This window comes from Oreochromis niloticus, linkage group LG6 (genome assembly GCF_001858045.2).
Source record: "Oreochromis niloticus isolate F11D_XX linkage group LG6, O_niloticus_UMD_NMBU, whole genome shotgun sequence".
Classification (NCBI taxonomy): Eukaryota; Metazoa; Chordata; class Actinopteri; order Cichliformes; family Cichlidae; genus Oreochromis; species Oreochromis niloticus.
Genome location: NC_031971.2, coordinates 34,426,299 through 34,570,477, shown reverse-complemented (window position 1 = coordinate 34,570,477; position 144,179 = coordinate 34,426,299). Strand labels below are relative to the sequence as shown.

At 40.3% G+C, this 144,179-nt stretch overlaps 4 protein-coding genes and 1 non-coding gene across 23 annotated transcripts; 1 reads left to right on the top strand and 4 right to left on the bottom strand.

Annotated features, from left to right (window-relative positions):
- The first annotated feature begins 24,497 nt into the window (after window positions 1-24,497).
- On the top strand, window positions 24,498-35,501 carry lrpap1 (low density lipoprotein receptor-related protein associated protein 1). Its single transcript, XM_003453760.5, has 8 exons — window positions 24,498-24,916; window positions 25,397-25,541; window positions 29,249-29,379; window positions 30,268-30,388; window positions 31,672-31,827; window positions 32,627-32,709; window positions 33,258-33,434; window positions 33,958-35,501. Exons 1-8 carry the CDS (start codon window positions 24,755-24,757, stop codon window positions 34,024-34,026), a joined length of 1,044 nt encoding a protein of 347 aa, XP_003453808.1. The 5' UTR covers window positions 24,498-24,754; the 3' UTR covers window positions 34,027-35,501.
- A 717-nt stretch (window positions 35,502-36,218) lies between these two features.
- On the bottom strand, window positions 36,219-59,040 carry LOC100696920 (protein Dok-7). 4 transcript variants are annotated; one of them, XM_005458587.4, is made up of 13 exons: window positions 58,709-59,040; window positions 58,552-58,597; window positions 57,665-57,753; window positions 56,830-56,980; window positions 54,952-55,152; window positions 48,930-49,049; window positions 46,178-46,288; window positions 44,726-45,606; window positions 41,855-41,926; window positions 38,800-38,848; window positions 37,971-38,123; window positions 37,584-37,805; window positions 36,219-36,402 (listed from the first exon to the last, which is right to left on the bottom strand). In XM_005458587.4, exons 1-13 carry the CDS (start codon window positions 58,760-58,762, stop codon window positions 36,266-36,268), a joined length of 2,286 nt encoding a protein of 761 aa, XP_005458644.1. In that variant the 5' UTR covers window positions 58,763-59,040; the 3' UTR covers window positions 36,219-36,265. The 4 variants fall into 4 exon arrangements, with proteins under 4 accessions (XP_005458644.1, XP_005458646.1, XP_005458645.1 ...); XM_005458589.4 differs by having other exon boundaries at window positions 37,611-37,805; XM_005458588.4 differs by having other exon boundaries at window positions 46,178-46,285.
- Window positions 59,041-65,766: 6,726 nt separating this feature from the next.
- On the bottom strand, window positions 65,767-110,311 carry rgs12b (regulator of G protein signaling 12b). Of its 10 annotated transcripts, none has more exons than XM_005458583.4 (19): window positions 110,093-110,308; window positions 107,734-109,034; window positions 107,372-107,611; window positions 106,131-107,105; window positions 100,598-100,717; window positions 81,008-81,029; window positions 75,430-75,599; window positions 74,751-74,843; window positions 74,492-74,635; window positions 73,477-73,659; window positions 72,915-73,065; window positions 72,482-72,576; window positions 72,131-72,343; window positions 71,024-71,097; window positions 70,799-70,925; window positions 70,621-70,717; window positions 70,435-70,505; window positions 68,159-68,207; window positions 65,767-67,806 (listed from the first exon to the last, which is right to left on the bottom strand). In XM_005458583.4, the coding sequence occupies exons 2-19, from the start codon at window positions 108,793-108,795 to the stop codon at window positions 67,196-67,198; spliced, it is 4,497 nt and encodes a 1,498-aa protein (XP_005458640.1). In that variant the 5' UTR covers window positions 108,796-109,034; window positions 110,093-110,308; the 3' UTR covers window positions 65,767-67,195. The 10 variants fall into 10 exon arrangements, with proteins under 10 accessions (XP_005458640.1, XP_005458641.1, XP_013132122.1 ...); XM_005458584.4 differs by having other exon boundaries at window positions 70,435-70,502; XM_013276668.3 differs by having other exon boundaries at window positions 68,159-68,330; window positions 110,093-110,307.
- Window positions 110,312-111,500: 1,189 nt separating this feature from the next.
- Window positions 111,501-142,762, bottom strand: htt (huntingtin). 7 transcript variants are annotated; one of them, XM_013276665.3, is made up of 67 exons: window positions 142,357-142,761; window positions 141,532-141,615; window positions 141,026-141,146; window positions 140,851-140,910; window positions 140,604-140,683; window positions 140,280-140,418; window positions 140,038-140,179; window positions 139,724-139,902; window positions 139,410-139,614; window positions 139,012-139,059; window positions 138,670-138,747; window positions 138,147-138,550; window positions 134,449-134,575; window positions 134,239-134,354; window positions 134,041-134,152; window positions 133,704-133,841; window positions 133,212-133,370; window positions 133,024-133,121; window positions 132,746-132,885; window positions 132,535-132,598; window positions 132,321-132,421; window positions 132,071-132,217; window positions 131,671-131,791; window positions 131,431-131,576; window positions 131,151-131,332; window positions 130,822-131,039; window positions 130,555-130,681; window positions 130,346-130,470; window positions 130,145-130,255; window positions 129,923-130,000; window positions 129,075-129,298; window positions 128,709-128,787; window positions 128,443-128,604; window positions 128,302-128,357; window positions 128,033-128,181; window positions 127,793-127,929; window positions 127,576-127,692; window positions 127,312-127,434; window positions 126,920-127,179; window positions 126,637-126,779; window positions 126,306-126,528; window positions 126,030-126,171; window positions 125,624-125,803; window positions 125,285-125,461; window positions 125,025-125,101; window positions 124,504-124,639; window positions 124,293-124,415; window positions 123,851-124,058; window positions 123,543-123,688; window positions 123,140-123,317; window positions 122,960-123,058; window positions 122,624-122,808; window positions 122,385-122,511; window positions 122,138-122,241; window positions 121,720-121,874; window positions 121,480-121,619; window positions 121,287-121,372; window positions 120,963-121,093; window positions 120,706-120,838; window positions 120,316-120,471; window positions 120,011-120,201; window positions 119,137-119,251; window positions 118,441-118,654; window positions 116,511-116,724; window positions 116,128-116,290; window positions 115,512-115,672; window positions 111,501-114,595 (listed from the first exon to the last, which is right to left on the bottom strand). In XM_013276665.3, exons 1-67 carry the CDS (start codon window positions 142,452-142,454, stop codon window positions 114,382-114,384), a joined length of 9,576 nt encoding a protein of 3,191 aa, XP_013132119.1. In that variant the 5' UTR covers window positions 142,455-142,761; the 3' UTR covers window positions 111,501-114,381. The 7 variants fall into 7 exon arrangements, with proteins under 7 accessions (XP_013132119.1, XP_005458637.1, XP_019215563.1 ...); XM_005458580.4 differs by having other exon boundaries at window positions 116,511-116,619; XM_019360018.2 differs by having other exon boundaries at window positions 121,287-121,369.
- LOC112847243 (small Cajal body-specific RNA 14) lies at window positions 129,735-129,864 on the bottom strand. Its single transcript, XR_003220677.1, has one exon.
- Window positions 142,763-144,179: the final 1,417 nt, after the last annotated feature.

Below are 144,179 nucleotides of genomic sequence, written 5' to 3'. Positions count from 1 at the left end.
ACCTTAAAATAATCTGCAAAGCTCTCTCAAAGAGATTAGAGAAAATGACCCCCCTTTTAATTCATCCTGACCAAACTGGTTTCATAAAAGGTAGGCACTCATCAACAAATACACGTAGATTACTTAATTTAACAGACTACTCATGCAGTAAAAACATTGAAACCATAATATTGTCTCTTGATGCAGAAAAAGCATTTGACAGAGTTAACTGGAAATTTCTATTTGCAACTTTACACAAATTTGGTTTTGGAACCTCTTTCATAAACTGGTTAAAAATATTATATAATTCCCCAACAGCTTGTGTCAGAACAAATGACCAAACATCCTCCAGCTTCTGTCTCCTGAGGGGCACCAGGCAGGGATGCCCACTCTCCCCTTCACTGTTTGCAATTTTTATTGAGCCACTAGCAGCAGCAATTAGACAGAATTCAGTAATTAAGGGCATAAAATGCAAGAATGTAGAACATAAAATCAGCCTTTATGCGGATGATGTGTTACTTTTTCTCCAAAACTCACAAACCAATATCTCTGGGGTGATTGAATTGATAAATTCTTTTTCAAGAGTCTCAGATTATTCAATCAACTGGTCAAAATCTACAGTTCTTCCGATTAATTGCTCCTTCCATAATTCTTCTCCTACACCACTGCATTCTGGAAATATAAAATATTTAGGTATTAATGTCTCTCCTAAGCTTTCAGAATTAACTAAATTAAACCACATCCCGCTTCTAAAGACAGTAGAAAGAGGAGAAATATTTTACTGCTATTATTTGCTGCTATTTTTATAATCATCATTACCATTTCATTATTAATAGTGATGTTGCATGCAGATGCATTCAGATGTTCAAATATATTGGTATCATATCAGTCTTTATTACAGGAGCAGTTAGAACCACCTTAAACTGTTGAGTTGAATCTATAATTTTAAAGGCTTTTGAATGTTTTTATATTCTTACACATAGTCTTCAGTGGGTGAGAAACTGAGTTGCAGGCTGACAGGAAACGTCATGCTTCTGCAGAAGTGAAACCGAAAGCAGAGTCTGAGTGCAAGCCAAGAGTAGGTTATTTTATTATGCATTTATATTTCTGATTAAGCTTTGATTAAGCTTTAAGTAGTTGTATTAGATTGAAACATTTGTTTTATATATTTTACATATAAGTCAAGATCATTACACACAGGATGGCCTTAGCCTGGTTGCCTAAGTTGAGGTCAACTAAGGTTCAGAGAGCACATGCAGCGTGCACGCACAGACAGACGAGACATACACACACAGAGTTTCAGTTGTGCTGGCCTTCTGTCTAGTGAAAAGGTTACCAGGTGTAGCTGATGAAGTGAAGGGTGAAACAGAGGGCAGCAGAAGCTGACATATACATACACATATTAGATAGACTCCTTTGAGTAGGTAAGAAGTCGGGGTGCGTACGTGTTAGTCTGTTCCAGGAAGTACACCAGATGTCCCAGAGATAAGCGACAGCGGAGGCGAGCGTCCGAGGATGGGGACAGGAAGCACCTGGCTTCGACGCGAAGATGATGTTCTGTTTAAAACTGTGTTCAAAGTTGTCAACAGAACATTTGTGGTTTAGGCTGACGTATGCTGTATTGTGTCTGAGGGGGGGGGAGCAGTATCACCCCCAACCCTATAAAACCTTTGTTTGACTATTGTAAGGTAGTTCGACGCTGAAATCTGCACAGCGTTCGGACTCTGCGCGTGTATTCATTAAAATGTCGTCTAATTGCACCCGGCTGGATCTGTGGTTATTTTTGGATTCCCCCTCAACATTTCTGAACCATAACATTTGGGGGCATCGTCCGGTGAGAGGGGGAATGTTGGTATAGACGGAGAGATCCGGGGTCCGTGGTGATTAGACGGGCAGATACGAGTCAGTGGTCTGAAGTGAGAGACAAGCCGGCTTATCCAAAGGTAAGGCACATACCTGTTGAATTTTCCAAAGTGTGCCAAATTGGACATGAGAAATTAAAGTCTACTCACTGAAAATTACTGGTGAATGTCTGTTTTGATTTTGGTGAAGTTTTCATGAGGTTTACCGGTTGAAGTAATGATAATGAAGTATAAGTGACAGTACTGAGTAATGAGAATAAACGAATGAAAAGAGAAAGCAGTTGGACTGCTAAGTGAATATAGTATGATAGGTAATTGGCATGTCTGTGAATATGCAGTTTTGATTGACTATAAAGCTGGGCTTGGACATTAATAAGATTACTTGTGATCTTAGGTAGTGTTTTCAGAACTTTGATTAAATTATCTTAGGACGGGAGCTGGGCTCCTAGGACTGCACCAAGTTCAGGGGTGGGAACCCCCTCCCTTTTCCAGACGTGGGAAAGGGTCCTCCGGCGTGAGGGTATCCCAGGTGGCCACTGCCAATGACTTGGGACCATTGGTTTAAAATAGCCCCTGGTAGTTTACCAGGTTGTCGTCCGGGACGGCATTGTGCAGTTTTTGGTTAGTAGAAACCCGGTTTCGGGCGTGTAACCTTAAGACTTAAAACTTCGGGAAAGCCTTGGCTGAGGAAGGCCAAAATAGGGCTTTTTGGCAGGGGTTGAGTTGGTTAACGCTTTTAAATTCTGTTAGGGCACTAGCAATCGGGCCACCGTCGGGGACGGGATACTGGCTAAATTGGTCGCAAAAAAGTCTGGGACTTTATCGGTTGGACCGTTATTATTAAATTTGTCGAAATTCGGTAGGTGTTTTAAAAGGCCTAAAAATCTGTGCAGTTGTAGTTATAAGACGTCTGTGTAATATAAAATAATAGATCTTTGTATAAGAGGAGTCTGTGTCATCAGTGCACTACCGGATGTGCACTGATGGTGTGTGAAAATGTAAATGAGCAGCGGTGACGCGCAGAGAGGGTGGTTTCAGTTTCGAGAGTATTGAGCTTTATAACTATTGTTTGCCAATATTGCTAAATGCCTGTATTTAAGAGGCTGTTTTTGCGTATTACGAGAGTATAAATAGAGTGTGAATTCATTAGTGTGGATGTATAGTAATTGACTGAATTTTGATAGATGTATATATCTTGAGCCATAAAGGCTGGTGTGTTTATTTTTCAGTTATGTGTGTGTGGTGAGAAGCTGTGAGGATGATGAGAGGTTTCAGTTTTTTTTCTTTTTTCTTTTTGACTTGCTCTTTCTGATTATGGAAGGCATGTCCAAGATACTCGTATGAAAGCGTATTTTGAGTGATTTTAACCGTGTGAATGCTGTCAGTATTTGATTTGAGTGACTCTGCGTGATTTGTCTGAGTGAGTGAAAAAGGGGGAAGTTTGAGAGAAAAGGCAGTGTGGGTGAGATGGTTCATGTCTGAAAGAGGTTAGAACATTTAAAAGTGTGTATGAAATAATGGGGTGAAATATATTTCTTTTGTGATGTAAAGTAGGATGTTTTAGAGTTTGAAAGTGCTTTTAATTCAAGAAATCCATGAGTGATGTTATGAGAGGTTGAGTTTCTTTTTCTCTCAGTTCAAAAACACATAAGTATATACACTTGGTACACCCACTCAAGAAATTATTGTGTGACTGATGCTACAAAACTGACCTAAAGAATGGTGATGTGTGTGAAGGAGTGTTAATTGTCCTGATGTTTGAAAGAGCTCTATTTAAAAGTGTGCATGAAATGAAGGTGTATTGTTTTTAGATCAAGATTTAGTAGAATTAAAGAGGGTTTTTAGACTATAAATACAAAGAGAGACAGAGTCTGCAGAAAACAGGAAATATGGCTCTGTGTGCCTGTGGTGTGCGACAGGAAATAGTGAACAGGAAACGCATGCCCATAAAAGGTAACTGAGTGTGTAAAGAAAGAACACAGAGAGACAGACGAGTTAACTCTAGGCACATGAAGCAAATGAAGCCTTTAAGAAAAGAAATGAATATAATATTAATTGTATGCTTTAGTGTGCCAATACAGGTGGACTTCGCTCAACATTGAACTTTGAGTAACCGGCAAGAAAGTATAGAGGAACAATTGGGAAAAACAGGCCACTTTTTGGCTGAAATTCTACAGCTTCACCTGTCACTTTGTCCTTGACCCTGAGAAGAAGTTCAAAGGACAAGTCAATCTCCTGATGAAGACCGACAGAACATCGTGGACTCGAATACAGCAGGCAAACGACAGTGCCCCTGATCCATTAACACTGATGACGACTGACGACACCAGCAGCAGCATGTAAGAAAAGCGAGTAATGCAACATGTACTGTGAATTACAGGCTGGGCAGTTGAACAGTAGGATAAAGAACTGTGGAAGAGCACTGGACATTGAGTATCATATTTGCCATGCTTGAAGTAATCTTGGAAGAGAAGACTGAAAAGCCAGACAGGAACTTAACTTCGAAGAAGAATACTGAAAGATCAAAACAGAGAAGAAACAGACTGTGTTTGCTGGAGCTTTGAAGCCCGAACAGGACACTGTGAGAAAGGGATAAGGTCCAGTCTCAGGTGAAGCTGGACGAGTTTGACTGCGAGAATATAGGATATGATTGGATTGAAATTGAAGCCTGAACTCATGATTGTTTAGGGATGTCCACCACATCACAACAAAGAGGTAAACACGAATAGAAAACACACATATACAAATTGTTACATGTGAAATTATTTTTGAAATGAATCAGAAGTGAGATAGTTTGAATCTAAAGCTCAGTGAAAAGATGCATAAATTAAAAATATGAATATATAGGATGCAATGAAGATGGAGCTTACACTTAATTAAGATGATTACATTGCATGCAATGAAGAAAGCAGCTTACACTCAATTAACATGAAATGTAACGAGGAAGAAAACGCTTACATTCATATTCATGACATAAACATGACATAATTGGTATTTGTGATAGGAGAGACAGAAGTGCACTCGTGATAATAATGAAAATCTCTTAGTTTTGTTATTTTCAGGGGCAAGCAGACTTGGACCAATTCTCCACGGCAGCAGTCGGAAGAAAGTTAGAGGTTAAAATCAATGGATATGTTAAGGCAAGTTTCTGGTTGAATTGTTCACAGAATGATGTGTCCATGAACCTGAAAAGCAAGCCCTAACTCCTGGCTGAAGACCAGGAGGATGGTTATTTAAGGTGGGAAATTAAAATTTGGGTTAGTAATTTGGGGAAAGATAAAACTGACTGGTTAACTGGAGAATTGGGAAGGTGTCTGGGAGACTGCGAAGCCATAGATGCAAAAAATAACACACACAAACAGAGAATGCATTAACCTTACAAACACAAGCATATGCAATGAAGATCCGCTTGCTACTTGTATGAGTGATAGAATGGTGTGAATGTTTAATAAAATAGACTTAAAGCTTGAAGTTGAAGTTGACTCAAAGAAGTTAGATGACAGGGGAGTGAGTTATGGAAATTGATTATGGTGGTCAGGTCTGTTCAGAGGTGCAGATTTGCACAGGAAATTTATAATTTAGGGATGATACGTTGTCAAAATCGGTTTATATCTTATGCTGAATGAAAACATGGCGGAGTGAGGAAGGGAGACATTGTGCAAACGGTCTTTGATCTTTTGACGAGGTTTTCGGTGTGTTGAAAGGGTGAACTTTGAGATTGTTTCAGATTTTTGAGGCTGTTGTTTTTATTTCAAGAGAGGGTGTTTGATTAGACATGGATATGTCTGAGAGGGGCCCAAAAATTTTTGTAGTAGTGCACTCAGAAAAAACCTGTCAGGTGATTTTGTTTTGTACTTTGATGAGCTAATAATCAGCTCTCTTTTTTCATTTTTGTTTTAAGCAGGCCTGGAAGAGAGTGAACTGACGGCGCTGACAAAATTACCGAGTACAAAATCAGGTGGGCTTTACAGATCATAATTGGCGGCGGAGGAGTCTACCGGTGGAGACTTGATTGGTTGTGAGTCTCTGTAGCGATTCAATCCAGTCAAAAGTATAGAGAACTATTTTCCTAAAAAGGAAAACGAAATAAAACAAATGATTGAGCTCATTTTGCTGATGTGGAGCATCTGATGACGTGCGCAGAAGGCTGCAGTATCAGCAAAAAATATCATGTGTGAATGCATGTGAGTGAATGCGAGTGATTGGACCAAGGGGGGAAATAAATAAAAGGAGGAGTGGAAGACTTAATTCTGGGGATGTTGATGTTTACTTTGAGAAAATTATTTACTGGGGTTGGATTATGTTATTACATTATAAAATGCTAAATGCTATAGGGGAAACATTGTTTGATGTAATTCAAGTTACCATTAACTGAGGTAACACATGACTGATGACTGTTCTGTTTTAAGTTTATTTTTGTCATGACACAGGTTGGATCATAATGGGGGAGTTGAGTATGATCTGTAAAGTACAGGTTTTGTTTCCAGGAAATTCCAAGGATCCAGACTTTGAAGGGAGCAGGAGTTTGAGAAGATTTGACATAATGATTAAATTGATTTTGTTCCTTAAACACAGGTTTTCAGGGCTGGAGCAAAATACCGGAGAGGAGGATTGCTGAGCTGTTCTGAGAAATGATATGACTAACCTTTTTTCTCTTTTAATTTCCTAAGCTTGGGTGAAGCATGTTGAGTTTTTTGCCACATGAGATGTGTCAAAAAGAGAGGGATTTAAGGTTTAATTTGTTTAATTTGAAATGGGTTTTAGTATGATTTTATAACTATTGGGGTTGGTTGAGAATTTAGGTATGGAAAAACTGGGGCGGAGATTGTTAATTCTAAAGAGAGGATTAAAATGAACTGAATTAGGTTTAGAAGATAAATTGCTGGTGTTAATAAGAAGTTGTACACCAAACTTAAAGGGAAACTGTGGGAATAAAGGATATGCTTTGGGGAAAAATAGTGAAGATTTTATGAGTAGAAAATGTGTGATTTCTTTTTGATTTTTAGGATAAGTTGTTATAATGTAGGCTTTAGAAACAGATATTAAATAGATTTACACATTGCATTCTGTGCCTTTAACGGAGTTGTGGCTCAGAGAGTCGTCTCTTGAGGGTCAAAAACTTTTGGTTAGCGTTAATGATTAGCCAATCTACTGTGAGAATGACCTGAGTTATTGAAGGATTGCGCACGCTTACAGACATATAGAGTTCATCAACACATATGACAGTATTGATTTGAGGCCAAAGGCCTGAAATTCCTTTAGCTTTTAACTGAATTTGAGTTGGCCCAATAACAAGTGACAGACAAGAGGAACTGAATAGGAGTTTGCTTGTAACTAAATTGTGTGACATGTAAAATATTGAGATAACACATGCAGCTCTAAATTAGTCTTATTATATAAAATGCAGTTACAGAATAACAAATGCTGGTTGGAGTGACCAAGTTTTTGTTTAAAACAGAAGCAAAAGGGGAGAAAGCTTATATTTTTGGTTAAGTCTGATAAAGTATAAATTAGAATGTATCGTTACATTAAGAGCAGCAAAATGAAATAAAATGTTGTACCAAGAACAGGTTATAACACAGGAAATGTGAGTTCTAAAATACAGTTAGAGTTCAGCTTTTAGCTATGATGAAATTTATGGAGGAGTAATTGATAATGTGCTTACACTTAGTGATTAAAGTGGTTGTTTTTCTTTGATCCTTTAGTAGAATAAGCAAATTATTATCTAAAATATACAGAACACTTTCTAAAATAGATGAATCAATATCCCTTCCTATTGCAAAGTGGGAAGTAGATTTATCAGTAAGCTTAGACCAAAACTTCTGGTCTCAGGTATGCTTAAAAACCTTTAAATTGATTAAAAATCCCAGTCTGCAATTAATACAATACAAAATACTACATAGAGTGCACTATACTGGTCATCGGATGTTCAAGATGGGCTTTACATCTTCCAACAACTGCTCACACTGTCAAGGCAATACACCAGACAATTACATCCACGCCCTTTGGTTCTGTCCACCAGTGCAGAAGTTTTGGCGTGAGATATGTGAAGACTTATCAAAGTGTCTGAAATGTAACATTCCAGCCTCCCTTTTAGTGTGCTTGCTGAGCAACTTGGATGAGGTCACTGCAGAAATAAACACAGCCCACATTGTTTTTACAGCCCTATGCATTGCCAAGAAAACGGTCCTCCTTAACTGGAAAAATAAAAATAATCTTAATTCTAATCAATATAAAAACCATCTAATAGATCACATTAGTCTTGATAAAGCCTCTGCCACCACATTTGATCAATCCCTTTGGGCTCCTTTGATCGGCTTCATCACCTAGTGGGGGTGGGGGGTCATGGTTTGGTCCTGCCTTCGCTATTGTGGTTGATGTGGAGGTTGGGATGGGCTTAGGGCGCCAGGAGAACCCCTAGAGACGTTATCCCTGGAGGGCTCAACCCGGGGGGTTGTGGTCATAACCTGGTTAGTGGCTCTGGTCGCTCTTAGAGGGTGTTCTCCTCGTGGCTGCGTGCAGCGGGGCTGGGGGATGGTCTGTACTGGCGGACGTAGGTTACTGGCCTGGTGGCCTGGCTGCCCCTGAGTGGATCCGGGGCAGGCGGGGGGCTTGGGGTTCGGGGGTGCTTCGTCTCCGTGATGGGGCTCTGGCTGGGCCTTGGGGGCTTCGGTCCTCGTCGGTGTGTCGCCGAGGTTGTGGGCGGGTGGGTGCACGGGGGCTCAGCCCTGGCGCAGGGGGCCTCTGGTGCATCGGCCTAACTTGGGGGCTCCTCAGCTGGCAGGGAGGTTGTTCCATCCTTGCAGAAGTCCACTCTGCAGGTGGGGGAGAGACACAGGAGAGGTGGAGAATAAACCTAACCTGGGTGTCTGTTGTCTTGTGTAGTCTGGAGATGATTGAATGTTGGGGTGGGTATAGTTTCCTCTGCGGTGGGGTGGGGTGGGCTTCCCCAGGTCCTGTGGGGCTTAGCGGTGCTGCTGCCATAGGCCCCGGTCTGGATGGGCCTGGGCTCCCTTGCCTTGGTGGGTGCTAGAGGACGGGGGTGCCTACTGGGGTCAGCGGGGGAGCTGGCCCTAAGGAGGGGCATCTTGCCCCTCCCTTCTTTTCCTCCCCATCCCCGGCTGTCTCCCTCTTCCCGCTCCACCACACCCACCCACACAGGTAGGGCCTTGGGGTGCGGGTGTGTCACCAGGGTGCAGGGGAGGCATTCCCCCCCTCTGTCCCCTTCTGGCCACCTGTGCCTCAATTTTATTTCACAACTTAGACATCCACATTATTCACACTCTCATAACACACACACACACACACATATGTATATATATAGGGCCTTGAGGGTGACCACGTTAACGGCGTCCAGAGGACGGTCTGTGTATTCAACCCTACCTCTGGCGCCGGTGCCCACCTCTCAATTTTAAATCCATGTAGACATTGAGGGTTCTCGGGAGGGGCCATGCTAACACCTGCTGCTCTCTGGCAGCAGCACCATGCCCTCCCTTGTTTTAAATGCACTTTAGAACAACACGCAGCAACACTACACATGAGCGGGAGGAGGGAGGTATGGGGTCTTCACACACCCCCGTTCTCTACTAGCCATCGGGGCGGGGGGCTAGGAGGAGGTGTTGGCTGTCTGATTGGATAAAGGGAACACTTTGTCATCACAGTATAATACAGTCAGTTTAACTTCAGGAATATGAATCTGTCAGGTTAAGAAGCATAAACCAGTTTATTTCACTTTGTAAGTGACAACATGTTTAGTGGAAAGGCAGCAACAAGACGATCTGCGGTGGCCACAGTTCATTGCTCTCTCCTTAAACCCTCCGTCTGATTTTCTCTTTGATTTTTCTGGTGTCCTTGTCACCAGTGGCATGAGGTGAAACCTGCAGACCAATCTGATTGCACAGGTAGTCCAGCTCCACCAGGACGTCACATCCATCTGTGCCATTACAAGACAGTTTGCTGTGGCTCAACGCAGTTTCAACAGTGTGGCAGAGATGGACCATTACACGAGAAGAGCTGGACAGGGGGAGAGAAGGAAATCAATCCAGCAGAAGGCCCAGTATCTGCTTCTTTGGAAAAATAGGTAAGACACTGACAGAGTCCTACAGTATGACTTGCAGCACGCTTCTCATGTGTAATTAAACATTTGTTTAACTGTAGCAAATGTCTCACTGATACACATCAACAACTATTTGCATTTCTGTTTTTGCTTTCCTCTTGAAATAAAGGTTAGGGTTATGTTTTGAAGCTGGGGTTGGGGCTGTAAACAGTGATGAATTAGGGGTTAAGAGGCATATCCTGAACAATTAAGCAGGAGTGTGTAAAATTTATTTACGCTATATATTTACATAAACAGATTGTTCGTGATTTAAGTCCTTCTGTTTCATACACTCAGTTACAGTGATTGTGTGGTTTAGAGATATGGCAGGATTTAAAATTATGGTAATTTTTTAAAATTTGAGTTCCTCCAGGGCCATAAAAACTGAGATACAACCAAGGCTTAATGAGGACATGATAGTGATATAAAGCAAGTTGCGCTGCAGCCAGGTGTTCCTTCCAGCTCTAAACAGTAATGTCACCCTACAGTCACAGTTACACATTCAACACATTGTCTTTTCCTTGTAATTCCAGATGTCAGTACAGATACTCAACAAGTATCAGCAAGCACAAAAACTCTTTCTCTCCCGGTTGTTTTATTTTCCAGGGAGACAACAAATCTGAATGTGTGATAACTTATGTCAATAACAGTGTTGAGGTCATTACTCAAAAAAAAAATGATAAAGTACTCATGGGAAAAAGTAATTTGTTACACTGCTTGTTACATTACTTTGTCATTACTTGAAACACACAGTCTCATAATTACCAGTTAACAATATAAACCTTATGCTACAGTCCCACAGTTAATGAAGTGCACCTTTAAACCAGTGGACTATATGTTATTGGAAAAATGCACAAACTGAAGATTTCAGGCTTTCTAAAGAGCCGTTTGATCTTTTGCAAACAGCAGGGTGTATACCATCGCAGCAGATGGATCTGTAAATACTTTGAGCCCAACTTCAAAATTGAGCAGGATGAATGTGGTAATTCAGAATGCTGTTTCTCCGTGGACCTGGATTGGCTTCCTTGTGTTATTTAGGAACATTTATCCTAATCTGATTAGGATTAGCTCAAAAGCAATGAATGATTAATGTAGAGAAAGGAAAAAGAATCCTCCCACTATCCAAGAAAATAGCTTTGAAGGACAATATCACACATTTAATGTCTACAGCGTCTGTAGTGTAGTGTCTATATCAAATGTATTTGGTTTTGTGTGGTGGTATGTGGTATATGTTGTTCTGTTCCCAATTCCATGGCCACCTGGAATCCGATGGTCTTTTGTTTTCAGTGCCAGACTCCCTAGAGAATCGCTTCACAATTTTATTCCTATGTTTATCTGGCACCTGGCGACACACCAGGATCCCTTTTTTCTACCTTTATTCGTAGTCTCCTCTTTTTAAATTCCAAGGGCAGGTTCATGGCTTGTATGCTTTTACATGCATTACTTGGGTGAATATGCTTCGCCTCTGTACATGAGAGCTGGGGATTTATTGAGAACAGAGGCTTGTTAAAAGGATCTGTTTGTGTAGGTGGCCAAATCCAAAACTGCTAATTCAAATATTTATGACTGATGCATTACTGATTGAAATTATGTTTTCAGAAAATCATCCCAGAGGTGCCTTAAGCATAAGGAACAAGCTTAAAAACAGGGTCTTTAATTATTCATTCATTGTTGTAATTACTCATTTTTGGCTTGGCCTTTTTGCCTAATTTACATTGTTTTCCACTGGCACTCATTAAGTAATTTATGCAAATAAACACTTAGTCAGTTGTTCTGAAGCAAAAGAAAATGCAGGTTAATTGTATTAACTGTAGGCTACAAGTATTATTAATTATTGAAACATACAAAAAAAGTTCCAAATGAATCTCAGAAGGCCAGTATTTAATTGAAAATCGTGTTGTGAAAATGAGGCTTTTCATTACCTCGTTCTAGCACACGATCCCAGAGAGTTATGTTTAGAAGAAAAGGCGAGCGTCCTTGAATTTACTGCTCAACATTTGAAACCACGTTAATAGAACAGAATGTTTTTCCCTAGAGCAATATAATCACAGAAATCTTAACAAAGTGAGAGACAGACTAAATAACAACATTTACTGTTTTTACTACTTAAGCATTTTCTCATGTGTTGTGGATAGTGTAGAGAGTGTGGGAAGCATAGTGCCATTTGCAACTTAAAGGCACAGAATTTATTAAGAAAGTCACTATCTCACTTCATCAACAGGGTGAATGAGGCTTTTACATAACCTGAAAAAAGTCAGCTAAGCACCTAAGGAGACTTGAAGTTGAATTTAGGGATGTCTGCTAGATAAGAAGGACTGAGACATAGAAAATAGCTCGTTTTACATGGCATGTAGAGTCAGAAGCCCAAATAAATGTCACAATCAAAGTTAGGACAAAGTGAAAGGTAAACTAAAATTAACCAACAAAAGAGTACATAAAGTTAATATGTAATGCATAGTTACAGATTAAAATTTCAAAATATAGTGAAGTGTAGTTCAGGCCAGTGTCCTGTTCCTGTTCTGGATTCAAATATTTTTAATTATGTTTGTGTGTATTTCACTATTACTGCTTGTAATTGTGTCTCACTAATATTAACCTTTCACATCAGCACTGTATGAAACTATTTTCTATGAAGACCAAATATTTCACACTGCTTGTTGCTTTCAGCAGGTTAGACAACAGAGGAAAGCGTTTACTCCAGAATTTTAAAGTAAAATCAGAAATAAAAGTCTTTTTTGAAAAGACATAAATTTTCACTCTTTAGCCTTAAAAGGCTAATGGGGTATTGTTATCACCCCGCAGGTGGGCAGGCAGCAAGGCGACATGGACACCCAAGTTTGCAAATGCAATAACTCAAGAATGAGGTAACGTAGGATTTTGAAATTGATACCATAGGTGCATCTGCTAAAAATCTCTGACAGTTCAAATCTCAGGGAGATTCAAGGTCAAAGGTCAAGCGCTGTAAAATTTTGTAAATGCATGTTAGAATTAGGCGATGTAGGATTTTCAGAATGATACCGTTCTACTAGAAGGCTGAGGGGTAACACTGGCGGAGAGTATTTATTTAGGAAATGATAACAGGTTGCACAATGTATAAAGTTAGCTGGAAGATTAATATAATAAAGTGCTTAAGTAAAAGTGCCTTTTAATACCAATTTTACTCTTTAAAGGGAAATACTGTACTTTTCACTTTCATTTTTTCTGATAGCTTTGTTATTAGTTACTTTACAAATTAAGATTTATGTGCAAAAAAAATGAGAAAAAACAATATGATGTTGTGTTGCAGATTAAAAAACCTATAGTTGATCAAACAAAGTTTACAGTTTATTAAAGCAAAGCTGAAATGTTTGCTTAAGTAATCTGACAGACGAAAAAATCTCTCCGCATTTTTTACTATTTGTAAATCTGCTATTATTTGTCACTGGAGAAAATAATGAGCAGATTAATCCATGATTTTTTTTAAAAAGAAATAACAATCATTAACGACATTCAAATTCACATTCAGCTCTACCTAGAACAAAAGTAAAATTATACTTCTATAGTAAAATCAATTATATAATGACATCCACTGATCAGGAATTGCATTATAACCACCTAACATTGCCTTCCTAATATTGTGCTTGACCACCAAAACAGCCCTGACCTGTCAAGGTATGGACTCCACTAGACTCCTGAAGGTGCGCTGTGATATCTGGCACCAAGATCTGTAGGTGGTGTGGCCTCAATGAACTTGTTTGTCCAGCGCATTCCACAGATGCTCCATTGGAATAAGATGTGGGGAACACCTCAAACTCACTGATGTTCTCCTCAGATCCTTTGTGAACCATTTTGCACTGTTGAAGGGCTCATTGTGTTGCTGAAAGAGGCCACAGCCATCAGGTAATATCATATCTATGAAAGGGTGCACATGGTTTGCAGCAATATTTAGGTAGGTGATACTTGTCAAAGCAACATCCACATGGATGGCCAAAGTTTCCTAGCACAGCATCGCCCAAACCATCACACTACCCTGACTGGATTGTGATCTCCCCATACTGGGTCCTGGTGCCAGGTGTTCCCCAGGTAAATAACACACATGCACCCGGTCATCCACATGATTTAAAAGAAAATGTGATTCATCAAACTCATATGCCCATTGTTCTTTCCTTGGACCACTGTTAATAGATACTGACAACTGCAGACCGGGAACACCCCACAAGAGCTGCAGTTTTGGAGATGCTCTGCCTCAGTCTCCGAGCCATCACAATTGGCTCTTGCCAGACTCACTCAAATGCTTACGCTTGCCCATTTTTCCTTTTTCTAACACATTAAGTCTGCCAACAAAATTTTTACTTGCTTTCAAATATATCCCACCCACTGACAGGTGCCGTGATGAGATAATCTTTGTTATTCAACTCACCTGTCAGTGATCATAATGTTTTGCCTGATTTGTGTATACAGAGCCAGTCACAGAGCCATTTTTATGCATTAAGTAGTTTTAATAGCTTAAACCCAGGAAATTGATCTATTTTCTCCTCTTATGAACTGACTTAATGTCATTAATGTCAGGACATCTGTCACATTGTCCTACTTCCCAGCTGGCAGCCATGTGACTGCACTGGGATCCTTCAAAGAGTTTTTGAAGGATTTCTTTTAATTACTGCATACAAAGCATAACATATGCATGGTGTCAAAAACATCCTATGGCACACCTGGTGTTACCTCATAGCACATCATTTGGTAACCACTGTTCTAATCCCCACTAATTTAATAGAATTTATCACTTATCATTTGCTGTTATGCAACACTTGGATGTGAATCTTTAACACTATGTCCAGTGTATCAGTACGAAAAACTAAATCATAAAAACAAAACACTGTAGGTGTTAAAAAAACAGCAGTTGTGGGATCAACACCCTGATCAACAGAAATATTCTCGGCTGGCTGTCTGGGTCTGTGCTGGTTTCAGTTCAACACAAGCAGCAGGATCTCTCAAATAACAAGAGAAATCACATTTTCTCTCTTAGGTCTGTAGCCCCGGGCCTTAGCTGGTCTTTGAGAAATAGATTTCTGTGGACAAAGACGCTCTTTGCGAGCAACAGTCTACTGCGTTTGGCTGTCTCTGCTTGTTGTGTAGGCTTTGAATACATCCCCGTGTCCACAGCAGTCAAGACATTTGGCACTGGTCAGTGGGCATCACACACACAGAAAGAGAGCAAAAAACAACTTCTTATATAGTCGTGGAAAAATGTTGAAACACTCAGTGAAAAAAATACTAAATACTGACAAAACTTGCAAGGTAATACTCATATAAATTGGCCATAAAACCAACATAATCATTAGAAATGATATGTGTACAAAGCATTTCACAAAAGCAAGACAAGAGCTATATTATTTACATTAGCAAAATCACTCAATTAAAAAAAATTATAAAACCAAAATAAAAATATATCCAACAATAAGATTATATATAAACAGTGTACATTTATTATACATACCATTAAATGCCTGCACGTCTGCATTACTAGAGTTGTAAAACTGGTGTAGAATTAAGACAATTATCAGAACATAAATTATTGTGATTTTCTCTCTCCAACCCTCAAAATGACAAAATAAGGATACTCTTACAACATAAACTGGATCATTTAGGTGCCTCTTTTGTCTTTCTTTTTCCTTTCCCCGATCAACTGTCATCCATCTCCTTTCCAGCTGATCTATACTGTCCTTCTTCCTTTCTCTCCTGTCTGTACACAAAGCAATACCCCCAGGAAATAAATCTGTAAGTGAAGGTTTGCTTTGAAAATTAACGTCTCTTATTGAATCAAATGAAGCATGGACTCAGGGAGGGAGGAAGGAAAAGGTCAGCAGACTGAGAACATTTAATGAATATTGAATCCACCATTTTCTCTCTTTTCTTAACAAACACACACACACACAAATAGGGGCAGGAAAACACATGCATATAAGTAAAGATATATATTCAGGATCAGAATGTTCACATTGTTTTTGACTGTTATGATATCTTCTCATCTCAAAAAGCACTCTTACATCTAATCTGACAAACATGACAAACATTGTTCTCCTGTGAGTCATGCTTGCTGGCTTTCACATCATCCGTGAATTCATCACAAAGAAAATGCTAACTATTGAAGTTCAGGGAAAGAATGTAAACTTTTAAAAGACAATAACAACTGAAATACTTTGTATGCTGTATGTCATAGTTCTGCCTCCTAACATCATCCCACTTCTGTCATGTTTACGACTGAACACATCTGACCAGTAAAGAAATATCTAAGCATCTGGAGTCCCTCTGTGCTTATACTGATCAGCTTCACAGGCAGAACTGACACAGAACATGCTATTCTTTCTGTTTCATCATTATAGATGCAGCATTAGTTTTAAATATTTAATTTGGTTAGTTTTGTTGTTATGGTTTTTAGACATGTTTTTGACTGTACAGTACAATTAACTTTTTTTCTCTGTTGTCTCTTGAATGTCAGGGGAAAAAAACAACACATCAAAACTCAAAGTCTAGATTGCTAATTGTTTTGTGCTTACAGACAACAGACAAAGGATTCAATTAAGGTTAGAATCAAAAGATTCAAGGTTCAACATTCCAGATTTTTTATTATCATTATGCAATCAAAATTTAATTAAGGTAATTACAGCTTTTCTGAAATGCAAAGAAAATTATATTCTTGTGTTTACTCAATATATTCTTATTACAAAGAAAGAACGAAAGAAAGGAAGAGAAATCATAACTACAGAGAAAGGAAAGATAATAACATTTAAAAGCAAAACACCAGATTGACCCTGGAATTGAACACATCCATGTCCATTTTATTGAGGAGGTTTTGATTCTTTATATTGATGAAAACTTTAAACCTAACCTTTACTAATTATTTTATCTGCAGTTTCCTTTTTTCTACACTATCTTTGATAACATCAGCATTAACCATCAGCAAACGTTCATATAACTAGTATGCTAATTCTTAATCTTGTAATTTGTTTTTGAGAAAATGTATTCTTCATAATGTGTTTGTCTGCAGCACTTAAACTGGATGTAAACCTGAATAACAAACCACCCTTATCAGCGCTTACATTTATGGTTAGTTTAACTTTTTGCTCATTTCAGTGTCACAGTGATTCTTTCCTATACTGTATGTCTGAAACACCAAAGTTTTGTCAACTCATTCGTCAAACAAGGCCTTGCTAAACAGATTTTATGTCGGTATATAACATGGGGGCATAAAGAATTAGATTCTCAGTTGTTATTGCAATCACAGAGAAAATGTATTTGGCATGAGGCTAAGTCGAAGCACCTTTTTGAGTTTTCCTCAAAACTCTCCTAAAACTCTGAGAAAATTCCCACTCTCCCTCCAAGAACAGTTTATCCATAATAGTGTATCAAGCTGGAGCTGAAATTTAAAAAGTGAAATATGGCTTAAATAACAGCATTTGCTGGTGTAAATGAATTGTGTTTTTCAGATCAGTGAAGCTGATTGTATGGTGGAAGAACACATTACTGGCAGCACTTTACATGTTAGTACATGTGCTATTAGTGGCACCTCAACCACATCCATTTTTAAATTTCACGCTGACATTTCAGGCTGGAAACTACATCAATGATGTCAGAGGTCGCAAGCCAACACTGACAAGCTGAACATTCCAACAAAACAGATTTTATTTTACTCAAAATGAGAAAAAACAAACCTCTGCACTGCAGACATGAGGAAAAATCCATATTGCAGATTTTATGTATCAGCCAGTGTCTAAAGTTAGCACAGACATTTCTGATTTACTTTAATGCAATTTGCTATAAATAGGCAGTAGGCACCAGTACAAATGGAGAGGAAGTCTGCTATAACAACAAGTAACAGGAAAGAGGGCATGATGACGGCTCAAATAGTAACAAATATATGAAAAACAAAATAAAAGCCCAAAATATAATGTGGTACAGTTCCATACATGATTCATGTCATTAAATTAGCTGCAGTCGCTTTACGACAGAGCTCTCATTTATATGGAGCTATGCAGATGAAGAAGAGACAGTCCAACAACATTTTGAACATGAGTCCTGCTCAGACAGAATGCACCAGGTGCAGTACTTGGACACAGACATCTGGCAAATTTGCACAAGATCTGCTTCATAGTACAAAGACTGCGGCAAATGCCAACCAAGATGGGGATTTTGCACTCCCCTTTTGGGATGTCTTACTCATCTTTTTCAAAAGCTCAGGTTTGGCTGGTAAAGAGAAAATCAGATAAAAGACAAATGCTGACTTTGAACATGCTTCACTAAATCTGCATCTGATGTGCATGTATGGACTGCATGGCAATAATTCAATCAATTTTTTCAATTGTACCTAAATAAAATTCATTAAACTTTGTGTAGAGTACTGTGCAAAGTCTTGAGTTGCCTCTCATTTCATTATATCTTGCTTTCAAAGAGCCAGAATGTTTTGTAATTATTTTTTAATTAGCTCTCCATGCTTTCTGAAGGTCTTTCAAAGTTTTTCTTTAGATGTTGCCTGCTTTCTCGCTTATGTTTTATTTGTTTGTTTGTTTCTTAAGCCACTTAAAACAGCTCTATTAATCATTCAAGCATATAAAGGCACTTAATTCAAGAGATGAACCTGTGATTTGTCAACCTAGCAAATAACCAATTTTAAGTTGTGTCTTTAGCCACTTTTTTACTGGCAGCCTGTCACAAAAACATATCATTTATTCCCATTCCTTTAGTTATTTTTATGAAAAAAAGAGAAAAAACACGTTTGACAGAGATAGAGTAGTATTTTTTCTTCTACCAACAAGGTGATTCCTAAAAAGCTATTAACTGAAAACTTGGCATATCTCAGGATGGTGTGTAGTGTGTCCTTTTGAGGAAATTGGACAAGTGGGGGACAAAAGAAGAAGTGGCAGATGAACAGTATCTGAATATTATTAAGAAACAGGAAAAGCTGGCACAAGACGTGAGCGATACATCTGGACCTTTAGTTGATTCGTCTGCTTTGCTGAAGTCTCACCAGAAATGGTCTCAGTGGAAGGGTGGCTGACAAGAAGCCAGTGTTGAGCAAATGAAACAGCGAGAAAAGCCTCACATATGCCAAATGATCGAAAATCAGTGGCAACAGGTCTTATGAAAAATAAATGCAAATTTGGGAAATACCCTCCTGAGACCCAGCCTATCCATTATGTCCCCTGTAGTGGACCAAAAAAGTTAAACTGAAAGATTTTTTTTTTCTTGGTTCTCGGGAGGATATGAACACAAAGTTGTTTTGTTTGTTTGTTTTTTTGTTTTTAATTGTCAGAGGTTTCAATAAACACAATTTTCAATTATTTCATGGTTTCGGCTTTTCAGGGTTAAAGTTCAGGCTGTGCTGAAGAATAAAGACAGTCATACAAAATATTGACTTTTAAGCTTATTAGAATTGGCCAAATTGTTTGTTTGCTTTATATACTATTTTCCATGAATGCTTGAACATATTTTAAAACATTTCTGCACCTGTTTCCCATTTTCCTAATGAAGCATGGCTCAACTGTTTTGCACAGCAGTCTAAGTTATCTTTATGTAGCACAAACTGTCTCAACAATATAGGCTTTTAATTTAGACATCATTGAGGTTAAGATTCTTTTTTTATTTAATTTTCACCACCTACAACAGGATTCAAAATAAAGGTGAAAATCCGAGTAAATTTCTTTTCCAGAGAATGTGAAAAGAGCTGCTAAGTCAAAGGGCTCATCTGGTTTGCATAGAGTGATAATTAAGAGAAAAAAATATAATTAAAAACAAATAGCAGGGGGAAATTAACTCTATTCGTTTTCTCTGTCAGCAAATGTAGTTGAAATATCAGCAGCCATTAAATATGCATTAACACTTAACAACAGTTTTTACTTCACCAAGAGTTATTTAGAAAAACATACTATATAGGACACTGGGTATTGTTCATGTATAATAAAATTATTGCCAGCTCTGTTGAAACAACCTTGAAATAGTTGTCGAGAGATTTTGATATGTTGAAAGTTTTGTTGATGAGGAGCTTTTCCAAGCGGAGCTAGACTCTACGCTAATGCGATGCCTGCTGCTGTTGTTCTCTGTGGTTGTATTAGCACAAGTAATAAGATAATCGAAGCCTGTTTATTGCAGTGACTTGGTCTTAACGACTGTGTTTGTTTCAGGTCAATGATTGAATATACTCTTTATTTCATTATGACTTTCCTTAACACCCACAAGACATCGAGCCCTGCTGATCAAATGTCTGCTAACTGAGAGTTTGTGTTGTTTGTGCTTGTGTTGAGAGTTTCCTTTCTCCTTTTTGCTTACTCCATTTTTCAGTTTTTGCTTCACTTGTTTCACTCTTCCTTTTCTCCTGTGTCTCACTGCTTTCATACAACATCTCAAACAATTTCTGTCTTTCCATCTAATGGAAGCCGAAGGGAGACAAAATGATGCCATCATCAAATATGCTTTATATAACAGTCGTGCTGCTCTGGGCTCCTTGTTGTGACACAGCTTCCCACTGGCCTAGAGTTACCTCTCCAGGGACTTATGCCAGCCAATATTTACGTAAAGATCACACATCTATGGAAATTCTGACCCAATATATCATATTTTTTTAATCTATAGACACAATGTTGTGCTTATAGAATATTGTCTTTGTGCACTGTGAAAAAATTTTTTTTTTTAAAAGGTAAAATGTCAAGGCAACAGTACATTTTGAATAATTTTTCATTTGATTTTTTTCCTGTGACTGCTGTTGACTTTACTAAGAGTTTTGGCAACTTGAATTTTCTTGCTTACTTAATTACAATATTCCTGTGTGCATATGATTTGACACAGGTTTTTACAGGAGCACACTAGCTTTTGCCCCCACACTATCACAAAGCTGCACACAGAGAGAAACAGACCATTCATACACGCCTGTGCCCATATGGCCAATTTCATATTATTCAATTTTCAGTTCAATTAAAGAGAGCGATAGAAAGAGTGAGAGAGAGGGAGACAAATCACAACAACAGTTACCTCCAGATGCTTTATATTTTAAGGTACAGATCCTAGAATAATAGAGACAAAATCCAACAATCAAACGAGCCCCTTTGAGCAAGCACTTGACGACAGTGGGAAGGAAAAACTCCACTTCAATAGGAAGAATCCTCCTGCAGAACTGGGCTAAAGGAGGGGCAGTCATCTGGCACGACAGGTTGGGGGTGATGGGAGGAAGCCAGAATAACAGACACACTGAAAACAGAGCCAGAGATTCATGATTACATGCAGTGTGGTGTGAAAGCACATAGTGACTATAAAAGGTCCACTCAGTGTATCATGGGAAGCCCTCCGTAGCCTAGACCTATTGCAGCATTACTAATTCAGGGTCACTTGATCCAACCCTGACTATATGCTTTATCAAAAAGGAACATTTTAACCCTATTCTTAAAAGTAGAGATGGCGTCTGTCTCAGTGAATCCAAACTGGGAGCTGGTTTCACAGAAGAGGAGTCTGAAAGCTGAAGGCTCTGCCTCCCATTCTACTTTTAAATATCCTGGAACCACAAGTAAACCAGCAGCCTGTGCGGGAAGTGCTCCACTGGGGCGATACAGTACTATGGGGTCTTTAAGATAAGATGGGACCTGATTATACACATGGGCGTAACTTTGTGCTGAACACACTCAAGATCTCTGTCTAAATAAATAAATAAATCTGGGTAAATTCCCAGATGACTAAACATGCAATTATTTTGCTGGTAATAACTGAAATGAGTAAAGAAAATTAGCAGCCTATTTATGCAAGATAATTCATAATTTTATTGGGGAGGTTATATTGGCTGGGTCTGATTGGCTGGGAATTACGCCCCTGATTATAGAAGACCTTGTAATGTGAGCACAAGGATTTTAAATTTGATTCTGGATTTAACAGGGAGCCAATGAAGAGAAGCCAATATGGAAGAAATTGGCTCTCTTTTTCCAGTCCCTGTCAGTACTAGTAATGAATTACAGTAACCCAGCCTAAAAGTTATAATCATTTAACATTTTCTCTTTGGATTATGGAAAGAAACTAGAGACACCCAGGGAAAACCTGCACCAGGCATAGACTCTTACTTCAGTGCAACAGCATAAACCGCATAAACATAGTTTTTACCAACAAAATAGAAAGGAAGAGAAAGTTTAGTTATTTATTCATCAGTTAACTCACTCAAACATTGCTCACTGAGTGTGCACAGATGCATACAGGGATGCTGCAGGTGTGGTAGACCACTGTGATGGGACAGAGAATGAAAAGTATACTTTCTTTGCAATTTTCTGATATTTTTACTGGGTGGTGTTGACCTTTCATGCTAGCCAGCTGTCCATTGGCAGGTAGACAGATTAATTAAGTGTGGCTCAATCAGTAGCAGATTTCTGGTGGACATTTTTGCTCATTAAATACCAAAACCTGTTAGCCATAGAAGCTGTAAATAGAGATTAAAAACAAAAAAACAAAAAGGCTGAGAGAGAAGTAAGGGCTGAAAATTTCAAGAACGTTTTGATTCTTTTTTTAGTTTCTTACATATGTAAATGAACACCAGCTGTAAGAACTGATGAAAGTAAAGAGTTATAACGGCCAAATTATTCTAACTATGAATTAATTTGGTTCATCAAAAGGGGTAGATAGTTTATAGAAAAGTCGTTTGATTAACAGTGCTCTAAATGGGTGCTAAAAATGTTTTAACCTGAAAGGATATTTATTGAACATTTGTCTGACTTTGTTTTTCACATTTTATACAATCGGGTAGGAAATTACAATTAAATCCAGGCATGAATACATCAGCATTCATCAAACATTAGATACTTCAGCTTTCTGCCTCTGTTCCTCTTTTTTTATGCACCCTCTAGTTTTGCTTTTGATCCATTATTGCATGAATATTCTGTTGTTGTGTTGTGGCAGTGATTCTTACTTTATGCACCGAACTAAACATCTGCAAAATCACAGAAACATCTGGTTTATTTGCTTTTGGCAGGCTGTGTCTTCAAATTTCAATATATGCACATTTAAATCTTTTCATTTTTAGATGATCAAATTGACACGGACCACTAACTTTTAAACACTAATGTCTACATTCTGTTGGGAATATGACTGGATTCATCCTGTTGAGTAACGACTGTGTTGAACAGTAGATTTCTGATCAAATGACTGTGTGATTTGTTTTGGACTTTTGATGCTGGCTGTGAGATGCTGCATGGCACGCACCCACAAACCCATTATTTTTTTTCTCTCTCCCAGCCTCACTTCACTTCAATTCAGTTTCAGCTGAATCAGATTTATTGACAATAAAGTTCTGAAACAATTTTATCAAGAAGTGCAGTATAATGTGTTTCTGTCTCACTTACCTAGATTTTTTGTCCTCACAGTTTAATATAGTATAACTGAATTCACTTCAGTTATTGTGGTATATAAGCATGAACGCTATAGAAACAATATACTCAAGGTCGGATCAATAATAAAAAATGTATTTCGTCTCTCAATAATTTTGATTATCTCAGCTTTTTTGATATGTAATGAGCAAAACTAACTATTAATAATATTTGTGTGTGTGTGTGTGTGTGTGTGTGTGTGTGTGTGTGTGTGTGTGTGTTTTAACTCCATTAAACTTATAAACAGTTAGGTCCTTATGTAATTGACCACTGACCCAAACTGTAAAAGCAGTTTTCTTCTGTTTCTCAGTGATTTCAAACAAGAAAAGCTTTTCTTCTAATACATTTTTTTGGCATTTAGTTTTTAGTTTTTTATCTGTTTGCCTGTTTTTGTTTGTTTGTTTGTTTTGGTTTGATTTGCAGGGGTTTCTGTTTGTTTGCTGGCTTATTTTTATGGGTTTTATATTATATTATCTTTCTTTTCTACCACACCGTGTTAATTGGTGGTGTCACATGATGTCACTCGTGTGCAAGCTTGATTTTTGTAAATGTTTTATCTTTTATTGTAATAAAACAAAAAGTCAAACCTTTGGGTAGCCTTTCAATGCTAAACTGGCCTGTGTGAACTTCAGTTCTTTCACCAACTGAAAACATTTGCTGTATCATTAAACACAAAAAATACCCAGGACTGATACTTAGAGACTGTTATTAAAAGAAGAGGCGATGCTACACAAGTAGTAAAACAGGTTGCTGCCATCAAGTTTAACATTGGTTAACATTTTTTATTGAAAAAATCATTTTTCAGCTTACGCATTTTATTTTTTCTGTGTAGTTTTGTGAATAAAATATGGGCTTATGAGATTTGCAAATCATTGCTTTTTGTTTTTACACAGTATCCCATAATAATAATGGATAACAGATATCAAATTCTTTTCGTTTTCTTTTAGAAAAACTTCGCATCCAGTTGTTTGGATGACTGTTATAGTCAGTGCTCTAGTATATTGAGATACCTATATCTCAATATATAGATATTGAGATATAGGTATCTCCTTTGGTATCTCCTTTAAGAAAGCGGTATTTCCGTCATCCCAGTGTTTTGGTCTTTTCAACGGGTACTTGAAAACAGAGACAGCATCTAGTACAGTAAACGCGTGGAGGCTTTCTATTTGCTGTCGGAGTCTGCAGCCTTGTTGCTAGGTAACAAGCGCAGAGCGGCATTTCCAGTGTAGTTCAAGAAACGCTCTTTCCGCTTTAGTAGCTACAGAAAGGCTGCGCCAAGAAAATACATATCCCACAGTGCACTTCTCGCGGAAATGCCCGCCTCTTTTGAGCACATGACTTTCGGGTACTCCAGTGAATCACAACAACACACCGTTTGTGGTGCTGTCTGGTTCATTTAAGTATTTTGGTGGTGGTTTTTCTGTCGTTAGTTGCGCAGAGTTGTTTTGAAAATGAGGCTGCAGTGTTTGTTCGCAGCTTTGTGTCTCGGCGTTGGTGTAATGGCCGGGAAATACTCTCGGGAGCTGAATGAGCCCAAACCGAACGACAGAGATGGGCAGGCAGTGGAGTTCAGGATAGCTAAGCTAAACCAGGTCTGGGAGAAAGCTCAAAGGGTATGTATTTAAGACGATCAACAGCACGACTTATGTAGCACAAATAATTTGAGGAAAATGCTGAAACAATAAAGACCGGGCAATAAGAGATACATACGTGATCGACGCACTGAGCTATGCACAGACCCAGGGGATCAGGTGGACGTTTTCTTAGTTGGAAAAAAAAATCAGGCGTCTTTTGTTCATTGTGGAGTTGGTACTTACAGCTAAGACGGTGGGCCAAGCTTGGTATTGGAAAATTGTTGAAAAATGTGTTTTACTGCGGCTAATCCCAGGGAGCATCATTTAGCATTTAACTGCCTCTTCAGCTGCCTCATCAGACCTTTGGTCAATATTTAATAGACTGTTATTGTGAGCAAAATTCCCCAGTAGGAATATGGAGAAAAAAAAAATCTCTCTGTGTACTTTTCTGTTTCTGCAAACTTTCTCCCTCTGCCTGTCTAACAAAGCCAACATTGTCTGCTCTTTTGGATTCAACAGATGCAGTTGTCTCCAGTCCGGCAGGCTGAGCTGCACAGTGACCTGAAGCTCCAGGAGAAAGATGAGCTGCAGTGGAAAAAAATGAAGGTGGAAGGACTCGATGAAAATGGAGAGAAGGAGGCCCAGCTCAGGCGCAGCTTCCATGGTAAGACAAACTGCAGACTGCTTCAGTCAGCAGTAGTTAGAGCTTTGTTCTGAGTCAGTTTCCTCTAGATCCTTAATCACCATCTTTAACAATCCCTGTACTGACACTTTTTATGGGTTTGATTAGTAATAATGACTGCAACGTATCCTAACACACTGGTAGTCACTAAAGGCAACAAAAACAGGAACAGAGAGTGTCACAGGATTTCTTCTTCTACCTCTCCTTTCACTGCTTCCTTTAGGGGCCACCACAGCAGATCATAGCCTATCCCTAGCATTATCTTCCATCCTCTCTGCCACTGCAACCCTCTGTATGTCCTCTTCAATTACATTTATGAACCTCCTCTGTGATCTGCCTCCTTCTCTCCTGCATAGTAGTTCCATCTTCAGCATCTTATCTTGCCTCGCTAATCAGTGGGTCATGATGTGTTGATAAGAGCCATCTTCTCTCATCAAAAAGACAGATATTTTTAGAGTAAATGAATTTAAAGTTATTCCTTTTAATTTTCTTTTTGTCTAATATGGGAAAGCAGAAGGTTAATGACACCTGGCTTGAGACCAGCGTCTTTAGTTTTTGTTTCAAACCTTGGAAAATAATCAAACTAAATCCTCTCATGCAAAAACACAAACAAAAGACTTTACAGAAGTTTTATCTTGTAAAACTGTCTGAGACGCTTGAGATTCCTCCATTTTTCTTGCCAGTGTAGGCATGAAACAGGTCCTAAATTGCTTTGCTAGTGGTGTAAAAAGAAAAAAAATCTAAAAAGAGACATGTTAAGACAGATGGTTTAGGTAGGTCTAATTTAGTCAAGGCATATACTATAGATGTCCATCGAACAAAGACAAAGAAAATGTTTAATGATAGATTAAGTACATGTACTTTTTTATAGTATATGTGCTAAAAATGGCAAAGTTTAAGGATCACATACTTGACCATAAAAGTAAAAGTTTAACCGGAGTAAACTTTCTGATGTACTGGTTTGTCATTTGAAATAAACTCTGAAGGTCATACTTCTAAGCTGTGGTTGTCATTCCTCCACTGCTTCTTCCTGCTGTTATCAGTAGCACTCTTCATATCTCACTTAATCTGTTCACTTGTCACCTGGCAGATGACTTACTAAAAGCATGCTAATTTTCTCATGTGCTATTCTGGCTGTGGGTAAAAAGATATTTCTGCATTTTGAATTACGTTTTAGGTATTCTTTATGTAGTATTTAGCAGTGTTTAGACTGAGGTGCTATTGTAGGATTTTAAAGGATAGGCATACTGTATCTCCCTTTTTTCCTTGTGAGAGCTCGGCCAGCAGTCCACCTGCTCTGGTTCCTCTCCTTCCTCGCTCCCCTGTGGTGCAGTGACCTTCCTGCTACAGGCAGAGCAACACAGTCCCTCCTTTAGCTGGCTAAATATAAATTTTTAAGGAGCATCTTTTCCGTACTGAATCCTGTCCTTCTCCTTAACTCATTCTAATTGAGCTTCACAGTCATTTTGTCTCCCTCATTACTTTCATTTCCTCTGCGCTTGTTCTTGATGTATTTTATATGCCAAAAGACAAAGCCTCACACCTTTGCTGTCAGTCGGAGAACATAAACACACAACGATGAAAGTGTGCAATGTAAACTGTTTAACTCCTCCAGCACCACAGATATTTTCTACAGTCTTAATGAAGATTTTAAACTAGCATGCTGTATATGTACACACACTTAGTGAAGTTAATAAGTGACACTGGTGATTTGCAAAAATGCTGTGATGGTGCTGAATCAGCACCTGCAATAACCGTTTACTGGAGAATAAGGAGGGCAGAGATTTCTCAGTCCCAAGTCCATCTTTATATGTTTTTGTTTTTTTTTCAATTTGCCAAATTCATTAATTTTTTAACCACTTATTCAGTTCAGGGTCACAGAATAACTGGAGCATGGCAGGTACACCCTGGACAGGTCAACAGTCACTGACAAATGTTTACATTTTGTATGTCAAATATTTGCCAATAATAATAGCTATCTTTCCTGAAGGTTTTTGAATGTGCTTATTATTATTATCATTATCATTATTATCATTATAATTATTATTATTATTATCTCTTGTCTTATTCACTTTATGATGTAGACATTCTGCCAAATTGTGGGGTTGTTCACAATATCACTGCTATTAAATTAATTAATTGACAAATACTACTTAATGTCTTGAAAAAATATTCATTTTAGGTTGTTTTTAAAAGCCATTGGCAGCCTTATAGTGTGCTATATACACAGAAATATAATATAGTACAGCGGACATGGACACTCAAACAATCCTGAAAGGAAACCTATAAATCCAATGAAGTTGGCCTTTGTCCAGGGTGGCTGTAGCTCAGGTGGTAGAGCAGGTTACTTACTAATCAGAAGTTGGTTTGATCACCATCTGCTCCAGTCTGCATGCCAAATATCACTGGGCAACATACTAACCCCAAGTTGCTCTCCAGTGCATCCACCCGAGTATGAATGTGTGTGAATGTTAGATAGAAAGCACTTACATAGAAGAAAGTGCTTGTGTGAATGGGTGAATGAGACAAGTTGCCTTGAGAGCTCAGAGTAGAAAGGTGCTATATAAGAACCAGTCCATTTACCATGTCCCACCCCTGCCCCCAAAGAGCTATAGCTTTATAATAGATCAGAACTTACTGCTCGCTTTTTCCACATTAACTTAGACACAGACTTATTCTTACTGGCCCAAAATGATTTCCCAGAGGTCTTTGACTCAGTAGGGTGACCAAGTTATTGTTTGGCTTGTATTTAGTTGCTATAAAGAAAGCAGAGAAGGCTGTCATCATATGTCAGTCAGGGTAACATCTGACTGTGTTTTGCTGCTAAGTCACAGTTTATGCAGATTTGGCTGATATATGATAGAAACTATGACAAAGAAAGAAAATTTAGCTACAGTAACGACCATGAAACTACTCATCACTGGATGAAGCTGGTGGAAAGTGATTAATTTCGCATTTGGGAGAAAATTACGTGCAGTGATGCATTAAGTCAGCAGAGATGGGAGTCGCGCTGCTGGCCAAACTATGTGATGACACAGTTTTTAAATTACACCAAGCATCTTTTTCTGCTTTTCTTCAGAGGAAGAAAAAAGTATATGCTTATATTAGACAGCAAATGCATATTTCATTCTCTTCCACTTATCCTTGTCAGGGTCGCTGGGGGGCTGGAGCCTATCCCTGCTACCATAGGGCGAGAGGCAGGGTACACACCTGGACAGGTTGCCAGTCTTGTTGCAGGGCTAACACAGAGAGACACAACCATTCGCACTCACATTCAAACCTATGGACAATTTAGAATTACCAGTTAACTTAACCTCACTAACTGCATGTCTTTGGATTGTGGGAGGAAGCCGGACTCCACACAGAAAGGCCCCAGGAAAATAAAATAACCAATAAAAATATATCTATAGGCCGACATCGACTGACTAAAATACTGATCTGGCTCTACTTCTTCTTTACCTTCATTAGGGATCCTACTCCCCTTGATGTTTCCTTTGAAATTTATGAGTTACTGTCAAGAGGTTTAGAGTCTTGTTAAATGATTAATATGCATGTCTTAGTCACTTTAGATTCTCTTGCCTATCTCCCGCTTCCTCCCAAGATACAGCCTCTGTTGTTGTTCCTTAGAGGCTCATGTCAGGATAATTCAACACAGCGTTTGTTTAAAGTCTTGTGGTTGTGTTATGCAGTGATCCTCGCCAAGTATGGGATGGATGGGAAAAGGGACACACGGCCACTGGAGAGCAACTCACTGAAAGATCACGACATCAAGGAGGAAGATGCATTTGATGATCCCAGACTGGACAAACTCTGGAACAAGGTTTGTGTTTGTGTGCATATTTCTGAAAATACTGAAGTATTGCATTATGTAAGGTGCTTTGATTTAATGCATGCATTATTTGTAGTGTAACTGTAGGACTTCAATGCCAACCCTGTTGCTGTTCCTCTTTAAAAACCTTCCCACAGCCAGTAAAAAAAATAAACTTGTGGACATTAACTTCAGATCAGCTTAGTGCCACTCTGCTTCCAATAAACAAAGAACAGGAGAACTAAACACTTTACAAGGTAACAAGCTTGTAAAATGTTTAGTGAGTCTCTGATTTCATCATTTTCACTGAACACAGCAAATCCACTACTGTGTGACAAATACATTTTTTCAAGGGGTTTCTTCCATACAGTCTATAGATACATTCAGTCTAATCAGAACTTCATAACTCATTTATCAAATTACATCAGATCTGTAAGATCTAAGCTTGTTAATGGCCAATCAGTCACAAAGGGAGCAGCGTGAGCTAGTTCAAGCAGGAAACTTGAGCTGCATCATACAGACTGACAACACTAATGTAAGTGCTGATTGCTTGGATCACTGTTTCAGCTTCTCTTCCACCCCAGCATTCACACCGTAGACCCTAACCCACTCCCCAATTTTCTAAAGTCTTTGTGTGAAAATGAGCAATCTCTGACTATTTTTATATGTCCAATATAGTTGTTTGGCTTTAAAATATTCATATAAATGCAATCATTAAAATCACTACACTTAATAAGCTTAGACCTGCTTAGATTCTTACCAAACAATCCTGCTGTACTAAGCGTTGATTCTTTTACTGCTACTTGTATTAGTAAATTCTTTCCCATGCAAAAAATCCTCGTTCTTCTGATGCCTTTGAAACTAAATCCTCTATATCTCTAATGCCTCTCCCCCCACCAGGCTAAGATCTCAGGGAAGTTCTCTGATGAGGAGCTGCTGAACTTGAAGAGGGAGTTCCAGCACCACAAGGACAAGATCCACGAGTACAACATCCTCATGGACACTGTCAGCAGGACTGAGGGTGAGCCATGTGAATCACTCCTTTGGTCCGCTGCCAAGCGCGTGTGTCGCACTACTTCTGTTTAGCTTTATTAGTGTTTTCTGAGTCCAGGTTTACAAGCAGTCCTCCTTTCTGTTGCTTCGTCCTTCGCCTATTCAAGATCCCTTACAGAGATCTCCTGCAGAATATCCCTTTCTATCTTAGCAGCTCTTATTGACCCTTTTATGCCATTTACTGCTATTTTTTTCCCTGCAGACCTTGCTGGTGTTTGTGATCATATCAGAATTATTTAAAAAAACATAAAAGCTGAGTTTTTTCTGGGAAATAAGGCTTACGAGGTTATAAAGTAATATTTTCTAGATGCCATGGCTGTTCTGCACACCCATGTTTTATAGGGTTGAAGTCTCAAGTGCTCTCTGTCTGTCTGTTCAGTCTTGTGGTCATATACGTAGGTGGCAGGTATCAGACTGCACATGTTACCACCCACTACTTTGTGCTCTATCAGTGCTTGTCAAATCACATCAAGCTGTGAGTTTTAAGAGAAGCTGACAGGCCCCACTGTGTTTCAAATAGGCACGGGGAGGACAGGCACGTCTTCTTCGGATGTGACTTGACACTTTGCAGCTGTTACGTGCCAGAACTTTCCCGATAGCGCTGCACAGCACTGCGTTTCTGCCAAACAAGCCGGGGCATTTCTTCTGCTTGTCTGATGCTTTTAAATATTAAGCCAATCACATGTTGCCTTGAGGGAGTGTCTGTGAACTTCCACAGTACCTCCACCTCCATCCACTGCCTGTCTAGGTTTCTCAGTTTTCATCCAGTTGGCTTCTCTTCTTTTTTTCTCCCCCTTTTCTCATCCAAATGTCAACCGTCATCATTTAGTCAGTGTGGTGCTGTACACTTGGGCTTTGTTTGGCTTTTACCTTTTTCTAGCACCACACAGGCTGGACTCACATAACCAGTAAAATGAGGCTCATAGGCTATTCAAGGTTCTCATGAAAAAGTTGCTAAATAAATGACAAATAAGCCAGTTTTCTAAAATGACCTTAAGCTTTAACGGGTTATTTAATGTAATAATGTAAAAAGCTGCTAATAAAAATTGCCTTTCTTTTTGTCTTTTATTAGTTTAATTTACTTTTTGTCTCTTTTCTATTCCCTTTTGTCATCTATCCCTCATTTTCTCCATCATCTCCTCTGCCCTCCTATCTAACCCACCCACACAACCCTGCGGGCTTTTGACTTCTAATTTGCCCCCTCTCTCCCTCTTCTCCCCTTTATTTCCTTTCGTCTGTTCCTCTCAACAGAAATACACAAGAACGTGATCACTCCCCTGGAGGGTGATACCAAAGAGCATGTGCTGCATCAGAAGCACACAGAGCTGAAGCACAAAATGAGAGACCTCAACCAGGGCTTTGAGCGCCTCCGTAAGCTCAGCCACGAGGGCTTCACTGAAGATAGCGGTGAGACATGAAAAGCACACACACACACACGCTCCGCTTGTCTCTTTTTGCATCTCCGTTAGACGCTACATTTATCTCATCAGCTTAATTACTGGGATTTGTAATCATAATAACACATTACTGTATCACGGCTGATGGCTTTAAGTGTTTTGCATTTTTAAAGACATTTATTGAAAGCAGCTCACTACGCTGCATTCGCCCAGTGACGTCAAACAGCTCGGCCTTGTGCTGTTTAACAGACAAAGCGTTCATTTCACTCACCAGTGCATTTTATCTCCACTCCTCAGATATGTACGGCTGCTGTTAGTCGAGTGTGCTGCAGAGTTTGTGTTAGGCTTCACTTGCAGGTGCAGGTTTCAGTGGGAGGTTGTTGAGAAGTTTAGATGAAGGCATTGTACCTTCTGCTGATTCATAATGATTTTGTTGCTGCGCCTTTACCTCCAGGTTGTTTCTTACTAAACCACTCGTTCCCCTCACGTCTTTGCTTCCTCTTGCAGAAATCTGTTTTGATCCCCTCCCCTCTTTTTTTTTCTTTTACACTTGCAGTTTTGTAGTACTTTAGGAGCGAAGAGAGAGTGTGTGACAGCACCTCAAGATTAAATTCTTAATGAGAGCATTTTGCCTCTTTCATATTTTGTGTGTATTTATATAAAGTGATGCGTTGTTGTGATTGTATGATATGAAATATCTGCTGTGACTGCTCCTCCTCAGAGCTCCCTTCCTCTTGAGTGTTTGTGGCTCCAAAATGTCTCTTTGGATTGTTTATCTTTTCATCTGCCTTTCCCTTCCTGGTCTGTAGTGTTTCGGGAGCCGCGTGTGATTGAACTGTGGGAGGCTGCCAAGAGAGCCAACCTCAGCACCGATGAGCTAGAGTCTCTGAAGGTAGTGCTTACATCTCTTGTGACTGTTTTTATGTTTTTGGACACACTCTTGCCCTGTCTGTTCCTAACTGACACTTTTTGTTTTAATGTGATGCTACAATCTAACTTTGACTCCAACTCCACAAAACTTTTTAATCAAGCGCTCTTCTGGCACAGAAGCATTAACTGTATTATTTTCCACTACTTAGTAGCTAAGTACTACTTGTGTACGGTAAGCCACGGAAAGTGCAACTTATTATGATCACATTTTTATGTATTGCACTTTTGAAATTCACAAGTATTCCACTCTCCTGGATCTCGTTGTGCTCCTTTCACCGTTTGTCCCCTTGGGCAGCAGATTGCAGTGAACAACTCAATTTAAATGTTTTGGGGTTTCTATCAGGTTTCAGGATCATATCTATCACAGGGAACATTCAGCTTGAATTTCCTCTGTGGCACTTTGCTTCTATTTGCCTCTTGAGATACATATAAGCTCCTTGTTCAGCTGTGCATGTAACTGAAGGTTAACTGAACTTCACCCCTCTATGTTGGCTGCTCTTATTCATTTAGGAGGAGCTACATCACTTTGAGACTAAAGTAGAGAAGCACAGTCATTACAAGGAGCAGCTGGAGTTGTCCCATCAGAAGTTGCAGCATGTGGAGGCTCTAGGAGACGAAGAGCACATCAAGAGGAACAAGGAAAAGTATGACACACTGGCTGAGAAGACTAGGGAGATGGGCTACAAGGTAAGTAGAAATAAAGAGGTTCTCTTAGTATTTAATATGCTGTTTGACTTCTCACCTGCATTAGAAATGAATAATAAATTATTTGTAGTATTTGGTAATTGCTTGTAAGGCTGGAAAGGTCTGGTTGTTGGAGGACTGCAGTAATCCCAGTGTCAAGTGGCTTTTTATTTTCACAGCTTTTTGTTTGCGCTTCAAAGTTTATAACCATCACAAAGCCATTCACACTTATCTAAGTGAAGTGCATGTATTAACGTGTGCTGAAAGTCCAGTATAAGACAGATGCATATAAAAAACATTGCCAATACAGTAACATAAATGCATAAATAAAATCAAGACAACTGGTTTTCCAGTTTTCACTCCCTGCAACTTGAGCTTGAAATTCGAACAGAATTACAATTTACTATGAAAACAAGCAAACTATTGTTTTCATAGGAAGTAAACTAATAATCATTTGTGTTGACAAGTCCCCGTTTAGCGGCATACTGATCTTGCATTTACATGGCATGTGTGTGTTTGATTTCAGATGAAGAAACATATGCAGGATTTGTCCAACAAGATTTCTCGCCAGGGACTCCAACACAACGAACTCTGAGAGGTCATCACACCAGTGAAAGAACTGTAATGTTTTTGTTTAGTCACACACAACCTTGATCAACCATGCCACCATTTCTTTTTTACCTACTGTTAAGAAAAAAAATCAGTGTTTTCTGTGAGTCTTTTTCTACTTTTCTAGAGAATGAAATGCTGAATGAGTGAATTCCTGGTTATTTGTATGGAATATGCATGAAGTATTATAAAGCAGCTCAGACTGTCAGTCAAGGTACAGATAAATTAAATATAGAAGTGTGAGTACCAGTGTGGTACTCCATAGAACAGTTATTTGTTTAACAAGTGGAAATAATGTTTGATTGTTGGTGTTAGATAAGGGATGGACAGCACTATTGGCTGTCTTGACCAGTCCAGAAGCAGTTGGTCTGTTTGTCCACATTACATCATATGTGCTGTTGCCACTGTAGGACCTCATAGTTTCCCTATTGACATATTTTGGTGTTACTTGAACTGTCTGATCAATACAAAATGAAGATCAAGAGTAGAAGCACTGAAAACTAGTGATCTGAAAATAAAATAGCAATCTTTAATATTCAGTAAGTATACAGGTGCCAACAACAGACATACAGTAATATTTTAAAAATACAGATTTACAACATTTGTACGCTTTGGCATAAATAAAAGCACTTAATACACTGTAGAGAAAAGCGGTCTCTGTAGTGACATTAAAGGATATTTTTTGCAAAACGTTACATTTTCGTGAGTCATCCTCACGCTGTTTCTTTCTCCTCAGAGACACTAGTGGGGAACCAAAATGATAAAAATAAATTTGCATCCATTATTGTACAATTTGTCCTGATGATATCAAGAGGGAGGTGAGAAATTGAAACAAACGCTATGCTTTTCCATTCATCAGTTCCTGGCCTCTCACGGACCAGAAGCAGAGGCATTGATTACTGTGATGAATAATGTTTCTGGATGGCTGATTACTTAGTCATGTCCTGCTTGGACCACATGGGCCTGGATTAATGTAATTTGCACCCTGGGTATAACTGTAAGCTGCTTATTTTTATCGAATGCTTTTCCGCTTTGAGGTGGAATGATCACCAGGGAAGTTGGGGCTCTTGGCATTCAATTGTAAGGCATGAGATGAGGTGGGCTTTATCTCACTGTGAAATCTTATTTTCATCCAAACCCAAACAATGGCAGTCACTTACCTCTTGATAAAAGAGGTAGCATATGGTGATCACAAAGCCTGAGGAAAATCAACCCAGCAAGAACTGTAAATACATTACAGCTGAAAAAGCTGTCATTTATTCTTGTTTTCCATACGCAATAATGATGATAAACAATAGTTTACGCCCATCGCCTTATAATTAAAGCCATTCAACCAGTAATCTTGGTAGACTTGAGATTACTGGTTGGCATCGGTAAGGTAGGTTTCCGTCAATCCTCAGCATATACAGGGTGTGGTCATAAAGTTCCAGGACTCAAATAATAAAAGGACTGTTACATTCAGCTGCGTGCTCATTCCCAAAGGCTTGCCACAGCAGATGGACTCGCTGTTTTTGATGTGGCACAGATTTTATACCGGATGGTCTTCCTTATTCAACCCTCCCTTTAATCCACACCTGGGACTGACACGATGAGTACACTAGCTTGTGATCACATGAGGGATGGGTTTGTGTGTCCTCCTCAAACCAGAAATTTTTGCCTGTAAGGCAAATCTGGATCCAACAAATACTAAAAGGACTTAAAATATGACTAAATTTGGGGAATAGCTCCTTTAAGGCTGCCTGTTCTTACATCGCAAAACACAGCAGATCATTTGCAACTACTGCTTAACCACAGACCTTGTTAATGATTTTGTTTTAAACTGGATTGACTTTCATGTCTGTGTTGAAGAAGACATTGAGTGTGTGTGTGTGTGGAGGGGTTGAGGTTTTTTTTGCATCTTGCATAAAAGCCATGCAGACAACTATGTAACATTTCTGTGATAAAAGGTATCAAGACAAACGCAGGAAAAAGCTAGTTTAAAAACAAGTATGAGAAAAACACTTAACACAAAATAGAAGCTGCATAAGAAAGCTCCCAAAGCTTTACCGTTAGTGGAATGGACTGTGGGAATTTCATTATAATGTCACAACTGTGGGTGTGTTTTTAAGTACAAAATAACCGGTATGATAATCCACCACATTTGAGTCCGTCAGCTTTTCCAGAGAGTTGGAGAGAATCTGCAGTCAAAACTATTCTGAAGTGTCATTCAGTTGGGCGTTCCAGAGTCAGTTTGGTGGCCCTTGCCGCCTGCTCTCCAGCTGAGTCAGTCTGTCCTCCCTGGCCTGAACATGCTCCGCCCCCACTCTCTGAGCTGTTTCCATGGCAGTGATGTCCAGGTGGGCGTACCTGATGGAGCCCTCTTCTGGATGGGAAAATGATGGAGGGGGTTAATAAAAAAAACAGTCTTTCTACAGTGTGTCATATAATCTTAGACCAGTCTCCCAGAGATGCATTATATCCTCACTCTGCCCCTTCTGTCTCCTCAGACTGATTTTTAATTGGTACTTCTGAAATACACATTTCACACATTAACTTCATCTGTGCATTAAAAGGCATAAAATTACCTGTAATCGAAATGCTCTCATTTTATTAGGTTTTAACTGATGTAAATTGCTTTCCATCCCTCTAATAAATTGCTTCATTTTCACAGTCTAAATATGTCAGATTATGTTAATTCAGTTAGGTTACACAGAAGCACCAGGAAATAAATTGACTGTTTTCCATAAAAAAATTGCACCTCCTCATTTATTGAAGGTATTTATCAGGCTTTTCCTAATAGTGTGAGCTGATCTAAGAACACATTTTCATGCACTTTTCTTTTTTTTGAGCGGGAGTCGCAAGTTCGATTCCAGTAAGGGGTGTCTGGGTCCAGTAAGATGGGCAAGAGAAAAATTAGTGGCTCAGCTTTCCAACATTTGAAAGAAGGCTAGAGATTGACAAGGTACAACACACATGCTACGGCAAGGGGGAGCCAGGACAACAGGTTGGGTGGAGAATATCATCACCCCCACCCGCTTGGGTGAAAGCTGCAACCTAGTACCTTATACCAGGTACAACAACAAGGGGGCTATGAACACCTGCCTGTGATAATAAGCTGGCCAAAGATAGATATCAGTGTCATGAGATCCCCAAATAACCATCATGGAAGGACAGTATACTGCCCAGTATGAACCGGCAGATAGAGGCAGTAGCTGGCATCCATAGTGGTGGCTTACCATCTAAATGACGCTCAAGAAGAGCCCAGTGGTAATCAGAGCACTAGGTGCAGTGACCCCCATCATACCTATCATATTGTTATGATAGGCAGAGAATAATCAACAAATCAACCATCTGTTTCATAGCTGTTTGCTCCAGCTTTGCTTGCTATTCTACAGTATATTCTAACAACATCTCAAACATGCCATGTATTATAACAGCGTGGAGATATTGCATGCAAAATGGGATTTGAAGCTATTCATTTGGCATATATAAAACCAAAAAAGAAAGCAGCAGCAGGAAAAGACAAATAGTTAACTAAAACTGTTTGAGGTGCAATGTTCTTACTGAGTCTGCAGAGCTGCACTGTGTTACCTCTCTCAGCACTGCGCGGACTGGAGGCCGGAGCCGAGCTGGGTTTCTGCAGCTCCAGCTCTGTGTAGAGTAGCTCTCTAGTTTTATACAGCAGAGGGCTAACGGGGATGTTGACATAATTAGCACTGCTGTTACTACAAGGCCCGCAGTCCAGGGATGCAGGGGGAGGAGCCTCGTGGGAAAACCTGAACATGCCTGAAGGAGAAAACCAAAAGCAGGGGAATTAAATCTGTTGTTTGCAGGACAAAAGGTGTTAAAGGTAATTCATTTTAGAGTTAGAAGTCAGTATAGCAACAACAAAACTGTTACACCAGGAAAACATGAGATGTGACAATTTTGATTTATTGCAAATTTTCTTACCAGAAGCTGATGTTGGTCTGTGCATGCTCGGTGTGACAGGAGGAGGTGGAGGGGCATGCAAGAGCAGAGATGGCAACAGTTTCTTCAGACTAGCAAGCTTAGAACTGATGTCACTGCTGTCATGACGTTCCTCCCTGATACAGAGAGGAGAGTCTGGAAACACATTTTTAGGACATAAGGATTAGACTCAAACATTCAGTATGCAGATCATTTACTTACGTAATGATGTAAAAAACAGTCCCTTAAGTTCTTATTTCACATTAATCAGCTAAACATCTATTAATATTTCCAGCAGATGTAGTTAAATTATGTAATTATTATTACTGATTCATACACAGCATTTATTTATTTCACCATTTTAGGTGAAGGTCATTTTTAACAGCCTTTTCAGTTAGGTAGTTCAGTCTCAGGTGAATCATATTTGATAAACTCTCACTTTTTAAGTGAAAGTAACTGATAATTTTCCCTTTGAATAAATGTACTGAAACATAATTTCTCATTAAAATGACTGGAGTGGAAGCCAAAAAGTACTCGTCTAAAGTACATTAATAAAACTGTACATCAATGCAGTACTTGGGTTAATATAGTCAGGGGCTTCTTTCTGAAAATGAGCTGTGGGTGGTAACGATGCAAATAGGCACAACTGATCCACATATGGTTAAAGAAACAAATGTTACCTGTGTTTCCTTAACTGCATTTGCAAACATGCAAACTGCAAAAATATATTTACAATATAAATAAATTTCTGGGGAAAGAACGTTTTTGTATGGAGGAAGAATCTTGCAGTGCTTCTAATGAAATAAGGACACAGTTTCATTAACAAACACACCTTGTGAATCTGCAGAAGGTGTCAGGTGCATCAGTGGAGAGCTGTCAGTCTAAAACATACGGGACACAAACAATTATTTTAAAGATTTCCCTTAAAGTGCTTTTGAATTTTGTCAAAAACTCAAAACAAAAATTTACAGCTCAGTTTTAAAGACAGACATTCGAAGCTGGGTTTTGTAATTCCATTCAGAGTATTAAAGTTTCATGCAATTATGCTTATTAGTGGCCTTAAAGGGGCCTAGTATGCTCATAATCAGCTCCATACACTGATTCTTGGACTCTACAAGAGTAGCTTTGCATGGACCGCATGCACAACTCTTGAGTTACTCACATATTCCTTATTTATCTCCTACTGTCTTTTTATGCATCCTCTCAGTTCATTCACTCTGAAACGCGACGTTTCAGTGTTTAAGACCCTTTTAAGACCACTCTTTAAAGCCTGTCTTTAAGCTTGGCTGGCGCTTGCAAATAGAAGGTGTGAACAGCAGGTGGGGCTACTGTGCTCAAAGCCGCTGTTGTTCGTCTGAGACGTCAATATTAAAAGGCGTTCTATAGCCTGAGCGTAGACTAGAATCCGTTTGCCTGCCAACTTTTTGTGACCCCCACAGACTTATCTGCAGGGACACTACACTACAATCCACATACTATGCACACATCGTTTAGAGACCCTGCAAGCAGAATTCAGAACCTGCAGCTCTCAGAATCCCTGTCCATAACCTTGCCTAAGGGTATCTGCTTTGGTTCATAGGGATAAGTTGTACTGAATTCATTATTTGAAACTTTGGCCATATGCACCACTGTACAAATAAAGACTTTAAACTACAAAAAACATTAAAACTTCGCTTTGTTTCCTATGTGTGGGTGCAATCAGAAGCCAAAAATATGTATTCTGAATATTGATTAGTAAATAATGGAATTTGAAAAAAGGGGGTTTAAAGTGTAAACTTCATTCTTTCTTCATTTTTTGAGCATAAAACATAAAGTTTTCATTAATATTTCTATATATACACAATGTTTAAGTTTTTCTTTTCTCTTGTTATTTTAGTTATATTTACATGTTTGAAATAAATTATTGTATTGTTGCAAGTTAAAGTTTGCAAAATTACAGACAAAAGCAGTCTGACTAATAACCCACAGACAGTTGTATTTTTGTCTTCATTTCAGACAAGTAGTAATTATTTACAGCTCAGGCTGGAAGAAGTCAATTCTTAACTTGGTGACTTGTTAAGCCTCCTTTAGCTGCAGCAGCCTGTATCAGCCGTTTCCTGTATGATGATGAGCAGGTTAAACAGGACAAAGATTTCTGGAATGTCTTGATTTAAAAACACTCTTCGGGTCATGCCCGAACATCTCAGTAAAATGAAGGTCAGTACTCTGACTCGACCATTTGATAACAGTTCCTTCCTTCTGGTTTATTTCTTTGGTTTGGGTTGTTTTCTTGTTGATCACCTAAGCTGCCCCACACTTCAGGTCATAAACTATAGCTTTGACACCTTTCTGTTAAATTTCCTCCATAATCCCAGTGTGACCAGCCCCTGAGGTAGCAAAGCAGCCAAAGCCATGATGCCCCTGCCACCATGCTTTACAGTTAGGATTTTGGTGTGTTTTGTATTTTTCTTTCAAATTAAGTTATTTCAAAAGACATTCAGCAGTCAGTGTTTTGCAGTGTTGAATCAGACTGAAATGTTTATTTAGAGAGCAGTAATTTTGTTTGTAGTGACCTTCCTTTAACACTTTTCCTTTTTCTTATAGTGGACACATACACAGAGACTTTAACGTGAAGAGATTGCCGCGGGCGCTTTGAGCTTTTACCTTTGAGTTCTTTAGTACTGAGCATCGTGCTCTTTGTGCAATCATGGACAGCCAATCCTATTAAGAGTAGAAACAGTACAAGCATCTAACAGCAGCCTCAAACTCGCAGAGGAGCTCAACACCTTCTTTGCTTGATTTGAGACCACCCCTCCACGACTCCCCCTGCTCCCCACCTCCCCTTCACCCAGCACATCCCCCTTGTACCTCCAGGAACATGAGGTCAGGAGGAGACTGGGGTGAATCCCGGAAGACCTGACGGGATCCCAGGGGCTGTGGTTAAAGCCTGTGTGGACCAACTGGCAGGGATCCTCATCAGGCTATTCAAACTCTCCCTGACTCATGCCACTGTTCCCACCTGTCTGAAGGCCTCCACTATCATTCCTATCCCCAAAACGACTGATATAGACAGACTCATGGACTACAGACCCATAGCCCTCACATCTGTAGATTACAACGTATATATTGTTTGGGACTGCTTTGGTACCTCAGTCCAGTAATTCACATAACAATTAATCAAACCAATTACTGTAACTATGAAAGGTTGAAAAAGAAGAAAATTAATGTTTGTGAATCGCCAAGTGAAGGAATCGTGACCTTAACCCAATCGATGCTGTGGCATGATGTAGATAGAGCCGTTAGACATCCAAGAAATATTTATAAGACCAGATAAATGGTCCAAATACCCGTCTGATCACTGTGCAATTCTCTAAAGACCTTAAAATACAACTGTCTGAGTGTTATTAGTTTATTTGAATTTTAATGACCACTTTGCTTTTTGGAAAGGTCAAAACAGTCACTGCAGGATGCTTGTTTAAATACATGAACAGAAGACCGAATGTCTGCCATTTCCACCAACATTATTTTTTACTTACAGTGTTTGTTTCCGAGCAGAATTAGAATTTTCTACAGTAAATCTAATTCTGTAGCACAAAAACAAAACAAAAAAACAATACGTTTGTGTTGGCAGCAACATGTGTGTGAGGTGAATCCCTTTATTTTATCACAGCTGACTAAATGGCACTAGCTCTACTCCCCCTGGCTTTTATACATATTTGGGCTTTGTTTGTTTGTTTTTTCTAACATTGTGACTGAAGATGCAATCATTAGAGATAATCAGTCCAGAAACCCTTCTAATTCCAAAGGGCAGAGTATTCTTCTTGCAGCTGAAGACCTGCTTTAATCTTACAAAACTAATTTTATGGCTCCTGCCCTGCACAAGCCAAAATGGGCAGATGCAATCTTACCTGCGTGTAGCTTGTGTTCCTCACTGACCGCCACTGCTCTTGTGTAATGTAGTTGTCCAAACCATGACTGCACTGGGTGGGAGATAAGAGGACGTACTGTCAAGGCTCAGTTAATTGCTTTTACTGCCAAATTCAGGAAAAAGGCATGATTTTAAGGTACGGAGAAAGGGGATCCAGAGGAGGGAGTCAAAACAGCTATAGCCAAAGAGGCTTGAAAATAAACTGATTTGGAGAAAGACTTAGGAAAAGGGGGAATGGAGAGCAAGAGGTGAAGAGGAAAAAAAGCTGCAGAGCTGAGAGGTTAGATCTGACATCTTTAGAGGCAGACTAAAGGATAGCTGGCTCAGAGATGAGAAAGCTCTGACAGCATGTCCCACTTTACCATTTACTCCTCTCCTCAGCAGCTAATAACACAGCAGGCTGGAGTTTCGCGGATATTATCCATCATACAGTCTGTCTCAACAGACATGATGGTACATGTGAATTCAGGTATTCTAACCATTACCAAACATGAGTTATTGAGTTTCAGTGTAGCAGAGTTTCTGCTACACTGAACCACCAACTGTTGAGGAATGAAAATAAGGAAAACTCATTTGTGTTTCACACAGTGGGATTCTCCTCTCTGAGGATTTCAGCCAGTTTCATCACTACTTATTAACTTTTTCAGTCCCCTTTGCTCCCTCTCACTCTCTGCAGCATGCACACTGTATAATGAACACACACACACTCCTACACAACCTGTCAGAAATCACAAGACATGCTGTTTCCTCTCCTGTTCTGATGATAATTTGCCCGTTACAAGGGGGAAGCGCTTTTCACAACCCATCAAAAAAATTAATTACACACAATGTGGGAAAGTCTCTTCTGAGAGCATTTGAGGTTTCAGACAAAAGTATGAAAATCAAAAACAATGCCAGCTCGAGACAGGTGTGTGACAGACACCCACACCGATTTCTGTTTTTCTATATGGGCGATTCAGGGGCTCAGCAGGTGGGACTGTCACCTCACAGTGAGAAGAACCTGGCTTTGGTTCACACATACTTCTGCCCGTGTCTAAGTCTTCCCACCATGGTTCCTCACCCTGTGGTTTTCAGACCGAAGGCATCTAAAATCATTTGGACCCTAAACTGTCCATATGGAAGAGACACAGGAAGCATGCTGCGAGTGCAGAAAGGCACTGCACTGTAGAACAGAATGAAGTGAAAAAGAAATCACATTTTAAAACAAATGAAAGGAAAAAAGTTTTGTCCCTAAAGCCCTGTGATGCATCGATAAGGGTTTGCAATGCTAGTGCGCCTCAGCTTGAATCACAGAACAGAATATTTTATAGAGAAATTCATTCTTCCTACTTTTCTGCTCCTCTGGCAGATTTTTTCTCCCCTCCACAGTTTTTTCAGCTTCCTAATGATCCTTTAAAGCATTGACTGTACTGTAAATCACAATTACAAAAGCAGCCACCCAAGTGAGTCATTAGTTCCAAAGTAAGTAGTGGTGTCTATGTGAAAAGGCCAGATAATTGCTGCTTGAAGTGCTGCTGCATCAGTTGCAAACACTGCAGGATTATGTAATACTGTGAAGCAGAGGGCAAACAGAGGAAAAGTGCTTTAGGAAAATAGACCATGGACTTATTAAAATAGACGTAAGTTGAGATCTCTGGTGCTATTAATTAAAAAAACACAAAAATCTTCACCAAATTACTGTTTAAGGGCATATTTTGGCAGGTGTTGGTGTTCCACTTTCAACTAATTTCCACTGCAAGTTTCTGTTTTAACCCAAGTTCTTAAATATTTTTCCTCTTGATTTTACTAGCAACAGAATTTCTGACATTACAGAGAAAAAATATTAAATAGATAATTGGAGTATTCAGTCTACATAGAATTAATGATAGGTGGATGTAAATAGAGTTTAACTTTTTTCTGCAGATGTTGCATATATATCACAGCATTAACAGCTGTGGTTTATTTTAATTTTAATCAAGAAACATAAAATAGAACATTATAGATTTTATTAATAAAACCAGTGTTTGTGAACCTTTGAGGGATGTGATTCGGGCTCATTCGCTCCACTAAGGTGGTTGATTTGTCTGTTTTTTAAGTTACAGACAGATTGGATTCACCTTTACTTGATGTGGATCCAGGAAATTTTTGGAGGATTCTTTTACCGTTGAAAGATAAGCAAAAATACAAATGAAGCTGAAATTTTTTTTTAAAAAGTGCAAATTTTAAACTACATGATGAAATTGTTTGTATGTTTTCCAGACATGGTGACATTAAAATGTCTCTTTGAAAGCAGGAAGCAACCTGGTGAGTGATGTTTTGTGTTGTATTTAGTAACTCAGGGTCTTATTCTGCAAAATGATTGACTATACTTCTTTAAATGCAAATTTATGATAATGTTTCAGTACTTTCAAACAAATAAGGGTTTGAACACAGAAGGTTTTCTTTTAATCAGGTATTTTCACGTTATTAGACTGGGAATTATTTATTTTCCACTAATTTCACTGAGGTACCTCAACTCTAATAGAGCTAAATATTTTTGACAACAGGTCCCAGATTCTCAGGAATATCACTTGTACTCATCCTATTCCCATAACTTCCAAACCACAGCTCTACTCGGGAGCGCGTTCTTGCCTATTAACACAGGGGAGAGTTACATAAGATCTCTTTTAATAGCATAAGAATAAAAATACGCCATCGTGAGTTTATTTAGTGCATTATGGAGATTTGCATTAGTGGGGGCAAAGTATAGCATGATTAGCAAGAGCGATTAACTTAATGATTAGTAATTATTAGTATTTCATTTGTTTTGTTTCTTTATGGAAACAGCAGAGAGAAGAGATGAGGGAGTGAAACACTGGGATCCTCCCTGTACCTGCTTTTCTGCATTAAACAAGCCTCCAGGGACCAACAAGGGTCTGGGTGTGGATCTCCCCTCACTGTCCTCAGAGGGCGCCCTCTCGCTACCCCAGGAGTGTGAGCGCTGCATCATGGCCTGACGCTGAGCCATCACTCCTCCTTGTCCCTGACCATCACCTCCATCTCCACTGCTCTTATTGTCTTTGCTGAGCTCAGACTGGGCTCCGTAGGACGATGGCTTCTTTTGAGGTTGAGCTCGGAGTAGACTCCTGGGGGTATCATACCACAGTCTAAGCAGACTGGGAATCTGGTATTCTTCACTATGCCTTCGAGATGTACGAGATGCAGATCTGGAGGAGCAGGAGCAGGAACAGGAGGCGGTGTTGCCCTCTGGGATAAGCATGGGTTGAAAAGGAGAAGAAGGAGGAGTTGGGGGTGGTGCAGAAGGAGGTGAAGAAGGAAAAGAAGGAGCAGGAGGAAGGCTGGCCACAGAGCCAAATTCCTCCCCTACTCCCCCACTGGCCATGTCCAGACTCCCCGTACATGAGGAATAGCTCCCTGAGTAAGAAGAGTGGCTGCCTGTCGCTATCCCAATCCCACTGTCTAATGAACTCTGCCGCCCGCTGTCATGGAGACCGCGAGGATGGATGTGGGTGGAGGAGGGATGGCTCCTGGAGCCTCCCAAAACAGCAGAATAAAGCCGGTCATCTGAACTGGTCAGTGCTTTCAGCGTGGAAGAGCTTGAAGCTGTCTCACTGGAGAGGTGCAGTCTGCCTAATGGCTCCGCCCACACTGGAAGTCTGCTTCCATAGCTCGCATCTGATTGACTGGAGGAAGAGCTGGAAATACTGCTGTGGTCGTCTCCAGCGACAGATGTACTGCAGCTGTAAGAGGAGGCTGAAGATGGAGAGAAAGGTAATGGACTGTAATGAGTAATAAGCGGGACACACACTGAAATAAATCAGTTTGTAAGCACCAAACGCCAAGTTAAACTGCGGATAGTGATGTTTAATCAATAATATATAAATCACACCTTTAACTTGGTGCTGTGGGCAAATTATTACAACTCTGTGAAGTCAGTGTTCAATCATCTGCTCATTAATTACAGTACAGGTCATTAACAGGTGCTGCTAATCAGTGCGGGCAGGAAAACAAAATATTTATTTCACAAACTCTCAGCAAGAATGAATCCTCTGCTCTGACTATACTGACATTCACATGTGACTAATATACACACATTATTACGATGAAAATCCTGAAATAGCAGCATGAATATAGAGCAGTGATTAAACGACTGTGTGGTCAGGTCAGCGGTCCAAATATACACGGAGCAACGACGTGAAAGAGATTCATAATTCACAGAAACATCTGAAGGTCCCCAGACGATGCATTTTATCCTTATGAAACATTACGAAAAGAGTTATGTGTTGGTTGTGTAAGCTGAGGTGAACTTTACAAAATAATGTACCTGTGCTGCTTGCTAAGCTGCACTGAGACAGCATGCTCAGTCTTTTCTCCAGCACTGATGCCTCGAGGTTGATTCGTTCCTCTGCTGAAGCTGGATCGGCACTGGGATCTGCTATGTAAATAAATAATAGAATGAACAGTTATTTGCAAATCTCATTAAGCCATATTTTACAACACAGAAATCTGAGGCATTTTACTATTTAAGGAAAAATATTAGCTCATTGTTTTTGTTTTTGCCTTTAATTTGATGACAGCAATGATGACGGGATGGGAGCAGAAACAGGGCAGAAAGGTAGGACACCGCTACAAACCTCAATGTACCGACACTGTAAAGAAGACATGGCCAAAATTCGTCCACAACAATGAGATGATTTAATAAGGTCATGAAAATTATACTTCAAGTTACTACTACAAAAGGTGGTTCTACTGATTGGTGGGGTGTGCTTTTAGTTTCACATGAAGTTACATTGCAGGATTAAACACCAGGTCATTGACAATTGACTCTTTTTAAGCACAATAATAAACTGTTTCATTGTGTTAGAGTATATTTCAGATGCTGCTGTGATCTTAATACAAAATGTATAAAATCAAAACTAAAGTTGTAAGACATCTGCTGCATTTATCAGACTGCTCTTTGAACTATGAGTGTGTGTGTGTGTGTGTGTGTGTGTCCATCTAATTCTTTCAACAGCTTGTAAATTTAACATCTCCCGAGGACGCTATAGGCGCCTCGACAATCTGTTAGAACACTAATTTTGTGTAAAACCTTGCTAATTACACTCCTAATTCCTCCTATATATACATACTGTAAAGGCGAGTGAGTGTTAGAGGGGCGGCACGGCTCCTGTTTGTGTGTGTGTTTGAGTGTGTGTGTGCGTGCCAGTGTCCGCACATTGCAGTGGGTCAGTGGGTGCTTGTATAGGTGTCAACAACCTAACACCTGGAACTCTGCTCCCTGGACTCCAGCAGCTAATGCTAATGTGTAGATGCCAAGTTTCTTCACTACACTATGTGAGGTGTCAGCTAACATTTGCTAACGTAGCTGCTTGACTAATTATAGCCAGTTCTCAGCACTGAATGTCACAGTGGGGTTACAGTGGGCCTCATAGCTGATGACGCAGGCTGGTTAATGCTAGAATAAAAGTTACAGGGAACTTTGGTTTATTTTCAACCTGGAATTCATTTTTCCCCCATTTTTGTCAAACTTTTTGACCCAGATATTCAACACACAAACATTCACACAGCTATTTGCCCTGATTTTGTTTGATCTAGTCCTAGTTTGTCTGTACACGTTTTACTCCAATACCAGTATTTGCACTTGCAATGTTTATCTTTAAATATAGATTTATTGTAAGCTAAAAATAAAATATGTAGCGCATAAAGTTATATAATGAATGTGGGCTTAAAGTGCAGAATTTGCAGCTTTAGCTGAAAAGTACTGCATTTATCATTTTCATGAGTCTAAGGAGCTTGGAAAGGAAAAAGAAACTTAGAGAAGTCCAGTCTCTTTCTTTCCAAGCTCTTTGTACTGCCGTGACCTTGATGACTGAGAACCTACACGAACATTTTCATGAGTCATTCTTATACATAGTTTCCAACTTTTGTCACTGTTCAGAAATGTATAGACCTACCTAAACACTATATTTAAAGGTGTCCTCTGGAGCTACTGAACACTATTGGGGCTATGGGGCAATGCTTTTATCACTGGCTCCTCTGTTTTGTTTGTTTGTCTTATGCATGTGTTCAAGAATATTTATTATTCCTGGCTACGATTTCACATCATTCAGCTAATCTAAAGAGGGAATACACGAAGAAATGAAACAACAACAGGCAGAGAATATGAGGAAAAGCATAGATTCAGTATGCAAATGTTAATGCAGATAAAAACCTGTCCTAGTAAGATGGCAAAGCCCTTGCTGTTAAAGAAGACCAAGTCTTAGGACTGATATTTGTCCTCAGTGGTATAAAACTTCAGTACAGCGCTGTGCTTACTGACATGTGAGATATAAATAATTCTTCAGAGACTTCCAGTATGATGGATGACTGGGGGAAAAATGGGTCCGGGTGAAAAAAGACAGATGCTATTTTAAGTTTGAATGCAGAAAAAGTGTAGTAAGACACTGATGGTAGCTAATGTGCAATGCTGTGTCAATGTTCATTTCACTACAAACTCTAAAACTTACACCTTGATGCTCGGGCAATGTTTATTCAAACTCTCTATTCAGTTCCTGAAGCAAAAATTACTGTGGAATTAGAAATATATTACAATAAAGCACAAGTCACACACAAAGGAATGACACCCTTAATCTACAGCATGACTCTTGGGGGCATAAAGCATGTGGTGTTTCCGTTAGTGCGGCGCCGGACACAAATGTTAAACATGTGCAGGAAACAGGCGCTAAATCTTTTCATGGAAGTCACAAACCAAGTCAAGTGTCCTTGAATTGTTTGGAAGTTGTGAAGTTGTTCTTCTAAACATGGAAATAATAGCTTCCTAGCTATCCCAGCTTATACTGGCATCGCTTTCAGGCTCATATATAAAATTACACAAACAGACTGATTATTTTTGATCCTCTAAAAATGTGGGACTATTAAGGACTAAAGTAAAACTCACCACCACCACAACAGGTGTCCACAGTCTTATCACCACAGCCTGTCCATCTTTTACCTACATTTTTTGCTTGCACACTTATTTAAACATATTTCTGACAAATTTCAGTGGTGTTCTGTTTGCAGTTTCTAAGTGTTTTTACCTGGCAGGTCAGGCTGCAGGCCATGTGGTGCCCTGCTGGGGTTGATGCCCCTGACGATGCAGTCGAATAGGAAACTGATCTGCTCTCCTTCGGAACAGGACAAGAAGAAAACACCAGCCCCTGGACAAGGGAAGAGGAGACAATGTGTATACCATAAAAAGCAGTTTAATAAATAATATAACAGACAGCAGGAGTGAGAAGACTGCTGTAGTAAATTGCTGAAATATTGAGTGAAACATTTTTAAACAAGGCCAAATAATATTCACTGTGGTTCAGAAGCCTGCTGTGAAGGCAAAGCTGCTCTTTGAGCAAACTCTATTTTTTAAAGGTTACATAGAATGTCTATCAATTCAAGCTCCCACTCTCCTATAAAACCCACACAGAGGTGGATGTCAGTGAAAACAAAAGGAAGGGAAAAAAATAAGTAAAAAAATAATAATAATGAAACATCAAAACCTCACACTACAAACATTTAAGGGGGGGAAAAAAAAAGCCATAAATCAAGGCATTACTCAGGGTTTTGGCTAAGAAAGAAAACAAACGTATGAAGCTGAGTTTGCTGTTAATATAAAAGCAGCTCAGAATCACAAACAGAAAATTGTTCACAAAATCTATTGGCATGATAACATCATTTGGTCCTAAATAATGCCACTCAGTCTGTTAAATGTATTTTCAATAGTAGTAATTTTCTTAAAAGAAAAACCCAAATGTCACAAAGAAATTCTGCCCATGAAACCCTCCTTTAATAAATAAGCAAGGGAGCGCAGTACAATATGCTTTCAGATGACCGTGTGGCTCCTCAGAGGCTCCTCAGACTGAATAATTGAAAAGAGTTTCTCATTTATATCACCACTGAACATTAAATGTAATGGAAATACATTAGCTGAATTATGTGTTGCATTTTCCCTGAGTCAGTGGAACAGCGTGATAGCGACACACTGCTTCAGTCAGTTTTCCACCACAAGAACTATGAAAGCAAACACTTTGCTAAAAAGTGTGTGTGTGTGTGTGTGTGTGTGTGTGTGTGTGTGTGTGTGTGTAAGAGAGAGAGAGAGACAGCGAGAGCTATTAGACCTATGAATCGTACAAAAAAAAATACGGAGGTGGAAATTAGCATAATATTAGCCCCACTTTAAACAAAGAAGACACATCCTAGCAGTAAGAGTAACTGGTATATGTTAGGTTGAAATAAATTCTTTTTTTCTGCAATTATCTCTGGGGCTATTGTAGCAATGAGACCTTTTTGTACCCGCTTCTCATTTATTTCTCACAAATTTACAAAACTCTGCTGTATGAGAATTCATCTTCAAAGAAACAGGTTTTTCTTTGCTTATTGCGACGGCGTTTTCCACTGAAAACAAACAAAACCATTCCTGTGTGCAGGGGATTTGTGTTCATCTAAACTAACTAAAAACAATTTTAAAAAGACTTGTCCAGTCAGTCAGTCTGTTTTTAATATCTGCTAGATTTTTATTGTTTGGTTTTGATCCAACACCCATTCTACTGAAGGATGCCGATGGCTTTGACTCTTTCACTTCAAGAGAATTAATAATTTCTAATGACAGGTGGAGACAGCAAGAGACATTTTAACCTCTGTGGATCACTTGACACTTTATCAACAGACAAGAGAGTTGCTAAAGTTAGATTTAAAATGCCCTTTGATCAATTGAATAGGGAATAAACTAAAGGATGATACTGTGGAAAAAAGTGTGCAATGTACGACACTAAAGGAAAATGCTGTAACACGTGCGTTAACATACTACAAGATGGGGGTGGGTGTGTTATTACCCACTGAGAGGCACTGAAAGATTGCTGACATAGCATGTGAGCTTAAAATTGCTTTTATCTGGATCACAGGACTTGACGGCGATCCAAACTCTGCGGAGCGTCATTTACGTCTCTGCATGTGTGCCCTAAAGACGCGTGTGTGGATGTGTGTGAGTTTCTGTGTAACCAGGTCGCCGTGAACACGTGCGGCCCTGATAAGCCAGGAAATATCCATCCAGCTAAGACGCGGGCTCTCTTCCAAACATCATCGGTTATAGAACACAGTGGCCTCATTATCACATCTAATAGAAGGGGCTCTGATATCACTTTACACTGCTACAAAGTGCATGCATGTGACTCCACAACCCAAGGCACACACCCAACAGGCAACCGTGGAGACCTGATTACTGATTACTTTGCTGCTATCCCAAAGGACCGCCTGGTCTGTTGGCTATCGGGGGAGTGTGCATGATTAGTGCCCATGACACTAAAAAGGCTTGTCATCATTACTACAGTGCATGACTTTAATTCTGAAGCCCACTTTGGAAATGCAGATGCAGCAGAAAGTACTCCAGGACTTGACGAGAGCAAGACCAGTTCTACCAGCTTTCTGTAGCAAAAAAGGGCCACAGAACTTTTAGTCTCATTTAGCATAATTATTCCAATGCATTTGCACATCTTTACACTGATGATGTTATAATAATCTTCTGGGAACTTTTGAAATTTACAAAGAGGACCACACAAAATTGGTGGTCTGTGAAAGAGCGCTGTGATTTCTCCAATGATGAATAGAGATCATAAGATTGTCCATGATTAAAAGCGGAGTGATAAACAGTATAATTTCCTCTGCTTACTGAGCAGATTTAATAAGACTGATAACTCGAGCAGAGCTAAATACGCTCATATTTTATTACCAAGTATCCCCAAGCAGAGAGTGGTAAAAGAATCACATAATATTTGCAGCAGAAAACACACAACTTGAGCAAAATTCAGGGAACAGTTTGAAAACACTTTAGATCTCAACTGGGAAAAAAAATCATGCTGGATATTTATACTGATATGGACTGGGTAATGTGTTAGGAACGAAAGAATGCCACGTCGTTTGATAGATATTAAATTTGTCGGCCTGCAGAGTACTGAATTCAAAGTGAAAAAAGATTCAGCAGGCTAGTCCATTTTGCCTAGTTTGTATGTCCCCCACATGCTTGTATGCATGCTTGGCAACAATGAAAACATAATGTCCCAGAGGTCTTCAAATGGATTTAGTTCAGGCAGGTGTGGTCCAGGGACTAATGGTATTCATTTCTTCAACATCCAGGAAAAGCTGCACTCTTGACACAAGAGGCGGGACACTGTTGTGGACTAGGAGGAACTCAGAACCCATTGCACCACTGTATGCTCTGTCAGTAAGTCCAAGGACCTCATCCTGATACCTGGCAGTCAGTGTGCCATTCTCTAGTCTGTAGAGGTCTGTGACCAACAAACCTGTCATGCAGAAAATGTTATAAGCAGCATAACATTCTCCATGGCTTCTCCAGACCTTTTCAGGCCTGTCACGTGTTCACAGGGAGAACCAACTCTAACATGTGAAAAGCACAGGGTCCCAGTGGTAGACCTGCCAGTTCCAGTGGTGCTAGCCAGTAGGTGCAGGGCCCATAGAGGATGTCGGGCCCTCAGGCGACCCGGATGAGGTCTGGTCCTGGTTGGTTTTGTCAGAGACATTCACACCAGAATGTCTGGAGGTCATTTTGTAGTATTCTGACAGATCTCCAGCCTCTCCTGAAATCTCCTCCATGCTTTTGAGACTGTGTTGGGAGACAAACCTTCTGGCAGTAGCACATATTGATGTGCCATCCTGGAGGAGCTGGACTGCCTGTGCAACATCTGTAGGTATCGCCTCCTGCTACCGGCAGCGACACTGACACTAGCCAAAAATGTCAGTGGCCTTCACCTGTAAATCCATTCCTGTTTCGGGGGTTGTTGCCCCTCTAGTCCCCTTGCTGTTAATTTCATTAAAACCACAGCACCTGAAACTTATTAAAACTCCTCCTGTTACTAAACCTAACCAGACTGATAGCCCAGAAGTTTAATTGAATTGATGCTATAGTGTGATTAAAAAGCTTTTTCTATGGGAGTAAGCTAGAGTACCCAGAGAGAACCCACATAGACACGGGGAGAAGATGAGAACCCAGCTGGATTCTGGATTCAGACCCACGACCTTCTTGGTATGAAATGAGAGTGCTAACCACTGTACCACTCTTCCACGGCTGATGTTAAAGTGTGGCTCTTCCGGCTTATTTAGAAAGCATTGCTCCCTGTTTCATGAGAGCATTTACAAGAGGATCTACAGAGAACAAAGCATGGCCCAAAAATATGATGTTCATTGTGCCAAAAAATGTCAGTTTTCATTACAGCGCATATAGATTAGCTCTGGTACGGTGTTTGGTAGAGTTAGATGTGAAATGTTGAAAGCCTGCACTCCACAAAACTACTGCTCGGTGTGGACGTGTCACAAGTACTCACCAACTACAAATAAACATGTGAAAATGTAAACTAACACTCCGCTTTACCTTGCACTCATGCAAGGAATGTCAGTTGCCTACTCGACTCTCACATCTTTCTGCTTCTTTCGTGCTATGCCAAGAGAGTCTCTTCCTACTGCCCCTGTGACTGCTGGGTAATATGCAGATCAGATGAAGGGGAAGACTATGATTGGACAAGCAGCCACCAGGGAATTTGTGACTGGCTGAGTGTCCACTACAGGGGAGTGACTGGTATTTATAGATGTTGCTCATCAGAACACTGAAACCAGACCTCGTGGTTATTCTTGTACACACACACTCAAAAAAACAGACAATCGCAAAGCGGCATACAAGGACAAAGAGTTCTAACTAAATGAAAAATAAAATCTTGTATTTCCAGATACCTGGGTGACAGCAACTCCTTTCCCTACAGGGAAAACTTCAAACAGGTTCCATTATCACCTTTGTCCATGTATCTGCCCCCCTCCCTCTCTAATTCACACACACACACATCCCACCTAAAAACATAAAGCTGCCAGTCATTCTTTACATTCATGCCCACATGAGCTGGACATTCAGAGGATATCTAAACCCTGGCAACAACACAAACACACACATACATGCCATTATTTGGTGGGCAGGTGGGCAGTGTGGAGGGTTCATACATAGAAACTGGATACAGTTACGTTATAAAAGCTTATAATAAATCACGTTTTTGCAAAGGTGTGTTAGTGTTAGTGTGACAGCTCTATTAACCCGTGAGCACTGAAGCAAACTTTAGAGGAGGTTATATTAACCTAAGTAAAGACCTTTTTAAAAGTGGAACTGCTGCTGTGATTGTGTACTCTATCAACTGTTTCTGGACCAAAGAATTAACTGAAGAACGGTTGGTTAGATTTTAAAGTTGAGCTTCAAGTATTGTTAAGACGAACATCTGTCTTTGGTGGCTGAATGCATTCACGCAGGCGGTGACTTTTTTCTGTTGTGTCCTTCAACGTGCAATTTCCACTTGAGTAAGTGAGACCTTGAATTTCCGTGAATATACTCGGGTTGTCTCTAGAGGACGAGCACAATCTGTGATTAACCAGGCACAGTTTTCTCTGTGGTCATTCGACCTCACAACTTGCATGACTTTAATAAGTTTTTAAAAAAAATTTAATTTAAATGGACTGTCAGTTCATTTAGTAGCTCTTTTGGAGCTTTAAATTAATGTAATATAATATGATTGAAAGCAACGAGTGCAACAGCAACTGAACGAACAGTGAAACTGTTTTCTCAACTACAGTTTCCAAAATGAACTTTTCAGCTTAAGCTAATACGTCAAGAATGGAGAAAAAGAAGAAAAACATCTATAATTTCATGACAAAAGGGGAAGTTTCATCTGCTGAGGAAGGTCATGTAACAAGATCAAAAGCTCCAGAACACTTTATAAATGTGGGCCTGTTTTGTCAACTTACAAGCCCTTTCATGTCTTGGTGTCGACAATGTCAGATTTCTTCCTGACTGAACATATAAAGGTCTTTGATTCTGAGGGACTGACATCGCATTGAAGTTTTGCAATCTCTGATCTGACATCATCCACTAAAACATAACAAATAATAACATCAAAGGACGTGATGTAGTAGGGCACTGCGAGTGATGATTTTTCACTTGGTAATGTCAGAGTGCTTCATTTCTGGGTGCAGCCTGTAGGGCTAAATACATTAAAGCTTCTCAGTCCACCAGATACTTACAGTATCCACACCGAGTCCCTCCCTCGAACACGAAGCCATTTGGCACAGCACCGTAGCGACGTAACGCTGACAACTTCCAGTGGCCAACGACGGCGGGAGGGAGGCCCCTGGTGAGGACCAGCAAGTTGTTGCACAGGTGGAGTGATGCAGGACCGCTTTCCAGTTTGGTACCTGGTTCAACGTTGACGTTAAACCTGTGGACTGGCAGGGAGAAGAAAGACAGACATTTGAAAAGAGCGTTTCATGGCCATGCAATCATAATGGCTTCGAATCACTTAGGCTGCAGACAACTAAAGTGCCATTGATCGTACAGCACATTCATCACGTAACAAATGAGGTGGAGCATAAAAACACACACGTGCATAAACACATATGCGCCACGTAACTGATGACTGTGGCAATAATGATTGAGCAGTTTTTCAAGCCTGGCAGGCTGCAATTTGTCATTGCCCAGTTTGTGCAGATGGCCCCAGTGCGGTGCCAAGGACTGTCTCTCCCTCTCAAAGCCATGTACTGCACAGTGCCATATACAGAGTACAAGCATGGGAGTGAAAGAGCCAAGTAAATGATAGGAATTATCCTTCACAGTGTAGGTGACTAAGCACGAAATAAATCATCTAAAAATCTATAAAAACACTTTTAAAGAAACATTATGTAAAGACGTGATAGATCAAGCTCACTTTGTCGCCCTGAGTGAAGGGCTACAGCAACAAGCAGGCTTTGAGGCTTTGAGTGGAGCTAAATACTCCAATGATGAAATGATGTGAAACAGAAGGGAGCTTTACAGGTAAAAGCGAAATAATAAAGATAATAATTTTTAAAAAACTGTCGGCTTTAACAGCAGTGTAAATTGAGGTGAGATAGTTTCCAGAAAACAAAAGTGCTCAGTTTTATTGAGTGATTTTAACCCAAAATATTTCTAATATTTAATTTTAATACTTAGATTGTCAAAAAAAAAATGCTCTGTGACATTACGACCTAAAAGGCACATCAAGAACTCAGCCATTTGTGGATTTCAAAGGTAGATAACAGTGACTTCTACGTAGTGGTGGAGGATCAGAACACGTGTGGATAATAACATTAAGGAACAAGATGGACATTTATAAATATCCTGAAGGCGATATTTTAGAAGGAGGACGACGAATTGCGTGTTCAGAGAAATGTTTAGAAATATAAGCAGTGACAGGACCAGCTGGTGCTGCTCAAAAGAAATATCAGTTCATCTTACAGCATGGCTGTTCAAAATTAGACCCGAGCTATTTCAATAAGTTATTAATATTGATGATAGTGAGAAAATGTTTTAATAAGAGTGGTTAAAGATAAAAATTGGACAGGAGCAGAGTGTTTCTTCTGAAAGTTCTCAGCGGGACGATTTAGGCCAACTACTAAGATATAGCTGAGAGTTTTAAATAATAGATTAAATACTCGTATTCATGGCTGTTTGAAATGTTCGGCTGGAATAGTTTTTGTTTTCCTTTTAAACTGTACCTGTGATATATTTCTATCACTGCTTTACTTTTCAATATCCCTTATAACAAGGAAATTAGGATGTATTTACACAAGTTTACACACAGACGACCACTTTCAAGGTTTACTGTTTGCAGTGTGAGAAATTCAGTAGATAAATAAGAATACAATGCTCTAAATTTTACAAAGGAGTATTTGAACAGTGAACAATGACAATGGGCTAATTAAGTCTGTAGAATCTGCTGAAATTTCTGCCTCTCCACACATTTTTTATCAAAAGTAAGCTCCTGGTCAGATCAACAGAGAGCAAGGAAAATACTCTTACAAGCAGTCATGAGACAATAACTACAACTACTAAAGCTACTATTCTACTTTGAGAATGCTACACCCACATAAGGCCAAACCACTGACCTTCTCCCAAGCTGTAGCGGATGCGGGCATCCCAGGCCAGCAGGGTGTCCCGGTTGTTGAACCCAAGGACCAGCATGTGTGCCAAGCAAAGGATGGAGAGGGTGTAGGACACGCCATCATATCCGAGCCCCGGCTCCACGCCACAGATCCCCTGAAGAAGCAGAGTAAACCAAAGGTAGAGTTTGCATTTTACTATTGATATGCTCCTTGGAAATAGAATGAAGATGGAACAGATCTGGTCTGGAGTAACTCAGGTCAGATAGATGAAATTCTGACATCAGGTGTAATACCTTTCTGGCTTTTTGGTGACATGACACCAAAGCTCAAAAAGATCTGCAATATCAAAGAGTGAGATCTCTATTCAGAGAAAGCAGAGCTTGTTTATTTTACAAGAGCGTGTGTAAACCTCCGGTTCATTTGGTGTCAGTTTACTGATGAGATCACATTGTTTCTACAAATGAGTTCATTCAGATTCTGATGATGTGCACTTTGAAGTCATATATATATCTATATGTGGAGAGAGAGAGAGAGAGAGAGAGAGGATTAGAGGATAAATAAGTATGAGTCATCCCTATTGGGTATTTTCAGAAAGTGCCCCTATTCATCTTTAGTTCCCTTTTGACTATTTGAGCAGCTTACGCCAAAACCCACTTTACCCTTATCTATCCATGTGGCATTTACATTATAGTACATAGAAGAGACAGCAGTCTTCTAAAAGCTGTAGCTTAGAAAGGCTTATTTATGTGAAGGAGAACTACTAAAGAGCTGCTACCAGTACAGAGCACCTGCACTTGAGATCAGAGACAGCCAGGCTTTGTTCTGCTGCTTAACTTACCTCCAGTGTTACATTCAGCCTCTCCTTGTGGCCGCTGCCCTTCTCCTTCCCTTTCTTCTTCTCCTTATACACCAGCAAGGACAGGCAGTCTGACGCACGTGTGGAGAAAAACATTACAGACCGACAGAGTCAAAAGTACATTTCGTGTTTAATAACAGAATAATACAAGTGTCACTTATTGTAATCCCTGCTGCATGCCTGTTGTCTACTATGGCACAGCTGTCATAACAAACCCTAAAACAATCAATTGATCCAGCTTATAATAAAAGCGAGCCACAAGCTCACACAGGCTTTGACACACACAAGCACAGTCACAGGGTACAGAGCAGAGTTGCCCATTATTCCCACCACTCTTGCCATTTTTTTTCTTCCAAGGACAGAGCAGCAGCGCACTGGGCCATATGTTTTTGTATGCTCAGAGGCTCTATGTCTGTCTCCACAGCATCTCAAATGAATCTCTGTTTAGATTTCAAGACATGCGCCCCCCGTCTTGGCAAGCTACAGAGAAGACAAGGCAGTGTGACAGTTTATGATTTTGACTGGGAGGTTTTCAAATTATTAACCCTAATTCGAACTGGCACCAAAAGTCCCCCTCCAGGATTTAATATCCAGACTTTTTCTGATCAATTAAAGAAAATAACTTCACTTGATCGATTGACCTGATGCATTGCACAATATCCGCACGTGTTTACGCGGATATGTTGCGTTACGCGCTCAGTGGCGCACAGCCAAGAGACCAACTGACAAGTTGGTATCAGTTTAAGTGGAGGAAAATCAAAGAGATTATTGATTCGTGTAACGATGCACTAAACAGATCGTAGTGTCACCGTGAAAATGTGGAAATCTGGGTGGGAATAATAAAAAGTGAAGCCAAAAAAGACACGAACCTGCGACCGGAGAGGGCTTCCGAAGAACGACCCACCGAGTCTTCCACTGTGAAGAAGTTTGTAAAGAAATAAATCACAAAGGAGATTCCTGTAGTTGGCCTAGAGGCGTGGGAGCACATTTAAACTGAAAAATGAGAAGCAAACATGTGGAATTAACCTTTTTTCCATCTCTAAACTTGACTTGTCCCTCCGCGACAACTGTGTCCGTCATCTTCTGTCATGGTTTCGAGCAGCTGCGTGTGCGTGTGTGTGTGCGTGCGTACAGGGGCTCACTTTTCAAAATAGCCTTTGGAGTCCGGGCCCCCGCCGGCAGGCTGCACCCTGCCTCCTGCGCCATCAGACCACCGAGGCGGTGAGAGACACGGCCTCCTCCGTCGTCGCCCTCTGCCAAGTTAGTCCAGTTGTTCCTCTGCATCACGTATTGTTTACAGTGGAGTTCATTCGATTAAAAGCACATAGTCTGCGCACCTTTCACTTAACTCTCCCTCAGTCCGGTATCAGACAGGGATTCCTATTGCCTTAACGCTAATCTGTAGAGCCTAAGCCCTAACTGAGGAAATCCTAAATTAATCCATAGGGCTTTCTGGAGAATAATGCCAATTAAAAGACATTAAATACACAAATTGTTTCAAATCTGAAAACAAAATAGCCTAAATAAATTATTATAGCGCTCTTATTCCTGCAGGTTTTACAGGGTTCACTCTTTTCTTAGAGCAGCATGCTTGGTCTGGTATTTAATCTTCATCCACTGCTATTGACCTCTCAGGATCAATGGTGCTATTTGCCCGGCTAACAACAGGTGAACCACACTGCTGGTGCCAGAACAACAACTTACATTTATTTATCCTTAGGCACCCTTACTGCCTTCTCCTCCGAGGTCGTGGTTTGTTTGTTTTTTTTGTTTTAGTTTTGTTTTTTGTAGAGTTTGTGTGCATCTGTGCCTGTCATCATCTGTCTGTAAACACTACGTTTTGAATGAACTCTGATAAATCTTTGTAAGGGCATAAAGTGGGGTCATGTTAATACTTTGTTACAGTTTGGCTTACACTCACCAAGGTCTTCAAGGTCAATTTACTGATTTATTGGTCGAAAATTGGCTTTATAACTCAGAAACTAAGATTCTTACAGGTGTGGTGTGTACTGCCATCATATTGTGGCTTACCAAAAGTACCTTTTTACAGTATGTCACATTTGACCTCTAACCTCTCCTTTGGTGTCAAAAGACTGATTTAAAGGTCAAAGAATGAATAATAATATTTTTTTTAAAACAAACTGTTTATTACTGCCATTGGTTGTATTGAAAACATAGAGTAAAAGGAATAATATAGTCTCATGTTACTCATGTTACTAAATCTCATGTTACTTTGGACCTTTGACCTCATTTGACCTCAAAGAAGAGGTCAAACTTTCATAAAATGTTTTCTATCTTTATCACTATTCTCAGCATTGTACTGCCTTTGCTTATATCAGCAACATTTAGGAAATTATACTGGGTATATTTTAGTATGCATCTAAATTTTATAGCACATTTAACATCTGACCCCATTTTTGTATTACACATGTGCATTTCTCTCATGTTCACCCCAAAATGCATTATTTTTACTGTACTGTACAGTACAGTGTTTTAAAAGAACAAGAAACTAAATTCAATTCAATTCAATTCAATAAAACTTTATTGATCCTGAAGGTTGACCCCGAAGGAAATTGGGTAATGAATATATATAAAAAACAATACTATTCCCTTTATAGCTGCCTGGTTGGAGATTTGCTTTCTTTGAGGGCTTTTTGTGATGTTAGGGTTTTCTTTCTCTCTCTTTTTTTTTAATGGCACCTTTTTTTTTCTTTTAAATTATACACATGAACACGATTACTCACCATGTCATCTGTAAAGTGTTTTTTTCTGGAGCTCTAGAGGAGCTTGGTGAAGTCTGAGTAAATAATTGGATGATGTTATCTAAAGCTGCATTGTAGGAAATGTAGTCTGAAATGTTTGCAGACTGTGACTCACTGGGGACAGAAAGTCAGAATACATTTCAACATGTGCTGCCCTTCAGCCCTTTCATGAGTTCCTCAAGAGATCAGTGCATAACATCTTATTTCCCCTTTAAATCAAAGATTTATTGTTATTCCAAAATACAGAACCAAGATCTGGTTTCAGTGGTATTCTCCCACATGGGCATAACAGAATGGAGAAGCCAGATTAAGCGTGACGCTGTGTCCCCATTCCACACTCTTTAGGCAGTACAGTTGTAGAAGTTTTCTTTAGATAGCATCGAAGAAATCAGGAAGTCCTCACATCAACCAAACTTTCACTTTAGAATGTCGACTTTTAAACTTTATGAAACAGCATATTTCTGACGCTTGAATAATTATTGTTGTTGGAGCTGATTCATTGCTGAGGTTCCTCATTTTTGTTTTTGTTTGTTTGTTTTTGTTAATTTTTGGACACACAGTGTGAAATTGGCGTGAAATTATCATACTAATGTTTAAAAGAAGATTTTTTGTCTATTGTTGATTTTTTTGTTTGTTTATTGTCTTGTTATTCATCTGTCCTGTTGGAGAGATCCCAAAATCCCGATTATAAAAAAAGAAAGACGTTTTTCAGCTCTTTATCAAACCAAAGTTTACCCAGCAAAATATTATGTGACAACACAGTAAATGGATGTAGCCACTATGGAGGCTCACACTGGTTTGTTAACTTCCATTTGTATTTAGACCTGTGCCATCGATTTTTATTTATTAATTTTTTTTAAGGAGATGCAGCAAGCAAGTGGATCTGACTAAGAAACCAAGGACACTGCAGTTGATATCATGAGGTAGCCTCAAGGATACCCCGCCTTAATTCTCTATTTTACCTCTATTTGGAACCCTAATTCCAAATAATTATGTAACTAACTGAGTAAAATGTAAATAAAAACAGAATAAAATGATCTGCAAATCTCATAAATCATATTTTTCACGACAGAGCATCAAATCATTAAACTGAGAAAAAGTACAGTTGTAAGAAGCTCGGGTCTATAAAGTATCAGTGTACTTTCCATCAAATTCAAAATGAGCTAATATTTTCCAAGTTTAAACATTTGATATATTTTTATCTTCTACTGTGAATAAAATATGGGTTTATGAGATTTGCAAATCAAATCAAAAAAGTGTTTGAGGCCATAAATTCAGTGAGCTATAGGATCATTTTCTGTTACATACATTATATACAACTAGGCTTCTTTTGCATCCTCCTGCTGGCCATTAAAAAGAATGCAGATGTAAGACACATCTGCACTGGTTTCTCTTTTTAGATGCAGAGGCTAAATCCATCTTTTAAATACAGTCTGTGTGGCAAAATAGCTAAATTATGACCACTGCCTTTAGTAAATGTCATGTAAAGCCTGTAGGGTGATGTTAGTATCAATGGTCAGCCCATGTAGCTGTTTAGTATTCATACTTTTTTGTACTGCATATTGAGACAATCGTGTATTAATGAGTCAGCAATAATTTTAAATTGTCACTTCTTTATATTCTACAATGCATTGTCATTAAAAAGATAAAAAGCTTTATGTGAAAACTTGTAATCAAACCTCAACCAAAAGCTGCCAGTGGGAAAAAAGTGTGAAATAAGTATTTGTGTTTTAGTACATCTACAGTGTGAGCATATAGCCACCACTGTGCTGTAAATGCTGTGTATGAGCACACAGTATGGAATTGGGACACAGCTTTGATTAATCTCAGGCTGCCATCCACTAATAGCAGCCCTCAGTAGGGAGGTCTGGGAGCAGCTGCACAGTTGTTGACACTGGGCCCTTAGCCTCCACTTTCAAACTGAGACAATGTTTCAGCTGCTGTAGAGAACATCCGCATGGTGTGAGTCACAGACAATGACCACAGCCCAGACAGTCTGTGAACCAGCCAAACGCTGGGCTCCTTAAACAAAAGTTGCTTTCAGTTTGCTCCGGTCTATCTGCCCTTTGCCCTCACTGTGCTCCACCTGTCTCTTGGCTTTGTACGTGGAGGGCAGGTCTGAAGTCTGGTACACTGCTGACCTCATCCTGCTGCCTCGGCACCGCAGCTCTAAAGCCACACCTTCCCATTTCCTGTCTAGCTCTGAACCATGATGGCCCCGCAGGTCAAGGGACCCTCTACAGGATGGCCTGGTGTCTTCTGCATCACGGGTGTGCTCAATTTGATCCAAATCCAAGAATCGTTTTGGGGTTATGTGGTTAGAACGAGAGGAAGGCGACTTGGATTTGCGACGTGAACGAAGAGGAGGTCTCGGTGGAGGCGGAGGTGGAAGAGGAGGCGATGGAGCGATGGGTGGGTTGGAAGTTGTCCTTCTGTTGGGCATTTTAAAATCCCCTCCACCTCTTTCCCTTCCTCTGCCCCTATGTCTGTCTTTACCTGAGGAAGAAGAGGCTGCTTTTAAAAGACAGATGGACAGAGGGAGAGGTGGAGGAGAAATGGCCAAGCACTCACTGCCACTGCAAACACTCCACATGCAGGAAACACTCAGGGGAAACTCATAAAAGCAAAATGCCACGAGTTTCTTGGAAAGAGTGCGCAGCAGAGAGGAGGCGAGAGAGATAGAGAGAGCTGGGAGGCAAGAGGAAACAAAGTGAATGTGACAGATATTCCCATGCTGGCTGTTGGCTATGACATCATGGGAAAGATGGTTAGATGGCAAATACTCTGTGTGCATCTTTGTGAGTGTAAAGACCCCGACTTTAATGCGGGCTGCTGCCATCTACTGGCCACGAGAAGGAGGGACACGTTCTCATTTGTTAAAGGTGGCTAATGCTGTACTTTGTGTTTAGCACCAGTTAGCAAAAAAAGAATATCTAAAGACAAGCATGTCAAGTTTAAAAACTTGCTTTTGAGTCTTTCAGGATTCATTTGACAAGAAAAGCAGGCTGCAGTGGTCTAGTATTTCACCTCTTTGCAACTCCACACCACCCCTTGATTTTTTTAAGTCAAATTACTTGAAGCATTTGATCAAACTTCAAACATCAGCCGAAGAAACCTTTTTCACGTTGTACTCGAGAGTCTGCCGACACAGCTGATTTCACTTATTGCCTGATTAGACCCGTTCTCAGTCCCATGTGATTCATTTGACAGCCCACTCCCTCTGCTGTCAGCTTCTCTGTACTTGTTAGGGAGAAACTGCACCTTTGCCATTTCACTCCTATATGCAGCTGTGATGTATAATTCTCAAGAGCGCTGGCTGAATTAAACCTGAATAGAGTCTAATCAGTGAGAGTGACTGAAAATACCTGTGTGAAAGGCCTTGATTGATTGTGGGCTGTTTTGAATACTATTCCACTGAATTACTTATTAATACCGTAATAAAGCAAATACATGAAACACTTCAGGACTCGGGAGCTCTGTAACTAGGACCAAGACCTGCATTAATATAGCAGACTCCTTGTTGTCCCAGCTCTATTTTAAAAAAAAAAAAGTGTTTACCTGTTTTTCTCTCTTCGTCTCACTGCCGGTCTAGATGTATTTACTTTTATTTAAACTGAAAGTCCCACTGAGATCCAGTCTCCCTTACAGGGGAGACCTGACCAAGGTAGCAGCCATACAAACTCAACAAATGCAACAAAAACAACATTAAATGTTGCGTCCTTCACCGTGTTCCTGCTTTTAAATTCAGGCCTAGATATCAGTGTGTTTAAGATGATTATATTCATTTGACAAGCACAACGACGAGCGAATATTTTGGCATATGGCCATGGACCCAGCAAGAGCCACTGAATTTAAACACATTATTCATACACCAGCTTCTGTGACCAAAGTTTTCCCAGTTAGCGTGACAAAAGAGGACTCACCGGATCCTGTGCTATGAAAACAAGAATTACACCCACAGACTGGTTTGCTCAGAGAACTAGATTATCCCCATGTTCACAGATACAGATGCTTGTTTTTATCCCTTTTATCAATGTCTACTCTATCAGCAGAGGCCTCTGGTAACTACTTTAGAAAACCAGAACTCCTCTGGCTCATACGTCTCACTTGGACGGTAACTTGATTTAGAGTGGGCATAAAGTGAAACAGGCAATTGCAGTTCATCTCTCTGTTTCAATATAGACATGTTTTTCTAAATTATCATGACCGGTTAAATAAAAATCAGTCTCTGCTGTCGTCACATGTTAACCCCGGAGGAAACGCAAACACAGCGAACAACAATGAAGAATTATTCTAATGATAACCGCTACAGAATAAGATCCTCATGTGATGTGAGAGATGCACAGATATAGACGGTCCTTCTAAGTAAGCGCATGCATGTGTGAAGTGTGTAAAATGAGCATCAGTGTGTGTGTGTGTGTGTGTGTGTGTGTGTGTGTATGAGGATAAGGAAGAAACAGGACCTGGTTTTGTTTGGTGACTACCAAATAGCCCAGCATGATAAAGCTTGCTTAACAAGGCATTGAGCAGAGGGGAACCCATGCATAGCTAATAACCCAGTCCTCCAAAAATCCTTTGTACCCCGAAACAAAAGCCCTGTCCTTTTACACACGCACACACACACACACACACACACACACACAGGGCAACAGAGAGAGGAGAGGAATATCAAGTAAGATAGATAGGAGAGAAATTATACAGATGGAGCGAAGTAGACAGAGGTCGACTAAAGGATCCGTTGTATTTTCTTAGCTGTAATAGAAAAGAATTTGAATAGAGTAGCTGTCAGCTATTTCATGAATTTAAAAACTTTAAGTCTAATGACCTGAAATACAAACAGAACTTTTTTCCTGGGCGTGGAAGAAGTGCTCAGATCTTTCGCTAAAGTTAAACTATTAATTCAACTATATAAAACACTAGTAAAAGACTAATTAAAAAATTTAAATATGCTATCATTAAACGTTTAACTGTGAAAATAAAGCCAATGGTGAAGGGCCAATAGACAACTGAATTTGTAATAACTGCAACTTTTCTCACCTTTTCTTCACATATTAGTTCTCATGTCAGATTTAAACAAACATATTTACCTGGCAATCTTTAAAAAAACCTCCAAAAACAAACAAAAGGTTGCTTGAGGTATAACACTGTTCTGATGGCATTCCCAAAAATTCTCTCTTCTCTTTTTTTTAACACTGTCCCAATTTTTGTGCCTTCTAGCAGGAAAACCTCTGAGGATAAACTGAGGCGCTAACTCAAAATACATCCAACAAATCGGATATTATTGAAACTCTGAGAAAAGAAAGGAGGTCGCTCACGTAAGAGTTCAACACAGAGTTTAACCTCTAAAACATTTATTTGATCTATTTACAGACAGTACAGTTTGCTGAACAGAACAGAGGAGAATTGATTCCTATTGTGACAGAACTGAAGAAACAGTATTGCAATTCAACAATGACTACAGCAATATGGTGGCTTCACAAAGTAGACTATATACAAATTAATACTTTTAACTGATAGAAGGTAATTTTGAAGAGGAGGAGAGATGAAGTGATATACTCTCGATGATACAGAAGCCATATTAAAACCTTCGGCAGTTCTTATGGTTTTGACTCATTTGTACAATTCTACTTTCTACCACAGCCTCTGCACAGAAGCGACAGCTTAACGATCTGTTGACTGAACATGAAATGATGAAGAAGAAGAGTGAATTGTTCTACCACAGAAGCTTCTGGATCGTTTGGTCAGAATGCAAGACTGGATGCACGAGCACTCACGTCCTGTTTTTATATTCTGTGAGAAATGCCTGAGGTGAGAGAATAGGTGTAAAAACCCAGAAGTTGCTGTGCTTTAAAGAGAGTCTGAGTAAATGTTACTTCTGCATACTCTACCCATAATGAGATCAGGCCTGCTGCATGCTCAAAAGCTTGTAATAACTTCAAATATCACATGGCTCACTTGTAAATCTGAAATGTGCTGCAGCTGGATCTGAATGTGGAACACCTACTGACTCTTAAGAGATATGAACGGTTTTCTGGAAAGATGGCAGTCACAGTGACTGCTTGAAAAGTTAAAGAGAAGAAGTGAGAGTAAAATTATTTTAAAAAAATGTGGCGAGTCTTGTTTATAATTGGCTAAAGTGCATTGTTAGAATCTGTACATTGAGGGGCTAGAGGATGAAGTCTGGCACCGGTTATAACCATTTCATCCTCAACCTGCCCTCAAGTTTTCGTCTCCAGAAAGAAATCCACAGCAAGTCTGCTCAAAAGTTCACACAGATGCACACCATGCAGACAAAGTTCCAGGGACAAGTTCTGTTCAAGCTTAATGCATCCGTTCTTCCTCACTTTGTGTGTCTGACATATTTTATCTTAGATCTGTTGTTGACTTACAGTGAATTGCTGGACGCAAAGTAGGGATGTAGCACACATAGCACTTAATCAAGTCAACGTATTTACTTTGACTAAATGAACTAATTGTTGATCTATGCTATATTTTGTAATTAGTTGTGTGCATTTTTACACAAATCTGAGCGAAAATGCTGTGATGTGTAATAAACTGTAGAAAGTGATCTTTATAACTGAAAGTCACTGGATTATTTGGTTAAATGGGAGGAGGAGCTCTAGATGCATTTTGGACTGTTCAACAACAGACAAACAGCGGTCGAGTTCATACTGACTCAGGCAGGACTCCAGTCCCGCTTACAGTCAGGTGAAAAAAAAAAAAGGAGGTGAAACTTTAAAGTTTAAAGAGTTCACACTGGAGGTGTACCTGAGCTAGGCCGACCATCCTGTGCTTGTGATTTGGGACGGGGGTGGGGTTTGCAGGGAAGGGAAGAGGGAGTGACGTAGTTGAGGCTGGGGCTGTTAATGTCCCCCTCGCCCACTAGAGTCAGATCGGAAAGAGTGTCCTCCTCCAGCATCTGGACTGATTCTCCCCTGCCAGAGTCCTGGAGGAGACCTCGCTGGGCTCCCTGACTTGGGTGAATGGGGGAGACTGTGCCAGGAAATGGAGGAGGTGGTCTGCTTCTCTCCCCTCTTCCACTCTCAGTGCCCATTCCAGAGTCCAAGCTCTGGGACTGATGGCTTGCATTAAGCAAGTGGGTGCCGCCTACTCCTCCTCCCCTGTCGCCGCCGTTTGCCTTATTGCCCCGGTGACCGCTCCGAGGGAAGCTGCCGTTGTTGGGGTGATGAGAATTAGGGGTGGAGCAACTTGGTTCAGGGTTGTGGGGAGCAGGTGGAGTCTGGTTTGTTGCCACTGGTGACAGGCGCAGAAAGTCTGGGAGCTGCAGGTCGTTTTTGTTTAGCAGGCCTCGCTGGTCGTCTGCTCGGTTGCTCTGAGCTTTGGATATGAGGTCGAAGAACTCTGCGGGAACACACGCACACACAGAGCACAGCGCGCATACACACACAAACACGTGAAAGTGTGTACAAGTGTATTCATTTACACAAATTAATATCCCATGTAACACCTTTAAAAAAAATACAGTAAACACTTTCATTTTCATTCAGTAAACATGCAGCATTTTGTGTTAATCAATTAGACAGGTCAAAGCTACATTCAGTATAAGCAGAGGTGACTGTGCTACATATAGCTAGCTTTGAAAGCATTTGGTGCTTCTGCAATATCGCAGACAGGCAAAAAGGGTTAATGTAATCAGAGCCACACAGCTACAGAAACAAAGGAGAGAGATAGAGGGAGGTCGTTCAGTCTTTACCTTCAGCTTCGTCTATATTAATCTTTTTCTGCTTTCTTTTCTCCGGAGCCTTATGGAGAGAGAGAGAGTGGTTGGGCAAGGGCTGGCTGCTTGTGTCAAGGCTGGGCCCAGCCCTGCCGTTTTCCCCTTGGGGATGGGCTGAACCGGCTTTCCCTGATGGCCTGTCCTCCCCCTGGGAGCCACAAGGAGAGCGGAGCGGGGCATTAGAGCCCTGATGAATCATTGTGGAAGTATGGGAAACAGTAATGACAACAAGTGGGGACCAGTACTACTGATGGTGAGGAGGGTGACAAGTTGTAAATAAGAGGTGTGATCAAAAGGTTTGAAAACTCTGCCTATAAAAAGCAAAAATCCGAGTTGTCTCTGTGTAAAGTGCTGCAACACTTCCAGCACTTCTGGTAGATTTAAATCACTCCTAAAAATTCCCCTTCTGAGTCCTCGCATCTGGCCCTCTGCAACGTGCACTGGATTTTGTCAGGATTTGACATGTTTGTCTTGAATAGAGAACAAAGTTGACAGGCACCACATTTTAGGTTTTTCCATCCAAAGTTCTCCTTTTAACACCTCAGGATATTGCAGTAGAGCATGGATGGCCTGACCCTGGGGGACACAATTTATACACCATAAACTACTGGATGTGACACAACGAGGAGCATGCTCCTTTTTGTGCTTCTGACTGAATTCTTCAGGGTTACTGTGGGTCTGTTCAGTGGAAAACACTTGTTGGTCTGTGGGTCGAAGCCAGAGTCTGGCATTACCTGACTTGGCTGTTTGACACAGAAGTTGATTTTTGATTTCCATTTTTGTCCGAGCTCCATGGTGATAGGTGATAGGCAGGCACTTGCAAGGGGTCAGAAGGGAACTTCTAGGGAGAGATTTAAAAGTAGCAGGAGAACTGCAAGTAGCGCAGCGCTTTACAACGAGCCACCCTTGAATTTGTGTTAAAAATCTTTTTTCTTTTTTTTTTGCTTAATATTTTTAGAGTTCTGGTTCCTTGTAAAAACAATTTAATGGGCAGTGATTGACATGAGTTTCACTGATTTGGGCTGTTTTGAGAAACAATTAAATGGGATCAAATCATCGGCTGTTTTGCGATTAAGAATCAATGACAGGTACTGGAAAAACTTCAGACATATGCAGTTTAGGGCTGCCACAAACGATTATTTTGATAGTCGACTAGTCACCGATTATTTTTGCGATTAGTCGACTAATCAGATCATGCATCCATTGGACGTAAAATGTACACCTGAAAATATGTTAAACGTTTATTTTGTGACCCAGAAAGAATAATAATTGTAATATTAAAACTAACTAGCTGCCGCCATTGTTGACAACTGCGCTGGGCCGCGCTATGAATTCTGGAACACAGTTTCTTCTTCTTCGGGGTTTAACGGCAGCTGGCATCCTTGTACATGCAGTGCTGCCATCTTCTGTTTCAGTCCGTTATTACACTCTTAAATACTACTACTTATTCCTGCGTCTTTTGGGATCTTACAAAGCTTCAAACGACGCGTCGACTATTAAATTAGTCGTCGACGATTTTAATAGTCGACGTAATCGTGACTAGTCGACTAATCGTGGCAGCCCTAATGCAGTTGATCAAAGACAGCTGAGATGTTCCATTCAGACAGCCATAATGTCCATTGTGTGCACTAAGCATCATCAACGTGTAGGCTAACAGTAGCATACACCACAACACAAGAGGGACCAACTATCAACTACTTAAAGCTGCACTACTAAAGATTGAAGAATCAATAAGGAAGGCGATGAATGACCACTTCAGCTGGTCATCAAACCCCACTAGCTTCAAGAAAACCCAGACAGCAAGTTAAGGTTCTACTGCCACCACGAACTACAACCCTTCAAGTGCCCAGAGAGAGTTTTTGAGGTTCCGATACCCGGCAAAAGCTCTATGAACACGAGCTTACATTGCCCAGCGGGTGGGTTTGTTATGGAAAAAAAGAGAACCAGAAACCAGAGAGAAAAGTTGATGATGCATTCGGCCACAGGCAGACCACAGTAATGGAACATTAGGAACCCTGACAGTGTGACGAGGCTATCTGCCCCACAGCAACAGTCCACATAGACACAGACACAGCCACATAATACACCTGCACATTTGTACCACATTGCAAACAGACATGGGTGATTGAAGACAGCAACAGAGACACTTAGTAGCGTGATATCATCAACCAGGCAGTGGAGACATTCGGTGGGTTATGGAACATTCCAGAGCAAGAGGAAAATTGGAAATAAGAAGCTGTAGGAGATCTTACTGTTGTTGATTGGTTTCTGCTTGTAGAGGCCGGGAGGTGACTCTTAGAGGGAGCTACTTTCTGTTTGTCTGCTGAACAACACCGGCGTAGAGATACACATGCAAAAGGAATAAGAAATGAGACAGTTTTCACATTTGGTATTGACAGGAGAGTGTATGTGTGTGTGAATGTGTGAGTGTTCCTCACCTTTTCCAGGAGAATGTTCTGCTACATCTAATACCACTCGAAGGCCGTCCAGGTTGGAAATAGGAAGACCTAAATCTAAAGGCTCAGACTCTCCACTCTGCATCACACAGACACAAATTCAATAAGAGTTTGATATGATTACCTACAATGCCTTTCTGCAGTCTGAGGAGTGACTTACAATGCGTGCCACCAAGTCAGAAAGGTGCAGGCCATATTTGGCCACAACAGGTCTCAGGACTTCAGTCACCGGCTTCGTAGGCTTCGCTTTCAGACCCACTGATCGGTTGATGGGAACCAAGTCCAGTCTAGATTAAAGGAATACAGAGTTACCATTCTGAAATAGCAGCGTTAGTGTAAACCAAGCTTTTAAAGTCATAACGTGCCAATGTGGAACTGTTTGTACCTGAACAGGGTGCGCTTTTCTAGTCTGAGGTCCCGAGAGCACAGAGTCATACAGTCTTGGTCCAAAACAAGTGGCTGAGAAACAGAAAAATAAGCACATCAATCATTAAAGAAGTCCGGCTAGTTGCATGGTCATAAAGGTTGACAGTTGTAGCTTCTTTAGGTAAAAATCGCCACGCACACAACAAGCTAAAAAAAAGTGCCTGACATGCTTTGAACATAGGAAGTTGATGTATGGTATTTCTAACATTTTGACAAAGTGCTTCTTTGTTTGAGAGTGAATAAAAGTATTAAAGCTGTTCACCATGAAACCAAAACATTATCTTTAAATAGAGTAATATGCTAGTTTTATAAAGTGAGGATGAACTACTAGGCTGGAAGCTAATTATAATAATAATAATAATAATAATACATTTTATTTAAAAATAGCACCTTTCAAAGCACCCAAGGACACTGTACAATGAATAAAAACACAAAAACTGGAAATATACACAGAAATAAGAATAACAGATAAAAGTTACAGAGGTTTAGACATAAGCAATTTTAAACAGATGAGTTTTGAGAGTGGACTTAAAAAGAGAGAATGAACTAATATTTCTGAGGTCAGGGGGTAAGGAATTCCAAAGCCGAGGGGCAGAGCAACTAAAAGCCCTGCCCCCCATTGTAATCAGACGAGCGGAAGGAACAGAGAGAGAAAGAGAAGATGAAGATCTGAGGCACCGGGATGGGAGGTTCATCTGTACTAAATCAGAGAGGTATGGTGGAGAGAGAGAATGAATAGCCTTAAATGTATAAAGGATTATTTTAAAATGGATGCGAAATTTAACCGGGAGCCAGTGAAGCTGCTTCAGGATTGGGGAGATGTGGTGGGTAGAAGAAGTCCTAGTAATAATACGGGCAGCAGAGTTCTGGACACGTTGAAGCTTGTTAATAATTAGTTTTAATTAATAATTAGTTTATCCTGAGCCCCATGTTAATTAAAAACAGACAAGAAAACCGAGCCAGACCTACTTTTGTTCGTTTGTGTGATGTGGAATTATTTTTGATTTCTATAGAAGCTTTGAACAAAAGGATCTTTAAGACTGAACCATATCTAACAGAGTTTTACCTTCTCCCCTCCAACCAGGAAGAGGTCTATAGCTGCCAGGTTGATGCAGAGCTTCTCACAGATGCCCAACAGCAGATCTCTGATGGACACGCCTGCCTTCAGTGGCACAGAGCAACACGAGCCATCTGGCAAAGTTATACTACACTGCCTGAAGGGGGCGCCGCCTCCTCCTCGCTCTGCTGACACTGATAATGCACTACGAGAAACATCACCCTGGGAGAAGAAGAAAAAGGTGAAAAGTAAAAACTCTGATTAAAAAAAAAAAGTTTTTAATTTAGTTTTAAAGGAGAAGCTGGAGGTGAAGCTGCTCCATGCTGATATGCATCTGATCATGTTTCTTTCCAGACTGACCTCATTCCTTCCCAACCCTGACGTCCCAAGCTCCAGGCTGGCTCCTGAAGACAGCGAACCCTGAGACTCACGGCGGCCATTGCTGCCAGCAAAGTCTAATAAAAAAAAAAAACCAAAAACACCATTAGTAGTGTCGAGAAGAAAGACACAATCATTTCAAGCCTAACAGCAAAACCTTGACAGCAATAATCGAGCTTATGTAGAAAAGTGTGAAAAGACAAAATGAGTTTTATCATATCTATATGTTTAATTTAGCAAGTTCTTTAAAATGTCAAATGCAAACAGCTTTTTGGGATCTGCACACAATCAGTTTTCGGTGACCTTTATGATGAAAAAGTAACTGTACGGCAACTGACATTTTCTAGAAATATGTTTTCCTTCCTGAAAACTCTTAATCTGCAGGAATTCAATGGAAAAAAAGAAAAAGACTGACTGTAGTTAAAGTCTGTCAGCTCTCGTTTCTTGGGCCCTTTGCCAAAACTCCTGTTTCGGGACCAAGAGAAAAACATCCCTTTCTTCCGATCTCCCGAATCATCTCCTCTGTCCTCATTTACAGATCGACCCGATTTGCTCTTTTTATCCTCCTGTAGGACACAAACAAAAACAAAGAAGAGCACAAACTGTGGTGAAAACATACAGAAGTACACAAATAACCAGAAAAATAGTTCTTGTAATCCCATTACAGCATACAAAAGTGCAAATGCACAAGACAGCTGCTGATATTTTAGCCCACAAGTTATTTTTCTGACGTGCTCAAGATAGTTCATATCCCCTGGCCCACAATTTCTATCAATCATGAATAATAAAAGGATCCAAGTTGAATTTTACAATAAATGTGATCACAGTAGCCTCAACAAACTCCTATAACCTTCTACGTCTATCAGGAGGGTCCAAACCACACACTTTTTTTAAAGTTAAGAAAGTTTTTGTTTCAAACTAAGCTGTGGTTTTTTATTCTGTTGCATTGCAGAGTAGAAAGCTTTGTGTTGAATTACCTTCTTGGGTGTAGAGAGGTTGGAGCGGTCAGAGCCAGTGGTGCTGTGTTTGGAGGTGGGGCTGCTTGGGATGTGGTAAGGATCAGGCAATGGTCTGCCCTCAACCTCTGCCAGCATACACTCCTGGTACAGCAGAGACTTGAGAAACCTTGTGTAACTGTCAAACTTCATCAGGTTGAAAATCTAAAGGGGTGAAGAGAAAGGAAAAGGTGATGAGTGATCAAAAGAAAAGAGCAAAGTAAAAACGGAAGAAGAACAAAAGATTGAGCCCACAAGCAAACACTAAAAGGAGTGCAGAGAGAAAACGAGAGGAGGAGGATTATAAAGGTTAAGAAACAGCAGCAAAAACTGACAGAAGGAAAGCTTAGAAAAAAGACAAGAGGTTCACAGAACAGAAAACGATTAAACTAAAATAAGATTATATTATTAGATCAGCAAGTCTACCAACCTAATGGTTATTTATTGTTATTTTTCTGGATGAACCGATGAAGAGGAAATGATGTAAGTATGTAAGTTAGTGTTTATATGTTCAATTCAGCATTTGTATGTAAGTCTGAACCTACATCTTTCCTAAACAGTACCATGAGATCCTGGAAAAGATGTGATGTCTGATGTGCAAAAATAAAGAGGGTGCTGGTGAGGATGTCCTGCTAGCCTTGTGACTTTTATCTTAGTCTCAACATCTGTGCTGAGCTGTAGAAATCAATGGAGCTTTTCAGCAAATTCAACCCCTTCACAAAATGCACATTTATGAAGCCATTCGCATCCAAGACGCTAGACAGCAATAAAAGAGAAATACTTGACCTTTTAGGCACTCAAGACTGTTGCACATTTTCAATAAGAGTTTGTTTTTCATTCAGTTTTATAAGTAATGACACATTCATCCTTCTGGGAAATGCTCTTTTCACTTTGTTCTGACGGGGAAGGTCAGGTCAGTGTCACTTAAGCCTTTCAAACGTTACTGCTTATCACCTTGAGGCTTCAATAAATAGTTTTTTCTCACTTCGTATACTACCTGTAGTTGCTGCTCCTTGAACATGTCGGGTTTTGGGGCATTGAGGATGTCATCAGCAAGCTGAGCTTGACTGTCAATGTTAACTGGTGTTGTAGCTTTACTGGACAGGAAGGTGTTGTAGATCTCTCTGGCTCGCTGAGAGAGCTGGAACAAAGGCCAGCAGAAATTGAGAGAGGTGATTAACACATAACTTCATCCCTCATTATTACTGAAAAGGCATCCACGGGTGGATGCGTGTGATCGGATAATAACATGCTACCTGTTTGTTGTCGTTCTCAGGGACATGGCTGAAGAATTCGCACGCTTGCCAGAACAGGATATTCTCCTCACTGAACTCTTTCTTTAGGAACTCCTTTAGCAAAGGAATAAAAATGGGGATGATTTAGAAAAGTTGACCAGACAGATGCAGTCAGAAGACACAAGTACCTACACAACAATAAAGCAGGTTTAATGGTAGTGCAATTATCAACTTCTGATGTGCAGCCTGTCAACAACTGCTTATCACCACGGATAATTAGTTTTGCTTTTAGATTTCAGAAAATGATTTGTGTGAGGCAGATTTAACTGAGATAGAAACCAAAAGAACATATATATATATATATATATATGTATAGACAGTACATTTAAATGTAATGCAGTATAAAATATAAATGTGTCAGGTAATATATTTGTACCTTTAACTTTTATTTCTTTAGAAACACGTTTAAAAAATCCAACCTTCAAATAATGCTTTACTTGATCTTCCAGAATAAAAGGCCTGTAAGTCGGTCATTACAGTGCTGCAGAGTACATTTCAGTCTTTTGACAATATATGATACTGCTGACACAAAAAACAACTACCCTGCAGTTTTCCGTACACCATTAGAAAGAGTTGCTTAAAGTCATTTATCTGTCATGAGTATGCTCAGGCCAACACCAGCCAGGCGTTGTTATAGTACCGAGAAGTAGCGGACCCCCACGGGGTCCTGCAGCAGTCTCTCAAAGCACACGGCCCAGCTGGCCACTCTCCTCTCAGTGTGGCGCCGGTGGCTCTGGACACTAGGCAGGCTGGCATTACTGTTGAGGCTGTTGTCACTGCTGCAGCCCTGCAGCTCCACGCTGTTCAGCTCTGTTCACACACACACAGACACAAACACAAGCATGTCAAGTGAGTCGAGTTAATTATTATTATTGATGAATTCCATTTTTTGATTTAATTTCTATTTTAATTACATGAGTGCACTGAAAGCAGCACAGCCTTAGGCTATATGGTCCAGATTATTCTAGTTATAATATAAAGATCAATTTTTTTTCTCAGCCTGTTTTCTTCTGATTGCTGGGGCTTTTGAGTACCTGAAGGCAGGACTATCAGCAGCATGGGACTTACCAGGGAAACAGTGTCCCAGGAGACAGTCCAGTGAGACTTTCTCCTCCCACAGACATACCTGCTGTGGATTTCCATTGTTTTGTTTTTTGCTTTTTAACTCCCAGAGTGTTATTAAGCAAACTTTCACAAGTACAGTCGCAACAAATCGGATATAAACTATGTGATTTATTCTGGTACATTTTCTCCAGATGATTTGTTGTAAATAAACGTCCTTTATGAGTCCCTTTAACCCAGCGTTTCATAAATAACCAAAACAATAAAATATAACTAGTTTGATACAGTGAAGGTCTAAGATCATATAAATGTAAATTACCTTATAGCAAATATAAGCAAATTCATCACATGAACATTTTTTGTAATTTAGTTGATGACAAATGATGCAGTCATGTAAGATTCAGTATCATGTGATATTGCGATATACAATGTTCACATCAAAGTGAATTTCCACAGAAAATAATTCATGAATACAATGAAAAAATTATTCACTTCCTCTTTTCCTAAGGTCAAAGCTGCACGTAGTCACGCTTCACTTGTTATCTTTGTGTAACAATTATATTTCCTTATCCAAATCATATACTTGAGAAGAACCACACTAGTATTGAAACATTACCTTTGCATCTTTAACAGTGGAAATACTATTTAGTATCTTGCACACCCTTGGTTAAAGATAAGCTGTATCACTGTATTTCAACAGCCCATTTACATAGATTTTTGCATTAACGCGTCATCATTCTGTCCGTTTTTCCCACCGCTAGACCACAATGCATCCATGTCCCTAATGTTTAGACAAAATCAGGAGACAGAGAAAGAGGCACAGAGACACACTGAGAATAACCATAGAGCTTGAGGCCTGATGAACTGAAAGTGGGTTGCTAAGTTGAGATAAAACAAAACACAAGAACAGCCAGCGGGAAGACATCACCGGTCAGGTGCCCGAAACGACGCACATCCTGTAAATAAACTAAAAAGACCAGTATTCAGCCCACAGCTAAAGTCTTACATGACTTAAAACTTGGAAAGATACGAGGCTATTAACCGAGAAGTCCATTGTGAATTCTGCTTCTGCACATTTTTCTTGCTTTTAATGTTATCAGTGACAGTGTTCACATAAAGGTTATCTCTAATCAGTTTTTCCAAACCGCTTGGCTCATTCATTCGTCTTCAGTTCTCAGCGGCATAGTAAACAACTACAGGGGCTCCTCCTAACATTAACAGCAATCTCTCACTGTGACCGAGAGGCAAACATTTATCCATGTATTGTCTAAACCAAGTATCCTGTTCCGTGTCACAGGAGCTGGAGTCTATAACAACACACAGCCAGGACTAATTATCAGTATATCAGTGAGACAGGCTTATAATACAAAGTCGCGGCACAAAAAAACCCCAACAGGCTTAAAACGACAAAAAAAGAAGCCTCAGACACAATTTCTTGGAGGTTTTGTTATTTACTTGCTTTACATATATTTATTTCCTTACCTTGCATATTTTCCTCTGCAAATTAAAATCTTAAAAGTTAATCTTTCACATCATTCTCAGTCAGAGTTTTACTTGTCTGCAGACACAGCTAAAGGCAACACTTATTATACTTTTTCCCTGCTCCCATGAAGTCTCTGCAGTGGAGTCACAGCTGGCAGACATCTGGATCCACACACAGTCTTGGGTTCACCCTCTGATGATGAAATTTACGTCATTTGGATCTAAGCAGACGCCTGTATCTTCTAGAAAGCAACTATAAATCATCCAAGCCAACAGACAAACCAAACAGCAAGCTTACCCCGATTAACAACACCATTTCATCCACACACACACGCACACAATTGCACTGCCTTACGGCAACAGCCTCCCATAGCACTACATTGAGCACCACAACAGTGCAAAACACTACATGACAGAGATACCAAAGTGTTAACACTGCCTGTCAAGCCTCCAAATCCCAGTTTGATCCATCACTGGCAGGCTGCACTTAAACAAACCTAAACAAGCCTGATCCAAAAAGGTGGATCTTTACACAACAAGACCCCCCAAAAACACTGTAGTGCCAGACACTACAGGGAAAAAAAACTCCCATCCACTGTCCACACCCAAAGGCTTCAGAGATGTTTAAATGGCAAAATTTTAATGTTGTTACTGAAAGGAATTTTACAGCGACAATTATGATAAGCACAGCTCAGTCGGTGAGTGAGTGAGTAAAGTAAGATTTACAAAAGGAAGTTCTTAGGATTCTGTCTAATAACAGAAATTAAAAAAACCTGACACAAAGTTTCTAACTCGGTATTCCCCTGAAATTCCCTTTAATTTTCAATAGATGAGAAACAGCACAGCAAATGCAAAGTGATCTGTAGGAAAACCACAACACTCAATCATTGCCCTGTTCAGACTTTACAACATTAACAGCTGCTGTACAGACAGGTTAAACTCATCTATTATCCACCTGTCAACTGGTAGTTCCAAAACCATTTGTCTAACAAGCAATCTCCATCTTGTGGTATTTTTCTTTAACTTCCTTCACGGGCCTAAAAAAAACAAACTGAATTTTCAACATGAAAACCTTCTGCTGTCAACATGTTGGCCTCATTGCTTCCATGTGAACAAAATCTACATTTCCTTCAGTTGGAAAAACAAGTATTCAAAGCTCCAGCTATCTCCTCACCTGGGTAAAGCTGGTAGGAGCCTGTGTGGTGCCAGCGGGGCAAGTAGCGAATCCTAAGGGGTAACCAAGCCCCTCCATCCATAATCCCCCTATCGGGGCCCCTCATGAACTCCAACACAAGATGGCTGAATGCATAGTCCAAGAAAGGGCCCACATACACGCACTCTCACACACACACTTTTACACCAAAGGAGAAACAGAGAGAAGGTGGGAAATGGAAAAAGAAGGAGGATATAATGAGAAAGAGAGAGAGAGGTTGCTGCTGGTGAGCAACCTTGATGACAACCTGAGAAAGCACAGAGAGAGTCAGGTCACAACATGCACACGCACCTGCATGTGCATTCACACGGCTCTGTGAGCTTCCAGCCAGGGTAACCGATACAAGCACACACAGGCCTCAGGAAGATGAATAATTCAAAGCTGAGAGAGAAGGGAGATAAAAATGCCGGAGCACACGCGCGCGTATACATAGTGACACGGACACACGCACACGCTGCAGTATTGATGAGGAGCTTGTTAAAGGAAGGCCACTACTGAGGCTAATGAGGCCTGCAATACAGATGTTGTGGCGCATCTGGTGGAATCCAGTGGCCACATCAGGGCTGGATTACACCTGGTATATAAGGAGATGATTTGAAGCTACATTTTACACATTCTTTTAATTTTTTTCAATAAATCAGTCTAAACATTGAAATGAGGCAATTTTAGACTGGAGCTTGATCATTTACAGCAAAGGAAATGGGCTCCTACATTATGCAGGAGGGAAGCTGGCTAAAATCTACTCAATATACATAATTTATGTATCATAACATATAGCGGTTTTAGCCCAAATACAAATGGTTCATGGATGCTCAGCGAAAACATTCTAATGAGCAGCGTGTGTGTGCACAGAGTTACATTTCTCTCACCTGATCCTGGTGACAGTGATCTAACACACTGACAAAACGAGAACATCATTCCGAAATGAGGAACCTCATTAGTCCCTTAGTTATCATGTTCCCTATCTCATGCAAGAAAAAATATTAAAGGAGAGAAGGCTCACAAACAACACATTCTATCTTCCAGAGACATGCATTGTGGAAAAAGTGTTGATAAACACTTCTACATTCAAGCTCACAGTAAACACGTCCACCATAAAATTCAGAGCTTCCCACCCCGCCTCTTGTTTCTCACCTCCTCTGCATTCTTTTATCTCCCATCTGCCATAAAATTTATCTTTCATATACATTTATGGGGTGTTAAAGTGCAGTTTATCACAAATTAGATCCAGTATAACAAATCATGAAAATACACTGTGCGAATGGTCTATCATCCTGATTAAAACAACAGTACTAAGACAACTGAAAAACAACAATGACAAAAAATTAGAAAAGCACATCCTATGCAGCTCTCCAACAAGTGTCATGGAACTGGCACTGTTAGTTTTTGCATCTTGTTAAAAAAACAAACAAAAAACTATTATACCCCCACCACAGCAAGATATGAGTTATACAACCACTAACGAATGATCAAACAGCGTCTGTAACGCCTCCCCTTTGCAACACCTTCCCAGCCTAAATCTGATCAAGGCTTCTTCACAGATATTTGCAAGCCGTGGTGACAAAAGGTGAAGTTCTATCTCGTCACCTGGGAGGAGACTTTGTCTGAAAGCTTGTATTAGTACAACTGTTGCAGCGTTTTTTACTTTTAAATATTACACTGTGGTAATACGTGAACCGTTATATCTAATCTACATCTCTGTATCATAAAATACACTTATAAGGATTACAGAAGCAAAAAAGAAAAAGAAGAAAAAAACCCTACCTGTTACTTTGTTATTATATTTAAAAATTTGGCTATATCTTTAGCTTGCAGCCAGCCACCAGCAGCAGAGTAAGCACAGGTGTGGCAGAAAAGCAGGCCAAACTAGCTCGCCTGTTGCTAGAGAAGTTACTGAAAGCAGACCAATGTTAGCTCGGTGCTACTGTGAGCATGGCCACGTTGAAATGCAAGACCTAAGCTGATAAAATACTCAATACACGCTAAATGAACTGCATCCTAACAACTCAAGAATGCAAGGTTCTGTACAATTATGGTAAAACTCACAATCGAGTTTTTTTTCCATTATCGCTGATTATTCAACACCACTGTTCACTTAAAAATCTTAGAAGACGTGCATTTACTGCACTTGAAAAATGAACTTGCAACGTAGAAAAAACCAGCAAAACTAAACATGTCCCAGCTTGATGAGGACAGAGTCTGAGCACTGAAGGTGGGGTAAAAGCCACCTCTGCAGAGAAAGGGATGCATCAAAGTTATGATGCAAGACAAAACAAGATCACCATTTCTAAAATGATTTTAGAACAGCATTTGTTTTACCTTTATTTTAGTGCTGCTGTTTTTTTCTCCTTGTAATTAATACAAAAAATGTTGAATTTTCAATAAAATTCCCCAGCTCAAGTAAGAAGAAGACATGAAAATGATACTGAAATAATAAAAAAATTAAGGCATATTTACTCACCTCCATCAGAGACTGCAGCAGACTGTAAAAAGCAGAAAGACATGAGTTAGGATCTTTCTTCATCACACAGATGACACACATTAAAATCAGCTCACACAGGGTATGAGGGCCAAGAGGCCAGAGCATGCACTTTTGGCCACATGGAGACACAGACAGACTGACTGGGTTTCTAATAGGAATGATTCCATTATCAACACAGTTTCACATCATGACACAGCCAGATTAGCACCCACATTCATTGTCTTCTGCGTGGGTGGAATCGTCTGTTAACCGGCTGCGCTTGCTCTACAAGAAAACTCAAAAGGGTGGGGCCTACTGTCTGGGTGTATGTGTGAAAAGGTTAAGGATGGGTCCCGTCTCCTTTCAGTAGGTAGGTGTGAAGTTTGCCTTCTTATCTCACAATCACAAACATAGGAAGAGATGCAGAAACTCATTCAATCTCCATTTTAATGGTTTTCAACAATACAAACACGCAGATGTTAATACAGACACATAATCAAGCCAAACTTACTTCAGCCTAAAATCACATTTCCCTGACATAAACCCAAAACAACACTCAGAAATACACACATATGGCGTACAGCGGGTTTTTCTCTCAGACATGCTGAGCTAGGATGAGATCACTCAACGCAGACATCAGTAATGTAGATTACTGTGGAACAATGCATCACAGTGTGACTCAGAAAAAGCCAAAGCCAAGCAGGAGACAAAAGAGGGAAAGAAAGGAAGGAAGAAAGAGAGAAAATGGTTTGAGAAAGTTGAAAACTAAAAAAAAAAAAAGTTCAAAACTGAGTCTAGTTTGCAACATGTGTCTTTTTATGCTCTTAATCTAACCGCTAGCCTTGCTAATGGCGAACTTTCTGTTTATTCATGTTAAGAGAGCAGCCTGGTACCAAAGTGATCTGTAGGAATTTCCTACAGCGCATTTACCTATGGGAAATTAACTTTTATTGAGCTCGTCATTACTCAGCACAGACATCAGAGTGTTCTCCAGATGAGCAGAGGTTTCTATAGGTCACACAGTCCACACAGTTCTTTAGAAATGCAACAACTTAGTTTGTGTGAAATAACATGTTTTTTTTCCCTGCTATGGTTTACTGAATAATAAAATCATTCATTAGGAAGCAAATAATATGTGTTATAAGATCATTTTTATATTATACAATAAAGCTTTGAGCTGCAGCCTCATGTGCCTACTGTCAAACTGAAAGCTTTACTAGAGAGAAAAGTGATACTATCTAAAAAAAAAAATTCCCTTTTAGTTGTAGTTATTTCGGATTCACTTTAATTACCCAGATTTCTACCAGCAGCCTAGATTTGGTTTTAGACACATGTGTGGCTGAGGAGTTAAGATAGGGAACAGCATAAGACAAAAGGTCAACAGTAGGAGTACACCTTTGTGTTCAAAAGAGTTACTAAAACTGAAACTGGTATTAAAATAAAAACAGAAGCACCACAAAGTCTAAAAAAAGGCAGTGTCTGCAACTGAGCATTACATTAGGTTCCAAACTATGCAAATGTTACAGTAACTAAAATACTGCAGTGGAAGTTCTGCTGTTCTAATAGATTTGTTTACCTAAACACTCGTTAACCAATTTACAAAAACAATAACATTCTGTATTTGTAATAAGCCTATAGCATTAAAATTCTGAAATATCCAGACTCATATTCCATATGCAAACTGGGTACATCTAGTTCATTTGGTACTAGATGTGCTACCTGGTGAATTTTGGCCATTTCCTCTCTAAAGTCAGATCTGCCCAGATGGTTCTGTCAGTGTAAAGATGTTTTCATACATAAACATCAGACAATTTCAGGTGACCTTGAATTCTCCCTTAGTTACACAGCAGTAAGTCTGGGGTTTCCCATGATGCACCAAGTGCTTCCTTATCAATCACCTTTTTTTACTCCCTATGTTTATACAGCTCTCTGCATTTAATCATTAGTTATTACTAATCTCTGGCTCTCTTCCACAGTCTGTCTTTTGTCTTGTCTTCCTCCCATCACCCCCAACCAGTTGAGGCAGATGGCTGCCCCTCCCTGAGCCTGGATCTGCCGGAGGTATCTTCCTATTAAAAGGGATTTTTTTTCCCTTCCCGCTGTCCCCAGGTACTTGCTCAAAGGGGGTCATTTGATTGTTGAGGTTTTCTCGGTATTACTGTAGAGTCGTTACCTTACAATATAAAGCGCAACGGCATATGTGATTTGGCACTATATAAATAAAACTGCATAGAGTTACAATTTTAGGAGAATCAGGATGGAACATTTTTTTATAGTTGTCCTTTGTCACATGCAGCACTCAGCAGGAAATTGTCCTCTTAAGATATACTACTGGAAAAACCATGTGTGGTTTTAGGTAAGGGAGTTGCCTGGATAGAGAGTGCAAGAGGAAGGACACGGGATGCTCATTCGCTAGTCCGTTACCAGGGAGCTGCTAGGATAAAAACGGGCTAGTGTCCAATCGAACTCACGTCCCCGCATGCTGCTCTGTTGAGTGATGTCGAGAAAAGGTCAGGGCTGCAGTACATGTGTGAAAATGGCTAAAGTTTCTCATGGATTAACAATTACACACTGTCCCTTGAAGTACAGAGGTTGGCTCCAGTGGATGGAAAGAGATTTGATGTTATTCTGAAGCAGCTGTTTGTGGTACAACCACAAGAGACGATAACCAAAAATTACAAGAGACACAAAGTGATTTCACTTATTAGAGCAAAAATCAGATTCACATCTCACACATTTCCAACAGCATTTACTGTGTCTATTGTGTCTATGTGTGTTTCTGTGGGTCAAGACATCCTGGCTTTGTTGTAGTTGTGAAGCCTACAGTATGTAAGCATATGGCCAACATCTGTCAAAGATGTGTCTTTTGTGTGTAGCATGCATTTTTTTTGCATTTATGAATGTGTGTGTGTGTGTGTTCACCCCTATCCCCAATTCAGCGCTAGCATGATCACTTCCAGACACATGCTGTGGTGGAGAGGTATGGCCCCTGATCGAGGCCCCTCTCCCCCGTTTTCACTTAATTCCCCCTCTAGCCTATTTTCACTCTCTCCTTCCTTTTGTTTATTCTTTTCCCAGAATGCTGTAGCCCCAGTCTTTCTTCCTTTCTCTCACTTATTCCCTTCTTCTCCTTAAATCATTCTCATATTCTTGCCCTCCGTCTTCGTTTCCTCAATCATTCCAGTGGTGTTTCCCTTCCTCTTTTGGCAAGTCCTGGTCATTCCTGACAGCCCACAGAGAACGATTGGGGCTTTTCAGACATTCCCTCTTCAAGTTCCTCTCTCAAGCCTCTATCTGTAGAGATGATATGTAGCTGGAAAATACTTCAATATAACTGAGCAGGATACTCTCAAATGTATATCCCACTGTAAGGAACAAATGTGCTGCCAGTTCATAGGTGCCACGTGTGCTACTTTTAGCCTCCACTGGTTTCAGTTGTTATCACATCCCCTATAACGTAGGCTGAGGATAGGTTTCTTACAGATATTAGTGGGCCTTTCATGTGTATTGTGGTGAATGCACTGATAAGATCAGTAGAAAATGACACAACTTCAGAGACTGGTGATCATGATTACAGTTGTGAAGAGCTTGTTTTTTGTTGCTGTTGGAAAAAAGTAGAAACTCTGTATGTGTAGGATGTCAATTCTGGTTAAGCAAGACAGAGCTGCAGATAATGGTTCTTTCTTATTAATAAATAACACATTAGTCTTTATACCCTCAGTTAAATATGCATACAATGTCTGTTACTTGACAAAAAACATTAGATACAGATCTACCTGACTAGTATGATACCTGCATTTAGTTAACATTTTTATCTAACATTTTCATTACAAGTGGACAAACTGAAACTACAACTTCATCATATATATATATATATATATATATATATATATATATATATATATATATATATATATATATATATATATATGTATAGTCAAGAGCCCAACTGATACTGGATTTTAAAGCTAATCTCATCAACAATGTGTGAGAGTCAAAAACAATAGAAAATATAATTAAAAACATGATGAAATTATTTGCAAAACATTTAAACCATACATTTATTTGAAAATGCATCTGTGTTATAAACTGTTTAACCAATTTAGGGTCACGTATCCTAACTCTCATAGGTTGAGAGGCAGGCCATGTCTAGAAAGGTTGCCAGTCTGTAGCAAGGTTTAGCAGAGACAGACAACAATTCACGCTCATATTCACAAGCATGGTCAATTTTAGGATGACTAACAGGCAGAAAAACTGAGGTCCACACAAAAAAAGCTCTAACTGGCTGATGCATTCAAACCCACTGATATGGTGAGGTGACAGTGCTCACCACTGCTGGACTCAGAGGTTGGGATATTGGTGACCGATGACAAAACAGCCAGTTTCTTTTTTTTTTTAATCCTTGGTTGTCCTGTGGAGTACCAAGAGCACAAACAAAAGAAAAAAGGAAAGAAAAAAACGTCCAGTCCAGGGAAAAAAAACACAGCTTGGTAGAGTGCCCCACACTGTTAGACACAGTTACTTAGATAACTTAGAGAACTAGATAACAAGGTGATGGCTTCAAATCACTGGAAACATAAACATGTTCAATTAAAATCCTAACATTTGAGAAGCTAAAGCCAAGAAATGTTGTTTAATGTAATTTTAACTTTTTATCATCAGTTTTTGATGTTCTTGTTGACTCACAGATGAATTTATACTAAACAGTCAACATAGGCAAATAACCATAATGAACCACATCTCGACTTTAATCTGGAAATTCACAAAAAAATGAATGATTTTCGGTGAAAAACTTCATAAGCTTATTTTGGTATTCTAGGAAGCCATGTGCACTGAATACTGACACAGTGGAAGCGTTGTAGACCGTTACACAATGATCACATCACTGTGACACCCACTTTAACAAAAGATAAAAGCTGAATCACATGATTGCGCAACATTTAGTGGCAACACACCCTGGTCTGAACCAAAAATTCAAGGCTATGTTTTTATTAACAGTCATTTCCCGTTTTTCCACTTGATGGCTTATTGAGACCTCTTTAGAAGAAGAGAAAAAATTGGACTCATACATACATAAGACTCAACTACCTTCAGTAGGAACAGGGTGTGGTGTTGTGACTCTGTCATTCACTAGGTTACATTACATGGAGGTTGGAAAGTATTTTTTAGTCTACAGGTCAAAACTTGTGTGTTTACCCGCATTCTCCTGCTTTTAGCTCCTTGAACACAAATTGCCACCTTGTAGATACATGCCTGGACTGCTTATGCTTTGTGTGTGCATCTGTGGCTCAGCACAAATACTTTGTTAATGTACTCAGGTATCTGTACTTTAGTATTTATTGTTCTGAAAACTTTTATTTTTACTACCTACATTTGCAAATGAATGCAAAGTATTTCTATGTACTAATATTTTATTATTACATTCATATAGCTTTAATTTGCATTGCATAAAAATAGATCATATTAGAATTGTCTTTTAAAAAGTTACTTTTTACTTTATTACATTTCAAAGTCTGTACTAAAGAAAGTGAACTTCTTTACTCTTTACTTTAAACTTTTTTGAACAGAAGTATCTAAACATCTGTCTAAGTAAAGAATATCTGTGCTTTTGCCTCCTCTGCTGTTGGTGGTTATTGTTTGCGGAGGTCCAAATCCTTTATTAGCTGTGACTAGCGTGGAGCGCATGACTTACATCATCTGTTATGAAGCCTGAACGTCGGGTTCAAGCTATGACTAAGCACACTGTACAATTTACAAATGCTCACTCACAGGGTCATAATATTGAAACTTTGAATATAATAAAAGTCTCTTTAAACAACCTCAAGTTTCCGAAACATGCCCTGTTTACGTTTGAGCGTTTAGGCAGACGGCAGAAAAGGACATTCTGTTTTAATGGATGACACACAGAGTGACCAGTAGCACTTAACAAGGTGAACAAAAATGTCTATCTGTGGGAGAAAGTGTGAGGGATAACATATGCAGTCACACACACAAAGACTAGACTGTTTGTATGACAGGAACCTGTTCCTGGCTCGAACACTGGAACTTAAACGGCCACCCTTGGAAAGGAATGAGATTCTGAGTAAAAGATGACAAAAATATAAAAGAGTGCTGATCATGTCTTGTGATTTTACATCACTACAGGAGACCACACCCATAACTGAACAAATGAAAGACACACACACACACACACACACACACACACACACACACACACACACACACACACACACAGATTCTGTCCATAAAAGCTGATTTAGAATTCATAACACAGATTTTCAGACTGCACACATTCATAAACACACACATCCATCTGAGGAGGAAGCTGTTGGGCTAACAGTCTCAATGTGTGCGTGCCACTGTGTTTACTTTTAAATATGAGGTGAATAGTGGCTGCCATTTAGAAGACCAGAGTAATCCTGCCAGGACGGGGGCTGTGAGAAAGCCTAGGTTGAGCATAGCTTAACTCAGCGAGGCAAGGATGGAGTGAACAAGCTGATTCGGTTGTAATGTTTCAAACGAAAGTTAAAGAAGGGTGTGAAGCTGTGAACATGAGCAAGAAAGTCTTCCATGTAACCTCTGGCTTAGTATCAAATTTAACAATTTAACCAAAAAACATATATAAATCAATAAATAACACAGAGTAGCTTCTCTGAGTTGCCTATATCAACATCCCTGCAAATATGTAAAATTTCAAGTTTTTTTATTCCAAATTGAAATCCTCTGGAATTCTAGGATAAATCCCTACAGCGCACTAAGAAATCAATATCCACTCTCAATGAAAGGAAGGAATGTGGAGAGTGTTTGTTTCCCTACAAAAGAGCCACACAGGAGGTGTGACTCAGAGGCTGGACCGGTGATAAATTTCTGTTTTACTTGGCTTGATGCCTTAAACACACCACCATCACACAGACAAAGGAGGAAACACCATGTAAACAGATATGAATCTGATTGAGTACCCCTGGCTTAACACCTGCAGATATGTTCTCACAGCTGCCAGTTGATGTGCTAAATTAAGCAAACTTCACAAGAAGTGAGACTTCTGACTCAGCTCACCATTCCACTGTCTTACAGCTGTTATCTCTCACTTTCTTGAAAAAACACAAGACCAAAAGAGCCTACAAAAAGCAGATCTTTTCCGACATTTTTCACAGTCTCTGGCTTTGTTTCTACTTCTCTTTCTTTCTGTCTCCTGCTCTGGCTCAAAAGACATCTGGCTTTGAGAGGAAGAGAAGCAGCCGCCTCAAATATTCGTTAGTCTGTCTTACTTTATCTTTATGCAAACGTACCACCACCGAACCATTTCGTTCTTGAAAATAACAGACAGAATGACTTGTTCATTTTAACTTGTACCCCGTTCCTTTCCCAGGAGTCTTTGCTTATTTTGTCTTCATTCATATCCTGTCCCTTTGTTTTTCCTCAGCTGAAGGTAATAGATTCCCTTTCCTCACCATGTACCTTGCTCATGGTAACGGTCCCATTTTTCGTTTATCTCTCCCGTCTCACTTGTAGCGAGCAGAACAACACTTGAATGAAGTGAATGATATTTACACTCTCGATTTCTCTCTCTAACTGGTTCCATCCCTTTGTAAAGTATACAGAAGACAAATCAAAACCAAGGTTAATGACAATTATGCATGCAAGACCTGGTTATTGGTTTTTATTAGTATTATCAAAAATGGTTTCAAACATCAGGTAATATTTGAATATTTAGTTAAGATGCTTCTATGAGCATTGATCGACAAATGAGTTAATAAGAGAATTAAGACTCTCCTTACACTCCTTTCACTTCCACTCTATTAAAAAAAAAAAAACACTGACTAGAAGAGCAGTTCCTCTATGAATACCACCTGTAAAGCACTGTGTGTATGAACGTGTGGATGTATTACTCACTGTATTGGAGTTCCAGACCCGCTTGAAGGAGAGCCTCTTCCTCAGGCTCATCCTGCTCTCCTCTCAAAGAGGAGGAAACCCAGTGACTGTTTAATCTACATAACTGAACCACAAAAACACAATCACTCATGTGCACTGACGGAGTTTCTTCAGGACCTATCTAGGACTTGAAATCCTTGCAGACAGCTAACTTGGATAGAGCCATAACTCAGCAAGTCTATCGCACACTCACACCTTAGAATAAGCTTCAACTGCCTGTTAAAGTCGTATTAAGACACTGTTAACGTAGCTCACTGTTAACGTCCTTTTCCTCTCTTACAGCACTCTATAGCTCTCCCTCTTTTTCCCACACGCTGAGCTGACAGACTGACTAGGAAGTTCCATTCTCTCGCAAACACACGCACACACTGACACACACTCACACAGCTCAGTTTCCATAGTGACACGCCCCCATCAGGCAGCAGTTACTGAGAAGGGGAGGGAACAAAGGTCAGTCTGCCAATCATGTTGCAGCAAGGCCATTACCTCTCCACGCTCCTCCTGTTCCTCCCTGTTCAAATCAAAGACAGGCGCAGGTATGAGAAAATTCAACTTCTCGTCTGGTCTCAAGTATCATGAGAAGGACAGAAGACTTTCATCTCGAGCAGCTGCTTCAAAAAGAGATGATTGGAAATTCTGCAGGTCTGCTAAAAGGTCAAGTGAAAGCAAAGCACTTCACAGGACAGAGTGGCCTACTTCTGCGCACAAACACACACGCACACATAAACAAAGACTGCAATTGAACTTTTGCACATGGCCTTAGGCCTACCTCACTCCCTCTAATTTCCTGTTTTGTCAGACAGAAAGAGCGTCTCTTAAACCTTTCCTACACATCAACATTATCTTTTTTTGGTATCACTGTCTTGATTGACTAACTGACTGATGACTCATTTCTATACTCAAACAACACATCCACTGAATGACTGTGTTATTTTAATTTGGTCGGAGTCCAGCAGACAGTAGCTGGCTCTGTGTTACACTCTGCTAGCAGTGTTTGTTTGTGCGGTGTGTTCATATCACACGCATTGTGCAACCCGTTTTCTTTTCTTCATTAAACAAAAGAGCTGAATATGAGAATGCAAATGTTACCTGTGTAGTGTGCAGTGGATTCACAGCAAGGGAAACCGTTAAGGAGACAAGCACCTTTAACTAACGATTGATTTGTAGTGCTGCATTAAATGTGCAGCATAGACTAGGGATTATGTCTGTACCCTACACTGTAGCCTGACATCCAAGCACAAGTAATGGCAATGCAGACTGCAACAACTATGATATATCTGTTTGGTAGTAATAAGCCATGTAAACACAGTATATTGACTTGCACAAGGATAATACCTCTATTGTGCAATTGAATTGTGTCTAGCTTGCTCATTGTGTTAATAAAATCTTCATAGCTCTGACTATACGTGCATACACTTGGGTATAGTTTGGAAGTCTTCTATCCTCTCTGCGTTTCAGTAAAAGTAATTGTTCAAGATTTATTAGCTGCAAGTCCCACAGTTCTGATTAATGCAGGCACAAAAGCGCAAAAGTATAAATGCAATAACAACATCGTCCATTACATCACAACACACTACTATAAATTACATTTAAACCAAACATTTTCAATATCACCAGCTATGGACTAAGAGTCACAAAGGCAATGCCAAGATCAAGATTTTTTTAATCTTGATTATTTAAAGTAAAAATAGACAGGTAGGCAAAAATGAATGCAAATAATAGTTTGCACTTACAAAACAAACTAAAATAAAATGAACAAGCAGAAAATATAGTTGGAGTTTTGGTAAATTTCCTCAATACTGTCGAAAAACACCTACAAGTAGTATTTCAATTTCTTCTCATATTTTACTCCTAAACAAATAATCACCATATTATAGTAAAAGAAACTAAAAATACCACTAAAAGTAACATAAGCCAAAATGAAACAAACAATAAAAACTGTCTAACTTTAACAACTGTGGTCTGAACCCGATTCTCCCAATACTGCACAGAGTTCACGTGTTAAAACTGTTTATTTTTTAATGACAGTTCATCAGCGTCTGGTTTATGAGTTCTACATTTCTTCTTTACAACTATTAATTAACTATTTTTTTATTCTCACTTTTTATTCTCTGGACTGGGTTTTAATGTTACAGAGAATCCAATTTTCCTTCAAACAGTATTTTTTTTAAAAGCCTTGTCATTATTTAATATTTGTTTCGGCTTTTTGTCCTTTTATCTCAGGCTCTAAAATGATGTGACACCTCTCAAGACAACACCAAAAAGCTTGGCTTCACCCTTAAAAATCGTAAGACGACCAGTAAACGTTAGAAGCTATGTTGGGCCCTATGCCCATTACATTTCCTTTAACTTTCTATGAAAAAAAAAGTCATTTCAATGACTACTGGCCCATAACAGGACATTTTTCTCCTTTCTTTTCTACGCCACAAGCACCATTTCAGGCCATAGAGCGCAAAATGTTGTGCCATATTGTTAATGTTAACCTTACACGTCCCTGTATCATAGCAACATCAGAGATGGCTCCAGCACTCAGCGCCCCCACGACCACTCTACACACATACACACATTGACAGAGAAAGGCTGAAGGCGCTGCCAAGCACTAATTACCAGAGCTTTTAGTGCTAAAGGAGACTGCCCAGAGGAAGCCTAATTTTTAAAACTTTCAAGTTTCTCGGGTTCAGCTGATTTTATTAAATGCACCACAAACGCTAGTAAAGCCAGACTGATTAAATCCTAGCTGTGCCATTTGGGAAACACCTATCTGGTCAGCCACACATCTCTGACAACAGGGAAGAACTATGAGTAATGATAAGAAACCTGTGCTCAAACAAATCTCTTAACACAAGGGAAGAGATAGGTGGCAGGGCGCCACACAGGATGAGAGGGATATGACAAAGTTTAGGTTGGCTAAATCCGCATCCTGGTGATAAAAGGAAAAAAAAAAGAGCAGAGGCTAAGAGAACAAAAGAACAAGGAAGACGTTAGACAAAGAAATGTCGCATCTCTCACTCCTCTCTTCATCCTAATTCCTATGGTCGAACAAGCAGCATTTTCCTTTGTGTGTTCTCCTCCCTAGACAGACCCATGCTTATCCAACACAGAAGAATGTGAAAAGTTTTTATTAAGTACACATTTTTGCACTTATAGAGTAAAACAACGCTTCTTACACTGTCTTAAGTTTACTAACATTTACATTGTTGAAATATATAACTAATAAGGTATTATTTATATGTGTAAACAAGTACATTTGAAGACACGCTGCAATCCATTACTTCCAAGTCTATGTTCCATCACCTGGTTTAACTGAATCACTGACCTCTTTCAGTCTTTATAGATGCAGTACAGTGAAATACTGCTGTAAAATACTTCAAGCCTACAAAACTTACATCCAGAAATCCAGAAAGTAACTGGCATGTAAATTCAATGTTGCTGAAAATTAACCCAGAGATGTTTGGGGGAAAAGGCTCATTGGGGTGATAACGAACAGCAAACAGGAATTCAGTCGCAATCAGAATCAATCAGCTCAGTTACAAACTATCTTTATTAAAGAGAACACATTTTATTTCCTGCTAAGAAGGGTTCAGTTTGGCATCTATCAATTTTTTTGCCCTTTATTGCACACAATAACCCAACATTGCCCCCTGCTGTTGCCACTTAGGTAAGACAGAGAATTCATACTCTGTGTCAATCTCAGATCAATCAATGTATGGAAGCGAATCAGCTAATAATGAATAGCGACTGCCAGGATTATAAGCTACAGTGGAAATAAATGTGGTTAAGATCTATTTAAAGGTAGAAAAGTAAAAAATATCTGCTTCATGAGACAGCTGTGCAGTATTTGTACTTGACGCACCATTAACTGTGCATCTGTTCCTTTTGCAAACCGCCTAATGTTTCCTTTGAAAACTCACTCTTGAAACTGGTGACTTTCAGATCTTTTTTTAAGATGACACATTTTTTTCTGCTTGGTATTTGAATTACAATGACTCATGTTGCTGTCATTAAAACTGTAAATATAGGTAGTAGTAAACTGTGATTCCACTGACTGAAACACTTGTTTAACAGAGATAAAAAGTACAGGTTCAAACACGGTTTTCCTATCATTTTATCTGCATTTTTTGACAATTTAAGTTAACAAAACACAATCTACCGACTGACTTATCACATGACACAGTTTGATTGTGCTGATGTGGTAAACTGTATCTGGCACTTGTTGAAGATAAAAAAGAAACGCTTGTGTTTATTTGAAAGTGGAGCTGCGTCTAACGTGACTGCTGGCCTCCTGCGGTGTTTCATGTACAGGACCAGTGTTGATCTTGTCTCATTGTCTCGTCATCTGATTTTCCTTCCCTAACACACTCTGCTCTCAGGGGATATCACGAGGAACAACACACACATACAGTCACTTTGAGAGTACACACAGACACACACAGAAAAATGTGTGTGCAGGTTCTTATCTCTGGGTGTTCTTATTCACTTTTTAAGATATGAATGAGTTTTTTATGCCTGGTTGTGTGTGTCTGTGTGTATGTGCTGTGTGTGCCTGGTCAGAGGCCTGGCAGGCTGCTCTTTTCTCACAACTGTGTTTAGTGAAATTATGTTCTGTGCTGCCTTCCACCACAGTGTCAAAACTCCCTGACAAAAAACTTAATATGTGTACACACACTCATACACAACCACCGACCAGTTAGGGTACATAAATACAGAATCACTGACAACATAAGTGACCCACTACCCTGTATCTTTGCATAAGAGATGGTTATTGCATTGTTTTTTTGCAACACAGTGGATATTTCTTAGAAAACTACTTTAAAACACCAATTTGATGAATGGATTCAGAGGACTCGAGAAAAGAATCAACAGGTTTTCTTTTACTTCAACAGAGCCAAAAAGAGCCTGATGATTGGGTTGTGCATGATCACATGATCTGTCATTCCAGAGAGAGCCTTCACAACTAAACTCTGAGTGCATTAAATTCATTTTAACTTAAATAAATATGTTTTGGATGACTGGCACGAGCCGATAGTGCCTAGAGGCCAACAGCAAAATAGAGAAGTGTCAGTAAACAGGAAGTTTGGCAAGGCCTTTCATAGCAATTACCAAAGAAAGATATGATTTTATAACTCAAACTCACACAAACATCCATTTTTATTTTCAACTGAACTTTAAGTATCTGTTCCAGCAATACTGTTCTGAAACAGTCAAGATTGTGTAACATAGCTATGATGCTACAAGTGACAGAAGCCAGAGAGCCGTTAATGGGATTAAATATATAGGATGCATCTCACACACACTTGCATAGATTCGCAGCTCGTTTACTCACAGGATCAGCGGCCGTTTCAGAATCCGCGCTTGAAGTTTGCTGCTCCATGAAGGAAGAGACAAGTAATCCTCAGCACTGCATGTGAGAGCTCCCCTCCGTGCGCATCGTCATCAGCTGTTGAATGTGCGTGTCTGCGCAGAACAAGTGGTAAAGCCCGATGGCTTTGAAATGTCCAAAACGCTACAGAATGTCGCCGTCGCTAGATTCCCCAGTCCCTCTGATTCTCTCTCTTATCCCCCCTCCTCCTCTTCTTCCCTTTCTATAGTCTCCTTTGCCCTGCCTCAATGCTCTCCCCCTCCTCCGTCTCTGCTTTTGCACCCACCCTTGTATAATTTCTATTCCACCCACACTGCTGTGGGCAGAGAGGCACGCACAAACACACACTTGAGACAAGTGCGTAGGCAAGGCTGCGGAGGGAGACCCCTTGCCATTAAGGAACACACCCACATATAAAATCAGCGTTGGGATGAATGTGTTACAACACATTGTGCTCTTCTGTCAACTGTTTAGTATGCCCCACGCTTGTCTGGGGCGTGGAGAGTAAACTGACATTCATGATGGTGGAGGGGAGGGCAACAAAAAGCGAAATAGGGAGGAACACACTCAGTGTTTTGCAGCGATCTTTCCATTCAGCTGACAGCTATGACTGGTGTCTGTTGCCATGATTAGGTTGTGTATGACAGTTGAAAAGTAGCTGCATTCCTCAACATGCCTTGACACACAGTGAAGGTACTTGCCCTATTACCCACTCCCCCCACACACTCATCTCTGCTGGTTTTCCTCCACTTGGCCCAGGGGTGAAGACTGAGAATAAAGCAGCACCTCGCTCACACTGATCACTGATAAATAACTCAAACGCATTCAGATTCAGTCTACCGCAGAACAGCACAATGTTTTCTCATTTAAAATATATACATAAAGTGTTCTGTCAAAAACACATTCTGGTGCAATTTGAGTAGAAAGATAAAGTTAGATTTTTGGACAACTACATAAAGTTCCTTTTACAGTTCAGAGCTTTTATGTTTGGAAACTCCACCTGTACTCGACCAGCATTACACATAAAGTACACCAACTTAATGTGTTAGTACAGGAGACGAGGCATGTGGCCCTTTTACTGATACAGATTTGACATGGGTAACTGATTCTTTACACTTACTTAAACGTGTGTAGCATTCTATACAGGGTCAATAGCAACCTTGTGACTAACTGATCATCAGCAACTGTGACCACCTGTAAAAAAGCAGAGAGTTTGATAGTCTGGGGCATTCAGATGTGTGTTAACACGACACCACAGTCACCTAACACCTGTAACACCTAAAGCTTGGCCAACAAAGAGCAAAATAATCTCCAACACATTAGCAAATCTATAACAGAATGGATGAAAATTAAGAACCAAGGTGCTGCAGTTGCCCATTTAAAGTCCAGACCTCAACCTCACTGAAATGCTCGGGTGGGCCCTTAAAAGAGCTGTGCATAAACAAATGCCTGCAACCTCAAAGAAATGAAGCACTTATAAAGGAGAGTGGGCCAAAATTCTCCCACACTGATGTGAAAGTCTGATACAAACATACAGAATACAATTAATTACATACAAAAAGTTATTGCCACTAAAGGTGGCTCCACATGCCACTGGGTGCATTTTACAGAGGATAGTACTGAGTCCTGTGACCACTATATTTTTCATAACAAGCATGTTTTGTGGCTGCATACAGATTTTTTCAAAAACGGCTCCTTTGATAAACATTAGTAGTAAACATTAGTAAATGCTGCTGTCAACCCCTGAAGCTTCTGAAAACAGTTGTAAAATATACTCTGTAGGGATAAAGGAAGCTTTCCAAAATGTGATACATTAACCCTAATCATGTCACCAAGGGTGAGGCTTGTTTCAACAGATAACCTGCATTACAAACAGGGCGTGGAGTTGGAAAGTAGTGGGAAAGAAAAAAGCGGAGAAGGTCTAATGAAAAATGGTAGTTGCGTTTTTTACATTCCAGTGTTTTTTAAGCTTGAATTTAAGGTTTCTTTTTTGGTTGCATTACAAACATGGCCGTGTGTCTGTCTCTCAGATATTTGTGGATCCTTAGTGATGTATTACAGTCCCTCTATAGTGAATATGAGATCAGAGTACTGCCTTCACAGACATTCAGCTTTCATAGCTTCCAGTATAACTTTGTTAAACAAATACAGGCCACTTCTTATTCCTAGCTTTGATTGATTTTGATGTTGTTATGAAGCATTTTGTTTTAATTATAATTTTGTGTTCATCAGCCAGATGTTATAGACACAAAAACAACATCTAAAACAATGATAAATTAAAGTAACTAACATGTTTGGTCATAAAAGGCATTTCAAGTCTAGACCAATAATAAATGTAGATACATTTTGAGCACTGAGTCTTTGGTACAACACGTAAATCATGCTCTATGTAAGCTAAGATTTTAACTCATCTATGTCACAGTTATGCACAAGGATTAAACCAAAAGCAAGACTTGATGATGCCTTACCTTAAAAAGATAAAGTTAACATGTGGCTTAATTCTAACTATGCTTAATATTTAATTTAATAGCAATAGTTTTCTTCTGCTTCATTGGTGATCATTTGCTGAAACAAATATAGATAATGTTAATGTCTTAAATGTAATAGAACACTAAAACACACACACACACACACACACACACACACACACACTCTAAACTGAAATAGCCATATGTCAAGAAATGTCTATCTATTAAATGCCCAGTGTTCAGAGTGGCATATAGGATTTAAATAAAGTTTTAAAAGAAACACTGTAGTTTCCTCTGTAAAATTGCATTCTTTAATTACAGTTATAATGAGATTTCAGGAGACTTGCATGATAAAAGCAAGTGAGAATCAACAAAATGTAGGATTTTTTCTACTTAAATGACTAAGTCTACAAAAAAATAAATGTTTGTAATTAAAACAGAAAAATGCTGACAAAACAAATAAAGACATTTCAATATTTTGCTATGTATACTTGCCATTTGAAGTACCCAAATTTTACAATACCTTTATAATATGCCTTAAAAACTGGCCTGAGCTTACAGATAATAACGCTGTTTATTTTATTTTATTTTTATGTTAAGCATCAAAATGATTTAATATTGCAGCACCAGTTACTTCTTAGATTTAATAACACTCCCTGTTTTTGTGCCACTGGGATTTTGCTGGACCTGTCTTCAAGCTCAACACTGCACAGTGGAGAAAAATCTCACCTTCTTCCAACTATAGTTATCTTTCAGCTCATTGTGCAAACAGCCACAAACAGCCCATTGTGAGAACTGTTTGGTGTTTGTGCATTTATTCTGAAAAATTTCTTGTGACCGTTGTTAACTAAGTTCAATCAAGTACACTGCAGATTTCAAACCTCCAGGACCAGTTGAGAATGATGTGTTTGCTTTGAAATGGTTGATTCAGTTAGAGTTAGGTAGCTCTTTTTTTCTTGGTTGGTGATGGTCTCTAAAATAGCTCTCTGCGGTTTTAAACATTAGTTTTCTGAAACAAAGTTCTGTGTGTACTATTTAACACGTTCTTTAGCGTCTGTATGTGTGTGAGTGTATCTGTATATGTCTAAGAAGACAAAGAAGCTAAATGCCTAACTAAAATCCTGACACACTGAAGTGTGCAACTTGTGTGTGGGTGCTGCGTGACTGCGTAATAGTTAGGCTCTAGAATGAGATCTGTCACAAGACACAAAGGGAACTAAGAGGCAGACTGCAGGTTTCCACCAATGTCAGTTCTCCCAATGTTAAAGAAGGTGATCCAGAGCTGCACCAAAACTGTTCGTCTTTCATCCACCTCTCTGCCAAGCTTAATCACATTCTTTACTGGCAGACAAACAAATGGACAAATGACAATAGTAAAATCATACTTCTGCCCCTGGCAGATGAATACGAAACGAGCCTCAAACTCTGCCTTTTTTTTGCTAAACGAGCCACAAACGCGCCTGCTCACACAGTCTGAAAGCAGCTTGAGCAGCACATCTAACAAGATGTCTGACAGTTGTGTGTGTGTGTGTGTAAATACGCTTGTGTGTCACCGATTTAAAGCTGGCATTTGTTTGTGTACTTTCACGCACAGCTCTTCCTGCATGTGTGTATATACACTGTGCATTTGTGTGTGTGTGTGTCTATATACTGTGTGTGCTTTTGTGTTGAGGCCGCACTAACGAGGGGAATGTCAGCTTGTTGCTTATCAGAGCTCGTTAGAAGTGCAGGCTAACACTTAGAACCCCATTACCCCCCACCATCGTCACCACACAAACACACACATACACACACACACTCCAATCTCTCTCTCTCCTTCCCCCTCGACACAACACAAAGCCCTCTCTGTTTGTGGACATTACTGCATGTGCAGCGAGTGAAAAAGGCCTAACGACCGGAAGAAAAAGGTGGAATAGAGAGAGTGGGAGGATGAAAGGGTGAAGAAGAAAAAGAAGAAGAGAGGAGCCCTGCCATTGGAAGCTCTGGCAATGGGACATCTACCCCTGTGAAGCTCATACAACAGTTGCCAACTCAAGTAGCAGAAATTCTACACTGCTTCCAATATCATCCTTGATTATGTATCGTTTTTACATCGTAATCTGCTCTCAAGTGTCTGTAGGTGACGTTTGGGATTTCCATTTTGAATGTAAATTAAATATAGTTTGAACTGAAGCTGAACAATAAAAGTGTGAAGTTAATTTGCGGGCTCCAAGTGTCTACTAATAGACTTTCGCTTTGAGGAATTCGATTCATTCAAAAGATTTTTCTCATAAAAAAAAAACAAACACACACAGCAGCTTTAATTTAGCTAAATAATGGTCTCACTGTTTAAAATACAACTCCTCCACCTTAACTGCAGGCCTGGGACCTCTGCGGTATTTAACTCCCAGTCGTTTTCCCTCTTTCTCCCATGCTTCCTGTTGCTATCTACTGTGCTGTCCAATAAAGGGAAAAATGCCAAAAATGTATGTTTAAAAAAAACTATCACCACTGATGCAACAGTGTGGGATTTGCTTATCTGCTCCCACGGTATCCCGGTCACCACTAAACGGCGGAAACATTAAGCTGTCCTCTGATCTCTATCTTAGAGCCAAAGCTACTGTTATGAATTTTGGTGGAGACAGCAGGACTCTACCGTGGTCTTGGCAACCTTCACACAGACACACGTAGAGACAAGTCATGATGACAACAACACTCTTTACACTGTTATCACCAGGACAGTTTTATGATTCGCTTCCAGAAATGGAATTTCATAATAAAATCCCACCTTAAGTTACACAAATACAACCTAATACAAATAATAATAATAGTCTTTGTATCTTTCCCATCTAAGTACCAAAATAGCAATTGCTGATTTTCTCTGTATTAAATCCTGTAAAGTAGAACTAAATAGGGATATTGTTAGGCAAAACTCATGGCTCTCAAATGACTGGATACTAGGTCATTTCTTGAAGCTAAAAGAAGAGCAAAAGGCTAATTCTTGCAACAGTGTAGCAGTGCTGCTATTGACTCTTTCTATAAGATGGCTCTAGATATAAAAAATATTTTAAAAAGTTAAAAAAAACAAAACAAACCCTAACTGTAGTTATCATAAATGCAGTCCCTGATTGCCTTTTGCTTTGTATTCTGAATATCTGTACAGTTTATATTTAAGAAAACAAACAAAAGAAAATCATTAACTTGTCCCTATGACAGAACAGAAGCTTGATTTCTTTTTCTTGGAGAAATGTAAAGAGATCTTCTTCTGTTGCTTACTGGCCATCAGAGCAATTTTTTTTAAAAAGCATGTGCAATCAAAATTTGATGGGGTCTACGTGTCCTTACTTACACTCCTTGTGAACTTGGTGAAGCTCTGGAAACTTTTAGGTGGTAAAATGCTAGAGATTGCTGGTGTATGTGTCATTTTAACTATACATCCCTCTAATGCTCAATCTTTTTTATGTAATATAATGGAACCAGGCTCTTATTTTCTCTTAGGGAGGGGAACGAACTAATGTTTCTGCTTTATGTTGATTTAAAATATACCAATGCATCTTTGTGGTGTTACATTTTAAAAATTAATAAAAACAAGTCAGTACAAAAGACGGCTCTGTTCTTTACCGCCTATGTTGCCATGGTGATATGAGAAGATGTATCAGCTTGATGTATCATGTGAGCATATATGGAGTGCATGAGCTACTCTTACTAGGGACGGAGGCAACACCTGAGGCTCAAACATGACAGTAGCACAGTATCCAGTCTGAGCTTAAATATTGCAGTAATATGCATTACTTGTTGGTATACTTGTGTTGGAAAAGGTCCACGCATATAGATTGTGCGTATATATGCTACCTCAAGATCATCCAGGGAGCGGGCCAAGCTGAGACGTTTGGAGCGTCCAAAGGAGCGCCTAGCTGAGGAGCGCTGCTGGAGAGGTGGGAATCCCATGGTCAAACCTCGGAAACGACCGCCCTGGATAGAAAAGAAACACACCATCAGTTCACATGCATATTGTAGACATTTTATTAACTAAAAAAATCTTTGTATGCATGTCCATCTGTTCTTGCCCCATCTCAACAACTGTTTATTAGATCTACTTCAAACTTGGCTGGCATATTGCTGGCACTCAAGAGTAATTGCAGTGCAAAATACAGGTTTATTTGGATGACGGATTCTCATATTTTTGACAAAAGCTGCTCTTTGTTTCACTCTTTCACCAACAGGAACTGCTGCCTGCTCCACTCTGTGTGTAGGACGAGCTTACGAACACAGGCATGTTTCACCAGCTGTATTGAATTCCCAAGTCTCTTGATCCAAAGCTTACCCATCAGAGCTAAGTGCCAAGTCCTTATCTTAACAACAACCAAGGCCTACCTTTATTTAAATATTCTATTCTGCTTCCTGGTTTATTTAATGTTTATATTTGTTTCGTGCATTCTTAGTGTACTTGCTATAGCTCTCAGTTCCTAGCAGCTTTAGAGTTTCAGTGTTCCATCACCTTGTGTCCTTTGTATTTAAGTTCATGTGTCTGTATTCCCCATTTAGGTTTTGCACTTCCTGCTTTATTTTGTGAGTTAGTTGTTCCTTGTGCTTTGCTTTTAGATTGCTTCTTTGTCTCATCTCTTGTGATTCAGTTAAACCGTTTCTCGTTCTCCCAGCTGTCTGCACTTCCCCTAATCGCCCTTATGTGTATAGGTAGTCGCTGCATTCCCTTTGTCAGAGTGTCCGTTCCTGTTCCCCTAGTGTTTCTCAGTCCCAGTGTGTGTTTCTTTATAGTTTATAGTGTTCCTCTTTTGGACTTTTGTTTGCCTTTTGGATTACTGCTAACATGCTTATAATAAACAGCTCACTTTAAGTTTATCATTGCCTACCTCCACACATTTGCACTTGGGTCCTCTACACGACAATCAGAGTATGAGAGTACCAGTGGCTAAAGCAGCACGCACATAGAGTGGCTTTCTTCACAGCCTCATTGTGAACTGGCACAATCACAAGCACACGTACACACTCAAGGAAACTATCTTCATAGTTGTCATCTGTAAACTATTCAGCAAAAGTCCTGAATCACCTCTTTTTTCTTTATATTTTGTTTCAGAGGAGCCAGACTTTCTGGTATTTGGTCTAGTCAAGGGCTTATATGCATATGAAAATAAAGTGTCTGTGTCTGCCACCACATTCTGCAACCACTTCACATTCACTGTCGAGTTTCTGGAGCTGTATTGATGTAAATGAATGCCATTCTTCAGAAAAAGATGCTCCCTCAAATGTTTTTATGTTTTGTTTTTTGTTAAATCTCCCAGTGGGTTGAAATTTGGTGACTACAAAGATCAAAGCATGATTTATTATTTTTTAACTCAAACTATTTTGGGGACCCCTCAAATTTTGGGGGAGATGAGGGCACTCTCATCCTGCAAGAGACCATCCCATTAAGATTAATAAGCGGTTTCATCGTAGGGTAAAGGTGATCAAGCGGAACAACCTTCTATCAGTGTGCAGTGACCCTTTCCTTTGAAAAGAACATGTGGACATTAACTAGGCCAACAAAATACCTCCTATAGAATAACAGAGTTCATATACTGACTAACCATTCAGGTTTTTACCCTAACATGACACACAAATAATGGTAAAATATTAGCACTAGTGTCCTATTCCTATTCATAAGGAATTTCACCACACTTGATAGATGGCAAAGATATTTTGTAGGTGGCTGGAGGACAGGTTTTTTTTTTTATTATTATCACAGATTACTACTGTTTGTAATCATCATCATGGTTAGACATCTGTTAGTTAATAAACTATGATATATATTCTGTCAAAGATAAAAGGGAAAGAATGAAAGTTTATCTATAGTTTACATAAAATCTTCCCATGGTATAATAATATTAGATTTCATTTGTTTTTTGGCTAAACTTTAATTGGGTTAATCAGAAAATTTCACTGAAATTCCTTCCATGATGTGACCTGAGGCATAAGTGGGCAGGTTGCATACCACATGGGCCTAAGCACCAAATCTCCAGGTCAGATTGCAGCTAGCTGGCCCATTCATTGCATCTCAGGCTCCTACATTTTCTTTCTATATTTCCTGCCTCTCACTATCTTTAACAATAGAAACTTTAAAATAAACCAAAAAAAAGCATGTACATATACAACATGCAGCACTCTAGATTTCATTCATCCAGTAAAAATGTATCTGTGATTTCAGCTCTGTTGTTCCAGCCGTCATAACAGACTAAACCTTCCTAAGGAGCCCAGCCCTACTAATGATGACTATAAAAGGGCAAAATTTGTATTACCAAAATACAACATCATATTCTAAACTGCCATATTACACACAGTAATGAAAAGTGTTTTTTTGGCTCCCTAAATTGGCACTTAGTCATTGCAAGTTTAAGAAACCCAACCGTGTCTGCACATGTACGCTGTGTCTGTACTGCATTAAATGCCTAAACGCCACAGCATTATACATTCCCATGCTGTGCAGCTTTGCACTTGCCTCTGTTATTGCCGTGTCTGCTCTACACGGGTTGCTGTTTTTGAACTAAATGTTAAATTCCACATGTTATACGGAGGCGTGTGCAATCCTGTGATTTTGCATGCAATACCAGGTAGCACTTGAGTCAAATGCACAGCCAAAGAGGTAATACAGAGACACGCAGGTACACACAAACAGCACTTGCAGAACTCCTCTTGAGCAGTATGATGTGTTTTTGCAGTTTACTGTAGCAACTAAGTGTAGTTCCATGTAGTATTTATTATATCAAGGATACTTAAAATTGTATAGTGTTTATAGGAGCACTACATTGGAAACCCACCAATTAATGGAATAAAGTTAAAACAGCCAAGCTGTTGCACTATGCCATAAACTGCCGCCTAAAAATAACCACATCAGGGTCGTGAAAATTTATTATCCAAAGCCATTAGACAATAACGTAACCACTCTGAGTGCTGTAAAAGAGGAGAGGAAATTAGTGCTGTTTTGCCTTCACAAGTGTACAATTAACCTTTTAACAACTATTGCTCTTTAATCCTTTGAGAACAACAATACTCTGCCTTCTTTCTCTTCTCTTACAATCAGTGGCCCTGTGTTGATTAATGAGTAATTAGCCAGTGCTGACAGGCTTCAAATGCAGGTAGAATCTGACTGGCTGCTTAGGAGCAGGTCTCCTCTGCATTTCATCATGCGATGACCAGTGGTGTTGCCTGGATACTGAGTCACTTCTGCATTTGTGTGTGTGCGCGCATGTGTGTCAGACAATGCAGATTTGAACACTTAATGGCATGTGCAGACACAATCATTCTCACACGACCTCTGTATAACCCAGTCAGATTAATCCAAGTTTCACTTGTAACTGCAAGAGAGCTTAAAGCCAACAAAAAGGGGGATTTTTGGAGAAGCTGAGATTTAGGTTGAAAGGGAAATGATAAAGTGTCGATCTGACTCACTGGTGCTGTGGTTGTTTTGGGCGTGGTTGCGCCAGAGCCTTTCCAGAGAGAAGAGAATGTGAAAGGACTAAATTTTAGAGGAAAACCCACAGCCTTTATCTGCGTAGCTGATCTTGACGCCCTCTCCCTCATACGCACATTCATAAATAAACAGATGCGCTTCATGTTTACAACAGCACTGCTATCAACATAAAAATAACAAAAGCAAAACCAGACACATGTCCTGTAGAAACAATAACAATGTGAACAAGTATAATTTGAGCTTAAAATAAAAACCTAAAACATCCCAAAATATAGATTGTTTTGTTTATGAATTATAGTAAACAGCAAACTGACTGCAATTTTTCAGTCCTTTTCTGCCTTAACAAACAGCTCGCTTTTCATTTAGGCTCTAATTCGTGTACGCTCACTAGGTCACATTTATCAAGATTCAACTGTTTGTTTTTAAATCTAACAATCCAACACAAACTTATTGTAGTAGTATTTTCTGTTACTGAGTCAATCATAATCATAGATGAACAGATTTTAATCAAAAGTCATGAAAGACTTTAAAAAGCACTGATTTTTCTTTTTTTCGTTTTTAGCTGAAATAAGTCTGCAGAGGTTTAGGTAGTGAAACAGTGCCACCATGTGTCAAATATTAAGAGGCAATTAATGTTAACGCCTTACTATGTTACATGCAATCGTTAACAAGAAAAATGAAAACAACAACAGAGTCTTACACAACTGAATCTGTTTTTTGTTTGTTTGTTTTTTGGCTTACCATAATCACCACAGTATCCAAAACTCTGTTTCTCCAGTCCGAGGACATGGTTCATATCCACCTTCCTGCCTCTGTCAGTCTCTGCCCTGCCACTGTCCTAAACACTTACTCTGGTTGTCTCTTAGAGTCCCTGGGACACTGCTTTCTAAGATATCTGTTGGAGAAAGCCCCAGCCTCCTTTAGTATCAAGACAACTGTCTTTTGTACGTTAATATAATAATACGCAACATGTAAATGTAGGCAGGCATAAGCGGCTGTTTTCTATATACATGCATGAGCATTTCTGTTCACAAGCTGATTAATACTTATGGAATCTAGTCAGGCTGGATATGCAGTATTGTACCTTTTCCTCTTTGCATTTCCTTGTTGTCATTGTCTGAAAACAACAATCAGTCCATCCACTATGTGTATATATATATATATATATATATATATATATATACACACACACACACACACACACACAAAAACACACATATATATAGATAGATAGATAGATATCATAAAAACAGGAAGTGTATTTTCATACAACAATGCAACCAAGCTATTTTTAAAATTACGCCAAATAGATAAGAGGATACTACACAATTACTTCACTAAACCTGCTCTGCTGTTATGCTGTTAATGCCATTAGAGTGGAAAACAGGTGGTTTTCAGGTGAAGGCAGCTATCTGGCTACTGCATAATAAATGATCTGATACTGGAGCAGTGAGGGATAAATAACATATCAATCCACTTGTACTGAGTCTAGGGATAGAGCCAGCTGGGTGCTGTAATTATCTAGTGACTTTCAAAACAAGCAAAAAGTTTTGTATCAAAGTGAAATGATACTTTGATTACTGAAGGAGTGAAATTCTAGGCCTTGAGAAGATGATGCCCACGTGGATTTATAGCCTTAATAAACTGTCGTTTTGAACAGACTCTACACAGAATAAATTTCAACAACAGAGATGTGCGATGGGGGATGCCAGCTGCATACTGGGCTTCTCATCTCGTGGTCAGTTTTAACACAACTCTCCCAAAACCTACAAACGGACACTGCACAGCACTTCAGGGAATATCAAAAAGTTATATGACAGATTTGGTTATGTAAATAAAATGAATACACTTACACAAACTAAAACTGTTTATCAAGAATTTTACTAAATGCAATACTTTTAAAACTTTCTTAAAACATACCTTTTTCTCTCCCTCTTTGACATTCCCTCCTCGTTTCTTCTCTTTTTCACTTCTCTCTGCTCCTGTCCGCTCCCTGTCTCCTGTACCAAATAACTTCTTAGCCCACTCATCTTTCTGAACAGCCAGACGGTGGGTGTGGGGATGTGACGGAGGTGGAGGCTGGCTCCCTCCAGGTGGTGGCAGGTGGTCTCCAGGCGCCAGCGGAGCGCGATAGCGGTCGGCCGGGATCTTATTCATCGGTGGGGGCAGGGTGCTGCAGTTGGCAGATGACCATCCGTCAGTGGATTCTGCGTAGGATTCCTGATCACTGCTGAGGCCCTGGAGGTGGCTGTGGTGGTGCTGCTGACGCCAGTCTCTCAACACATGGACTGGTAGCCACCTCTGCGGTTCCACCCCTACTGCTCCTCCAGCCCCTCTCCATTCTCCTCCCCCAACAGCTCCTCCCCGCTTCCCTGATGAGTAGTGGTGTGGGTTGACCCCTCGTGAGTGCCTGACAGGGACATCAGGGTGAGATAAGGGGAGAGGGTGAGGAAGATCAGCCAGGTGGGGGTCATTACGATAGTGGCCATTTCTCAGCGTTGGAGGAGGTGGATGAGAGGCTGCTGCTCCCAGGGTGGGACTCCAAGCCTGCTGCGATGACGGTGGGCTGTCCCAGTGGCGCGGCCCAGAGACGTGGTTGTGATTTGGAGGACCTCCAAGGTCAACTAAAAGCACTCTGTTGCTCTTTTCCTCTGGTAAAAAGTTGCCAATCCCACTATCGCTGTTGCTACTGGTGCTGTGGTTTTGCTGGGCATCGTTGTCTGGGTCATGGAAAGCACGGGCGCGAACCCCTTCGATGTTGTCTCCCATGTCCCGGTAAAGGACAGAAACAAACTGGAGGAGAGGCTGAGAGCTGGGTGGGAATTCCAAGCAGCCACCTGTGTCTGGGTCAGGGGTACACTCAAAGCCAAATCTTCTGGCAACACCCAGATGGACCTGAGGAAGTAACAGTTACTAAGAGTTTGTCCTACTGTAATGCAATACAGAAAAAGTAGCTGCTAATAAATCTTTGGCTTATAACCATTGCTTCGACTAGAACAAATTACCCTAAGGGTTCACCAGATTTAAGATATATGAGTAACTTCTTGAGTACTTGGTCACTGTGTTGTAATATTACCTATGCCATTAAAAAACAAAACAAAACAAAAAAACAGACATTCTGCAGATATTTCCTTCTCATCAGTTTAAAATGTAACACTTACTTGGTGGTGACACAGATCTGGGTCCACAATAAACACATGACAAGAAGTCCTTAAACTCCCCTCGTCATCTCGTGCAATGCTGAAGTGCCTATCATCATGGTTATCTGTAGCTTGCATCGTTACCAGTCCGAAGAATCGCCGGTCATCGGGACAGCATGCACTGAAGGCTAGTTTTTCTGCAGGATAGGTGGCCAGGACCTGACCTCTGTCACTGCACAGACGCACACTGTCATGCATAACCTGGTAGGATATAATTAATGCATGTTACCAAACTTGATACCAGGGAAAATATGGTTAACAATAATAACACAATCACATTAAAATTAACAGAAGGGGGAAAAAAAAAAAACCGCCACTCGCACCTTCATGAGGACCAATGAATGAATCTTTTGCTCAGCCCGGAGGCGCCTCATGCTCCCTCTGATGGCCTGCAGACTGTCACTTTCTAGATTTGTGCCTGTGGAAGCAAGCTCAATGGAGCCCAGATAGCCAACAATCATTCCCACATTGAGGATACCCTCACTGGGCTCTAGGCCCAAGTCGCCCCCATCTCCATCATCAACATCCTGTTCTTCATGGTGGTGAAGGTGGAGATGCCGAAAGTCTGATTCTAGGAAGACCGAATCATCATTCAGAACTTGGGCCATCTCCTCTTCAGAGAGGAGGTTTGGGTTGCTCTGGGAACGAGAGGAATTCCGATATGCTGGGAATTCAGGATCAGACAGCGGACGTGGCTTTGATGAGGATGTACTAACCCCAGGTCTCTCTTTGTCTGAGCTGCTGGAGGAGTGGCTGGAGTTCTCAAAGATCATGTTAAAAATTCCTCCAGACTGCAGCTCTGCCACCACCTTCTCTGCCCGGTTGATGCCCAGCTGCTTAGTGTCCAGTTTGGGTTTGTACCAGCCTCCACGGGCTCCACAGCCTGACCTGCTGTTGTTGTTATTGTTAATACTGTTATCGTAGAAACCATCCAACTCATCATCACTGGAGCATGAGTCCAGGTAGGATGCCGCCATTGTGTTGCTGCTATGGTGACGACCGCCGGCAGAGCGTTGGTGGTGTCGCCTCTGACGTTCTCCCTCAGCGATTACTAGTTTCAAAACACCAGAGCAGCGTCCGATCAGTTTGACCACATCTTCGTGTGACGCCTTGGAGACGTTGATGTCATTCACAGAGAGGATGTAGTCCCCAGAGCGCAACCCCACATAGTCAGCAGGGCTCCCTTTCAGGATGCAGCTAAGGACACAAGGGCTTTGGCCTGACAGTGTAAAGCCATACCCTGTTCTCCCTCTTGCTACCTCCACAGCCCGTATACGACCCTGCTGAGACTGAGGGAAGTTCAGACCACTGCCACCGACGGGGCGCCTTTTGGATGACACGTCCATTTGCCTGGACATTGTGCCAGGAAACTTTCTCTTGTCCATTTATTCAGTGAGTTTCAATTTACATTTGTCATTGTAGGTCCCTAATCTCTACTCAAGCAAGAATGCAGCGTGCCTCCAACGTCTTATCTTCTCGTCAAGCAGCCCTGGTGTCAGTTTGCTACGAAAAATGAGCAACAGTTCAAAATGCAGCAGGTGGGTGAGAGCCCAAGCCTCAGCTTTGGCACCACCTTGCTAGGCCTCCCATCCTGGTGTCACCATCTTTTCTCCAGGCAGGTTACCTAAAGTACAAAAGAACAGAACCAAATCAATCATGACCGATTTCTTAACCCTAACATGCTTAACATGTTCTTAACATGTGGGCTTCTACACCAAATATGCTCTCCGGCCCATGTAAAGTGTTTTATCAGATCACTGGAGGTTGAGGACGACACAGCCACACCTATAAAGGCTGCAGTCACCAGTTCTGTCAGGTAGATCTACAGAGACCCAGCCCAGCACACCTGTGCTGTGGAAAAACTTCACGGCTTTCTCCTTTTTTTTTTCCCCCAAACAACTTTCGCTTTTGTTTACGTCAAATAAAAGCTCAGTGTGATAAATGTGAGCACATATGTTTTAAGTCTTGTTAGAAGGACACTGACATTAGCTGGGACTAGCTGACGCGTTACCGTTAGTTTAGTTAGCTGTGCATGCTAGCAGAGTTATCCCTGCTTGAACGGTGCTGTGAGTTAACACCCCAAACCCAAACAGCGCGTTTATTACTTTACGCTGAGAAACGCATGCTTCTTCTCAGCTTATGGAGTTACTGAAAGTTTTCTCTTTTTTTTCTTGCCGTGACTCGCTGTTCAAAAGCGCATCCACCCGTGCTTAAACTGTAGTCCCGCCCCTCGATTTCCAGATCTTTGGAATGTCGGTACGTAACCGTGGCAACGGCGGCGTACACAAACTTTCCCATCTTGTCATTGGCTACCCCAGTTGTCAATCGGATAGCGAACAGTTATGCGGACAAATTGACAAAAGTTAGATAGAGAAATCACAAATAATAATAAAAAAAAAAAGTACTAACGGTAGACGATTCCACAGGTGTCAGAAACGCAGCGGGAGAGCGAACTCTGCAGCTGCTAGCTTGTTTAATCACGGGGAGGTTTATTGGAAGCACAGCATATTATCTGTGTGTTTATCAGCAGAAAACAGCACGAAGCGAAAACAGCTGGCTGAAGTGGTTGTTAAAAAAAAGTAGGGATGGCTAAGTAAGAGGTGGATGCAGGTCTTTTTCATGTTCCGACAAAGATGTTTGGAGCAGACGGTTCACTCAACACGAGATTAAAATCTGACTTACTTGTCGGTGTCCGGCGGTGATGCTCCCCGAGAAGTTTCCATAGTTGCGTAGCTAAGGTTAGTTGGGTAAACTCAGGGGCGATGGGTAAACAAAAGAAAAGGCTGCACCATCTGGCGAAGTAGCCTTAAGAGGAGGAGGACTGGAGGAGAGGGAGGTGTGTTTAGAGTGGGCAGCGGAGGAGGGTGTACAGATGAGAGGAGGGGGGACTTTAACAGCCGAAATGATACAGAATTAAAGTTCACCAACTTCACAGCCATGTCATTTCATGTAACAGTGCGATCCAGTCGATTGAACTCAACCAAAACCCGCAATATTGTGCAATTTGAACTAAACCAGCCAGAAATCTGCAAAAGTGTGGAGAAGTGTGCAAAAAGCCAAACTATAACATCCAAATGTGTTCTAAACTGGAACAAGTTATAGTTCACTAAACTTAAAAAATAAAAGCTAAGGTTGTGTATGGAGCGTGTGGGGGGGGGGCACTATGTCTACATTACTGAGTCAGCTGTCTTCACAAAGAACTGTATTTTTATTTTTTAACCCCGAATTTATTAAATATTTAGCCTAACAAGTATCCTACTTAGTAATTAAATTTGAAGTTTAAAAATGAAACATAAAAGGAGTAAATCCACCAATTTAAAAAAAAGATTACACATATAAAAGTATAATAGCTCTGACTGGAACAACTGGTTATAGCACACCAGACTTGCTGCTTTAATGCTTTAGGCTTCATCACATCTCAATGTGGCTCCACTGATGTGCAAAAAAAAAAAATGCTACAAAAAAACCCCATCAGTTGTCCGCTACTACTCTTTCAGATGATGTGATGTAAACTTCAGCTATAAGAAGCATCTACAGTTGCTTAACACCTGTGCCATCCTGATTTCAGTGCTTCACAAACCATATGGCAGCTGCCTAGTAATCCTGCTAATATCTTTTAATCAGGACCACCCATCTTAATGATGCCATAAAACAAGAGCATGCTTTGATACAGTGTGGTCTATAAAAAAGGAATTTTACTGCCTGGCTTAGAAAAGGAAATTGTACAAAATGTGATAACTTAACTGTGTAAGCGGTCAGTTAGTTTTACGGTGTGGACCTTCACATGAGCACATCTCTCAGTTACATGTGTCCCCAGCTTGGCTTGACCGCTTTCTGGTTAATTGAAGCTGGCTGGCAACAGCTTGTTCTTTCTGGATAAGACGAGGACGAGGCAGAGCATTTTAAACGTCTGTCACCTGACAGGTTGATCGTGTTAGAGACAGACACACAAGGGTCCTGTGGGTACAAAGCAGCCATGACTGTAATATTATTATTTGCAAACACATAGAGCACCTTTAGCCGGTTTACAGTCAGAGTTGTCATGCGTGATTTAAAGCTCTCACTCAGCAAATGAAATCTCAGAGCGGGATTACATGTTTAAATAATTTATTTCTACAACAGATCATATGCAGTGATTAATCTCTTTGAAATATTAAAATTAACAAATACACAATCTCTTCCAGTCATATTTTTACAGGCAAATGTAAATAAAAGAGGAGAAAAAAAGATGTGGACACTTCAGGTTCTTTCAAGGATCCTGCCTGAAGAAAATGTAAAGAAAAGCATTTCATTTTCAGTCTACCACCTTCAGAAACAGGATTATGGGAAATAGTTGCCAAATTAGGCCAAGTGTCAACATACAAATCACAATAAAGACCTTGGCAGAGGTTTCAAACCATGATTCTCAGCTTTATCCGAGAACAGTGACTACATTATTTTCTGAACGATTTATTCCTAATGTGGAACAAAATAAAGCCTTCACTGGAAGCGTTAAATCAGAGTAACATGAACTTTGTTGAGAGCCCCAAAGCCCATCTCCCCAAATCACAAAAGACCTCTGCATAATCGCATTATCCCCAGCAGGGGTCCCCTGCTCTTTTCCTTCCAGAGACTAGCTGAAAAATCTACATTTTTATCAACCGCATTTTTTGAGTTTTCCTTAAACGTCGAAAGTAGTGTGTAGATTAGAAAAAGACTTTTCCCATCATCTTCAATTTCTCTCTCCCCACCCCAAGAATTCGAAATGACTTTGAAAGCAGGACTCATTTAGGCTCCTTTAATCTGCTTCAGCGAGGCCTCACATTGGAATTTCAACAGCTGCAGAGGACTCTGTCATTCATTGTGTGAATACATTATTTTTCTCATGATCAAAGGAAACCAGTCACCAGCTTTAAGACTGGTGAGCGGTTACACATTTAGCATACAAATCACTGTGATGTTTACTTTTAATGTACTGCAGCACTCATTGCGTATAAAGAAAGCGTCTAACATCAACATCAAAAGAACTTTCATTTTTCTCTTAGTTTTTTTTGTTTTGTTTTTTTTTTTTTTAAGTGCCGTGTGTATTTAATATTCTGCACAAAGACAATGAATGATGAAGCATTTACCGCTTTTTAACTGAGACGAAACAATATTTTAAAGCTCAACAAAAACCAGACAAAGAACTCCTGCTGTGACGTGGCACCGCTATGCTACACTTCCTCATCTGTTGATTTGTCAAAGCTGCTGTTGGTCGCTAAGGTTACAAGGCTCCCTTTGGATTGTGTTGCATCTCTTCCACACAACAGTCAACCGTACCCATGGAAATACAGTATTAAAGACAGAAAATAGCCGTAATGCTAAGCATGCTTTCAAGCTTTCAGTGTATAAGACAAACATATATTCAGTCTTTTATCTAAGGCAAGTGTATGTACAGAGTAACAAAGCCCAGCACGCTCCCAGGCAGCTCGAGGTCAAGTCTTTAATAAAACACTAGAAGCTTGCAGCTTTCCGCATTCTGCCGATTATTCGCTCAGTTTTCATTTTCTTCTGTGCTCGTGCGCGTTAGGACAAAAGAAAATGGCATCACATTATCTTACCGTCTAAGTCCTATTGTTTTTACACAGTTCTCATTTCATCATGCACCATGGCTTTTATGTTGCTATACAATTACTTTTTACAAGATATGAAGGTGACTATTTTACGAGGCCTGTAAATCACTTCCAGTCTTATTACAACAATAATATAGTCACATCTTACATCCTGAGAATTAACAAAGGTACAAGAAAAAGACAGGTGGAATCATTCAGGTGCACTGAGGAGCAAACAAGACTGCAATAAAAACCAACAAAACAACAACAACAAAAAGACTAGACAGACGTAAGCAAGGTAATAAAAATCAAAAGGGAATCTTTTGCTCCCTCTGCTACTAGTTAAAAAAAATAAAGAAATGAAGACAACATCACTGCAATTTTGATAATTTTGGTATTTTTCCATGCTTGACAGTTTCCGCTGTTATGTCAGTGCAGATATATGGAAATGTGGCCGAGCGCTGGTTATAAGTTAGGTAAGTTTTTTCGCCTCCCTTACAAACAAAATCCATAAACACCTTCTGCTGGGACAAATTAAACTGCAAAACCAATCCCCTGGGAGAAAAAAAAAAGCCCACCAAAAAAATAAACAGACACACACAAAAAAAACAACCTATGGCTATTAGTGCTCATTATTCCTAAAATATTTTTCGATTTAACTGAAGTGTGTGAATGACCACAAATAACTTAAATACATAAAGAAATGTACTCATTGACTTTAAGCAGGCGTTTCTGACTTTTACGTGTCAGCCCATTGTCAGCATCCTAACCAGACCTTAAGCACATGACTCACTGAAAAATAGATGCACTGAAACTTTAAATACTTTTCTATTTTTGTTTACTTTACTAACATCACAATACTCAATCCCCACAACTTCCCACAGGAAAATAAACTAATCCAATTCTTTATTTGATGATCGTCATCTTCATGGGCTTTTTTTTTTTCTAAAAATATCTCAAAAGGTGCTGAGAGGGAAGTGTTGAAGGTGCAGTCATGTCTCAAGGAATCATCTGAGGGGAGTGGGTGGGGTCGAGTGGGTGCAATCTTCACACAGATACAGAAGCTTGCTGTTCCTCTTCAGAGAATGCTCCTTTTACATTTAAACACACAGCCTAATATTGAATTCAGGTTGGGGTTTTTTGTTTGTTTCCTCCTCCTTTTAATACTCGCTCCACTGAATTTGTTGCCGTGGGTTCAGTAGTTCTACTTATCTCATTATCATTGAAAGGGCAGAAAGGGATGAAGCTACAGTAGTTTTTTCCTAATAAAACATTCTGTTCTTACCCTTTAGTCACAATTCATCCAGGAATTATAAATAGAGATTAATTTCTCACCCTACCACACCTCACTTGAAACCACTTTTCTCCCTGTGCTTCCATGCCCTTCTCTGTCTGTTGCCCTCAGAGTGATGTATCCTGATGGACTGACTGCAGACAGCCCAGCAGCTGGTAATAAGGGCTGCCTGGCGAGGCTACAGTCTCAAATACTGACTGGAAAGCTCTGCGGTCCAGCTCCTCGTCAATCTGATGCCGGTAGAAATCCATGGCCACCAGGCAGAACAGGTTAACATCCACCACCTCACTGGAGCCCATTCGGCTGATCACATGTGGCAGTCTGGTTAAAAGCGGGTGGGTTAAGGACAACAGATCACACTGTCTGCAAGCATGTGTGCTGCATTCACACATCTATGCTACTTAATATAAAAGCCCAGTGGAAAAAAAAAAATATATATATAACATAATTTAGAAACATTTAACTGTCTTGTAAATAAGACCGTGTCAATGGGACTACTTGTATAAGTAAAAGGTTAAAAAATAAATAAACAAATATTTAAATTATTCTAGCACTATAGTTTATTGTTTATTATCAAAAAATGTGTATTTAGTAAAGTTCTGCCAGTGTTTGCGAAGATGTGATTCTTGTAACTGACAAAAAAAAGTCACCTTCAGAGTCACCGCAATTCACTGACCAAAACAATGTGATCTTTACAATCTTTTTGCAGAAAACGGGAACTGGAGCTGATATTGACATTTTTGTTTACATGCATTAATCTGGACAGGACCTCACCAGTTCAAATACTACTGTAATAAAACACAAAGTAATAAATTGAGGCAGCAGTAGGCAAGGTAAAATTACTCTTTGAGTATATCAGCTTCGCTTCCTTGTCAGAAAGAGTTTCTGATGATAGTGAAAATGTTCTAAATATAATTGTACACTTAAAGTGGCACTAATTACTTTTAGGATGCTTAAATCTATTAAACTGCTGACCATGCTGTCATTTCTCCTGGCCCCAATGCAGGTAACACACCAAGTGTGGGTCAGAAGCTCACAAAAGGAAGCTAAACTATAATTATTTGATCACAGTTCACAGAGGAAACTGCTTTACTAAAACATTAGAAATAATTAAAGTAAAATGTTGTTACAAATCACTGCAGCACTGAGACATCAGCGCCTGCTGCTTCTACCACCACCCAGCCACTCCGGTCCAGTCTCCTGCTTGTGAGATCTTTTACATGGTATGTAAGGATACAGTGCTGAGATCCACTGGGAGGTGGAAGCAGACACAAAGAAGCAGGAGAGGCTCCACATGGCCATGGCCACTGGTGTCCTCTGAGTGAAGTTGGACAATGACAGGAGCACCCAGTCTCGCACCATAGAAGACTGGCCTGTAGCGTGGAGTGTCTGGAAAACCTGCATATGAGAGCACAGGAATAGGAAATTTTTAAAAAGTTGCCGTTCTGTTACATTTCCAGCATGAAGTGGTTTTTAAATCTGTGTCTGTAATTTACAAAGATCTGAAATAAAGAATGAGTATGCAAGATTTATACTTTATAATGAAAGGTTAACTTTTCAATATAATGCATCCTTGACTTATTGCTCTCACTCTAATTCAAGTGTTACTAACTGCACTGAAATGTACCTTCATTTACATTTTTGGGGAAATAACAAGAACTCACTGTATTTGTTCCAGCATGATGTTGTAAATAGGACAATGGGATGTGAAAAACACTTATAGTGCAGCACTTGTGTGACCAAAGAAATAAATGAAACAATTAAAAGCCTAATGTACAAGTTTTTAGTTTTTTAAAAATGTAAACATTTTGCTTGTTTTGTTGATGTGAATGTACTCTTGTCCTGCTGCTGACCTTGTAGACGACTGTCGCCATGAATTGCGGATAAGGCTGCTGATTAGACAGGAACTCTCCGATGACCTTGTTCATGACGTCCTGTGGCGGAAAGAAGTCATCTAGAAACTGGGGCAGAATCCTGGACACCACACGAGCCTCACTGGGTAAACCCTTCCTTATCCTGCAAACAGGAAACACCAGAAGAAGAGCAATTGAAGACTGGAAACAAAATAAGTTACAAAAGAAAGTCAATCTGTTGCGACAATCTGATCAGTTTTTAAAGTAATAAACTAACAAAAGATTTTTTTAAAGTTTCATCTTTCCAACTACAAAAGCTTTTTGTATGATGGCAGATGTGTGTGTGTGTGTGTGTGTGTGTGTCAGAGTGTAGCAGTATGTACCTGTCAAAGAGCACAGAGACCCTCTCCATGGCAACAATGATTGACTCGCTGTCTGGGGCCTGAGGGTCAGAATGGGCGGGGCGGCTGGCAGGGCTGGCTTTCTCCTTGCCTGAAGAGAAACCAACATGACCCGCCGTGACGCCCACCGCCTCCGATACAGCAGAGTCAACCTGACCTCTAACCCCTGTCACGTCTGAACCCGACGTAAGCACAGCTGAGAAGACGAGAAGGGGGGTGGCACCGGTTGAACCAGTGGGGCAAAGGTTAGAGTGGAAGTCGGGAAACTCATATCACAAGATTCAGATCAGAATTTTGTTCATCTCAAACAGAAAATTTGTTAATTTATGGGAGCAACTTTAAGTCAAATGACATTCTTAAGTTTTTTTCTGTAAGTGACTGGTGTTTAAATAATTTGAGGGAATTTAAATGCCATGCTTCCTGGGTACTCACTGCTGTGGCCCAAATGTGCTTCAGTTTGTACATACAGCACAGAGAGATATACAAAAATTTATTAAACCAGTTTGCATTTAAAAGAGCTGGGGTTTTGTCAAGGAATTTACTGGCTAGCCTAAGCAACAGAACTTCACATTAGTGTATTAGCATAAAGATGAGGGCACGCTAAGAGCTGGTAGAGTTAGTAAGGTCCAGCGTAAGGGTTAGAGGTAGGTATACCAGAAGTACAGAGTGTATAATATCTATTACATGCAGGAAGCAAGCAGGTGTACAGGCATTATGTTCAAAATGAAGAAATGCCAACTTTTAAAAATGCAGTTATGCTGTACTAGAGACATAATGAATGAAATCACTAACAAAAGGTATGCCATGGTTCTTAGTGAGAATGTGTTAGTGGTGGTAGCAAGTGTAGAAAGGGCACAGGTAAAGAGCACAATGCAAAACTGCTGGTGTATTTGTAATGATTTGGTTTCAGATAAGGGATGAAGTGAACCCAGTAAACATTTTAATTACAGGATTAGCGCTGCTGTTTTGGACACTAGAAACAGTTTTCTTTCACTCTACCTGAGCTCACTATCTCAGTAATAGCTCCGCCTCTTTGCTCTTTACAGTATTAAACAGACTCTGGCTCAACGTTACACTGTGCTAGCGTCATAATCACTCCTGCTGATGTGTTATCAATGCTTTTGTTTAAAACTGGGGCCTGCGTGGGCTTAATGTTGTTGGACTCTTTATTCATATGCTGCTCCTAAATACATTTGTATCACGTTATCAACGTTTACATTATTTAACACATCAGCACGCTACTGTGCCGTTCTTTAAATGAAGCATCGAAGCACAAAAAGAATTTGTGTCAGGATTTTTTTATAATCGAATTATTCAAATTACTTGATGAATTGTTGCTGCCCTATTATATACATATACACAGACCAACAACGCAATACGAGGTGCTTGCTATAGCAGCATGCACAGTCATTTAGCCATTTACTAGGCTTAGAGACAGCTATGCAATCCTCTCCACTTTTAGCCTATAGATTATTAATACTTGATCAATTAGATCCCTCTACATTCTTGTTTTCTAACTGACCATCGCAAAGGCAAATCATTTGTATGTGGGGTATGGGGTCTGACTTTTTGAGGGGGACAGCACACATTACATAATTTTAGTAAGAAGAGGGTCAAGGATTAGTCCAGAGGGATTAAATGGGGGGAAAAAAGCTCACTGTGGCAAAGCATTTAAGTAGGAAACTTGAAGACCTGCAAGTTTATCGGTTTCCTTAAAAAGACCTGATGTAAAGTATTACATCAGAGTTAGCCAGCTAGCTTGATGCTATAGCAGGTTTGGAGTTGCTCGGGAATGTCAGCTGCAGCAGCACTAACACCAGTCCTAATTGTGCATACCAGTGATTAAGCCAGCATGCCAGCAACACATTTTTGATGACGTTAAAGTTAGCAGTCATGTTAAAGCCTTGCTTACCAGTATACATGCAGGTAAGCATGAGGCCTAGGGCAGCCATGGCTCTGTGTGGCGATGGCATGTTAACTCTATCCACGCTGAGTTTGACCAGCGCTTCTCCGTCCATCCGTGACAACTGCTCTGACAGAAGGAGGCGCTCCAGACCACGAAGCACGCAGTGATAGATGATGGAGGGAGTGGAGTCCTCGCTGGCTGACACCATCACGCCACATAACTAGAAGACAGAGAAGAAGAAGACGAAGAAGAAGACGAAGACAAAGAAGGTATTATTAGAAAGTACAAAAGATAAAGGGCATATGGCACTAAATCAAAATACTTTTTTTAAGATGCTTAAATATATACATATATGTTATGTTTTTGCTTTCATTTTATTGTGCAATATGTGAGCTTCCTGCAGCCATTTTCACTTCTGAACTCTGGACAGCATCAGGAGAATCAGATCAAGACACAGGAAGGAGGTCTGCTTCTTGTTCTCACTACAGGAAATACTCTGGTTTAAGCAAGGATGCTGCCTGGAGAGAGTGTGCAGGTGGCAGAATACATGACATCCTCTCAACAGAGGTCAATGTGCCACACAATTTCCTCCATGCTCACATGCACACAGTCAGACATCAGTCAGACTTTGTACTTCAGAGCTAGCAGGGTAAACATCATTTACTGCCCAGCTGTCAGATAATTTGATTTATTTTACTTTACCTGTATAATTCCAGCCATAAATTCAGCTCCCACATCTAGAGGGTAGTTCTCCATCATGTAGAAAGCCACTGCACACATCACCAACACATGCTGCTGGTTATGCAGGTTCACACAGCTGCAGAATAGAGATGGGCGACACACAGCAAGTAGAAAAAAATCATTATAATTAAACAGAAAAATATAAATTCCAGTGGCTACAGATGAATGCCAACATAAAGTAAATGACAGCATAAAGTGTTAATAAGATGCTGGGCTAGAACAGCTTCAGTAACAATAATCTCTGTAACTCCAGAAGTGTTTCCGTAATGGCGAGAGTTCTAGCTAAAACGCAGGTCCAAAACATCCCATAGTTGGTAGATCCGCTGGCAGCAAATGCTACAGCGTGTGAGTCATACCATTTCTATACTCCAACCTGTCAGTGATACTAGAATGCCCCATTGTCATTCTGGAAGACAACACACACATTATCCCATGAAGCATTTCTATCTTCAAGGTGATCACTTAGTATTAATCTCCTTTCGGTCTACAGATGGATTTAACCCTGCAAGCAACTTGGTGCATTTAGCAAAACAGATACCCTCCCGATAGGAGGTCGAGAGTTCAGGTTTTCCTCTTAATCCGCCACCGTCTGTATTTATCTGAAATGTAAAAAGCAGCAACTAAGGGCCAACAGTTGCACTGGACTCTTGGTTCTATCGCTGTATTAAGCTGGATGAAAACTAATTAATTCACAGATCCTCTTACAGAGGAGGAAGGTGGGGTGGTCACACACACTGACATTAGACACATTAGTTCCCAAGGCTCTTTCATCAATTTAGCTCATTAGAAGATGAGTTAAGGTCACCGTCTGCACAGGCATGACATTTATACTCACTGAGCAACAGCCTTGAGGTTGGATAGAAGGTACTCAGAGACTGTGGGGATGAGCTGTTTAGCGGTGTCATCCAGAAGGTCACATTCCAACACATACAGCACCCCATGCAAGGCTCCCATGCGGCTGGGAAGGTGAGTGCTGCGCAGGGTCGTCTCCAAAAGGCGACACACCGGCTCGGCTATTACCTTGTCCTATAAATGTAAATATAAAAGTTTTATATAGTGGGAGCAGTGATGTACTGTTATATTGATAACTCAAACACATCTTGAACCATCTCAGGTCCCATCACACACAGCTCCTCTCACCATGCCCAAAACAGCTGCCGCCTTGCAGATGGCCGGCACAAGGTACTGATTCAAGATCTCATCCTCTGGTGGATGGTGCTTCTGCAGCTCCATCAGGGTGGAGAACATCATATCAAACTGGTTCCTTTCTGTGAACAGATCCGACACTGCCAGCAGCTACAGGGAACGACAAGAGTGTACAATCAGCTGACAGAGTAAGCATGGCTTTGGTCACAGGCTCGTTTTGAGCCCCCAGAACAGACAGGGCGGCATAAATTTTAATGTGTCTAAATTAAAGAGTAAAGTTTCACCTAAGTGTATTCTTTCACATCGGTGAAGGAAGGTCTACTGGTCTTTAAGAACAGATATTTGGGTGAATGAGTGAAACTAAGCACATGCATCATATCTCACCGATCGGACCACTTCACTGATGAGGATGGTTGGGGTTCTCCTGTTACTTGGAGAGCTAGGGATCAGCCACTGGCTGTAGAGCTCCAGGAGAAACTGAGAACATGAATGAATATCCACGCCTGCACGGTGTTTTCTGAAAGAAACACAAACAGTCAATTAGAGTGTCTCATCTTAACGTAGTTCTACAAGATGCCTCCTGTGCACTGAAGGAAAAAAAGAGTAACATGTATGTGTAATGTTGTGTTTATTTGACTAACCTAGAGTTTATAGGAGATAAAGGTGGGGAGGTGGGCGCCGGAGTGTCTGCCTCATCTTCTTCATCCTCACCCCACTCTTCCTCCCTGAGAGGCGTGATGTTGTTACCCAACCACACTGAATGGATGGAGACCTGGAGAGTGACATCCCAAGTAAAAAAAAAAAAAAACAGTTAAAAAAAACAAAAAACAAAAACAAAAAAAACCCAGACATATTCGTTCACAATGTAAAAAAAAAAAAAAAAAGAGTAACTGTTGTCCTGCTGACAACATATATATTGTTCCTAAAAAGCTCCATTACAGTTTACTCTTTCCTATGTTTCCTACCTGCCCCAGTTTGTATTCCATGTTGCCCATCTCCCTCTCTGTGTTGATTTGAAGCAGCAGTTTCTCATGGCTGATCAGCGTACCTGCTGAAACAAATAAGTCAAGCAGTTACTTTACAAATACATTTTAAGAAGTGGTTGATGACGTGAAAGAGTTGAGGCTAATGAGAGTGTGACTGCACTTTTTCTATTACCTGCAGAAGCTGCTGATAGTGAGGGCACAGGATCCCAGGCATGGTATGGGTGGTATGTATGGACGTTGTCCCTTTTTGACACAAGCGCCTGAATCTCTCTCTCCACCTCACCTCTAATCACTGCAAGTTTCCTTCCAAACCTGAGCATAAACATTAGCAAAAGGGTAAAAAAAAAAATCAGATTGTCACTTGCTCTTTTTAGGCAGCTGCACAGTACACAAATATTATCTCCGCAACTACCGTGTTTCCAGGGCTTTTAGGCTCTTGTTGCGAGGCTGCTGTTCCAGACAGCTAACTGCTGGGTTGCCAGGAGTGGGAAGGGTCATGGCACTCAGCACCAGGCTGGTGATGGCTTGCACTGCTAACACATTCAACTGGGTACGCTCCAAGTCCTCCTAGAGAAAAACGGATGAGAAAGACATGCAATAAGAGGGCAATGGGAACAGATGTATTGTCTTTTTGCAAGGCATCATAATATTTAGAGCATGTGCTAAATGATACATGTTCATAGTTGTCTAAATGTTTATGGGTGTAAAAAATATATAGACTATTATATACTCCAATATAAAAAAAAAAGTTCAGTTCAAATGAGCATGCTGCAAAGTTTGTACTTCCATAAATCCCAGTAACATTTCTAGAGTTAAAGTTGTGTGCATACCTCCTGTTGCGGGTCCTCCTCCTGGTCTTTAGTGATGGGTTGGGTGACCAGCACCCCTAGTAGAGTAGCCCAGGTCTCCTCAAATTGAGTCCTACTGCTCCAGCCTGAACAACCAAAAACCCACACAGATGCACAATGCATAGGGGTTTTTTTTAAATACAAAATGTATACCTTAAAAAATAATGTAATTTAAAAAATAAAAGCATCATCAATGTGATAAGAATGGACTAAGTGTATGTTTCTTTACCCAATGTATTGATACGGTAAAGAAACTCTCTGAAGACATCCTTTTCCTGAAGGAAGTCCACGGGGATCTCAGGCAGCGTTGTGCCGAACTCTCCTCCTGGCTGAGGGGACCAGCCCAGTTTCCAAACCTAAACACAAAAACAGAGCATTTAAACAGATTTTTAAAAAAGAAGAAGAAATAGATTTTATTTATCTGTTAAATTCAGTTACCTACTAGCACAACTTCTTTCAAAAACTCACCAGTGGAGGTACTCGGGTGTAGCTGTTGACCAGAGGAAGCCGAGACAGACTGATAACAATGTTGCGCAATGTTGGTGTGAGAAAAGTAGGTAAAATGGAGTTTCTACGATGACCAAGGGAAAGGATGCTCGGCAGGCCCTCCACCAGCTCAGCCATGATCTCACATGCTTGCCACTCACACATGTCTGTAACACAAAGATTTAAATGTTACCCTAAGGCTTTCATCTGAGAAGAATTACTACAACAACAACAACAACAACAAAAAAAGATGACTGCAATAATAAAACTACATGAAACAACCCTGAACTTTAACTCAGTGTCTAATTAGATTCTTACGGTCAGCATGTGCTGCATCCACTTGGTCTCCATCATCTTTTTCTCCTTTTGCCATTTTCTTCTCTTGATGCAGCAGCTGGTCACCAGGACTCACAGCCACTGCGAGGGAAAGGAGAAAGAATTTTAATTAGCAAAGATATTACAAAAAAGTGCAAAAATGCATCTTTCTGCCTTGATTACCTGCAACAATAATAAGGCGAAGGCAGTAAATGAGGGAGCAGGTATGGGTGGTGTACTCTGGGGTGGAGAGCTTGTTCCAGACGCAGGGCTGCTGCAACGCCAGACACAGGCAAGAAAGTGCCCACTGCAAGTCCACGCTCAGGGGTAGCCGGTCCTGGAGCAGACGCCACACTACAACCTGTTGAACCATGATGTCACATTCACATGGGTTTAAGACAGTTGTAAAGAAATCAAAGGTTGTGCAAAGCAGTCATATCATACTAATCTGATATGGTCTTCAAGCTTTAATTTTCTGAAAACAAATCAAAATATACATTTAAAAAGATGTATTTTAATCTAAAGCATCAACAAACATCATCCAACAAACTCAGTGGGCTACAAAACAATTTGCTTAGTCGTTTACCTCAGTGGCAGTGCAGGTGAAGGTGGTGATGAGGTGCTCCTTGTCTGAGGGAATATGTAGTGAAGAAGGGAGCTGGCTCACACTTAGCAGGTATTGAGATAGTGCTCTACAGAGTGACAAAACTCTGGGGTAGAACCCTGGTTCATCTGAAACAAACGGTAAAGAATTTAGGAAAATAAGGAAAACTTTATTTTGAATTACATTTAATTAAAAGACTCCAGTGGACAAAAAGCCCCAACAGAACAGATACTTGTGTTTTTGTTCTATTTTTTTTCTGATCCATTTCTTTCCCTACTTCCCAGTCTTACCATACACATCACCCAGCTGGTCCCAGTAGGGCTGGGGTTGGGATGGTGGCAGAAAGGACTGGTGAGGTGCAGGAAGTGACCCGGTGACCCCTGCTAGTTGTTCAAGGGTCACCTGCAGTGCTGTCTCCAACAAAAGTGACCCCTGACCGCGTGCCAACCGCTGCATTCCCATACTCAAGCATGGACAGAGAAGGCTTAGATTGAACTCCTGGGGAAAAGAAAATGACAGAAGTCTAGATTCATATGTGAAATCCTAAAAAAAGTACAAAAAAAAAAAGAAAAAAAAAAAAAAGCCCTAATATACAGGAATTAACATATTTAAGATTTTTTATCATCATTGTGGGCTAATGTTTGAGTACTGGAGTGCCAAACTGCCTGGATGCTTCTATTATGCAGATGATAAAATTTAAGTGCATAATAAAACAGTGTGTACATTCTTTACCTTGCAGCTCATGACACTGAAGAGATCAGCAGGAGGTAGTTTGGTAAGAAGTTCTGTCATCTCCAACAGGGAAACATCTCCACGAAGACAGCACTGAGACTTCACCAGGGCCACATACCACTCCTAAAATCAAAAAAACAAACAGATAAACAGATGGTCTGCACAGTCTGACAAACCTGGATTATTAGATTCATCAAGTCTAGTTCCTCACCTTGTCTGCAATGACCAACTCAGGAGCAGAGGGAGGATCCCCGTCCAAGGGATGTGATGTCACTGGAGGAGTGGGGCTGCTTGTGTCAACAACAGTGGCTCTGAACCTGTCCAGCAGGGAGTAGAACCTCTGATGTCTGGGACGGAAATAAACAAACAAACAAAAATGTACAATTTAAAAAATAAATACATAAATAAATCTCAAGTCAACTGAAAATTGTTTTTAATTAACATATGGATATGAGAACCTGCAGATTCAGTACAGCCCTCTCAATAACCTACTGAGCAAATTAACTTAATATGAGATATCACATTTTAGTTTGTGTGCATTATTTGCGAAGTCCAAACAACATACAATTCCTCAGTAACCTTTCAGTCTGGTCTGAACAGGTGACTAATCCAAGGGCAAAACTAATTTCAACAGGCACAAAAAATAAATAAATAAATAAATTAAATCACACTTAAAACAAAAAATACAAACTGTGGGGTAGTTCTTAAAATGGCTGCAGTACACAAGGTTACCTCTGAGCTAAACCACTGTTCTGGAGGTATTCTTGGATCCTATCCAGTTCCTCCACAGGAAGCTGTGCTATGCTGTTCTGAAGGGTGAAAGAATGAACACAATCAGGGTTTTTAAACAAAAAGTTTGACTTTAACAGTTCTTCCCATCTGATCACTTCAAAATTAGAGAACAGGTCCCAAATTGGAATGGGAAAAACATAAGAAACATGTTCAGCTTTTAGATGCACTTCCAATGAAATTCACACTTTACTAAAACGTACCTGTAAGGTCTCAGCCAGCAACATCTCTACCCTGCGACACGCCAGTGTGTCCACCATGCGAGCCAAAACTCGAAAGGGTGTATTAAGAAGCTTGTCAACATATAGCATCAGTAGAGATCCAGACTGACTAAGGTGGATGCCTTCCAAACACTGTAAGGTCTTTTTCAACATGGTAGGCTACAAAGACGAAGAGAACAAGATAGTAAGGGAGGGAAGTGGGGCAGGAAAAGAATAAGATGCAAGGACAGGGAAGAAAGTTAAATTGAGAATTAAAAAACAACATAAAAATTTCAACCAGGTAGTCAAGAGATTAGAAAGAGGAATAGGATGTTATCTTACAGTAGTGAGGTTGTCACAGCGGGACTGGATGGCTTGGATGAAGAGGCCACTGGCAGCAGAGTTGCGGTGGACAGCACTGATGAAGTCCTGCACTGGCGGCTCATGGGAAAGGCTGATGAGGTCACGAACATGATTTACAATCAGCCAGGTTAGATGCTCCGAGTCATGGAGATTCTGACACTACAAAGGTAAGAAAAAAACAATACTTTTATTATGTAAAGCACTTACAAATCTAATTTACTTTTGCTCGTTAGTGTTTTGAGATTTAAATATTGTTCTTCATAGATAGTAAAGGGCAAATATATCCAAATGTAATTGTCAACATGTTTTCTAGCTGAGAATAGTGTATCGTGATCTATGTATAATTTATCCCAACAGTATGGTCCCATATTCTTAGTGATCTTACCACATAGTCACAGAAGAGGATTACAGCTCCCCTGCGTACAATCTCTCTGTTAACCATTGCTAACTGGGACTCAGGCTTGTCCTCTTCACCTTCCCCTGAGGAATGAGGGCTCAGCAGCTTTGTGGATGAGAGACTGTGTCGTCTGATAGAAAGAAAACAAGGCACACTTTTAAAAAGGAGACAGTGCAGTGTTTTTCCTCATTGACTCATTTATAATAATTAAAAAGTGCACACAAATACACCTGACCCCAGTTAATCCCCTCACACTGTTCTTACCTGGGTGTCTGATGAACCTCAGCCCACCAAGAGTAGTTGGTGTAGTTAATGATGAGAAGAACTTGGCACCAGAGGAGCACCAGGGATGGGTGGGTGGTGATGAGGCACTGTACCATGCTGTTCAGACCTTCTAAGGGGTAGAAGAGGTTGGCCTCTGTGGCTGTCTGTCCACTCTCACCCTTCAGGAGACGGCTGGCTGCAGCTGTGATCCTGCGAAACATTCCTAGGAGGGAACAAAAACGAAAAATAGGTAGAAGAATTTAATCTGAATTATATTTGATACATTATTTTAAAATATCATACAGGGAGTTTGTGCATTTCACATGCTTACCACTTTTGAAGACGTGTATGAGACACATGAGCAGCGTGCCCAGCTGCTGGCAGTAGAAGGTGTGCTGCTGCTCAGTGATTTCCACTTTAACCTGCCTGGTGGAAATGTCATCCAACAACACACCTACAAGCTGGAGAAGGAATCTAGATGGGAGGTGGAAAAGAGAGAAGTGAAAGAAGGTACAAAGGCAAGAAGAGTTAGACCCTTGGAGGCAATCTGGTAGCTGAGAAAACAGAGCAGAGTAGAAACCTTTCTCAGTCTGTTAGAGACAGTAAATAATAACCTGGCAAACGTTTCCTCAGGTGGGGCCTTTTGCGTTTCACCATTAGTTTCCTGTTTGCAGATTGTGTCAGCAGCAGGCGGGTCGTTTGGGGAGGGGCTATGCTGATGCAGGCGGCGGATAGCGTGGCAAGAGAGTAGATTTGGAGAGAGTGCCAGCTCATGGACACGGGAAAGCACAATGTCTTCAGTGGACTGCGAGACCAGTACCCTAAGCACTGCCAGGATACCAGATACCCACAGCTGGACTGTAGCTACAGATGCCTGCAAGAACCAATGTCAGATTTCACATCAAATCTTACCTTTTCCTGTTTTTTGTTTTGTTTTTTAAAAATCAGTCACTTAAAAACTAGAGAAATTGTGAGAAAGTGCACGCTATCTGATGAGATGTCTCACCATGGTAGCTGGGATGGTGAACATACTCTTGAGCAGCATGTCAACAGGTCTAAGAGAGGAAGGTGCCACCGTCTCAAACAGAGTGTTTAATACTCCTAATGCCTCTGGAGAGTCCAGATGCATCTGTGCAGACCAAACATACAAATATCATTACTGAAACAAACAGAAATTCCCTGATCACATATCTGTATAAATTACTGTAAAAATTAATTGGCTTTAACATCAAGGTTAATCCAACATATAAACTTGCAAACATTTTCCTACCTGCTGCTTGGCAATCATGGGAAGTATGACGTCTGCAATCTGTCTGGATAATCTCTTCCACTTGTCTTCATTCTCTTTGTGACACTGCTGCAGTACAAGAATGAACATCTCCAACACCTGCAGCAGACACATGAAAGCATGAGCAAGGCAGAGAAAAAGTGGGTTGAATATCTGATGATGTAGCATGCTGTGTCTCTGCATCCACTTGTAAACATACCTGATGGTACTGCACAAGTCTTAGCAGCATGGAGACCACAACTTCTTTCTGTGTATCCAGCTCCTTGCCTGCATCAGCTTTGTTTGAGCCCCTCAAGACAAACAGATCATGAACTATAGGCTGCAAGGCTGGGATGGCTGTAGAGGAAGCAGAAAAGTGTAAATGTAACCATCAACAAGAAAACGTTTGGAAGTTAAAAGAGGAATTAAAAATTATATAAGTCATATGCATTCCTCTTACCATGTGTGACAGCTTTTCTGCCACTTGCCATAATGCCATCACACAGCTGGATGATCTTGGGAATGCTGATAATCTGCTTGGAGTGGTAGCGTTCATAAGACAGCAGCACCAGGAAGAAAAAGATGTTGGGAATGATGGCCTCTGAATCTCTGTAAGTGATGCAAACAGTCATTTTATTTCCCAGGAAACATATGTGACAAGCTTTAATAGTTCATATATATATACACACACACAGAGAAATCTGAAATTTCTACTGACTCAAAACATACCTGAACTGCCCCACTTCAATGTACTCAAACTGTTTCAGGACAAAGCCAATAAACACCTAAAACATAAATTTCTGAATGAGCCATACTATAAAATTTGAAGTTGGAGATGACCAAAAAAAAATGTGCATGTGTTTGTTTTACCTGGTCTGAGTCTAGCAGGCAGTAGTTGACTCTGAGCTGCACAAGCTGAGCGAGCAGGTCCAGTACTTGTCTTTGCAGCGCCACAGATGTGCTGGTGGTATACTGCTTCAAAGCTTTGATCACCAACGGCTCAAACAGTCGAATGTGGTTATGAATGGCATTCTGAAAAAACACAAGATGCAACTCTCAAAACAGCAGCAGACCACATAAGCGACTCTTAGCGCATAATATCGGTATGGAAAAGCAGCAAGACAATGAAAGTGTACCTTGTCTCCTCTGTGGCGCGCTGCATTTGTGATGTTGGATCTCAGTTGATTGGATGCTTTTTGCATTACATCAAACCATCTAAAATTAAAGAAAAAAACAGAAGAAGAAATAAAAGAATAATCCTTTATCATTATTATGTGTTCCCACATAAGCACACATCAGAAGAGGCACTTAACTCATACATTTTATATTACGTACACACACACACACACCTATAAAACAACTGAATGCACACTATCCCGCATGTGGAGGGGTGGAGAATAAATACGTGCAGAAAGTCACAGAAAAAAAAGAGGAGCGTTTGCTATTTCCTAAATAAGGACATCAATGCATACATATGGAAGACGTGTGTTACTAGAACTCACCCAGAGGTATCCTGCTCCTGTTCAGCCTGCACCATGTTACGGAGGCTTGCATCAGCAAGAGCCTGGGTAAAGTGAGTGTATGGAGCCATGAAGCAGTAGTGGTAGAGTCCTGGCCGCAAGCTGGAAGAGCCAAGACGTAGAGCTTTGCCCTGGGACCGGCTGGGTCCACTCAACACACCCTCATACTGGGAGGCCAGGTTGGTCCCAAATAGTGTCTTCAACAGCTGGAGAATAAGCCAACTTATTACCACAAGAACTCTTTTGCAAATATGTATAAACATAAATATATACAAAAACACTATAATTTTCAACTTTACATTAAATTTGAGAATCCAGTTAATATATTTAAATGAAGTATTCCCTTTTTATTTTTATTTTATTTTATTATTTTTTTTAAACACAGCAATAATTAAGCTCCAGTGAAACCTCTTTTCTTTAGTAGCTCCTCCATCCGTAAGATTAATAGTTATATAACCAAAATCACTTCACCATTTAATTCTGCTTTTATTCATAATTCACCCGCTGTGCATAACCCCTTAAACACTGACTTGCTGTGCTACCTTAAGAGTCCCTTTAGTATCTCTGTGGACTTATCAAAGAAACTGAAAACTAGATTACCACTGGACAGAATACTAATGTGTGTTGTTCTATAAATACATGAATGTATGGAACCATCGCACAGGGGAACCAATGCCTTTACAGGCCCTGTCGGCAGGAACCAGCCTCACTCTGTGTGGAGTCACACCGGCTGCAGCACACTGCTCAGTGCTAGAACCACAAAGACTGCCACACACATTCAAAAAGATATACATCTACAATTCACAGGGATTAACACATAACATACTAACCTGTTGCACACAAACTGTGGCCATGGTTGGTTCTCTGGAGAAGCAGGACTTGAGGTAGCCCAAAATTTCCTCCACACACTAAAAGAAAAGAAAAAAAGGTTACATTCTATTGATAACAGCAAAGATTATCAATAAATTGGCAGTTGTTAAGAAAATAACAAGACCGCTTGTTAAGGGATCACACCAAACTTAACACTGAAAGACAATACAATTCATCTTTACCTTCCCGATGTCATGAAGTGTGGCTAACTCCAGCAGCTGAGAAAGAACATCTAATGTAGCACGCAGGAAACTTCCAAACTTTTCTTGACTACTGTGAAGGTCCAACGTAACCTAGAAAAACATTAGACCAACCATAAACCACCATACAGGCAACAAAAGCCATTAAAAGCATTTTAAGTTTAAACAAAGAAGTGTTCTGACCTTATAGTTGGCATGCGTAGCTTTGAGCACATCATAGAGCTTGAGGTAGGGAGGCAGGTGGTAGAAGTTGCCAAGGGTGGTCGATTTGTTTACAGTTGTTGATCCTGTACTGTCTGTTGGCCTGCCTGCTTAGAAAAACCCCACTTAATATTCTGAGACTCACAGAGATGATCTGTACCCTTTTTTTTAAGCAATGGTGAGGTGTTTACCTGTGTTGGCCTCACTACCCTTCTTTGGGCTCATAGGGGTGGCACTGGGCTCGGCACCCTCCTTCTCCTTGCCTTTCCTACGAATGGGACTGAGGGAGGGGGTGTTGCTCAGGGAGGGGAGAGTGGCCTATAAAGTGTGTAGAACAGAACATAATACATCAGACATCCTGTGGGTCAAACTTGTGGTACAATGCACCTGAATGCATGGTACCAAATATTTTCTTTCATGAGTCTGTTAAACCAAGTAAATCTCCTTATCAAACTTACCTTCATTGCTGGTCCTGGTGGTGTATCATCCAACACATGGGCACAGATGTTGAGGACCTTCAGCAGATGGGAAAAGAGTTGCTCCACCATGACCACCAGGGAGCGTTCTGATAGCGCGGCCCAGGGTTCCTCCAATTTACTTGGGCCTCCACTACTGGTCCCACTGCTGCCTTCTTCCTCCCCAACCCAGGGATTACGCATACATTTAGGAGCCACAGCTGACAACATCATTAGGGTAGTGAAGAAACAACAAATGTCAGAGTAAAACATGTTCATGTCATATTAAATTATATGAAAAATACCTGAAACTCTTAAAGTAAATTACCCACCAGCTATGAGGTTTCCAGAAAGTAACAGTGCATCCTGATGCGCAGAGAGATCCAGTGGAAACCAGGCAGAAGACAATAAGGAGAGCACTGTGTTGGCAATTCCTACAGTCAGAGTCCTCCGCTCTGCATCTGGTGCAGATGAGGTGGTTGAAGAGGCTGGAGCACTGCTAGGCTGTGATAAACTGCAGAAAGGAGTGAACAGACAGAAGGTAAGGGGATTCTAGAGAAAGAGTTGAAATGATTATGTAAAAAAATGTATTAATCAGTGCAGCATACAAACCTGAGGGTTCTGCCCCTACTGCGGTTAAGACTAGAACGGGATGAAAAGTTGCTATTGGAGCTAACATAGCCGCAGTGCCAGCCTGTGCTCCAATTGCCCACTGGAAAATTTGAAGCTAGGAGGCACAAGGCCTCACAGCAGCCAAACTGCAGAGAAGACAGCATGATAAATATTTAGATGTTATGAAACAAATGCGATAAACTTGCTTGAGAGCTGGCAAACAATGAGCTGAAAACCTACAGTTAGAGCTCTGGAGGTAGACGAGGTCAAAGCATGCGAGACAGCAGCAACTACTCTGGACAAGTTGTTCTCCAATGTGACATCAGAGACAGTGTTGGACATGCTGTAGCCTCGGTATGTCCTGGCAGACAAAATTTTAAGTAATTATTCCAAGGTTCCCTCAGGAGTTGTGTATTTAACTGCAAAATCTTATAAAAGCTTGTGGCTCAAAGCATTTCCGATCACAAGAAAAATATGTCTGGGGTTGAAAATAGCTCTTATATTCAGTACAATAAGACACATTGTACTAAAAAAAGGATAACCAGGTCAACAAGGTTGAGAACTTCTTCATAGTAATATAGGCTAAGGTGACCTTTGATGAGGCACGAGATATACTGGAAGTGTGTGTGCGCGTGTGTACCTTGTGATTGTGCTAACTGTGAACTGGGATGGGGGTTGTGTCTCATGCATAAGCAGCTGCAGATAGACTGAACTCTGGTCTCGGGCAATTGCTACCACTGGATCCACCTGGCCCTGGTCACAGTCATAGAACAACCTGGAAACTAGTCTGTAAAGAGACAGGAAGAGAGATATGACGAAAGTCAAAGGGCTCATTTACAGTCCATTACATAAAGGACATAGCATGTGCTATATGTGAAGAGGCATTTTACCTGCTGACCGCAGAGGCAGCCACGTGCCGTACTCTTGGATCGTCATCTCCCAACAGATATACGACCACATCATTCAGGACTCTGTCTTGCAGCCGCAGCCGCTAGAGAAATGTAAACAAACAACACCAGTCAACAGCTGAATGCAGAAGCCCAGAAAGGATATTTCAAAGCAAAGATCGTTAAAAAAAAAAAATTAAGCAGAAAATAATCTTACCCCAGTGTAGTGATGATCTCCTTTATGTAAAGTCTCAGTTTTCCTCTCCAAAAAATTAACTAATCTAAAACACGGGAAAAAGTAAAAAACTTTAAAAAGCAATTATAGGTAATACAAAGTAAATGTGAGCTTAAGTTTAAAGTTGAGTTATTATTATTTTTAGAAAACAGAGACTGTATATAACAGGCATCAGGATACAAAAGTATTCTACCGGAAGTCTAATTCTGCCAGAGTTTCCAAGAGCTCAGTGCGAACAAGCCAATAGGAAGAGTCCTTCAGCGCAAAGAGGTCAATCACCAGCTGCAGGCCAAGCTCACTCAGGGTACTGCTGCAAATAGTCGTGATGCAGTGCTGAAACACAAAACACACACACAAAAAAAACAATGGGTCAGACTCACAAACAAAAGCACAGACACAAACAAAGAACCTGAGGGACTAAGCAAGACAGAGAGTAGTGATTACCAACACACTCACACAAAACCATCTTACCCTCACTGCAGAGCAAGCCATCTTGCAGGTGACAGAGGATTCATCTTTCAAAGTCTTCTGAAGCAAAGGCACCAAGTCCACCAGGGACAGTGGGTTACCTAGAGTACAGACAGACAGGTATGATAGACATCTTTAAATACTCTCAATTCTTTGCAAAATGCAAGTAAGACAAAGACCAACACACAAACCTGTTGCACTCTGCACACTGGCCAGCCAAGTGTGTATGTTGAAACGTGTTTTGGTGAGCGCAGCCTGTATGATGGCTGCACATAGGATAGCTGTAGCTCCTCTAATCTGGGGGTCTCCATGGTCAATGAGGCCCAGGACATCACTAATATATTGCTGCTCTGAAAAGGTAAAAAAAAAAAAAAAAGAAAAAGAAAAAAGAATAATGCCCCAAAGTGTTAAAAGGCACACAAATGCAGTTGTACAAATAAGTTACTATTCTGTAAATGAAAAATGGTTTCACTGTAACAAATGTAGTCCAGAGCGCCTTCAAACAAGACATTTTTTTCCAAATAAGTATGAAACGCACATGTCAAAATGCAAGTAACAATAGCTGGATTCTATTTAGCTTCTTAGTTTCAGTACTGGGAGCCTACACACTGGTTTACTGTTGCACGTTACTTAGACATCTACTAGATAGGAGCAGTTGTTTTTTTTTTTTGTTCAGTTCTTACCTACTACTGGAACGCCGTCCAGCGGCTCCAAGTAGAGGGAGTTAAAGAAGGCTTCGGGATGCAGCGCTGCCGCTGCTCCAACACAGCTGAGTGCCAAGGCTTTCACACTCACTCGCACCTCTTTGTCAGGAATCAAGCCTGAAGAAACACAAAGCAAATAATAGCACACAGAGATGTCAAAAAGTCACAGGAACAAGCACAACTCCGATATCTGAGAGGCCTGAGAGTAGAAGTTGTACTTTGCTGTTAGATATATTTTGACAATCAGATCAAGGAGTCAAATTTTCGGTCTCAAAAAGAAAAAAAAAATTTGGTATTGAGCAGAACACCCACTCACCATTTTTTTGTCCTGTTAGTAGGAAGGAAGCAGCAAGAAGCCGGACACAGTGCACTAGAGGCTCCGCACCCTGGTCTGTATAGTGCCCAATTGGACCTTTTATACGTGATGGCTGACAGAAAAGCACACAAGTGACATAATGTTAACCTTTCACTTCAACCATATATGACAAGCACGGAGAGTTTTAAGTCACTTTACCTTATTATCGGGCTCGGGTTCAGCAGGTTCATCCTTTGGTATGAAACGGTCCACACTGCTGTCTGAACCCTGCCGGTTGTGACCGCGGCCGTCGAAGAGATGAGGCTTGCTAAGAGCTATACACAGAAACAATAACCACCATTAAAGCTTTCTATGAATAGGCAGAGCCCATCTGCGTTTATGTGTGCATAGCTGTGTACACAAACGCACCAAGTGCTGACTGCAGGAATGGTTCTTGGGGTTCTTCTTGGGAGGAAGGTGCTGTTCCTTCATCTTCTTCATCCTGTAGTGTTCCAATTTGCATTCCAGAGTACTGACTCTCACTGCCATCCAGTACCTTATGCACACACAAACACACACACACACACAAATAAATTAAAAAGAAACCATCTTCAGAAGGGAAAACTCAAATTCATAAATGTATTAGAACTGGCAGTTTGCCAAAGTTTGAAATGTAACTGCATGCACATGATACCTAATAGTTTCGACTCACCGAGTTAGTTACTGGACAGAGGAAAAACATAACAAATGACTAAAACTACGAATTAAATTTAAAAAAAAAAAAAAATTCCCCTATTAAACAGGTCTACTGAATCATGCTTGGGTCAACACAATTCACAGCAAATCAACTGCATACAGGAAAAAGCACAAGCTTAAAAAGTCAACAATCCAGAGGAAGACCAAGCTTTTGCTCCAACCTGACCCTGAAATGCTAACAATATTTTTTATTAAGCAGAACTGCAGCTCTTCTAAAGTGCATGGTATTCTCTTGGTTTTGGTTTGCATGGCTTCTGACAGTAAACCAGCTTGGTAAGAACAACTCTCCCTCGCAAGATAAACCAATTTAATGGTACAATAAAAAAAGAAGAGAGAGAAAAATGTGAATATTGTCTTATTCTCCAAGTTTGGCTGGAACAAAAGCCCGTCACAGCCTCTTCAAATGGTAGAGAGAACCAAATCTGAAGAATATCAAAAATAAAGAACAGTTGGCCTTCATGCCTCTCCTTTTCAACTTCACTCCAGGCCAGTCACACGGGATGTCAAAGCTGCTTGCTTTTATCAAAACGCATCTGATTTTCAGGAGGGAATACCTCAAAATGAGGGGGGAAAGAAAGGTGCATAATCTACTGTCGGTGACAACAGGAGGGGAGAAGAGGCAACAAGCTAGGAAAAGTCTAGGGTTGAGACGAAAAAGCCAACCAAAGGAGAAAGAATGAAGAAAGCCAAATGTATTGAAACAAGCAAGCCCATCCCAGTCTGTTCACTGTGTCCAATTGGCTGACCTTGTCACTAGTGCTAGAGGAGGAGGTGGTGGCATAGAAGGAGGAAGAGGAGGTGAAAGAAAATGAAGAAGACGAAGAGGAGGCAGTGTAGACAGATGAGTCGCTGTCTGCGGCATCGGGACCCTCAGTGGAAGCTGGCGAGGGTGGGGAAGGCTCAATCACCCGTGGCAATGAAGTGTGACTGGTACGAAGTGACTGGTACGAAGGATATAGGAAAGGGGGGGCAAGACCACAGAGGTAGAATTATTATGTAACAAAAGTTCTGTAGTTGGGGCCAGAAAGGCAGATTAACCTGACACTCCAGGTACAGCAGCAAAAATCTGCAAATTAAACCTTTTTTTAAAAAAAACTTTTTCTTAAGTAACATTTGAAAGAGTTTGAGTTTTATTACATGAGTGGATGACAGAGTTAAAAATCTAAGATAGAAGTTTGTTTTGTTTTGCTTTTATATGTACTAGATTTTACAGAAAGTGTTGCATTATGCATATGCAGCTTTTATTGTTTCAAGTCCTGAATGCATCATCTAGGAATGATGCTCATGATTTTTTACCTTAGGAACATGTTTTGCTGCTGACAAAAAAAAAACTGGTTTCAGAAGAGTAAAAAAGAGTGAAAAAGCATCCCCCAAAAATCCTAACAGGAGAAACAGACCATGAACTTAATCCACAACCAAGTCCAACAGTCAAAATTACTGTGTCACGATTAGGAGCATAATAAAAAGACAGTACGAAAAGTGACGACATAGAAAACAAGTCCAACTGCTTCTAAAAGCATAACAGGGGACGATAAGACTTATCCACCTCTCAGTCTGACGTCATTAGCCGTTTCCAGGTCCAAACTCCTCTTCAGTTCCCAAACTCAAACAAACACTGGGGCATCACTGAGAGTTAGAAACCGTCTAAATTCCTGCATCTTTAATAAAATGATCAGTGTGGCTGCTTTACCAGTTTAACATTCAGGCGTTCATGAAAAAACAGGATCTCTGAAGTTTAACAGAGTTAGAAGTAGGCTGGGAGTTAGCTTGTTGGTTCCCATCTGAAGATAATGTACAATGTTCTGACTGAGGGATCTCTGAAAAACTAAAAACGCACAGCTCTGCTATCATGTCAGACATGAATGAAGACAGAAAACTGAACAGCGGCGACGTTTGTAGGGTTACTGAAGTTGGATTAGCTGGTATATAATAATGTGCTACGTTGCGGCTAGCTAGAGAGCTATGGTTAGGGTAACATAGAAACACATTAGCATAGTGAAGCTGAAGGATAGACACTGACTTTTTTCCCCCTCAGTAAATGTTAACGTGAGGTTCAGGGATGGGCAGAGAAGACAAATGCAATCGCATGGCAGGAAAAAGATGCTAAACGCGAGCCAAACTTCAGTCAGAAGTGATGATCCATCCCCATCACGTGGTAAGTCATTAATATACTGCTGCATGGTTTGGATTACTTGCTGTGACAAATTCCTGATCCTCAGCTTCACGTACCTATTCAAATCTTTATTAGCCTCAGGGTGATTCTTTCCTGACACATTCAAATATTTGGTGTCCAGCAAATCGTGAGCCAATAGGCTGTAGTTACATCACAAGGTTTTAAAAACTGAGCTTTAAAACGTGCTGCAGATGAAGACTAGCAATAAAAATCCAGAGAAGCCGACAGTGATCACTGACTATTTTTAGGGGCTTCTTCAGATTAAATAGAAGAAGATACAAAGCATTAAAACAACCGCAAAAGACAACAGCCTTAATAAACGCAGGGTAGTTTGTAAGCAGGGTTCATACATAATCACCTAACAACCAGATTGTGACTTATTAATGTTAGCATTATGGGTGAACACTTAAGGATTTCATGTTTCTTTTTTACTGCAGAAAAGATTTAAGGATAAAAACTTATCTTCTTCTTGAATCATCTCAGGAAAATATTTCTAGCTGCTACTCTGATAAGCTGCTTTTTATCTTTTAAAAAGTCTTCAGAAAGAAATGCTAGTGTAAAGGAAGTTGTTTTGTAATCACCTCCTGTTAATATGCTACTCAATATCACTACTGGAAGAAATATTTATTCTGAGGGACAAAGAAATATATTTGACCTCAAAATGTTTTACAATCAATTTAATTCATTTTAAATGTAATGTTATTTTTAGCACCAGTTCATAACAATCTCATGGATTGTTATAGAATATTACAGGGAGCATCCCCACCTCTGAAGAACTCAGTGGTAGTGGTGGTGAAGAAAGGAACACCATCTACCACAAGTCTTGAAGAAATCAAGGAGGATAATAAAGTTGTGTGATCACCAATATTACCAATATTCCACTAATGTTGAAGAAAATAAGATAGTGTTTTCAGTGGGATAGAGGTTTCGTCACTCATCCAAGTGACTCAGTAAACTACATCTAGATGAACAGAATCAACCTTCTGGGAAGTGAAGCATCATTTTCAAACCAAGCACAATGCCATCAGAGACATAAAGGTTCAAAGTTAATTAATGGATTACATGGTAATTAAATCCATCATTGTCTAGGGAAGCACACTGTTCATTGTAATCAACAGAAACCCACACAATTACTGGATGTACAAGCTGTAGTCTCAAATAAAATTAGACATGTGCAGTCCTACCCAGACAAACTTACCAGTTCTGCTACATCCGAAGGGGTGACAGCTGAGTCCGGTCCCTCTGTGGTGGTTTGGGAGGAGTCGCTGGGTGGAAGTGAGCGATCATTAGTGCCTAGCAGTGTCCCACTTTCTCCTAGAGGCCCTCCCTCTGGAGTCGCATTCTCTGGGGTGGTGTAGTCAGCAGTCTCTGGGGTAACATTTGCCCCACCACTGGAGCTCCGACTCAGCATTTCCTCATCATTGTCATTGGGCGACTCTGGAGTGCCTGATGTAGATGTCCCGGCTCCGCCACCGCCCTGTTCTGAAGAGGCACTGAGGTCCACAGAATCACCAGGCTGCAGAGCATGCTGGGAAGACCGAGGCTGTTCAGTGATGATGTCCACCTGGGCTGCAGATGAGCTGTCTGTACCAACAACTGATGCTAAAGTAAGAAACACACAGAAGCTTTATTTTTGCTCCACATATTTACACTGTGAAATTAGGAACACAGTCAAAGTTGACATAAACTTTACAATTTGCTTGCTGGTGTTTGTATCTCACCTGTGAAAGCAGCAGTAGTGACCTCAGTCCTCTCAGGGTCATCCTCCAAGCCATCCTCCTCTCCAGAGAGCATTTTACCTGGAAATAACAGGTTTATTGTCAATATGAATCTGTAAGATTAACAGCAGCTTAAAAGAAGGAAAGGCACTCAAACCTAAGTGGGGTGATTTACTTTAAACTGAGCACAAGAATAAAATTTATATATACAATGAAAATAACATGTAATTTTAGGCAAGTCCACGGCCTTTAGTGCCTCGCAGTTGGAGGTAAACTTGTTCAAGCCCTGATTGGCACATCTGAGAGAGGAAAGAGGTGAACAGAGGAGATAAACAGACTAGTCACCTCTCTGTTTCCTGAGAAGGAGTGGACTGCAGGAAGACCCTCCCCCCGCTGCAAAAGGCATGAAAACAGGAAGCAGAAATAGAAGTTGAGGAGTAGGAAAGTAGTACAGGCTCAGAGAAGCTTATAAGAAACAGAAACTATTATTTAAGGATGTCAGAAAATGAGTTAAAATGCAAAGAAAAAGGCCACAAACAAAAGCAGAGGCTAGAGTGGAACCCCAACACAGTTTGTCCATGTGGTTCCCTGGCAAGGTCAGCATAAGTGACTGAATTATAAACTAGCTGAAACAGATAAAAATCATGTCTCTAGAGCTTGTTAACAGTGTAAATGTTTCTGGGCGCATATCTAAAGGGATAACAAGCACTGTTTAGACAGTAATAGTCGATTCACGTGATTACCAATGAATTCAAGGATGCTGCCAGAACGTGAGCGGTTCTCAGTGTCCTGACGAAAAACGGTGGCATGTGGGATGCTACCAGCAGTAATGAGCATGTGCAGAAGCTCTGGTGGGGGAGTCCTGAAGACCTGCTGCAGCAGCTCCAGAGCAGCTGTGACCACATTGTGATCCCAGTGCTGTGTATAGTGTAGGGTTAGCTCATACACCTTTAAAAGACATGCATACAGAATTATTACACATCCAATTACACAAGTGTATACAAACTCTTTTTTCTTCTTTTTTCATATATACACACACACACAAATTCCATCTCACCTGCAGCAGCTGTTCGGGTGTTGGCTGTACATCAGCTTCCTTTCTCATGACACCAAAGCTTCCTTTAAGACTAGTGGAGTTGACATGCTGCTGCAGCAGAGGCATCAGGTAACGAAGGGTTAGCAGCACCCCCAGTATTAGATGGCTGGGATGTTCATCATCCACCGGAACCAGCAGACCTGGAAAAAGGCGAAAAGGGCAAAAATTCCAAATTAGCTCACAAATGTTAACACAAATGATCTTAGTAAAATGTAAAAGGGTAGAAAAGACATGTCCACAGTCTGTGCTTGAAAGTGAGCCTGTGTGCGACCTACCCAGAAGAACATTAAGGAGCCAGGTGTAGAAGTAGCTAGTGCGTCTGGAGTGCTGGCAAATACTAACGGCTGAACTGGCTGCTGTCCGTCTAATGGTCGGGGAGCTGGACTTCAGATTAGCCACAAATGCCTTCAGCAGCACCTAAAACAGAAATAGTTAGATGATGATTACAAAAAAAAGTTTCCACTGGCCTATGATTTTTATTTTTTTTTTTCTACTTTAGCACACAGCAGGTGAATACCTTGATTTCACCATCATTGGCAAAGTGTCCCAGGGCGGACATGATCTTGGGCATTGCTGTAGCAAGTGTCTCCTGCACAGTCTCTTCCTGCCGCTTTGTGATTCTGGTGAGGCACGGCAACAGGTTGACCAGGTAAGGTCTGCGCCATAAGGGAGAGAGAAGAAGTATACATGAAGTAAAAGCAAAAAAAAAAAAAAGAATATGCAAGTAAAAAAAGCACAGATGATACTTTGATGTTGTCCCCACAACCACAGCAGACTCTAAACTAAGACATGTTGTGGATAATAGTTAAAAATAATGTAAAAATATTATAAGTTTGCATACCTGCATTTCTGCGGTCTGATGAGGTGGGCAAGCTCAGCAAACCTCCATAAAGCTGCCCTCAGACTCCGAGAGGCACCATTCTATTGAGCCACACAAGCACTGATATTACCATGTCTAACATCTGACCGTACTTTCTCTAAAGAAACGTCAAACAATTTCTTTTCACATCTAACACTGGCCTATAGTCTGAGAGTAAAGACATAGAAGGTGTATTAAAAAATACTCACTTTACAACCTCATGCCTTACCTTTTTAATTTCTTTGTACAATTCCAGCTGCAGTCTAGGCAAGTTGGAGTCCATCAGTGCCTGAAAATTATCAAAATGAATGATTAACACCACCACCAACAACACCAAACTTATTTTGACAATTTTGGTCATTAATATTCTTATTCATTTGTCCCATCTTGCAGATTTTGCTCACTTTGATTATTTTATTCAGGCACTCATCGGCTACCATCCGAACATCTGATTCACTGTCATCGCTGCAGAGCAGGAACATCTCCATGGCGATGCCAAGCAGTTTCTGAAACTCTGGAGATGTTCTATTCCCAGGACCAGAGAGAGAAAAAGCCAAAAATCTATTAAATTTTCTCAAACTGTTAACCCTCTAGCATAAACTCACAAAACTGAGGAGCAATACGTTTTTTTTCACAAAGGACATTACAGAAAAGAAAAAAAAAACTATATGTAAAGATGAACATGTCCCCACTTCATTCCCAAAATATCACAGAAATCAGTGAAATCAGGTGTAAAGCCACTACTGAAGCAGCTCTGGTTGCAAATGACATCACCCCGCACCTCAGACATTCTTTACAGAAAAGCTATCTTACCATTTATACAGTTAGTGAAGGTGATAGGAAACCCTAAAATAATGTAAAAAGATATGACTCACACCAACACATATTTAGATCAAATAACAAGGAATACCTCAGTGACTGAGCCACAATGTTTTCACATATTGTCAGACAGTGGGTCACCCTGTCCTTCTTTGTGGCAGCTTGCTCCTTTTTTCTGTGGAAGATGAGACAAAATGCAAAAGATGAGTGTGAGTGTGTGTGTGTGCACAAAGAAAGACTGAATTTAGGTATCTTGCTTATAGCCAAGGAATGCAGTGATTAAAATAATGACTATAAATCAGAGCCATCCCCTAAAACTGTATTCCTTACGCACGGATCCCATCAATTCATTTCTTTAAAAGCTATATAAATGAATTCCTATGCCTGTGTTTCAACCAACAACGGACTAGATCTGTCATAAAACTTCTTGGAGATGACGCAAGTGCAGGAAGCCCCCCTATGTTGATCATTCCATTCATAACCATTTGCATAAGCAGTTTAAATATTATTATGAAACTCAACATCCTCTGCTACTGAATACACAAAATTACGTCCTTGAAATTGATCCTCCTGACCCTTTCACGTGTTCTTGGCATCAGCTTTCTGTGTTGGCCATCATTCAGCTGGTCTGATCCTAAAATCAGGCTAGCAAACAATCAGATCGCGTTAGGATAGCGAGCATCGCTAAGCAGCGATCTAAAGCATGGCAACAAGTGTACCTAAATGGGCTGAGAAGTATGAATAACACCTTAGCCTCATTCCCAGTTTACGTTTTAGCGCAGCTGACTTGAAGCCATCTATTAAACGTTGGTTATCTACCCGAGATGGACCAACGCTGCTAGCACGATAAGCTAAGGGTCTAGCCTAACGGCTCCTAGCCTCCTATTCTGTCACCGCTGGACAAATATCAACTTACTGCCTCTGAGCGAGCTCCTCGGCGGTCGGTGGTCCCTGCTGCTGCTGGAATGACTTCAGAGACTCAAAGGCCTTCATCAATTTCTCCATGGTGGCCATTTTAGCAATCTACAATAAGCAAGCTTGCTTGACTAGCTAATATTTACTATGTGAGCTAACTAGCTAGCAGAGTAGGGGCAACTTAACGTTTGCGCACGTAGAGAGCAAGAGGTGCGTAGTGCGGCGAGAGTGCTAACACTGCTCGCGACAGCTACCACCAGCTCTCCGCCTTGTCTTCTCGCAGAGCGCCACTTATTCTTTCACACTACTATTCCTAAATAAATCAAATGCAGGTTGATAATAAGCCATCTTTGATGCAGCATTGCGTTTTCCCACCAATCACACCAGGAAGTAGCTTGTGTGACAGGTTTACTGAGAGGGGAAGGGTGCAACGTTAGCAGCCAATCAGAGTCCGGATTTTTGTTGAGTGGCTTTAGAAAGAACCAATACGACACTGTGATTTTTTTTTCTTTTGTTGTTATTGTTGCAGTCACGAGACCGCTGAAATCTGGAGTGCAGGACAGATTTGTTCAAGTGTAATTTACAAGTATTGACTTTAGTGTGTGCGCTGATAACGGTGGGTGTCAACTGATACGAGACCGTAGGAAGGAAAAACAAATGCACGGAAACCAGCCCCTCCTGACAGTTATTCGATCATTTATTCTTTTGTTAGTGCTATGATCTCTGACAAATTGGAAGAAGCAGGTAATGAATGGAGCAAATGTAGGGTCTAACGGCATAAAATATATAACTTATCTAACTTTAAGTATTTTACTCCTGATTTCGTTTCTTTTTTATTATTATATATTTATTTTTTCAGATCAAGCTAATTGCAATATTAGCATTTATTAGCAAGCATTTATTGGGATAATTGCTAATGAGTCTTTCACAGTGCTGTAGAGGAATTTTGGCCCACTCTTCTTTGCAGAATTGTTTTAATTCACCCACATTGGAGGGTTTTTTTTGTTTTGTTTTTTAGCATGAGCGACCTGTTTAAGGTCATGCCAAAGCATTTCAATTGGATTTGAGTCCAGACTTTGACTAGGCAGTCCAAAACTTTTTATATATGTAGATGTGGACTTGTTGGTGTGTGTAGAATCATAGTCCTGTTGACCCAAGTGTGCTTGGGTTTGAGTTAGTGGCCAGATACTCTCCTTCAGGATTTTCTTGTAGAGAGCAGAGTTCATGATTCCATCAATTACGATAAGTTGCCCAGGTCCTGAAGTAGCAAAGCAGGCCCAGACCATCATACTACCATTACTTCAGAATTTATTCTAATAGGCACCAAATCAAAACTGACTAAAGTTCCAACCAGAAGTTTTTCATTATCCAGTGATAACTCTGTTGTCACACCTTCCCCTCAGGTTAAGAGTCTTGGTGTCATCCTTGACAGCACTCTTTTCCTTCACATATAAATAATATCACTCAGTCTTCTTATTTTCATCTTTATCATATTAACCGCCTTTGTCCTTCAATCACTCCAAACAGTACCGCCATACTTGTCAATGCTTTTGTTCCATCTCGTTTAGATTACTGTAATTGTCTTCTCTATGGTCTGCTTCATAAATCTCTCCATAAATTGCAGTTAGTTCAAAATCGGCTGCTTGTATTATATTCCGAATTAGATCTACTAAACATATAACACCTGTTCTTAAACAGCTCCATTGGCTCCGTGTCAATCTTTAGATCCTGCTTCTTACTTTCAAAGCGCTTCATAACCTTGCTCAACTATATTTTTCTGATCTTCTCCATATGTACTCACCCCCTTGTACACTCCACTCTTCT

Bases quoted from the DNA above. Each gene is read 5' to 3' on its own strand.
- htt (XM_013276665.3), bottom strand. From the start codon at position 142,454: ATGGCCACCATGGAGAAATTGATGAAGGCCTTTGAGTCTCTGAAGTCA. The intron at 132,599-132,745 runs GTAGAATACTTT...CCCGTGTTTTAG, and splicing joins CTGGCAGAATTAGACTTCCG to ATTAGTTAATTTTTTGGAGA. The intron at 120,472-120,705 runs GTGAGATATGAT...CGTTCCCTGTAG, and splicing joins TCAGTGAAGTGGTCCGATCG to CTGCTGGCAGTGTCGGATCT.
- rgs12b (XM_013276668.3), bottom strand. From the start codon at position 108,795: ATGGACAAGAGAAAGTTTCCTGGCACAATGTCCAGGCAAATGGACGTG. The intron at 71,098-72,130 runs GTAAAACTCTGT...TCTGTTTCTCAG, and splicing joins TCCTGGTTGGAGGGGAGAAG to CCACTTGTTTTGGACCAAGA. The intron at 70,506-70,620 runs GTGAGGAACACT...GGTGTTGTTCAG, and splicing joins AGAACATTCTCCTGGAAAAG to CAGACAAACAGAAAGTAGCT.
- LOC100696920 (XM_005458587.4), bottom strand. From the start codon at position 58,762: ATGACGGACACAGTTGTCGCGGAGGGACAAGTCAAGTTTAGAGATGGA. The intron at 41,927-44,725 runs GTACAGGGAGGA...TCTCCCACCCAG, and splicing joins TGTTTAATGCAGAAAAGCAG to TGCAGTCATGGTTTGGACAA. The intron at 38,124-38,799 runs GTGTGTTTGTTA...ATGTGTTTCCAG, and splicing joins ACCTTCTGCAGATTCACAAG to ACTCTCCTCTCTGTATCAGG.
- lrpap1 (XM_003453760.5), top strand. From the start codon at position 24,755: ATGAGGCTGCAGTGTTTGTTCGCAGCTTTGTGTCTCGGCGTTGGTGTA. The intron at 24,917-25,396 runs GTATGTATTTAA...TGGATTCAACAG, and splicing joins TCTGGGAGAAAGCTCAAAGG to ATGCAGTTGTCTCCAGTCCG. The intron at 29,380-30,267 runs GTTTGTGTTTGT...TCCCCCCACCAG, and splicing joins TGGACAAACTCTGGAACAAG to GCTAAGATCTCAGGGAAGTT.